A 144,179-nucleotide genomic window follows, 5' to 3' on the forward strand; every position below is an offset into this window, starting at 1 on the left:
CATTCAAATAAAGTGTTACCCGTTTGGCTTCATTTCGTCTGCCTGCAAATTAATGTTTAAAAAGCTGCAAATTCACACTGGGTGCAGCACAAATAGCCTATCAGGTATCCACAAGTTACATCTTACATCCCATGTCTACTTAAGAGTAATTTTCGTCGGATAGACCGCCTATTGCGCACATAACAGCCTAGGCTACAGCCAGTTCGAAGCATTTAGGGATACTGTATTTATTTGTGTATGCTAAAGTGAATTTTTACTCAATATTGACACGCCGTGTTTATTATATCATGACATATGAATATCACATAAGATTTTGAGACAAGGGGCTACCATCCCCAAAATGTCATCCTAACCAATTAAATACATTTGCGCGTTCTCGAACACCTTCTTTCCCTTATCACTCTCCATCAATGATGTGGCTTTTCTTTGAAGGTTGAGCAGAAAGAAGCCCTCAAGTCATTCGTTTTAAAGGATGTATTTGCCGTTTTGCTGACCGGCTACGATTGGTCACAAATGCTGGCCTATTACGTGCAGAGGCAGTTGAAAGACAACTGTTAATCCCACCCACAGGCTTCAGCTCTGTGAATGGTCCGACCCCAGACTATACATTTCTGTTTGGCTTGCCAGGCTAGTTGTCTCCATCTGTAACGTGGAACCTAATTGGCTAGTTCTAGCTGGTGACGGAAATGAACACCCATGAAACGCCATCTTTTAAAAGATGGCTGCGGTCAATTTCAAACTTTTTTGGCTGAAGCATGCCTAACATGGGTCATTGAAATGAATGGGGGCGGGACTTAGTCTCTCTCTCCAGTTATACAGTATATACCTCCATGGGTTCAATACGACTTCGTCCCACCTTTTGCAGCTACAGCTTCAACTTTTCTGGGAAGACTTTCCACAAAGTTTAATTTTTAAATTTTTTTAAAGTATATTTTTTGGGCTTTTTGCCTTTATTATTATAGGACAGTGAAGATGTAGCCAGGAAACAAATGGGAGAGAGAGATGGGGATTGGGACATGACCGCAGGCTGGATTTGAACTTGGGTCCCCATGGGCACTCGGACCCATATGTGTTTCTGCAAAGCGAAACCAGTCGTTTCGGTAAAATTTACTAAATTAAGTTATTGTGCTCACGTGAACGGCCATAAACTAATAAGCTTTCCAACGATATGTATATCGAGGGTATTACACAAACTATCGCTAAGATAACCGCATCCAAAGTTGACATGGTTCTCCTGTCACGATATGCCAGAGGAGGAGAAATCACCTTTTTAAGCGGCGCGTGGACAACGGGAATGATAGCAAATGTGTTGAATCTTCGCCGGGTTTAACAGTCAAAACGTATGTTTTTCTGTGAAATGCGTTCACGATATGAAACTGTAGACTGTATACTGTTGAATTATGCGACAACGTGAAATTCAACATTTTAACCTGGAAGTTTGTTTTTCTCAAAATAAAGTCGTGCGCAAAGCGACTGATTTCGCTTTAAATGGTCACATATATGGTACGAGCGCTGTGGCCTGTTGCGCCACAGCGCCCCTGGAATTTTTGACCATTCAATCAGAAGTGCATATGTGAGGATACACACTGAACAGGGAGATTGGCTCGCAGTCTCCGCTCTAATTCATCCCAAAGGTGTTCTATGGGTTGAGGTCAGGACTCTGTGTAGGCCAGTCAAGTTCATGGGAAGCCTGATAACCCTCCCCATTGTGTCCGTATCTTAATTTACATAGCTCTTGCATTTTGCGGGATACCTGATGTTGAAGAGATGGGTTTTGATGTGATTTTTGAAAGACGGCAGCGTGTCAGTGTTGCGGATGGCCAGGGGGATGGAGTTCCAGAGGGTAGGGACAGTGATGGCAAAGGCTCTGTCCCCTATGGTGCGGCATTTGGTCCTGTTGATGGGATGAGGGTGTTGGCAGCAGAGGAGCGTGTTTGATGGAGATGGAGGAGATCTGTCAGGTATGACGTGTATTGCATATTTGGCTGTCTGACACATTCCTTTATTTAAATGTGTCTGTGTTAGTGGGCTGAGAGCAATGCCATACAAGTACTCTCTTGTCTCACATGTGGTGATATTAAAGTGTAACTGCACCCTAAAATATGTTTTTTGAGCTGTTGATTGATTGAAATTACTCATAAGTGGTGAACTACACTATTACCAGGGTTAATATTGACAGAAATCGTGTTTCCCGAGAAAAGTAACATTTCCTATTATTTTGTATTGGAGATATAGCTCTCCGCGCCCTCTACAGGTTGAAACATGCCATGGCATTTTGGTCCAAAATGCTATTGGAATGCTGACGTAGTCCTGCACTTCTCTGGAGAGTCTACATCACCGGGTCGTTACAAATTAGGAATGAAACACTCCAACACCTGCTGCCCTGATTAGCCTACCTGTGATAAGCCATGCAGCATTCATTCCCAGATTGACACGAAATCACCATGGTTGATTGGCTATAGCAGTGCTGCACTCCCTTCCAAATGTCAGAAGGTCCCGCCCATTTTGAAAGCCTTTTTCAGAAATGTGAAGTGGGTGGAGTTATGGGGTGCTGTTACACTTTAAAGTGTATCAACCATGGTGATTTCGTTTGCATTATTCCTTCAATTTCCCCTGAGACGGGAGAAATACGGATTTCAGTGTTACACTTCCTGCTTTCAATAATGTAAAAATCGTCATTTTGCCTCATTGAAAGTTAATATCTTTGTCGAGGGGGTGAGACTACAAACACTCCTTCTTCATTTTTCCAGGGGGTGGGACCCACTCAAGCTACAGACCTTTTACAGAGCAGTGGGTTGGACTTCACTTGCAGAAACTAAAACCAGAGACACTTATATATGAGGAGACACTGCACTGGAAAAATCGCCCATTGAAATGCATGGGGTAACTTCGTAACGCAAAGATGGCGGGTGTTTACACCAGTTTGCACATGTCCCGCCTCTTCCAGTGCCGTTGCTCCAATCATTTTGCTGATCATTGGCGGTCACGCTTTTTGAAAACTGTGTCGTGAAGAATTGAGCATGCGCAGTCCAAGATTACCAGTAAGAAATGTAAGGCTTTTAAAGCGTTAATTTGTTACAAAACCACCAAACCTTTACAGCGATTTTAGTCTGATTTTCATCGTGATTTCAAACATGTGATTTTTATGTCCCTTACACCTCGGAACATGGACATCCAGCTCTCCCCCCATTCATTTAGATAGGGCCTGGTCTTGTTCCGGTCAAAGTCGCTGCCTGACCCTATGGCCAATATGGCTGCCGAGTGACGTGACTTGCCTTAAAAGGACTTTGCTAAAACCAATATCAGCCATCTTTCTTTTAAGAAGAGAGAAAGAGCTGATAAGTAACAATGGTGATTTGATGATGGTGAATCCGGTGCTCGTGATTACCTATAAGAGCCGTAATACAGCGAGTAACAGGAGGCCTATACCTATACTGTCAATTTGCGTGACATCTGACATGGAAATATGTAATGTTCATGTTTTGTTTGAACAAGTAGCCCCGAACATTTACTGCAATCTATGGCCGTCCCATGGGGGTTAGCAGAGTGTTATCACCAGCTCAATCCGTGTTTCTACCTCCGGGAATATTCCTGCCCGCTTGGTCACTCTCCGTGCTGCTACTTCCTGGGGGAGTGGGGGAATCCTGTCGTCTGATAGGCTGTGAGAATCCTGCAATTTGACTGGCTGTGTGAATCCTTCTATCTGATAGGGTCCCAGAATCCTGCAATTTGATTGCCTATGGAATTCAGCAATCTGATAGGCTCCCAGAATCCTACGGGATTGGGCAGAACTACGGATTGGCACTACGTCAGAACAAATACCCACGAAAAACTGCACTCAGTCTCACAGCACTCTGCAGCATGTTATTCATTTTCTTAGCACGGCTACCAGACAAGTTACTGTGTTTCAGTCTGCTGCTTAATGTCACACATGTCTCACTTGCCTAGACTAAGGTAGATAGATAGATAGATAGAAGATAGATAGATAGATAGATAGATAGATACTTTGGGAAATTCAAGGTCCCCGCAGCTTAAAGAGACCCTATACATTTTCATAGTCATAAAATCGCTTAGAAATCGTTGTTTTGCTTGACTGACCAGTTTTATCGAAAACAGTAATATTTCCTCACGCCCCCAGTGTCCCTATCCGCTATTGCAGCCTTGCAGTTTGTCTAGGAGGCAATCGCTCCTTGTTTACATCTCCTTGTTTAAATCTGAGACGCGTAAGGAACAAGAAGAACCACGCTTGCAATTTATATACACAGTATATAGTTTATATATGTACAAATACACGCTAAAGCTGTAGGGAAAGCTCTGCAGAGAGATCTGCAAGCATAAAACGAGCGAAAACCGAAACCGGAGATGAAATCGCCAATCCTGCATAGTTTCTCTTTAAGACACCACACAAAACACTACAATGTAAACAGGATGATCAACAACAACAAATCAACATGACTAAAAAGAACAGTAAAATATTAAATACTAAAGATAAAGATGTGCATGAATGTACTGAGGATTGGTACTGTGATCTAGTATGAGGTGTGTGTCAAGTTGGTAGTGCAAATAAGTCCAACAGTGCAACAGTGCAAGGTTAAAGTAAAAATGTAAGCATAGTAATATAACAGTTCTAGTATAAATATATGGACAAATAAGATAACAATAAAAGGATAAGTTAGATATGGATATTAGGCATCAGTCATTTGTCAAGTATGAAGTTAGAAATATATGGACAAAATAACAGAAAGTAAACATAATGTTGTAGCAGCAGTGCAAGGATAAGTTTAATAGGATGAAGGTATCAGCCTTTGGTCAAGTGTGAAGTTAGACCACAGTCAAGGGGATGGAGGGAGGGGTTGCATGTGGGCTAATAATGTAGCCAGTAAAGCCAGTAAACAGTGTCGTCAGCATACACAGTATTGTACAGAAATGCCATGTAACTGTACGTGTATATAGGAGGGTGAAGGTGCAGATATGCAGAGAAGTCCAAGTCTCCTTTTCCCTTTAGTGAACATTGTAGAGTTGTATGGCCCTGGGTACAAATGACGTCCATAGTCTGTCCGTTGTGCATGTCAGGGAGCGTAGTCTCCAACTGATCAAGCTTTTCTGCTGTATGATAGTGCTGTGGAGTGGAGTCTGCACCTGCATAAAGTCCACCACCAGGCTCCTGTATTCCTCCTCCTGCCCATCCCTGATACAACCCACAATTGCAGTATCGTCTGAAAACTTCTGCATGTGGCATGACTCCATGTTGTAGCTGAAGTCAGACGTGTATAGGGTGGACAGGTGGTTTCTTGGGGACTGGGATGAGACATGATGTCTTCCACAGTGTTGGGACTGTCCCGAGACGGAGACTCCGGTCGAAGATGTGCTCCAGTGGCTCTCCCAGTTCAGCAGCACATACCTTAAGCAGTCTTGGACTAACAGGGAATGGGTTCAAGTTTGCTTCGTTGGTCTCGTTCGAAGTCTATGGGAAGGCTGTGTCCATATATTTTACTGTCTATGGACATGACTCACCGCAGACATCGCAGGAAATAACATGGAATTATGTTTGCATTGAATACAGTTTAAATTCCCTTCCTATTAAAATGAGCATGATAACTGATTAAAAAAATTGCTATGATGTTGTTGACATTTGTTGAATTTGTCACAGGAGATTCCTTCCAATCAGCAGTTTGAATTGACGTCATGAGGACAGGTACTAGCTTGTGCAGTTTGTGGTGAGCAACTGCACAAACTAAATTCAGGCGCCTTGCTCCTGCAAAGGCCGTGTGACATGGTGACATCATAGTGACTTCCTGTCCCACTGGAGGAAATTGGATAGCAACCAGCATGCATTGCGTTCAACCCAGCATGCATCACGTCAAGTCATATCTGCTCAGCACTGTGTCAAGTCGACATGAATGCGGGCACAAAAATAGACTGAAACAGACGTGATGGGAGAGTTTGATGCTGGTGTGCATGGTTGTATTAAGAATAATGGGGTGTAATCGAATGTCAAAAGTGTTGGTGCCGTTGTACACAATGCCTAATCCAGTTATTAAGTGATGATGTAATGAGGGGATAATAAAATCTCTTTCTGGTTCCAACGGCTTTCAGACCTGCTTGCTTTTCTCACAGTAAAATAAACTATTTGTTCTGCTATTCTGATATTAAGTAAGCTGATTTAGAAGTTCATGTCAATCGAACATTAATTTAACATTTAACAGTTTTTTATTTGTTTACTATCAGAGCTTGGTGCAGGTTCATTCAGTCTCACACACCAGAACAGAGTTTCTCACTTTACCCTCCATTCAGCCTACAATTTGCGCAGAATAGATTTCTTGTGCTTCCTGCCTGTCTGTTTTCACACATCATAATTATGATAGGTAACTGAAAAGAATCTTTGGGGTGAGTTCAGACCAAATATTCTGACTTCAAATGTTGTGGGCAGGGTCAAATTGCGATGGTATGCCTATCCAGACTACTACAGTGTAGGCCTAGTTGCAAGAAGTTTTGAAGTCCAAAATACTGTATATGACAGTAGCCTATAGGCTACTAGCCTACTGTATATGACAGTATATACTGCAAAAATACTGCAATTGTATATGACCTGCAAAGAATTCTTTAAAAACTGCAGTTATGACAAAAACAACAACAACAACAGCAGTTTAGAAAGTTGAAAACCCACCCTAGGCTTTGGATGATTGCAAACATTTAAGGGGTTTATAGCTGATTGCTGATTGCTGGATGTGTGGGACAACACCCACACATGCTATAATACACAATAATCAACTCCCCTAACTCCCACTCCCAAAGCCCACCAACCTGGAGGCTTGGTGCTAGTGCAAAAAATGTCAGATGGGTAGGCCTACTTATTGACGTTCTAATGCAGTAAGCTTAGCCTAGGCCTAGGCTACTAAATTCTGAAAGATGAATCAGACACCTTTTGTTTGTGATTTCACGCCCTATGCTGATTGGCAGATGCGCTTTAAGCAGACTAGCCTATCATTGACCACAATGGCTGTAATCAAACGGGAGGCAGCTGTTTCAAAATAACGCCGTGAACAATACAATCCAAGTAATATTACAGTATGCTGGAGATATAGCCTCCTTATCATTTGAATATTGTGATTTTATTGAACGTGAAGGGAATGATATGGGCAAACGGATGCACTACGTAAAAGGACCTACTTTGTTACCACCCACTTGAACCGGAACCATTACACTGTACAGTCGTCTCGTAAGCCTGTAAGCCGAGCCCTACATTGACAGCTGACGCTGTTAAAATGTTACTTGGGCTATTTTAACATAGCCCCTCTTATATTTTTCGACGGATTAAAATGCTTCTTGTGCGGTTTTTGATATTGCTGTGGTAGAATTTTGACAGCAACGGCGGCTGTTGCGTTATCGACGCGAGCTGCGTCGGTCGGGGGGAATATTTGGTTGATAATTGGGGTGGGGTGGCTGTAGCCCCAGCGATTTATTTGATATGTGTCGTTAAATGGGTTTATATCACGATTATTGGAAATCAGAACCCACCAACGGTGCATAAACTCCGTGAGGTATTCGTGCGTTTCCTATTTTCGTGCTTGTAGCGTCGTGTTACGCCCCAGCCTGTCCTCGTGCCAGCTGTATCGAAAGGCTAGGAGAAAGCTGGATATTACACTGCGTAGCGCTACCATCAACATTAGCCTCTGCAAGGAAACCTAATCATGGGGAATACGACCTCTTGCTGCGTATCGTCCAGCCCGAAGCTTCGGAGAAATGCTCACTCGAGGCTGGAGCCGTACCACCCGGAGCCGGAGCTTCCTCGGGACGACACTGGGGGCAATCTTCAACACATCAGCGATAGGGAGAACATTGACGGTAGGATATCTCGCCTTAGAAACAGATTATTAAAAATATCAACTTCCATGTAGCTTACCCCAAAAGCAACTGCATAATATCCCGATGAACGACGAAATAAAGAAAAAATGCAGCTTGAATGACCAGCATCTGTCAATTGGACATGGTCACTGTAAACGAGCAAGGCCGTGAATCCAGCATTTGGATACCGCGTCGTGGTTCAGCTGCTGCACAGAACCATCAAATATGATTTAAGAAATATGCTAAAAAACATGGTCTACTAACGAACATTACTTATTTGTGAGTTGAGAACTATAAGGAGTCTTATACCTATTACGCAGTCTAAGATACTGCTATCTATTCGGTTCAATCGTAGGCTTTGTGCAGGCCTAGTCTACGTACAAATCGAATATTTGATCATATCAGGCTACTTATAGTGTTAGTGTACAGTAATGATTTACTGTGACCTTCACTCGTTATTTGTCCTAATTTTTGTTTGTGATGGTCCGGGTTGAGGACGGCAAGGATTTGACAGGCCTTTAACCATTTCACACTTGCATCTGTGCATGTTGGCCTACTCACTCATGTGAAAGCATTACTTCGCTGTTCTCTGTGCAGCCTAGTTTAAGTGTAGCCTACAAATTGTAGTATTTCCTTTCTCTTGTAGTTATTGATATCATCATAGATTTCTTTGCAAAGTATCAGACGAGTATGCAAGTATGCCATATCAAAACAACAAACATGCATCTATAAAAGTTTATTGATGGTATAAATGGTGGAATAGTTAGTACACTCACTCTTGTCTCAAATATGTTCTGAGGTTGGACAGTAGGCTGTCAGGTGTATGCCAAGACTGAGAAAGAAAGGCGTATATGTCTTCTGTTTGCATGCATTTTCTGTTGGCTGGTTTGTCTGATAGCAACACGATGAACAGCAACATGCACACTGGTGGTTTTGTCACTAGTACTGTATATTTCTGTACCTCTAATGGATGTTAACCGAGCCCTAGATTTTGGTTAGCTGACGAGTTTTCATATTGTTTTTGTGGTTTTGTCATTGTCACCTCTAGGAGGCTTTTCTCTTAATACAATTTCATGACTAAAAGTGGAGCCAGAAGTAGGGTTAGCCAGGTTTCAATGAGTCATGTGATGGCAGAGGAACATTATTGTTGGTAGCTTTAATCAGTGTTTCTGCAGTAGACCAGTCGTTAGTGTGCGGTGTGGTTGCATTCTGTTTTAGAGAACTGCTTTAGCTTACTTTATATGAGTCTCTGTAGGTAGATAGACTAAGGAAGATCCGCACCATCTGAAGGGTCTGTTCTCTGATGCAGAGAAAGAATCCCTGTCTTTGAATCCGGCTGATTGAAATTAAATGTGGCACTGTGAGCAAGACAACATTTGAGTCACTATAAGAGAACAGTCTATTCATGTAGCAAGGGCTGTTAGGGGAGGAGTGCCTATGTCTTTGCTATATGCCACTGAATCAATGAAGCATCTTCAACTTTCTCAGTCAGATGACTGGTCCTGGACAGGGTGCTTATTTAAGTCACCAAGAACTGTGTTGTGCTTATTAACTGTCAAGTCCAAGCACAACAGCAGTGTCTTCCTCCAAAAAGAAAAAAATGTGTGGCAGAGTGCATTAGTGTCTCTTATGTCTGTGCACAGCTCCCAGTAAAAGTAATGAAGCTGAACAATGTTGGCTCTGTTAGCAAAAACAAAGAAGCTATAGTGAAATTATGGATATTGAGCATTCATTTATTATGTGTGTGTCCTTTTGTCTGCCGCCATGTTTTTCTCAAAGATATGTATTCTCGTGTCCCGTTCTCCTCTAGGGAAGTATTATAAAGCTGTCCTGACAGAGTGTGCACAAATGCGTCCTTAAATAGGCAGGGAAGTCCCTGGTTTCCTGTGCACTCCAGACCTGATCTGATGAAATGGGTCAGATGTGGGTTGCCCACATTGTACGGAAACATAACAATGCTAAACTCTAACAACAGGCGTTGCACATCAAAAGTATAATGACTCTTGGATAAATGTAGTTATGAAGTGTAGTTTGGGGAGGCACACTGGAAGTCGAGCGCGCTAGCAAAAGCTAGCCCAGGCTTCTAGCTCTCTTGCCAGCGCTTCTTTTTTGTAGTGGCCTATTTTTGAGTTTTAGTTTTCTATTGATCAGGGATGCAAACAGCACACTTTTTGACACCTCCTTTTTTCCTGTCAGTTGGGTGAATCGTGCAGATCCGATTGTTCTCAAAAGGAACAGCAGGCCTGCAGAATTTTCCAATTTGGCTAGTTTCCTTTCACTGTGACAGAAATGTCACTTTTACTGCATCATATGACTTTAAACTATATTACATTCAAATCTAGCTAGTGATAGGAACTGGGCAAACCTATCTGATTCCATAGGCAATGTTCAGTATTTGGCCATGTAAGCATCATGCAACCATGCTGAGGAATGCAATGAAATAATTCAGAGAGATTTAGCATTAGTTTTAGCATTAGTAAACCAGTCCACCGATGTGCATGTTTTCACTGACTGCTTTAGTGTCAAATTACTTTTTTTTTTTTTCACCTCATGTGTTTGCATCCCTGATTTAGTTTTTTTAGGAAGTGTGGTAGTATTCTTTACAGTCGGTTTTCCAGCAGCACTTTATAGTTTAATCGGCCGCCAACACATGCCTCCCTCCTTCAATTGTCAAAAAAATAATAATTTCATCATTTCATAGCTCTTTCATTTTAGAGCTATTTTGCACCTTTTCACAGCCTTTTCTTGCCCCCAAGACTTAAAAGGGCCTGTCCCAACTTACTGCAGTCTCTAGTTTACAGTAGTCTGAAACACACATGTAGTCTACTATAGTCTGAAACACACATGGGCAAACTGAGCAAGTTAAGAGCTGCAACATTAAAATAGTTTTTTGTACCTTAAAATATTGTTTCCAAAATAATTTCAGTGGTTTATCAACTTGTAATAGGGTGAACAGCATTTCTGCATTTACTTCGAGGCCATTGGCTATAACCGATTTGTTTTTAAAAATTACCAGATCGGGTAGGGAATCTGTGGTTCGATGGAATTTGACTTGCTTTGATGTCACTTTGATACATCATACTTTTTCATAAAATCATGCAACATACTCTTCTCAACATATTCTACTTTGTCTGTGGACATCGTTATTTGCAAAGCCGCTGCTGGATAAACAAATAGCGTGCATGCGACTGAGGAAAAGTGCTATAGTGTTGCTTTAATTTATAGGTGTTTTTTTTTTTAAATCCAGATCGCTTTGCAGTTGCAGAGACTAGAGTAGAAGTAAGTAAGAGTGCGCGTGGGGGTCTTGTTCGCCCAGTCGGGACTTATTCAATGACTGTTCTATACATTATCCCTTACTTACACCACTGTTAAGTTGAATTTCCTATTGAAATAAGTGATGAAATAATTGTGGTTAGAACGTCAATTATTTTTCCATATAATTGCTGGGATATGCCATGTCACTTAGGAGGTGTAACGGCACCCTCCACTGCTCGTTGGGGCTGCATTAACGTATGACCCCGGAGTTTATTACAGAAGACTGTTACCTTTACCAGCTCCTCTCAAAGGAAAATCCATATAAGGTAATTATGTGAAGTGAGATCTTGATTTTGCTTCGTAGGTCCAGTTGGTAAGTGTATTACTGTATAAACTTCGGGTACGCAAACTACATTGTTGGTAGGCCTACTTCACTTTATATGGAGTGGCCCAGAACAAGCCACTAACGAGGTTTGGTACTGTTTTGAGCAACATTACTGGTAAATAAATGCTGTTTTGAAAGCGTTTGGCTTTTTTTAAACATTTTTAATTAATTGATTTTTGTGATTTTGGCTGTAGCTTATGGCGGTGCTAGCTCTGTAATGCTTGATCAATTGGATCAATGGGTTGGTAAAGGTGGCATTATGAGGTTTTTTTTTTTTTTTTTTTTTAAAGCCCTCCCTCTCTCTCTCTCTCTCTCTCTCTCTCTCTCTCTCTGTTTGTGAGTGCAAGTGTGACAGAGAGGAGGTCAGTCATGCGAATTGCTGACTGGGGATAGTGAACAGTCTCTGTTCTGCCCTCCCCTCCTGCTCCTCTTGTCTCTTCCTCCTCACTCCCAAACCTCCCCCTAGCCATATTTAACCTCATTCCAGGCTGGTTCACAGACCCCACCCCCACCAAGTTCCTCGGCAGGCCTGCTAACCCAGTGCAACTCATTTACACCATACTCACCTATTTTTTCTTTAAAGGGGAACTTGGCAACTACTTCAACTTAATAAACCTGTTTAGAAGGCGCGGGACAAATTTCAAAAGCTGTTCGCGGGAGCGGGCGGGATGATAGAGGTGCACTCGCGTGTGTGGAAGGGCGGCGGGATTAGAGTTGCAAAATTCTGGGAATTTTCAAAGTTGGAAACTTTCCATGGGAATTAACGGGAATATACGGGAATTAACGGGAATAAACTGGACATTTTGTATCTGGCAAGTTAGTGTATAACAGAGACCTTAATGTAGTTGGAAAAAACCCATCTTTCAGCATAATGTTAGTTAAAACAACCTGATGTAGTGCAAATTCAGTTGAATTTCTACCCTGCACACAGGTTGATTACATGCACACAACAATCAACATAGGCTACTAGACATATAGGAAACCTAATTTTCCCGGTGAAAATGTCATTGCAAACATTATCTCATGTGGGAATAACTGGTGGGAAACTGGGGGAAGTTTGCGAACAGAGTCTCCCAGTTCTTGGCGTTTCATCACTGTTGTCCTCATGCAAATGGAAGAACGTAATTTTGCTATTGAAAAAAACGCAGCATTCAGCTGAATTTCCTGTCAATCACGCATCTGTCTCTCATACACACACACACACGCACACAGCCCCTCCCTTCCGTGCACACCGTGTCTGTCTCCATGAAAACCAACGATATCATCCCTGGAAGCGTGGTCGCACTGATGCACCTGACGCTGCTCGGGTGGAAGCATAAAGTTCTTCCGCAACCTTTGTAGACTATGCGTGCAACTTTACCAAACAATAAAGTAAACTCATTCTTCTTGGCCCGCTCTCGTGCGCGCTCAATGGACACCCGCCCTCGACATGCACATTTAATCTAAATAAAACATTCACAATCGTGAACGCAATGACGCACAGAAGACGACTAGCTAAACTACTGTTAAATCCGTTTAGCATCATTAGTAGGCTATGCTACATTTGATTAAAACTCTTGCATTCAAGTTGACTGACCATCTAAATACCAATGTTTTTCAACTCCAAGACTTAAAGGGGCCTGTCCCAAGGAGAAAAAGTATTAGCTTACCTGAACAGAAACTGAACAGTCCAACCAGTAGAGTATGATAAACTTAGCCTGCTACTTTGTTTACAATATTTTGAGGCTTCAACCAGACAGCTGAATTTAAGAGGTGGAGTTATAATAATAGTAGGCTATAATCTGCATAAAGATTGCTGTTATGAATATCAGAAATGTATAGAATGTAGGCCTATAGAGTAATTATTCATAATTAATGAATGTGTGTGTGTTTCAAATAAAGAAAGCTTTACATCTTGTTAAAAAAAAACACATTATATGACAGGAGAGCGATAAAAAGGCGATGCAATGAAAAATATGGGTGCACCTACATTTTGTGCCGGTGCCACGGCTTATACATTATACATTTTCCTTGAAGGGCCTTACCCAAATCACATGATGGCATGAAATCTCTTGATGGTGTTTTAAGTTTCAAGACACCAAGGCCGTGTCCAATTGTAAAGGGCGCACGCTGGAAAGTACCATTCTTTCCAGTAGCGTCTCAGTTAGCTTACTCCTCAGTATGCGTCCCTACATTTGGACAGCACAAACTAGTTGACGTCACCTGACTCGGGGAGGGGGGTGTGTTGCTTGACGATTTGCATGAGGTGTGGAGCTTGACTTGCACTGCACAATGGATTATGGGATATCTGAGGCCAAAAAGATGAATAGATGTACGCTTGGAAATCATGCCAAACGAAGTACCCATCCAGAGCGCTTGACTTTCGGACAGTCTATTCTGACGGAACTTCCGGAAAATGCATTACTACAGTCTCATCTGGTGTAATAATCAAGGCAACTTGCAGCTTCTGAAAATAGTCCCCATAGACAACAAGCAGTATTAGTGCCTGATATCACTGCGCCCATGGTACAGTACGTTTGCAACTTGCCTTGATTATTACGCCAGATGAGAGTGTAGTTCCATGTCAAATCAGCCTAGAGAAACGGCAGGTTTCATTTTCAGTTGGTCTTCTTGCACTTTCTTACTTCAGAAGAGACGTTTTAAATGGGAAAATTACCTGAAATCTTTGTCACTTTTAAACATAATGCTAGCAGGTGAGATGCTACTGGTCTAATCCGATTCAATGATCTATGCTAGGCTGAAGCTAAAAGTTGTATCGCCAGACTCACAGAATGGCTGGATGAATGGAAAAAAGGTAAATATCAATTGTTTTGCTCGAGGGGAGATGGAAAATGAGCTTATTTCCAAAAATGGATCCCTTTAAGCATGTTGAATGCCAAGAGCAAGAAGAGAATACCATCAGTATCATAACTGTTAACTTACCATAGTAAAGTGCAGAGCTACTTGTACTTGAATCCATGTTGGATAACTGGCATCGTGAGAGCCCCTGTGAGTCATTGCTGAGCATTGCTCAGAAAGGGAGAGGACTGACATCAGGTGCTGAGAGAGTGCGTTGTTCAGACACACAAATATCCCTGACCTTTCATCTGAAGCCCCTGGAACTAAAAGCCAACAGCCATCTCTGCCAAGTGGTCCTCTCTTAATAGTGCTCTTTCATTCTAGGTTTAATGTTGTGGGTTTCTTTTATCTCTGACTCTTTTGTGTTCTGTATCTATAATAGTATAGCACCTTTCCCAAACCCGAGGGTTTGTGTCTTCACTTTTATTCCTGGCACACTGATGTCTATCATCACCATATTGCTTTATTTCCCTCCAAATCACATCCCTTGGTAATTGTTTAGTTAGTGCTCTTCTTGACGTTGCTGATCATTGTGTCACGCTCCTCATCTTAACAGTCCCATGTTCTTCATTAAAGGGATATGTATCTTAAATATGAAGACATGACATACTACATTTAATACCCTTTTCTCAACCCGTATCTGTTATTTATGGAGAGTAAACAAACACTATCTTGATTAATTTGTATGTTTGAGCAGACTCTGCCTTCCCAGCCCCCTTACTCGCTCATTCTCAAAGATGTTCTTAAAGCTGAGGGTTCTTACCCGGTATGATATCACACACGCAGCTTGCCCAGTATAGTGGAACGACATGTTATCATGGCTTAATAATTGCAGTTAGGATATGTGAATGCACAGCAAAAGAATATGGCACAGCCAAATGATATGATCTTGTGAGCATTTGAAAGTGCAGTCCTACACACCTCTGGATTTCCCTTTAATGTTCCTATCAGCTGGATGTCCATTCAGCCCAGAGTAGCCTCTGCACTAGCTAAAACGTGGCATATCAAATCAGTCAATGAATGGTTGTTATGTTAATCCTCATTTTGTGAGATGTTGATGAAATTCGGATAAAATATGCATGATTTCCTAATGACCTCAGCCAGTTATCCCTGTTGGGTTCCCTCTGTAACCACAGGAGAGAAAGGGATCTGAAAGAATAAGAGTGAGCGAGAAAATAAGCATTTGAGAGAGCAGGTGTGAGTAATTATCTCCAGAAGGGGCTCTCTTCTCAGTTGAGACCATGTTAAATTGGCATATGCTGGAGGCCAGGAGCCCATCTTCTATATCAGTTATGACTAGATGAGCCCACAAATCATGCATTGTTATGTGAACCCTGATAAGGTTTGGGGCACATGACGGCGCAAACCCTTACAGAATTTTCAGACTTCTGGCAAACAGTTGCCGTAAATTTGCAGCAAGGTCATATTTTCGCATCCAAATTACGTTTCAGCCTAAGGGGATCCCCTTTATGCAAATCAGAGTAGTGCTGCGTTTTATTATTCTCTGAGAACCGACTCGGACCTTGGATATGTCGTCACATCCACACTTGAAGCTTTCTATTTTGTTTTGCGCATCCGATTTGGACGCCACCTGGAAGCTGTTGTAGCACTGGCCAGGCGTGTTTACCTTCTGTTAGCATCACTAGCCCCATTTACCAACACCAGTTTGGAACAAGTCTTCATTCAATTGCTCTCACAACTAGACTGATTCCCATTCCCATAGGTAGGGATATGGATACAGTAAGGAAATTCAGTATAGAAATGATTGAAATCGTCATTTAAACAATTAAAGTGATCCAAAACTAATGAATATTTAAGTTAATATTTACATTAAAGGAACACTCCACCGTTTTTTCATAATAAACTACATTATTAGCGGTGAAACTTTGTTAGCACTTAGCTAGCCTAGTTCATTCACTCGGATCCAAACAGAGATGAAGTTAGAAGCGACAAAACACCTCCACGTTTTCCCTATTAAAATACAGTTACACGAGTTGTTACACAACCAAGTATAATGAGACAAAATAAAACATGGCTCTTTTCTAAGCGAGTAAGAAGGATAACTAATGTGTGGCGGAATAGCTCATGGGAGCACTTTGACTCGGCGCAGTAATATCCTCACTCCAAAGTGAAACTGAAAATCCAAGAGTGATGATATTACTGCACCTAGTCAAAGTGCTCCCAAGTGTTATTACGCCATAGTACAATATAGTTATCCTTCTTACACGCTTAGAAAAGCGCCACATATTATTTTGTCTCACCATACTTGGTTGGCATTTGGCTCAAAACATGCACCAATGCCGCCACAGTCAGCTCTTTTTAAAGCTTGTTAGCGTGTGGTGTCTCAATATAGTTGGTAACATGCTGTGAAAGACTTGTGCGGGGTCTGTGCAGGGAGACGTTTTATTTTAATTGAATCCTCTGGAAGACGTGACTAAATACCTGTACAAACTCTAATATGTGAAAACAACTGACAGTTCTAACCAATTTAAGAGAACAATTTGGAGAACGATTGGTAATATTTGTTATGTCGGATAACTGATTGGCTCAGTGATGCACATGACCAAAGCTAAAGCTTGATGGCTGTTTTCAATGGAAAAGCTACTATGATTGCTACACCATCTTCCTCTTTAATCTCAGTATTGTTGATTTATCTATTTCATTTTTATTCTGTAACATTATGTATGTAATAGACTGACAGACAGACATGCAGACTTGAGGGGCAACAAGGCAACCGTCTAGATAACTAAAGCTAGATCTGGTCTCTGGCTATGTGGTGATGTTTCCAGAGCAGGCTGTGTGGAGTCTTGTCTGGCTGAAGAATCAGCAAATCATCAAAAGAGATGGTCCTTCAATTGTCTCATCACCTGTTGTCAGCTCTACTAATGTCCCTTGGTATCGGTCTCCTCTTCTGGGAGTGACGTACATGGAGACCTTCTTTACCCAACAGTCACATTTGCTACAAGAGACAGCGACAACTTCAGCAACCTGCAGCTGAGTGGGTGTTACAGATTTGTAAAGAATTCCATATGAAATATTAGAGTTCAGTGTTAACGCATGCTTACTCTCTGATTAGCAGCTAGTTGGTCGTTTTTTTGTGTATGGGGGAGTGAACAAGAGAGCTCATCTTTAACTGTTTGGAGCAACTGAGCCTTTCATGTCTCCGTTGCCTAGCAACAATGTTTTGAGTGAGAGTTGAGGGGCACAGCTGGATTGGTGAAGGAAAGGAAAGGGATAAGGATATATACTTTTTTGATCCCGTGAGGGAAATTCGTTTCTCTGCATTTAACCCAATTTAACAGAATTAGTGAACACACACAGCACACACACAGTGAGGTGAATCACACACTAACCCAGAGCAGTGAGCTGTCTGCCCAACCTCGGGGAGCAGTGAGGGGTTAGGTGCCTTGCTCAAGGGCGCTTCAGCCGTGGTGGACTGGTCAGGGATCGAACCGGCAACCCTCCAGTTACAAGCCCGAAGCCCTAACCAGTACACCACGGCTGCCCCAAGGAAAACGCTTCTCTGCCCAGCCCCTGATGTTAACCAGTTGATTGATTGATTGATTGAAACCTTTATTTAACATTCTCGGGATTACATTGAGGGCAACCCTCTTTTTCAATGCAGCCAAGATACAACAAGGGTTATGCATGAGCCAGTCGAGGCTGTGGGTAGTCTGACCAACAACAACAATAAAAACCAGGCTAAACTAAAATATGCATAGATGCAGTTGTTTATAATGTGATGTTTCCCACAGAAATTTGTTTGTTTATTTGTTAGTTAAGGTGGTGTCTGTCAGGCTGCCGCTGGACACGCACGCACGCACGCACAATATTCTTGGAACTATATTCTCGGAACTATATTCTCGGAACTATATTCTCATTCAGGCACTGCTACTTGGGATGTGTCGTGCAGAAGTAGCGCTGGAGCTATTCAGGTCAGGTGGTGTGCGCATATCACTCAAGTAGCAGTGCTTCGCCAGAATGAGAACATAGTACCAAATATGTATGCTTAGAAAATCAGTGGTATTTGTACATTAAGTAACTGTCACAACATGTAAATAGGAAAATGTTGGAGTTCTTTTGTCACTTTAGCTATAGGCTAGTTGGTTTCAACCACCTCATTGAACTATTCTAAGCTAGGCTAATGGTTGATGTGTCAGATTATTCATGTACAGGTGAGAGTGGTGTACATATCATCTTATCTGACTCTGGAGAAGACAGCAACATGTTGGCGTGTTCTTTTGATTGAAGAGTTGATCGCCCCAATTGACTACATTGTGAATGTGATAAGAACTTAGCAGAGACTTGGATGCAACAGTTTTGACCGTGATTTAGCCAGTCGTCTTCTATGTGCAAAGTCGATTGTCCTTGCGCGATTGTTCATATAGGATTTCTGAGCATGCAGAAGAGGGGCGTGTCTGTTGTGAGAGAGATAGAGAGGGGAAAATGAGCAGGACAAGCAGAGAAAATATTTGATCTAATTTAAATAGTACAGCATAGAAAATAACAAAGAAGTCAATGTACAGAAACACTGATTGTTGTTGTTGTTATCATCATTATTATTATTATTATTATTATTATTATTACGATCATTGTCATTATTTGACATTGTAGTTAAAGTGGGAGGAAGAGTATGTGTTGCTTAGGTGGCCACCTAAGTTGTAAAGCGCTGTGGTAAAACTCCTAAAAACCTGGATTCTATTACATCACTATACAGGTCAGTTCACAATATTGCTGTTATTCCTTCTAGTTTTCTTTAATTACTTCCATTTTCATCTTGGTTTTATCCAGTCACTTAAATGTTTATCACCTGACTTCTGATTGGAGAGATGGTATACCTTACCCTGATGGTTAAAGTCTGCTTCAATTATGAGATGGGTGCAGTAGCAGTTCTGTTTCCCTGAGAACATTCAACACTCTTTTCAGCATTCAGAATGATGCCTCCTTACTCGCACTCATTCTCAAATGCTCTCAGAGCTTACCGGGTTCTTGGCATTCACAGAGCATTTTATCTTACCACTAGGAGTACTCCTAAATCACACAAAGATTTTAGCTAGGAGTTTTCTCTTAAAAGTTATTCACAACTGAAGTCTATCAAACCTTCTCTTAGTAAGGGAAAATGACTTGTAAGAAAAGATAAGAGCTGTGTTGCTATGTTTGACGTCATGCATGAGCTTGAGTGAAGTGACCGTCTTGATTGTCTGATGATTATAACGCGAGAATGATGCCAAAACATCCCCTACGATGATGAGTGACAGGTGACCGGTCTTAGCTGGTGAGAATGTGTACGCTTAGTACTTTGAAGAATGGAAATCTATAATGAATAAATAGCCTAAATTAATTTTGAGATTATGACAAAGCAAATGGCCTAATAGCATAAAGAAATACACTACGGATTGAAGCAGTGTCTCTGCAACATGTTTAAAATATTCTGCATGAAAACATGTAGGCTACATTCACAAAGAGGAGAAACCATTTCATTTGATTTACAATGAGACTTTACAGTTGCATGCAATAATTGTGTTGGTTGTTGGTGGCGTTATTGCATGCCTTAATTCATACTTATCCCCCTCACAATTGAGCGATCCTGTAATCGCATGTTCATTTAAAAACATTGCAATGTGAAATGCCACAAACAGCGATTTACTGTAGGATTGTTTGTGAATACTGTAGGTCTTGCTGAGTTAGGAGTCCCCTTGACTTCTTTTGAGCTGTCCCAGACTTAATTGTTACTTTTAGGGTTAAAATGCTTCATGAATTCCTTTCAAAAAAGGAGTCCAAAAGTTACGAGCGACAGTTCCCCTAAATTCGCCAGTTAGGAGCTACTTTTAGCCTTAAAATTCTTTGTGAATACAGGCCCTGGGCAGTTTTGTTTCCTGAATACTGTACATGCAACCAGCATTTTTTTTCAAGATTCAGAATTATGCAATGAGTAGAGCTCACAGCAGCTGTACTTTTTAAGATCCCTTTGTGAGGAAATGCTACTAGAGTGATTCTGTGCATTTGTAATTGAATGTAGTTTGTATTGGGCATCTTAGTCTCTTATGATGTGTCCTGTTTTTAGCTCTGATGCAGTAACATCAGTGAGAGAGAATGGACTTTGACGTGCTCGGGAGGCTATCAGATCTCAAAGGTTTGGTGTCCTGGTGGGGTAGCACTTTCAAACTTTGCCTAATTACAGCTATCCTTCCAGCCCAGTACTCACACACACACACACACACACACACACACACACACACACACACACACACACACACACACACACACACACACACAAATTGATAGGTGGAGCTGTTGGTGAAAGTAGGCACTTTATTGTTAGAAGACCGTTGGGAGTAATTCACTGAATTTGTTATTGGTGTCCTACTGGATTAGCCTGGAGACCAGACTCTCTTCTTCGCAGAGTCTGGCCTAGCTCCATTGGCAAATGTTTATTTCCTGATTTGTGGACGCTTATCTGAAGTTTTAGTTAATTGGGAGTTCGCTAACGTTTGGTTAATGACGTATGATAGCCACTGGGTACACAACGATAAGTCTTGAAACTTAAATGTAATCGCTCTTGAGAACGCCTTCTGTTCGCTGAGGGGGCGGAGTAAATGAAGCTGAATCGAGCCAGTATGTAGTAGAGAGATGTAAATGAGTGGAAGTACAGTACGTAGTCAGGCTGGGGCCAGGCTACTACTGGATACTTTGAAGTTGCAATGGCTTGATGATAAGTCTGCATTTATTGGCGTATTGTTTAGGGCGGTCAAAATGACGCATCAGTTTTGATGTGAACCCTCAGAACTCTAGCAGCATGGACGCACTCTTAGGAAATGACTAACTTTAAGAGACTTGCCCTCATTGTCCGGAGTATCACTATGTCTGTTGAAAGGGGAGGGTTCAGGTATCACGCCGAGTTAAATGGTTTTCCAATCTATGAAGTAGAACCAACGTGACTGTCATTTCAAAATCATGTTTTTTTTTGTACCGAGACTGGAATGTGTCAGACATCGCAAAAAAATATAATAGTGGGGGAAAACTCACAAAACATTGTTTTATCATTATCATGTTGGTTTGGCTCCTCATTGATTCACTTGTCTGCCAAAATTGTTTTTAAAATATGTTAGTAGCAAAACTGGATGAATGCAATTAGTGTAGATTAATTAGTTACAGATATGTACTGTAATTAATTAGATTTGTTTTTAATTGCTTGACAGCCCTAGTATTGCTACATTACCGAGTCTGTTTGACGCTACCTAACTCAAAGCCATCTGAGTCTCTTCATGCTTCAAATGCAAAGACCATTACATAACAAAATGCCTTAATTTACTGGAATATGCATTTACAGATACCTCTCCTCGAGCAAAACAATTGATCTTTTTACCTTTTTCACGTTCATCCAGCCGTTCTGTGAGTCTGGCAATACAACTTTTAGCTCCAGCCTAGCATAGATCATTGAATCAGTTTAGACCATTAGCATCAAGAGCGGAGCGGTCCGGTCCGGTAAGATTTCCGGTAATTTTCCTTCTCTTCTCAAGTTAGAAAGTGCAATAAGGTTGTTGTTGAGTGTTATGTTTAGGGTGTGTGTTTTTTTTGTTGTTGTTGTTGATTGTCTCTAATTATTTCCTTGTGTAGGGGATTTGTAGTAGTTATCCCTTTGTGTGTTGTCAAAAAGTGAAAATCAATAAAAAATATTTATAAAAAAAAGAAAGTGCAATAAGACAAACTGAAAATGGAACCTGGTGATTTTCTACGCTGATTTGATATGGAACTACACTCTCATTCTGGCGTAATAATCAAGGAAAGTTGCAAACGCACCATTTGCGCAGTGTTATCACGCAGTACCTGAAAATAGTCCCCATAGGCAACAAGCAGTAGTAGTGATGTGATATCACTGCGCCCACACTATGTTTGCAACTTTCCATATCTATCGAGTAGCGAGTAAATCAAATGAGATTAATGGTAGCCTAAGCTATATGACATTATTTTTTCTGTCACGTCATTTGTTTTGATAACACAGAAGGATCTATGTATTTGGTATCACTGGATAGCTCTGTGTCTCCTCTTTCATCTGACATGCATGCCATATCTGCGGTCTCAGGTTCGCAAGTAATTAAATTCATTGGGTACGCGGGTGAACGCAGAGCAGTATTGACTAAATATGATACGATTTGATTTAATTTCATGATTTTAAAAAAAAAATTCATACTTGATTCAACAGATCTCGTTAGAAAGCCCCTCTTCTGCACTTTCGTGCAATAAAGGTCTCATCTCGCAGCAACTAATAATCGTGGAGCAAGAAGAATGGGTGTGTTTTTTTGACGCACTTTGCGTCAATCGGGCTCTAAGGGCTAATAAAGTTATGATAAAAAAAGCACAAATGTTTGAACAAGGGCCCGACCTGGCCCGGCCCCAGGATAGTGGTGGGAAATATCGGCCAGGGTCGGTCGGGCTCGGGCAGAGAATCTAAACTCTACGCCGTATTAGCATTCCCTGTCCTTTTCCCCAACCCCTTATCTGTGTCTGTGCCAACCTGCCCAGCATTTCCAACACAATGGAACCCACCCACCCACCACACACACACACACACACACACACACGCACACACACGCACACACACGCACACACACGCACACACACACACAAACAAGCACATGCACCAGACACCTCACGCCACCAACACCCCACAAACAATGAATCTATTCATTTACTTGCCCTTAAAGGAAAGCAGGAGGGGAGAAGAGGGAGGGCAGTCGGGTGAGCTAAAATAAGAAAAGCTGAAACAAAACATTACATTTACATTGTACTGTTAGGGGTTTGGGTGTTCAGATTTGTTTTGTGATATTATACATGTGGCTTTCAGTCCATATCAAAATTATATTCACACGTCCCTTATGTACCTGTATTTCTTTACTCCTTTTTGTTGTTGCTCCTCAGATTGACCATTCTATTTGTATTTGTATTTGTGGTCATCATGCCATAAGAACAAGAACTGATTGGGCCTCCAGATAAACTGGGCACGTACAGTTAGGTGATTGTAGGTTTCAGTGGTACTTTTGACATACAAAAACCCTTTATGTATATGCAGTGGGTGACTAACACATTTTTCTGTCTGGAGGACTTGCTTGAGTTATTGAAGTGCACATGAAGCATTTGTTGGAGGAAGAAAATATAGAATAACCCACTGTGTGAACAAGCCCATTGAGACCATGTCCACACGAAACCGACATATAGTTTTTTGTACACTTTCACACCTTTAAGGACACCGGCAAAAAACGGCTTTGCTGTCCACACAGCAAAGTTGAACGGCGGTTTAAAAAAAACTAAAACGCGAAGGAACGTGTTGAGCTTCACCGGTTAGCGTTGTGAAGACAGGGCAGTGTGTGTATATGTTTGTTATCTTACCTTCCACTAGTGTAACACCAGCCAATGCAAATGCACTGAACACACATAAGTTTACTTTGTACCTGTCCATTTACCCTGATTATTTACAAGCACTTAGGTTTGTCCTGTTATCCCGTCCTGGGTTGGCCTTATTTGAGATAACCAGGTCAGCTGTGAAAGCACAGGAATTGAATAAACTGATGCAGACCATTAGCTCAGTGCTACCAAGAATAGTGAGGGCTAAACGTATCTTAGTCAGTAATTGTTAACATTTCTTATTTGATTACACCAATAAACACATACAGTATTAAATTATTGTAATGGTGCAATTTCTCAATCATCACCAAATTCACTGAACAACCTCCCCAAACCCCACCACCAGAATAAGAGAACATCATTAAACATATTTTCAAAAGTGTAGTCCTATGCATCATAATTTTTATTCCATTACTGTGTTGTAGTGGATAGGCTTTAATTCTTTTTCACGTAACCTTACACTTATCTAATGCAAAGTTTGAGAGAGAGAGAAAGCCCCAAGCGTAAACAGATAGCTTATCATAATATGGCCATTTGTGTGGCTGGTCTGTTATGCTGTAAATGATTGCTATATGAGCTCTCACCTCATATTCTGCCTTCAGTGAAAGAACATTATCTTAAAGTAAAAGCTTTTCAAGGGCACACTCAATACCCTGGTGTTAGTGAAAGTAACTGACTCGTAGATGTTCTATTTTTGTTTTTGTTTTTTTGTTTCAAATGGTATGCGTCAACTCATTGGGAGTCATTCTAGTGATTTAATGAACAGCTTTTGTTTTATTTTTGTTGGTATCTTCAACTTGCTCTTAGTTTTCTTAGTACCCATTAATTTATCTTATTCACCAATATTTTCTTAACCAAGAGAAAGGCACGTTTAAGGGAATTTTACTCATGGTCGAGAACATATCTAATTTTCATAGAACTAATTGGCTGACAGCAAATGAGACCGAGAATGAGAATTGAACTAACATGTAGTTTATTTCATGCTTCAGTGAATCATAGGTAATTAGATTACAGATTACCAGTAACAGTATTTTAAGGTAGCTAGTGTATCTATAGATTAAAAAGAACTGCTGTAAATTCATGACATTTATATTTTATTTAACACTGACTGATTGCACATATAGGAAGAGCTTCGTCATTCAGTACATCAGGGCTAGCCAATCTGTGTGGTAAAAGTGTTTCTTGCATCCAGAATTTAGTTCTCTATTTGTTTTCTCTCAAAAGAAATGATGACCGAATTTAATAGAATATTCCTGCATGAGGTCCATTGTGTCCTAAGCTTTCCTATGCATCGGTGGTATTTCACAGTATTTCATATAAACTAGTCACAAGGCAGGGCCCACCTCCGTAGAGCTACTTCTTCCACAATCATCTTGTCTAGTGTTCTGAATCATGCTCAGCACAAATGTGGTACATGTCCTGGGGCATTCTCACAAAGTAGGCCTACAGTACGTCGGCCCACCATTAAGATCGTCATGTTCATTGGGCTCCATACAGTATATTCATTTTTTTCCCCACCAAATTTTGGTAAGGTGGCTTTATCCCTTTGTGGTCCTGAAGTGAGCTAGGTTTTATACTTTCATTCTTTGGATATTGGCCAATTTTTGTCACATTTTGTCCATTGGAGGTATACTGCGACTGACAAATGTAATGATAAAAACAAGTTAATGTTAGCCTTGTGTTGACATGAGAGATGGGTGAGGTGTGGCACAAGCGGCTATAGCGTCCATACCACATATGACCCAGGTTCCAACCAACACATGGTCATTTCCTGGTCATTTCCCGGTCCCACCCCATCTCTCCCCCACTGGCTTCCTGTCACTCTTCAGTCCTAGTCCTATCTCAATAAAGGTTAAAGGCCCTATGATTGTGATTGTATATTATACACCTGTATATGCATATATATATATATAATACACACACACACACACACACACACACACACACACACACACACACACACACACACACACACACACACACACACACACACACACACATATATATGTGTGTGTATTTTTTTTTCTAATGTCATCCTATAGTTGCTGAGTGCAGAGTGACATTGAAATGAGATGACTGTTCATTTAAGTGTGAATCAAACATAGATGACTAATATATAGTATTACACAAAAAGAAATCGTACATGAGAATAGTAAGTCAGTGAGTGAGTGAAGGTCAATTGTAGAGAATGGTGTACCATGGCAATAGTCAATTTGAGTATACATTTGCATACATTAGTCAGCCATTCAAAATAATACCCCTTTCCTGGATGGAAAGTATGTTTTTAATTCTCGTTCTTTCATTTTGTGGTGGTCAAACTACACAGTGCTTTGCAGTATGTCTTATGTCTAGTTTGTAAGGCGTCATATCGGAACAGTACACACACACACACACACACACACACACACACACACATTCTCCTTGGCCATCTGCTCATGTTTCCTGACCTGCCCTCTGTTGTAGACAGAGCTAGTAACTTTAGTATCTACAAATTCATATTGTAGCTTCAGAATTGGTGGAACACTACATTTTATTGCTAGTTATACTAATAAGCCATGATCTATCCCAGTAGAAGTATTAGACGACATTAATATTAGTTGTGTGTGGATTTTGTTTGGACTGAGTGGATTGATTTCCCTGTGGACAGGATCTACCAGTTAATTATGAGGGACACTGTTCAAAAGAAAGGAACTGTCATTCAAGGACAAATACCTTTGGTTTGTTTACTGGTGTGTTTACAGTCACTACTTAACACACTTCTGTGCTCAGGCTTGTGTGTATGTTTTCACCAAGAGCTACTGTAAGCAGCTTGGCTTGTTACTTCTTATGGACTGTTTAAAGGCTGGAGCTGGTATGTGTGTGGTATGTGTGTAGTTTGGGAGGAGGGAGTTTGCTGATTTCTGCAGTTTCCTGCTGGAAAGGAAGTTTTCTGTGACGTCCATTCCATTCTCCATACAGTGCCTTCCAAAAGTATTGGAACACATGCTTAAAGTTAAATATAAAATCATCTTTTGGAAATTGATCTAATGCCTTAAATTAAACAATGAGGAAATATTCAACCTTTAAGGACATCAATTTCTTTGTGAATGAATAATGTATTGTAAATAAATAAATGTTTTCCTTAAAATACAGGGGTAAGTATTGGAACGCCCATGTTAAATTCCCATAGAGGATTTTTTTTTGTAAAGGCCAGTTATTTCATGAATCCAATTCAATTAAATTCAATTAAAAAAACGTTATTTATCCCCGAGGGGCAATTTCTCCATGCAGGCATAGTGACATATAAGGCGCACAACATATACGTAAGACAAATAAGACAAGACAAAGGGAGACCGGACAGACAAGGATGTGTGTGTGTGGGTCCCAGTCTCCTAGTCCCAGGAGAGAGAGGAGGAGGGGGATGGGAGCCTATTTAAGTTCAGAAGGCGAATAGCCTCAAAGGTAAAAGTAGCCTTCCTCCTGTTGGTCCTAGCGAGAGGACAGCGCAGACGCCTGGCAGAGGGCAGCCATTCAAAAACTCTGTGCAAGACATGCGTAGAGTCTTCTAAGATAGAGTTGCCTTTTCTTAGTGTTGCCTTGTCATGCAGTGATGTCAGAGACTGAAGAGGGTGGCCAATGATTTTAGAAGATGTGTGCACAATGCTCTGGAGGTGTTTCTGGTTTTTGATCGATAGAGAGTGAAACCAGCATATCGATGAAAAAGTCAGTATACTTTCAATAAAGGAGGTGTAAAAAATATTGAGAATCTTCCTGCTCACTCCAAAGGAGTATAGTTTCCTCACATTTTTTGAGAATCACCTCTGTGGTGGAGTCAAAACGCAGTTTGTCATCAATGACTGTGCCCAGGTATTTGTACTCCTGTAGAACTTCAACTGGTTCCCCATGTATTATAGTTGCGGTCCTGCATCCTCCATGCTTGCTGAAGTCAATGAACATCTCCTTGGTTTTTGTGACATTTAGCTCCAAAAAGGAGCTATCACACCATTCCACACTAGCTAATTAGCTGGTTTGAATTGCATTGAGCTCAATGAGAATGAAACCAGCTAATTAGCTAACAGCTAATAACTGACATAAAGCATGCCAAACTCTTCGTATGGTGAAGGGTATAGTGTTGATGTGGGGTTATTTTAATTCCAAAGGCCAAGGGGACTTTATCAGGGTGCATAGTGTCCTGGATCCATGAAATAACTGGCCTTTAGAAATAAAAATAATTTAACATGGGCGTTCCAATACTTATGACCCTTGTATTTTAAGGAAAACATTTATTTATTTACAATACATTATTCATTCACAAAGAAAATTGATGTCCTTAAAGGTTGAATATTTCCTCATTGTTTCATTTAAGGCATTAAGATCAATTTCCAAAAGATGATTTTATATTTAACTTTAAGCATGTGTTCCAATACTTTTGGAGGGCACTGTATATGGGATTAAGACACTTTAATTATAACATTGCTTTGATGCTGCTGTCTGTTGAATGTATTCCAAAACCACCCTCTATGAACAGTTTAAATGTTCTACCTTTGCATTTCAGGGGGCTGGGCTGTATGAGCTCACGCTGCTCTTTTTCCTTTGAGCAGCTTGTGCATACAAAAGGCTGATACTTCAAAAGAGTGTACACACAAAAGATATAACATGTTTACGTGTGCTGCATCCTTAGCAGTGCCCTTTTTAAAGAGTGTCTCTCTTTCAGCCATGTCAGTGTTTGGTAATTTGTCTCTTTCCTCTGTGACATTTGTTAGCTAATTTTTAAGATCCAATTATTTATTTATTTTTCAGTTTAAGGGTTCTCCACTCCCTCAAGGACATTGAGGGAACCACACTGAACGTTTCACTGTAGGATCAGTTATGTGCCACCTGGTGTTGAATGAGTGATATTGCAGTTAGTGCAGTTAGTGGAATTACCTCTGGTCTGTTGATTATAATGTGCTCTTTCTGTTTAAAAGCAAGCCCCTCTGAACACATTGGTTTGTTGTCATAATGGCAAATGGCTTTCTTTATCTTGTTACCGTGCTGTAACACAGATCAATATTCAGCATTTTGGCTGTGCCAGAAGCATGCCACACACCCTTAACGATCAATAGTTGGTAATAGCGCTGGGCATAAATGAGTTGGCTACAAACTCTATTTCTCATCCTCCTTCTCCATTTCTCCCTCAGATCCAAACATGGAGTACAACCCCTCTGACCATCCACGTGCCAGCACGATCTTTCTCAGCAAGTCTCAGACAGATGGTGAGTGAACATCTAATCCATCCCTTGCAAGAACTCCTGGGCATTCACCCTGCCTGACCTTCACATTAGGAGAGAATGTCTTTTGAGTCATGCTAAGCACTCGTCATATGTAAACAATGTGCGGCTAACTTATTTATGTTCATTTACATGATATTGCCAATATCCTATCCTCATAGACATATAGGCCGTCGGTGTAAGAAATGTCTTAGCTTGGTTCAGCACACACCAGGCTGTGGTTATCAAGTGACTGCCAAAACAAATGTGAAACTTAGACCAGCGCTCTCTTTTTTCAGTTGCTGCTCCCAATAAAAAAGGTAAGCTTGAGTGGATAGCTGTATGTGCTTCAAGCATCAGGATGCACATTGGCAGTCTGCTTGAATTTGTGAGTGTTCATATGCAGTGTGTCTCTGTTGTAGTGTGTTGTGGGCTCATTGCTTTATACAGTATGATCCTCATTTCTAGATCACAAGGTTTTGATGTAACTCTTTACTCATAAAGAGGCCAACTTGTTGAACACCCTTTACCTTTAAAATAATGTTTCAAAAATCATTTTGATGGCACATAAACTGATAATAGGGTGAACGACACTTCTCCCCACTCTTAGCAGGTCACATCACAGACTAATCAAGTTGCTGTGGTGGGTCGGAACACTGAAACACTCCCACCACTAGTACTCTCGTATTTGGAGTTAGTCAGATATCCATGTTCATAGATAGATAGCAACAAATGCCAGGTTGTGAAAAGTTGCCGATTGCTCAGTTTAAGCCAAGTTATTCAAGTAGTCAGTGGTTTAACCGGTGGATTAGCTAATGTGATGCCTACTGGTTTCAACAGCTAGCATGCTAGTTAGCCTGATTAATGTACTTCCCAAATGGATTGGACTGCCAAACCACAGCAAATGTCAAATGGGAATGTAATTTACTTCCATGGCAACAACTTCTGAAGATATAATGTTCACTATGCACACATTACAGCATAAATAATCTTGGTTACTATCACTGAGTGGAAAAAAGGTGAATTGAGTGGAATACCAAATGGCCGGCAGATCGGGCTGGGTTTACCCAGTCTAGGGGTTTCATGTTTCCTAAGAACAACACATCTTTATCCTGCCATGATCCTGTTGCTCAAGCACATCATCCCAGGAAATTGCACCCTTTTCTTTTATCTTTTCATTGTTTGTCAACATAATGATGGATGCCAACTCGACTTTTGTGGCCTAGTAAATGTGTATTTACTTATTGATTATAATAATTTCCCAAGCAGTATGGTGCTACACTGGCCAACATCTGTTGAGGGTGACCCCTTGGTTGTGCTCGGTCATACAACTTGAGCCCATATGGCTCTTTTGAGAATAGCACTTTTTATTTGTATTTTATTGTTTCACCACACCAGTGTGAAAAAAGTGATGTTTGATCAAGATTCTTCAAAGTAATCAACCTCCCAAACAAAGGTTCAGTTACAGAAGACAATATGGTAGCTTCCTCTTGTACAGTGATGATTCAAAGATGTTGCTGCTACCCCTTGCAATTGTAGTGTGTAGAAATCCTGAAGGGGCTGTGGTCTTTTTTGCATTGTAGAAGATTTGTCTCTACTTTGGAAGATCTGCATCTCGCATGACCAAGGTGTTGGTCTAAAATTCAGCCATTTCAGCTGTAGTCCTGATAGAGATAATTCAGGCAGAGGGAGTGACTGAGATTTGCAGTGACCATTGCCTCGGGGAAATATCTTTTCGCCTTTGATAATGCTGCTGCCTTTTTCGCTACAGCTGCTGCTGCTGTTCATTGTTGTCAGTGAAGTGTCTTTTCAGCTATTAACTTGACCTGTACAGATGTTTTTGATGTGCTTTTATGTGATGTCTTAATAATGGGTTTAATTTTTAGAATAACTTGTTCTGACCAAATATTTTTAGAATACATTTCTAAAACATGTCATTTTGTTGCAGTGTGTGCAAAATTATACTGAATAGGACTGTGTTGAAAACTGTCTTCTTTTGAGAAAATAGTTTTACTTATAAATTAATTTACTGTCAACAGTACACAATAAGGTACACCATCTTTGAAATACCTAAAATAGGGGCTGTGTAAAGTAGTTCTTTCTTTTATGCTCTGCAAATTATCTGAAATCTGCTTTGGTTAATTCTGTCCTCCTTTGTTTCAGTACGGGAAAAGCGGAAAAGCCTATACATTAACCATGTGAGTAGAACCATCATTTTTCTGCTAAATGGATTTTGAAGCTCCACGACCATGAAAATATTTACATAAAATGTGAAACACATATGTAATATATTTCATTCACAGTTTCAGTTACTGGTGTAATATAATTCCTATTTGCTTCTTTGTCTTTGTGCACACTAATGACAAGTGTAAAACAGACATGTTTTACAATCATGGAAGCATGACCTGATTAACTCTGCATGGTATTATTCAGTGCATCATTTGCATTGCTAATTAGTTTTTTCAAAATGCCTTACTTAAAAATACATGCTAATCTTCACCAGCTAGTTATGGTTGACCTAAAGACTATAGAATTGTGGGCTGGGCTGATAAATGAATATATGAATTGAATGAATTATTAATTCATTTAGAATGCTTTGCAAGTCTAGCCAAGGCTTTACTGTAGTCTAGCCAAGGCTTCACTTATGTCAATGGAGATTTGATTGAATTAGCATCTGAAAATGTTGTTAAAATGTTGATCTCCTACTATTGCTTTGCAAGTTAACACACATCTCGGAGTCCAAGGTATGACTGCACACCTTCACATTTCTATCTCTTAATTTGTGCATGCCTGTTAGTGTGCAATGTGTGTCATTTCAAGTGCCTTTAACACTTTGACTGCAAATAGGGTGTGTGGAATGTGCTTATTACACTACATCTACAATAAATTAGATGAAGAAATTGCATGGACACTCCCCTTCCCTCCTCTGATAAACAGAAGCACAGTGTTAGACCAGTGTTAGCAGATGTGACCAACACAGAATTATTGTACAGAGAGATGGGGCAGTTGCTGTCTGTAGAACCTCCGCCTAAAGGAGAAGGGCTTTAAATGAATGATCCAGGTGGCCTACTCTGCAAGTCGTTTGGCAAGGCTCTCTGTCAGCCTTGCTGACGTTGATCCATGTAACCTGTGTGTCTGTCTGTCTGCATTTAAGCATGCGGCTGCCCCCTTGAGACGCAAGTACAGCTCTTGTTCAACCATTTTCTTGGATGACAGTACCGTCAGCCAGCCCAACCTCAAGTACACCATCAAATGGTAAGTTCCATTTGTCTCGATGAACAAATGTCAATGCTACATTTTGAAATGTTCAGACAATAAATATACAGAAAGTCACTTACACTTACACCAACTGTTTCTCTTACAGTGTAGCCCTTGCAATATACTACCATATAAAGAACAGGTAAGTATGGCTATTGTAATTGCCAAATGGCAAAACCTTTCTTAGAGCTTTGTTAATAATTATCATTGGGGAAGTTGGCTCAGGTTTATGTTATTGCATCTTACAAAAGGGTCACTCTCCAAAGGCAGAAGCAGCTCACATGTGTTTTTAAACTGTGTAAGAGGAAAGATTATTCATGTGTGAATGCGTATGGTTAGTATGATGTGTGCATATCCTTGCAGTGATATTGTGCAGGGCTGTACTGTGCGAGCAGGTCGTCGCAAATGCGACTAAAAATATATTAGTGCGAGTAGAAAAATTAAAATGCGCGCACACGTGTGAGTACTGATTTCAACCCTTTCATTCGCATTTTGCTCCTAAAATGAATCCACACAAAGTGGATCAAAGTATAGCCTAATACAATTGTCGTGCATCTGTATAGGCCTACAAATTTCAGAGTTGACAACTCTTACGCACCTGGCTGGACACTCACGCTTTCAGCATCAACCTCGCGCTCTCACACACACGCAAGAAATGTCACTCCAAATCCATTCTTCTTTTTCTTCAATCCGTTCGTTATCAGTTGGTGACTATGTAGCGATTACCGGTGAAACGGTAAACCATGATAAAAATGTTGACCATAACAATTACCGTGTTCATTTGAAATATTATTATTATCACGGTTGATAAACACGGTGTGGAAAACGTGTGTTAAATTCCTCCCAGCTTCACCCGAGCCTGCATTTGACATAGGCCTGGTAGACTTCTATGAAACAAACTGATTCTGTTCTCTAAATGATGGATTTAACCACGATTCGGTGTAGGCTACACCTGCTTTAAAAAGGCGGAACATTTTCATCGCAAATGTGCTGTTACGGCCAGCTCGTTACAGACCACAACATAAAGAGGGACACGGACAACAAGCTTCAAAGCAAATAATAATTTATTGAATTAAACTAAACAACGTTACCAAATAGAAAGTGTCTAGGGGAAAATGAATAGGAGTGACGTGCGTGTGTGGATGCAATGTAGGTATCAGTAGATTATGTAGGAGACTAAATTAGTAGACAAAGAAAAGAGAGCTATAAACTAAAGGAGAGTGCAAGTGCAAGAGATAATCAAAATAGGTGCCTGCATGAAAGAAGAAAAGTGCCTAATGGAAAAGAGAGGACAGACCCTAATATAGTAGCACCTGGTTGGTTACAGGTGCTCCCAATTATCAATTAACCTTCCCAAGGTCCAACCCTGACCCTGTGCACTGACACGGGATGGCCTGAGGAGGGCACAGGGTCGTAACAGTGTGCTGTATCATATAGCCACTCTGCGTCTTTTTATGTAGGCTACGTTCACATTAAATCTAGGCTATTCCACTAGCGTTATCAGGAGAATACCGTAGCCTAACGTTTTATGTTGAGCACTGGTTGTCACTCATTGGATATGCCAGATATACCAAACTCCAAGACAAGTCATGGTAGAGTAAGTTAAGCACCCAGCCAATTAAACATGACCAAGGAAAAAGTGAACGGGACAACTCACAATGCCATGCCATGGTAGGCTACCTAAATCATAGAAGTTAACATTGCTGGACACTCATCTTTTCTATTACACCAGAAATATTTGTCTTTACCTTTGCTAGTTTTTTTAGACATTCATGTTATTTAATGAAAACATGTATCCTTGAACTAAAACCGAATGAAACTAAATAGTTATGTTCACGTAGGCCTACGGTACTTCTTAAAGTGACAGGCACTCAATTAGACCTACACACCACCCCTGTAATATCATTTTAAAGACAAGTGTAATCAATATGAAGTATTCAAATTACTGAATATTTTAAGCTATAAGTAATTATGCAGATCCTAAAATGCTATTAATTGTTAACAATTGAAAAATATTCAAAATATGAAATAGAAACGAGACAAGCCATTTTCTGTGTGTGTGGAGGGTTTGAGCAAAGACTAGGATTGCCACTGCTGTGAATGATCTGTATCCTGCTTAAGGCAATAAGGTTTTCAAGGAAATGTCATAGTGCTCCTACATTTTTGTCTGTGCAACTAAATTTTTTCATTTAGGAGCACCTGTGCTCCTAGTGAAAAAGCTAAGCGTACAGCCCTGTTGTGTGTAATTCATGTGTGTATGCATATGTGACATTTAAGCATAATCATCTAAAGACAGGGAATTTGGTCAGAATTTCACTGTTGTTGTCATGGCTCCTCCTGCATATTTTCAATTAGAAATAAATTAAATCAATGTTTAGATTTAGGTTTATTTCATCTTCTCAAGTCTACTTATTGTCTCTCTGACTTTCTCTCACACTTTTTCTTTGCAGAGATGTGGATGGTAGGATGGTATTAGATATTTTTGATGAAAAACTCCATCCTCTTTCAGTAAGTTTTACCTTTACCATTGAATAGAACTTTTCTGACACTTCTCACTTCTCTGTTGGTACCAATATTGGTTCAAATTATGACCTAATGTCAACACTTCAGTGTGCAGAATTAAATCTCTCTACATTTGAGCATGTACTGTAGTATATTGTGAATATTTATGTATTTGAAGGTTTACTCATTCACCTGCTTCTACCTTTCTCCACAGAAATCGGAGGTGCCGTCAGACTATGAGAAGCATGACCCCGAGCAGAAGCAAATCTACCGGTTTGTGCGGACACTGTTCAGTGCGGCTCAGCTCACAGCTGAGTGTGCCATTGTCACATTGGTAAGTGACACTGCTTTTGGATCTTTACACCATTTGGTAATACACAATGCCATGTGTTCCAAAAATGTATGGCCATGAATGTAACACAAACAAATTAAGATCCTAAAAATGTAGAACAAAATCCTTGCGTAGATTTTGTTTTGTTTTGTTTTTTTAAGGGGTGTTGCTCAGGTTCTCAGGAACTCAACTTCTGAAAATATACTGTTTATTATTCTTTTTTAAGTATATTTTTGGGGGCTTTTATGCCTTTAATCAGACAGGATAGTGTAGAGAGAGACAAGAAGCGAGTGGGAGATAGAGTAGGGTGGGATCCAGAAAGGACCACGGGGTGGGATCGAACCCGGGTCGCCGGCGTGCAGTGCAGGTGCCCCAGCCAGTTGCGCCATGACTGGGGCTGGTACTGTTTATTATTTGAGACAAAGTAGAACATTACATATGAAGAGTATGGTTCCAAAACACTGAATCTCCATTTTAAAAAACATTCATAAGTCATTTTATTTAATTGTGTATTTCAGGTAATATCAATAAAATTGCAGATGTATTGTTTTGATTGAATTATGATGATAAATCGTCATCATCATCATCAAGTCAAATATTTCATTAAAATGAAGGATATAGCGTTTTGGAGCCAAGCTCTTCATATATGATTAAATTATTCTAAAAGCTGACGTAGATAGTGTCTGACAATGTCTGTATTATCATGGAGTGGGGTAGTGTGATATGATTGCTGTCAATTGAGAGGAGAGAATGTGCTCTCTGGTGTTACACTGCCCCCAGGCGTGTCGCTAGGTGTTCAAAAGATTCAGGGCTATAGCTAGCCTGGCTAGCGCCTACCACTTCTCAAATGAGACGCGGTCTGGCAACCAGACGTTCATTTTCTCGTATTTGAAAAAATGCCCAGATCCGTTCATTGGGCGCCACGGATGTCTATCAAATGCGTCTGTGCATAGCTCATCATGGTCTTGCTTTCTCCCCTGTTCTGTGATTGGCCACCAACATCAGGCGAAAATGTGGGTGTTAGTTTCCAGACTGCCTTAGCAGTGTGAAAGAAATCACCGCGCAAGGCAGGATGGGAACACCCAGGCTAGGCTATAGCCCGGCTGACCCTTCCATTTTCCGGGGGTCCGGGGGTTCTTCCCCCGGGAACATTTTAAAATTGGGCTGCGATTTCAACATGGTTTGAGAAGGAAAGTAAGGCCAATCGTTGAGGTCTTCGTCGTCGTATTTTTTTTTTAAAGTATATTTTTTGGGCTTTTGTGCCTTTTAATTTTGACAGGACAGTAGAGAGAGACAGGAAGCGAATGGGTGAGAGAGTCGGGGTGGGATCCGGAAAGGACCACGGGGCGGGAATCGAACCCGGGTCGCCGGCGTGCGGTGCAGGTGCCCCAGCCAGTTGCGCCACGGCTGGGGCCGTCGTATTTTTAAAACAAAGCTAATTTCCCCACTAGACCGAAGTCTACGTCTACTCAGTTTAGATGTGTATGCCTACATCTAGCAGAACGTTAATAACAGACTCTGACGAAGATGTAGGCTGATCGCAACGTTAGACTGTTGCTGTGCATCTTTGCATTAGCCTACAATAAACTAACAAACAAAAAAAACATTAAGCCTTATTTAAACTGTACTGCTCTGGTATTTTTCTCTTTTTGATCAACTTGTCCCCTGCCGTGGATGCACCAGTTGCTTGTAGAAGAGCATATCTATTCCTTTTTTGAAGTTCCCTATATGTCATTTATTGACTTCAATAGGCTACACGTATTTGCCGTTTACAAACAAAACTAGAGGACACCGGGTGGCTGGTCACATCGTTCTAAAGTTGCAACAAATGATTCGGACTCCATAACGCCAGCGCTAGTAACAATGTTGCAGTTGTGGCTGCCAGAACCATATAGATACGGCTCTGGTGGCTGCTAGCCGTGGCGTTCGTTTGGAATATCATAAAAACCTCTGGTCAAGTCAAGTCAAGTCAAGTCAAGTTTATTTATATAGCACATTTCATACACAGAGGTCATTCAATGTGCTTTACATAAACAAAAAACAAACAGTAATTATAGCAGATAAAAGCATAGATGGGCAAAGAGTAATAGTAATAATAATAATAATAATAATAATAAAAAGATCATAATAGAAAATAAAAACAAAGCATATATCAAGATCAAATCAATAAGGAATAATTAACATAAAAGACTCCAGATGGAATAATTAAGAGACAGTTAGCAGAAAGCATCTGAGAACAATTTGGTCTTAAGTCTAGATTTAAAACAGGCTGCAGTTGGGGCCTTTTTAATGTCATCAGAAAGTTGGTTCTAAAGCTGAGCCGCATAGCAGCTAAAAGCTGCTTCGCCATGTTTAGTTCTAACAGCAGGTTTTACTAAGAGGTTTTTCTCTTGAGACCTCAGAGGACGAGAAGGTGTGTACTGCTGAAACATGTCTGATAGGTATTTAGGTCCTGCTCCATTTACTGATTTATAAACAATTAGTAGTGCTTTAAAGTCAACTCTGTGACATACTGGAAGCCAGTGCAGAGATTTAAGAATTGGAGTAATGTGCTCAGTTCTTTTTGTTTTTGTGAGAACCCTAGCTGCTGCATTTTGAATCATTTGAAGCTGTTTGATAGTCTTTTTAGGAAGGCCTGTGAAGAGCCCATTGCAGTAATCAACCCTGCTGGAGATAAATGCATGAATGAGTTTTTCTAAGTCATGTTTTGACATTAGCCCTCTCAGTTTGGCAATATTTTTGAGGTGATAAAAAGCTGATTTAGTTATCATTTTCATGTGACTGTTGAAATTTAGATCACCGTCGATTAATACACCGAGATTTTTAACAGTATCCTTTGCTTTCAATCCTTTTGTTTCAAGGAGAGTGGCAACCTTAATTCTTTCCTCCTTTTTACCAAATATAATTGCTTCAGTTTTTTCTTTGTTCAGCTGAAGAAAATTTTGAGCCATCCAAGTGTTGATTTGTTCTATACACTGACATAGAGATTCAAGGGGACCATAGTCTTTTGGTGACAGAGCTAAGTAAATTTGTGTGTCATCTGCATAGCTATGATATGAAATCAAATTATTTTGGATGATTCGTCCAAGTGGGAGCATATAGAGGTTGAATAATAGTGGCCCCAAGATCGACCCCTGGGGAACACCACAGGTCAAGGATGTTGGTGTTGAGGTACAGTTGCCGATGGCAACAAAGAAGCTCCTTTCTTGTAGATATGATTTGAGCCAGTTTAGAACTATGCCTGTAAATCCAACCCAGTCTTCTAGTCTGTGTAGTAAAATATTGTGATCAACAGTGTCAAATGCTGCGCTTAGGTCCAGTAGCACTAGGACTGATGTTTTACCAGAATCTGTGTTGAGACGTATGTCATTGAAAACCTTAATGAGAGCTGTTTCAGTGCTGTGATTTGCCCGAAAACCAGACTGAAAGTAATCAAAATGATGTTAGGAAGGTGGTTAGTTGATTAAAGACTACTTTTTCAATAATTTTGCCAATAAAAGGTAGATTGGATATGGGCCTGTAATTGTTTAACATGGAGGCATTCAGGTTATTCTTCTTGAGCAGTGGCTTTACAACAGCTGTTTTTAATGACTTAGGCGATTTTCATCATTACTTTTAAGGCGCGGAGATCCGGGGCTCTTCCCAATATATCCGGGGCTATAGCCCCGAATGCCCAGGTCTAACGACGCCGCTGACTGCCCCTAATTGTTTGGATTGTGGGGTATGAAATTAAGCTACTCAACAGCTAGCCAGGCCTGTTTGTAAGGATGATAATATATTGGTATATTGGTAAATACCATTGACCATACTTAGATTGGCTTTGTTAGCAAATATTAGAAGCAGGAACAGGTGCATTTGATTCAGGACAAGTTTGTTATGACGCCACCAATTTCTTCTGGCTTTGGGTGTTATTGTATGGCATGATGTTGCTACTCTGTGGAAGCATGTAATACAGTGGTGTTTGGCACCTATGTTTCCACTCAACAGTATTACATTGGTGTTCCTATTGTACGAACAGAATAAAACCACAGCTGTTGGTGTAGCCACTCCCCTGCTGGAAAGTGTGTGTGTGTGTGTGTCTGTCTGTGTGTGTCTGTGTGTGTCTGTGTGTGTCTCTTGCCTGTACCGCCGTAAGAGACTGTGTGAATGGCACAAAGCAGTGATCCTAAGGGAGCTTATGGATGGATTCCGGGAGTAATTGAGGGAGGCCCAGGACCTGATGGTTATCTGCTAAGAATAGCCACAGGAGCCGTGTGAGGAAAGGAGACTCAGGGTTAGTGAGCAGGGTTAGTCTTTACTTCTGTGACCTTTCAAACACTCTAGCACAGTTCAAGTTTGATCAATACTCATTTACTATGCTGAACAGGCACTTTATTTTGCTTTGTAGCTTCTACATGTTTGTCTGCCTCTCAGTTAATGAGCAGTTAAGAGTATATTACCTGCTGATGAGTCTGTCCTATATCCTCCCATCACATTGCACACCACCTGATGTTCAACACCCTTGTTGTTGCCCACAGGGGAGAGCATGTGATGTCTTCGCAGAATGTCCTTCCTCTTTCCTCGTGAAGTCTGATAGTCTGTTTTCCACAAAGCACAAGTATCTCATGTGTAACGTGTGACTGCTCATGCTGCTTTTGACGTCAACTGTTCATGATGGTGACATGACGCTGTTGAGAATTTGGTATCCTCTATAGAGCTGAAACTACCCAGGGTGGTTCCAAAACTGCTGATTCATTCTTTCATTTCTTTTTTGAAAAAACATACAATTTTCATTGACAGTCGTGACCATTTTATTCTAACTATGGATGAATTGATCTGACACTTTCAGTCCTGACACCGTATCGGCTGATTTTGAGTACCGCTCTGATACCAGTGATTAACTAGAAAAGCACTCAGAGCACAAACCTCCGCCAAGCGAACACATAACCACCTCCTGCATCCAGATGGTGATACGGATCACTCCCAATTTAATCGTTTCTTCCTTGGGTCATTACAGACCTTTCCTGAAAATTTCATCGAAAATCCATAACTTTTTGAGTTATCTTGCGAACAAACAGACCAACCAACAAACAAACCAACAAACAAACCAACAAACAAACCAACAAACAAACCCTGATGAAAACATAATGATCTTTAATAGTAGCCATAGAACCTAGTAGAAGTTGGTAGAAGCCATAGAGGCTTTAAAGATCAAAGATACAGTACCAACACTGAATAGATTGATTGAATCACTGAGCCAACTGGTCTTTTTGTTTGTTTTTCCCAGGCTTTTCCTTGTTTCATGACATGGATAGTTATATTAAGAAATGGTTCTGTAGAATTAAAAGTGGCTTTGCAGAATTTATTCTGCCCTGTAATATAAGCCCTTTAATATCCTCATTTTTATGTGTAGTGTGGCCTTCAGATCATATGCACATCCATATTTGATCAATCCTCCAGAATGTTTCTCTCACAAAAAGCCAATACCAACTTCCCTATGTCCAGCTGCTCATGGTTCACTGACTAGGCTTTATTGTTCAGTAGTACTGTATAACCTACCATTTTCATTTTGAGCCATGACCAAAGTTTTTTTACACACAATGGCCCTCATTTATGAAACGTGCGTACGACCAAAAACAGGCGTACGCTTGTTTCCACGCAAAGTATGGCATTTATCAATGTAAATGTGATCGGAGCTATACGCTCAAATCTTACGTCTAGTCTGAACTCGCGTACGCAAGTTTTTCAGGCGGCATAGCACCATGCAGCAGTAAATCAGTGGTGGATTAGAAAGTTGAAGAGTTGAATTTATGGACTATCTCGGACATAACACCTTTCCTGTACAGTATGTGCAGCCATATAGGAGATTATTACTTTCTCTTTGGCAAACGCAACATTCATGAATTATATATTTTTAATTATTTTCAAAGGGAAATTTTCAGTGTCGTATAGTTTTGTAATTAATGTTTTTATAGTATGATGCGTTTTCTCTGCGAAAATAAAGTCTGTTATAAAATCTTTATAAAAGATTTTAAAATAAAATCGCTCTAGTTTCCCGCCTTCCTTCATGACAGCTTCTAGCTGTCAAAATTGACAAGGTTCAGCTGGACGTCACTGTGGCACGAGATCACTAATGATCTCTTTTGGACGTATAATGCACCTTCATGTTGTAAATTCTAGGGGCCAGGCCATTAGAACGAGCATATATAGGGGCGTGATATTTGAATTACATTAACCGGCACATTTATCAACACACGTTTATTCTTACGCTGGAATCGGAGTGATACGAAAGTTTGATGAATCACACGTGAGCCCCGTCGTAAGATGATTTCTGCGCTCAGATATACGCTCGTTTCTACGCTCGGTTGATAAATGAGGGTCTTTTTTTTCGTTCTGGAGGTGTAGTTAAATGATCTTAAAGCTATTTGGATGTAAAAAAAAAATAATAAAAATGTCTCATTGAATTGAACATTTTTTTCAGAAAGTTTTCAGTCTTAAATGTTGTGAAATATGGTGGAATCGGGTTGATTAGCAGAAGGATAATGACTTTTAAAGTTTGACTTTTAAAAAAATGACTTTGTCTGCATTGCAGGTCTACCTTGAGAGGCTGCTGACATATGCAGAGATTGACATATGTCCTGCTAACTGGAAGAGGATTGTTTTGGGTGCCATACTTTTGGCCTCCAAGGTATGGGATGACCAGGCAGTCTGGAACGTGGACTATTGCCAGATTCTAAAGGACATCACCGTTGAAGACATGTGAGTGTTTGTGAGAATGCAAGATATCCACAGAACTATCTATAGTATTTCTGGTTTGATACTTCGCCACATACTATGTATGTAACAAGGTCCAAGATTATGCTTTAAAGAACAAGAGAAAATGGAAGAATGAATAATTGTCATTGTTTATTTTTTTTCAGCGACAAGCTATTTGTTGCAGACTAGAAATAGCTGTGGCAAAGGTGTAGTCTGCCGTCATGGGATATGGGGGGGGGGGGGGGGGGCGTACTATTTGAGCTGACAAGCAATATATCACCCTTAGGATTGTTGGAAGTGTATACGACAGCCTCTGTCTGGGTATTTCCATTGGAGTTTCTGGTACTTGAACAATAATAGTCTTTCAGATTTTTCCAGTCTATCATTAATATAATCCCACATAAAACACGCTTGGTGATTCCTTACTCTGTTGACATCCTTGATATCTGACCTGTGGATATACATTGTTATTTTGCATAGATTAAAGCAGGTACCAGTGGTCAACAGCAAACAAAAAATAATTTATTTTGGCTAACTTCTGTAGGTCATGTCTCGGAAACATGTTTCCCATCACTGCATTGATTTAAGATGTAGATCTGCATTCTCGTTCTCATTCTCCAAGATCAGAGTATGAGGTTGTTTGCTTACATGTTTCCCATCACTGCATTGATTTAAGATGTAGATCTGCATTCTCGTTCTCATTCTCCATGATCAGAGTATGAGGTTGTTTGCTTACATGCATGTTATCTGTGTATGTATTTTGTTTTATGTTGCTATGTTAACCACCAGGAATGAGCTGGAGAGGCAGTTTTTGGAGCTGCTTCAGTTCAATATCAATGTGCCGTCAAGTGTCTATGCCAAGTACTACTTTGACCTGCGCTCGCTGTCGGAGGCCAACAACCTAAGCTTCCCACTGGAGCCCCTTAGCAGAGACAAGGCACAGAAGCTTGAGGTGAGTCTCTTCTTCAGGCTACTGCCCAGCTGTCCTGAGCTGATCCTTAATTCAGACCGTTTTGTCTTAGCTTAAGGGACATCCTACATGCAGCTCTTAATGTCATTTATACCAACCTGAGGACCGTTGTTGAATTAGTTCATAATCAGTCATGTAAATGCTAAATGTTATATAAAATGTTTAGTGCATCATTTGTAAATGGAATTTAATCTCTCTCTCTCACGCTCTCTCTCTCTCTCTCTTTCTCTCTCTCTCTCTCTCTCTCTCTATATTATCTCTTCTCAGGCCATCTCTAGATTGTGTGATGACAAATACAAGGACTTGAGAAAAGGCGCCAAGAAGCGATCAGTCAGTGCCGATAACCTAACAGTGGTCAGATGGTCCCCTGCCATCATCTCCTAACAACCAGAGACCTTGGGACAGATAGCCAGAACATGTGAGGGGGGCAGGGGCTACAAGAGGCATCAGACTCGTCCCAGGCACGGGCAGGTCTCTCGGTTAAAGGGATGCCTTTCCTGCTTAGATACACCACTCTTGATCAGAGCCTGTGCTGCTCTCCTAGAGTGGGGACTCCTCCCCCTCTTACTCTAAGGGTTTTCCTACCATAAGTATTACAGTTTGTGTCTCACTGTACATAAGAGATGGTCCATCACTTCCCTCCTCCTCCATTTGCTTCTCTTTCTGTTCCTCCTCTTTATCCTCCTCCATCTGGACAGCATAAAGTTTGGTTTTGAAGAAGGCATCCCAGGTTGGGAAGGACAGCACCACTAGTCAGTTGCCACGAAGGACAAGGTCAAGGACATTTGAAGAGGACGTGTAAAGACCAATTTTTGCAAAGCCACCCACCAAGTAATCGGAGCAGTCCCCTACTACTAGGAGCACCATTCCAACAGTGCAGTCAATCATATATGGCTTCCTGCTGTTGCTTTGATTGATATTTAATAGCTACCTATAATTTTACATTCCTTTTGATTCTAGTGGCTTTTCAGTAACATTGACTCAGCATGAGATGCGCTTCGAAGACAGCACTCATGTTTGAAACCATTAAGCCTGGACATGGTGGTCAATGCTCCTTCCTAGAATTCCCACTATTTAGAAGATCCATCTTGTTTTATTTTTCTACGATTCTAATCCTATTTTTGGTCGGATGTCAGTCAAGGTGCAAATGTTTTCATCAAGCTAAAAGTTTGCCCCAGAAACCCAACTAAAGTCAGCTGAGCAGGAGTACGGGGCTTTCTCATCTACATGAGCATCAACTTTTTGGAGAAGGGACTTATTCTGGTCTTTGAATGGCAAAACAACATGTGAAGCACACAGAGACAGCAGAATCATTCCTCTCCTTCATACAGATTGCAGTTGTGTACGCTGTAGGCTTTTAAGGTGCTTTATTAGGTGCCCTCTCTCTGACCAGCAGTCATCAGCATAGTGGGGAGTCCCTGGGATCCTTGGGTTTGTGAACCGTTTTCAGAAAGAGTCATCTTTGAAGCAGAGAAGGATGGAGTATGGAAGGGAAAGAAGGTCAAAAGTCACATTACTATTGGCAAACACAGATACCATCAAGTGGAAAGACCTACACATATTATCATTATTAATTTTGATCTTTACATTTTAAGATATTTAGATATTCTTTCAGTGAATCTACATGCAGTGACTTAAACCAAGGCCATCAGGAAATGACTTGTACATTAGATTTTTTTTTTTTTTTTTTTTAAGATTAGTAAGATGTAGCCTTCGGTAGAGGACTCTAGTCTTCATTACTGGTGAAGTCTTGTGCTGCTAACCAACTATTTGGATTAGGGCAGAGATAAGGCCCAAAGTGGCTGAAGAGATGGGCTGTGCAGCATTTGTCTGCTCTGCCATGTTATGTCCTTAAACTCAAAAGGCCTGAGTTGACTGAATTTCATTTCTGTTTTATTTCAAAAGAAACGATTTAGATTGAAAACATGTTATGAAAATGATGAGTTGGCACGTGAGGTCTTAAAAGAAGTTTCATGTCACCATTTTTATTTCCAAATGAACTGGAGCTCGTACACTAAACAGAGATGGTCCATGCATCACAGTGTAAATGGACTTAGAATATTTATTTTCTAAAACATGGAAGTATAAAAGAAATTTTCGTGAAGATTCATACTGGTAGCTGTTATTTTTTATTGAATTTCTGACATACACCTTATCACAAAAGCATTATAGAATAATAAAGGTTACATTAAGATTGGTTTGTACAATGTATATACAAAACCCTATGCGCTCAGAACATGATTAAAAAGAATGAAAATTATGTATATGTAACAGATCAGTATTGATGTGTAAAAACAGGAGTAATCTTTCAAAGTGTAATATAACAACACAATGAGGTAGGAAGCCACTAATTTGGCATTATCAAATACAATATGGAAAGGGCGCTATATTCTTCTGATTTCAAAAACTTTTCATAAATTGAGTGTTGACACTGCATCTGAAATTTGAATGAAATTCGAATAGTTTTCATTGTTTCTTGCTTTCTATTGTGAGAACTTTATTTTTGCAATGAGGAATAATTCAGTTTGTGCTATTTCTGCCTATCCGTAATCAAGTATCAGATTTCTCCAAAAGATCAACTGTACATTGTCCACTCATCATATTATTGTTTACATAGTTACAAACTGTATTGTGACAGTAGTCCCATATTTCATTTTGATCAGTTGTTCATGGTTAGACATTTTGTAGTGATTAAAAAAGGGATGGATCTTTACCAAAGTAAACAAAACAAAACAATGAAGGACTCTCCTATGAGGAGTACTAGTGCTTTAGAGGCCCTTTGCACATCGTGTTTGAATGGCAGGAGTTAGAGGAGCAAGCAAGAGAGAGAAAGAGAGGAGGGAATAGTTGCCAGGGAGAGAATTAAACGCAAGTGTCTAATTTGGGTTGGAGGTTGGTGTCATCCCTGGGGAGACATTGGAAAAAGTGTTCAAAGATTGTATTATCCTATTTATTGTATGTGTGAGTGTGTGTTAATTCAGAGCCTGTTGTGATCACTGACCCATGGCAGCCATCTGAATGGTCTGATAGCCTTGTGCACTCAACTCTACCTCTGTTTAGACATGTTTTGTTGTTTCCTTTTCTCCCCCATCTGTCCCAGACTATATATATATATATATATATATATATATATATAGATCACCCTATCTGTCTATCTCAGTCCCTCTCTTGTTTGTCGCTCTTCAATTTCTTTTTATTTCATTTTTAGGATTTACAAATTAATCTTTCCAATTTGTCTTTGTACTATTGGTGGTTTCCTGTGTTAACATAAAGAGAACTGCTGTAAACTGTATGTGAATTCTCCTGTTTTTTTCCCTTTTGAATATTGGTCATATGACTGGTTACAGTTAATGAATTATTGCTGTTATTGTTGATTTTTTTTATGTTCTGTAGGTCAACCCATTATCTGTGCGCAGTTTGCCAAAAGCTAAAGCGCTATCTGTTTGGATATTCTATTAGTTCATCATCAGTCTTTCTTTTTAGTGAGGTCTCTCCAGCCTCAAGCGCCCATGGGGGCCAATAGGTTTAAACGCTGCATGCTGACTCTTCAACCATGGTTTTTAACTGATGATCCCAGTTCAGAAGCAATGTTTAGGAACCTGCACAAGAAAAATAAACTTTTAAAACTTGCAATAAAAAACCGCCTGCCTCAGACCTCCTTAATATCTGAGTACACAGACATTTTTAGTTGAAACAAACTAAAATTGTGCTACTCTAAATCAGGTTCTGCAGGATGCAGAGGGAGGTTCTTCACCAAACCTGGCCTATTTGAAGAGCAGTGTTTCAAAATGTAGTGATGACATTATGGCTCATACACCCTGATTACAAACTAAAGGTCAAATAACGACTGGTCAGGGTTGTGAGGACTGCGATTTTGCGATTTTGTTAAAAAAGAGTTGGTGCCATGGCATGCCTGACCAAGATGCAGGATTTAACACTGTCTAAATATGGAACAGCTGCTGTAATTAAGTTACAGACATGTAGTGATGATGAGGGTGACTGTAGAATACATATATTTTTTTTAATCACGGATAATTGATGACATATCTGAAACAGAGGACTATTTAATCCAGCAGTGCTTAATATGATACGTGTGTCACTGTATATATTGATAATGTGATTTATAGTACAGGGGTTGGATAGTAGCACTTAAGGTAATATTTAACATTTTGGCTAGTGTTTATAAATGGAGAAATGGTTTTCATAATGACAAAATAACCATTATTTTGACCATTACCATTATTAATTGCTGCGCCTGCGCTGTCAGGAACACAAATAGCGTATTGAGGGAAAATATGAGCATACACAAGGCAAGGCTGGAGATCACACTGTTTTGACTCCAAAAATCGTAGACTGTGTCAAGCAATGGATTTGTCTCATGTAATGCAAAGTAGATCAGCATGATACTTTATTTATTTGTTTGACTAGGACAGTGCAGACAAAATATTAATTAAATTTTCATCTGTTTTCGGCAGCCAGCTCTTAAGGACACAGCCTAGAATAAAAAACGTATACCCAGATCAGTGAAATGCACATTCACCAAACAAACAACACTAAAACAACAAACGACAAACAAAACAATCGTACTGCAAAGCAAACCTCAAATCAAGCTAGATATGTATTCAATGAGGGAGTGTAGTGGCAGGGATGGATATAAGTGGTGTAATTACGCATGACCTCAATTTTGTTTGTCTCTTTCAACTCCGGTACACTATCCTAGTGGTAGGTGGCTCTGCCTGAGAAGACCGTTTTCCCAATCTTGCTGTCGGTAGTGTACATCAGAGTCCCTGGTGGTGTCCTTGTTGCCTTCTACTAAACAAACTCTTTGGGAAAGGTGCAAAAAGCTAAATATCCATCATAAATAAGTGTAATATTTATTAGGGGCCAAGCAGCGAAGCTGCAAAGGCACCTATTGTGTTTCGTAGTGTTCTTATTATAATTCTGACATGGAAGTCAATGGCAGCCCATAGAACCGACTGGTGAAATTTGGCACACTGATTGGGGACAGTCTCATGATTCATGTCACCAAGTTTCATGTCAGCACTCCAAACACTCTAGCGCCACCAACAGGCCAAAGTTGGACGTGCGTTCACGCAAGTGACTTTTGACCCCTTGGGCCAATTTTCAAAAATCAGGTATCGTTGGAATCCTTGGAACAGCCTGACTTCAACTGTTGTGCTTAGAATTACAATGTACTAGTGATGTCTAGTAATACTTTGGAAGATCCTTATGTCGACAGATGGCAACTTATGACATCACCGTAATTGATTCGGCCGCCATATTGGATTTAATCAAAAACACTAACAAATTTCCCTAGGTCACAAATGTCAACCAATCCTTACCAAAATTGGCACAGACTATCTTCAGACCATGCCTTGTCAGTGTGTGGATTTCTGTAACAATTGACGGAAGCGTTTGCCCGTCGCAGGCATATCTTAGCAACCTTTGCATCTATCAAAACCAGGGGGTCGGGATTTGACTGATTAGCCTCGCCGATTAGCAAGGCACTTCCTCGTCGCCATGTCCGGTGCTGTTTTCCTCATGCTGAGCTTAGTGTGGGCACGAGCTCTCCTTCTGTACCTTACGTCAATCAGTAACCTGGCACTTAATTGGCCAAGTAAAACGGCACCGGAAACAAACCCCTTGAAACGCCATGTTGAAGCCTGAAAAAATCGTTCAATTTTGGCAATTTTCACTAGCCTAGCATTCCCATTGAAATGAATGGGGGCGGGACTTGTTCACTTTCTCCAGTTCTTATAATACCTCCATGATCAAAACCAGGGGGTCAGGATTTGACTGATTAGCTTCGCCGATTAGCAAAGCACTTCCTCGTCGCCATTTTCCAGAAATACATCATGTCCGGTGCCGTTTTACCTGCGTTTTACTCATGCTGATTGGTGGCTGTTCCACTCTCAGCTCATGCACGAGCTTAGTGTGGGCACGAGCTCTCCTTCTGTACCTTACGTCAATCGGTAACCTGGCACTTAATTGGCTAAGTAAAACGGCACCGGAAACAAGCCCCTTGAAACGCCATGTTGAAGCCTGAAAAAATCGTTCAATTTTGGCACATTTCACTAGCCTAGCATTCCCATTGAAATGAATGGGGGCGGGACTTGTTCACTTTCTCCAGTTCTTATAATACCTCCATGATCAAAACCAAACTTAGTATATGGACTCGTGACCCAATCAGGAGTATGCCCAAGACATTTGGTGACCTTTGACCTCTGGGGTGTGAAGCTGCCAAACAGGAAGTGAGCTCATATCTCAGCAACCTTTACCTCTATCAAAACCAAACTTAGTGGCTCTTTCCGAAACGGAGCCCCTACTCACTTCGACTCGTTAGCGAGTGAACTTCCTTTTCAAGTCACACTCGTGGGTGCGGAGAATACTCGCATTGAAGGGGTAGGGGTTAAAACAGCGCTACATTTCGGATGCGCTTGAAGGGAGAAGGAAATTGACATCATATTTGCTTTCATAGAAATTATGAAGGCAATATATATTAAATCACCAATAAAGATGTTCTGGACACCCCTGTGTATTAAGATATACAACCCTCTTCTATCCTTTCATTACTATGATTGAGGAGTTGCATTTTATACTTTATTTAACATCAAATTATAAAAGTGCTGTAAATGCGACCTGCACATGTGTTTAAATATTACAGCCTACTTCTGTACGATCTTGCACATTTTACTGAGTATCAAACTAAACATGAGTTGTTACAATGTAGCTTAAATCACGCTTTTGTCTGTAAATGCCGTCATACGGACCAAAAAACAACTGGCAGGGAGATTGCACAAGCTGCACAACACGTGAAAACGGTTGCACCTGCGTTCCATGCTGACTTGCTCCTGGAGGCGTGGTAGCCCCTCTCCCTAGACACTTCACTCGACTCATTTTGTTTCGGATAATACTCAATGTGGCGGACCCTCGCGTGAACGCGCAAACTAAGTGGAAGTGTTTAGGGCTAGGGTTTAAGGGCACGTTTCGGAAAGGGCCAGTATATGGACTCGTGACCCGATCCTGAGGATGCCCAATAAATTTGGTGACCTTTAGCAAAGCTGCAATTAGCAAAAATGCAAGTTGGCTTGTAACTTTTGACGTGCTAGACATGAAACTTGCTCTGGTTGCTTATGTCTCATTGCATCATTGAGCGAACAGCGTCGAGTTGCCATGGTTACTCCGGCCTACTGCTTGGCCCCCTCATTGCTGCTCGCAGCTATATTTACCTTTGTATTATAATGATGACTATTGCAATATTGCAATAATGATGACTATTGGCCTTCTGGTCAAGTTAAAGTGTTAAATCAAAACATGCTCTTCAATAACTTTTTCTGGATCTTAATGGTTAAATTGTCACCAAGTGATGTTCTTATATACATGCACACTTCCATCTAGCATACCAATAAAAACTGACTCACGGAACAGCATACAATAGCCACCCACCTATATACAGACTCAATTCTAACAGGAAGTTATTGTAATATCACATGACCCCTCGCACAACGTGTCTGTCGATGGTCTGTCGATGGTCTGACTCCAAGGCTGGGCTATTATCCACACATTTTATGTTTTGTCAAATACATTGTGAAGTAAAGGATTCCATAACTTTTTTTTTTTTTTTCCCATGGTTTATTTAGATTTTTCAGTTACAAAAAATGCAATGCAAAAAATTAAACTGTAGGAATAATATGTATGTACAGTAATAGTACACATATGTTCTATTTAGATAGACAATACAGTCTGATAAGCAAAAAAGAGAGAGACATATCAATAAAGAACAACAATTTTAAATCACACCCACACCCTCCCACCCTCCCACCCACCCAGCTTAGGCTGTGCTAAACAAGGAAGATCATTTAAATCTATGCAAAGGACATAAATCAGTAAAACAAATACCAAACAAACAAAAAACAAACAACAACAACAACAACAACAGCAAAAAACCCACACAAAAAAAAAAAAAAAAAAAAAAAGGGGGAAGGGTTATGGTCTTACTTCAAGAACAAGTATGTAAAAAATAAGGTCAAGGGTCAATATCACCAGGCTATAGGCTACTTGTAGCAATTATTGGATCATGAGGATTCCATAACTTAACAGCCTTGAAACACCCATTAGACTAGGTTCATAGTCATAACTATTACTGAACTCAAACAAGAAGACTGGTATTCAAAGATATCCACGTTGACATTATTTTTAGGACAAAGTAAAATGTCCTGTTAGGACATCCTGTCCTTTGTAGTTTACTGGAATAGCTACTGAGAATGCTTCAATAACAGATTTCTGCTTGTGTTGATACGGCAATAACTGGTCTTAACCATGAGCTGCCCAATGGATGTTTACTTAAGGCATGAGGACCAGATATAGCTGTTGTTAGATTGTATTCTGATTATTTCAAAGTTGTCATTCAAATGTGGTAGCTACAACACTATTGCAACTGTAAAGTTGAGACCACAGTACTCAGTTTAGTTTTGAGCAATTCATAACTGGTTATAACAATGAAATACGCTCAGTAGACTCTTGCCCCACCGACCAAGAGGCTACATCTTGACCTTGGGGTGCATTCTTTGTTTTAACATTGACATGCTTTCCATTTTACATGAGAACTTAATACTGGTTATTTAATGGCTAATCCAGAGGCCTCGTTATTCTTCTCTAAGGACAAACAACTCTGCAAATATCTCCGCAATGTCAGGAGGGTGACGTGCCTTTGGTGGGTAAGAATAGCTCCACAATGGGGCTCACTGCCCTCTTCTTCTGTTGTCTGAGAACAGTTGTTACTAGGACAGGGGGAGAAAGAGAGATAAGACGAGGAGTCGAGCCCAGCAGTAGACTCTAAGAGGTAACCGGCTATTGGGAATTTCTCACAGACCTAGATTTGTATCACCGCAACATGAGTGAATTCACTGGAAGCAGGATTCCATCGCCCTGTTGAGCCTTGTTGAGCTGAGAGGTGTGGGCCATAAGACAAAAGGCCTGCAAGACTGGGTCCAACCCCCAGTCAATATGGGGAGCCAATCTACATCTGAAGCGATTGCTGTTACAGTTAACCACAACATCACTGTTGTAGGTGAGTAAAAGTAGAAACTGTCATTGATGAGGCAAATGAATAGGGTACAGTGTTGCAGCTGAACTTTGAGCATGTTGTCAAATGTATGTGGGCTTTTGTAGAAATCAGTCATCAAACATAATGTTTCTAGGTCAATTGGTCTGCAGGCTATATTTAAATACAAAGGCAAGGTGAGTCACAGTGACTCCTCACACAATGTTTATGAGTTCACCAAACTGTCAGACTATATGATTTAAATTGAAGTAACATCCTAAAACTTGGCATGGCTTTTGGTGGAAACACAACATTTCATATATACATTGTGAAGCCTTGCCATTCGAATAATCCTGAGACAAACTGTAACATGTGTTGTACTTCCTTTACAGGAAAATTGTGGCTGCTTGTTATGGTTTTCCTGCGTATTGTCATCCTCATCTTTGCTGGATACCCACTTTATCAGGATGAGCAGGAGCGATTTGTTTGCAACACAATTCAACCAGGCTGCTCAAATGTTTGTTATGATCTATTTGCTCCCTTGTCCCTCTTCCGTTTCTGGTTGTTTCAGTTAACCTTGCTCTGTCTACCATATGTGACATTTGTTACCTACATCATTCACAAAGTGCTATCAGATTTTGCTGTTTTCTCTGACGCCTCACACAACATGAAAGCCATTGAAATCCAGCAGGGATCTCCCCAGAAAGGAGGACTGCGTAAGGCAAGTCGCATTCAAGCAGAGCTCAGCATGTTGAGGAACTTCAATGGAGCTTACATCCTCCAGCTGCTCCTACGGATTCTTCTGGAGGCAGGATTTGGGGCAGCTCACTACTATCTCTTCGGATTTTACATTCCCAAGCGCTTCTTGTGCCAGCAATCACCTTGCACAACTACAGTGGATTGCTATGTCTCCAGACCCACAGAGAAAACTGTTATGCTGAACTTCATGTTGGGGACAACGGCCCTTTCCCTTCTTCTCAATATTTTGGACATGATCTGTGCCATTAAGCGCTCAGTGAGGCAGAAGTCCAAAAGGAGGATGCTAGTGCGGAATATGTATGAGGAGCAGCAGTATTACCTCTCACCAGGAGAAAGCCAGGGAGCCATTGATGCTAATGTGTCCATAGTAGAGGAAATGGTGGCGTCAGTAGCAAATGGAAGTTTCAGGAAAAGAGGAATGAGTAGGTCCAGCAGGGATGATGGTGTGTCAGCAGATCTGGAGGATCCTCCTTGTGGTCGAGGAACACCTCTTGTTCCCATGCTGGGTCCTGTGAATGCTAACAGTGGGCATAATGGCTATCTAACACCCACGCAGGAAGAATGCCCTGAGAGAGAGGGCAGTGATGTGGCACTGTGTCCTACAGAGCAAATTGGTACGCCCAGGCCCATCCGGGTCAGTAAACGGAGTCGTCTTAAACCACCCCCACCACCCAGACGGGATAAGCCTCCTGGGACAAGTTCTGTAGATGTGGTTACAGCAGCTACAGCAGTCTGTACCAGAAGAGTAGGACACTACACATTGGTAGAGATGAGCGGCCCTGACATGCCCTCAAACAGTAGTGACAACCAGGAGAAGAAGTCGGAGTGGGTCTGACATACAGACATAAGTACAAAACAGACAACAAGTGTTTTCTATCCCAAGTGTGTAGTCTATGTTAAGGTGAATTGTATATTAACTATTGGTTTATATATTTGAAGGCTAAAGCACATACTGTCTAAGTGCTTATGCACAAGATCCTTGGTACTTCTCCAAATATTTGTTTCCCTTTGCAGCCCACCTGGTCTTGTTTGTATCACCATCCCTTTTTGTCTCCACAAACAAAGGCACCTTGACCTGTCCTCACCCCACTCAGAGGTCACAGTCATTCTAAAATGGGAGGTATACAGCTGTAAGGCTGAGAAAAACAGTTGACTCAGTTGTCTGTCACTGCATCTACCATTTATCCCCATTGACATTATTATTCATTCTTACTATTTAGAAACTAGCTGGACAGATTGTGCACCACTTTGAACATCCTGCAGTGTAAGAACTTTATATCCAAGGAAGTCAGACCTGAAGCAGAAGATTAGCAAAACAATTACAAGGCAGATTTAAGAATGGTATTTATGGAAACGACTTGTCACACTATTTCAAGGTGCTGGGGGCTTCAGTTTGAGCTTTGGAGATATATACAAACCCTTAAAATAGAGCCTTGTAGAACTGTGTAATGTGAAACCTCTATGATGTCTAACCTCCCCCATCACCACTTCAACCTCTCTGCCATGCGATCCACTGTCAGTCTCAGTTTCTCTCTACCTTGGCAACCCAATATCACAGAAAGGTAAACCTAACAATTTACAAGGGATTGATGTTCTGGTGTATTAGAATAAAATAATAATAAAAAAAACTTATGAGTGCTTTGGAAGCAATTGTACGTGTGTAACTCTCCTTTTGAAGACAGGGAAATGCTTCCCTCTAGTGGTGTGCAGTCACATTACAGTTAGGACTGAGGATGTGAATTTCAAGTAGGCTGGAGTAGAGCTAGGCCTACTAATGAGCTAAATTAAGATCTTTTTTAAAAAAAGACAAAAGACTAACATTTATACCGTAATCAGTTATCGATATGATGACATGTATTTTCGTTTTATTTTAAAAGAAGTTTTTTCAGTTTTCATACACAACCCTGCATACTGTACCACAGCAACTAGACTTCCCAATAGAATAATGAAAGATCAAATGAGCAGACATATCAATTACGTTTTAAAGGGTGGCTAAGGTTAGTCTAGTTTGGGCATTTTGGCATTGTTCTTGTTAGAATATTGCTTAAAAATCTAGCATCCCCTCTTTGCAAATCTAAAAAATTAAATGTTTACTTCTTCCTCAAAGTTTCTCCTTCCCTTTGTTATTTAAAACCACACAGGGTGAAATTCCAAAACAAGATGTAAAACTACGAGTTAAGCCACGCTACAGCACAATATTACTTCTACACAGTAATACAAGCCAGTCTGAATGTTGAATCCTAACTGCTTCTGGAAATTTGTGTTGAAACAATTGTGAAAAATATGTAATCACAATGGTCTATGTCTTCTAGGCTGATCATTCCATTTTGCTTCCATCTCAGAGCTAACTTCAGACAGGGCCAAGTATCTTATCTAAAAATTCTAAAGCACAGTAAAATCTTCCAGTATGTGATTAACTACATGTTACATGCAACATCTGATACAGTAAATTCAAAGAGGACACACACACACACCATTCTGACATTTTTATTGCTTTCATTATTATACTGATACAAGACAGCTTTTTGATTTCTGAAGCATGATCATGAACAAAGGTCGTGGTAAATGTAGTGTTTTTGTTACTGGGGTTCGAGAGAACATGGCTCCCATAATAAGCCAGTATTGCCTTTCAATGGTGAGTGCAGAAACCACAAAGTTCCCTTTTACATGGTGGATCTAAAGGTCTAAAGCAATGACTGTCAGCAGGCAATGTTTTGAAGGTTGAGCTCTCTTGTCAGAAGAAAAGGATTTTTAAAAAACATGGCAGGATTTAAAAAAAAAAAAACCTAGCCCGGTCCAGCAAATTTGCACAGTGAAGACACAATTGTAAAATGTGCTCTTACATTATGTTCCTTTTCTCTGCACAAGTGATATGAATTCACAGTCAAGTGCTGATTGTAGTGATTGACAGTCTTTCATTAAAGAACTAATGTACTCAATATTAATATATCGACACTTCTATTGACATACACATTTTTAGTAAAGACCCTGAGAGCTGAAGAGGAGGGAAATAACAAGAAATCATTCAAAAATCAAAATGAAAAGTTAACATGCAAAATCAAAACAAAACACTCTACCCTACAGATTCACCCAGAACAGCTGAACACAATAACTTTCACAGTTTTATATGTCAGTATATATATTTATATAAAAAGAAATCCACTAGAAGACATAAAATAACAAGAGACAACCCAAACCATACACTCTATCAATACATGAAAATCAAAGTAAAGCTTTAGATCAATAGTGATTATTGCTAGGAAAAAGTCTCAGATCAAAGCTCTAAGACCATTGTGTTTGAATCCTTTTCTGCCACATATATGTATTAACACATGGCTTCTCTCCAGGTTATGTATCAACTCTATTAAGGAGTTTAATAAATATACTTAAACGTGTTTGTGTGCATTCTTGGGTTATAATACATGCACACTGTTGGTCTTTCTCCAGTTGCTCGCTCTCTCTCTTTATTCTCCCCCCCCCGCCCCACGCACACACACACACACACACACACAGTGAAGCTTTACCATAACGCAACACATACGACTGCCTTTCTGTTCAAGTTCTCAAACAAACCCAGTGCCTTTACAATGTGTGTATATACACCCTAATCATTGATGGACAAACCAAAAGGGGAATCTCATTACAGACCATCATTTCAAGAGCGCCAAGAAGAAATACCTTTTGTATTATCTTTGAAATGATTATGTCATATGGTGTGTTCTTAAACGCTCTTTTCCATGGCTTCGTATGTCAAAAGGCCAATCAGCTGTTTTGAGGTTTATGCAGTTTGAGGTTCCTTTATGAAGAGAAATGAGACTTATACATTAGGAAAAATAATGTGAAACTTAAAATTATGATTGACTAGGGTGATGAGAGGCAGCAGTACGACACTGGTCAAGTTCACAGCAAATACATAAGGGTAGTGTTCTGATAAAAAGGACAGCTATATCTTGCCGTAAAAACTGAGAGGAAACAACAGGATCTCAGGTAAGGCTTTAAGTGAAGATGTTATTGTTTTTGGAAGACAATGTTCACACAGGAAAGTGTATAGAACCAAACAAAGCAGGGAATCTAATCTTCCAAGGCAAATATTGCCCATATTTACTGCTGTAAATAGAATTTCTTTGATAATGACACAAAATAAGAAAAACACATTATTCAGTTACTCTATTCATTCATTGCACTCCAACAGAGTTCATTGGAGTCATTCTGTCAGCGGAAGTTTTATGTATTCTGTAGGCATGGAAGAGGAAGGAAAGAAGTAATATTGACCCATGTGACCAACATATATATATATATATATATATATATATATACATACACAGTATATATACACACACACACACACTGTGTTTATATATATATATGGTTACTGAGTGACATTCGTTACTGAGTGACATTCGTCATATTCATATTCGAAGGGGTCTCTTAATTTTTAATATGACCATCAACTCATTCAAATGTCAACCATAGGATGGCATCAGAAAAATGTACAGTGTCCTCTTCATTTGTTCCAGAGCTGAATGTTGTTGTTGAGCTCTTTATTGAGACCCCCCCTTCACCCATCTTCCAGTTAAGAAAATCCTTGACAAAACCTGACACAGACTTGCGTTCTTATTGATCAGCCTCTTCAGTTCCAGCCAGGCTGGATCACACACTAACACACACGCATAAATGTCATTCACACCCTCTCTAACATTAACATAGGTATTCTGTTTATTGCGTCTGTAAAGTCATTTAAAAAGATAATCATAAAATACTGAGCTTAAAAATCGATTCAGCACATACTGATACAGACAGAGCCCAAAGAAGTAGCAAGGCACTTGGAAATACCACTAAGTTCTGAAAGTTCACACGGTCGTCTGATGTGTCCCGTTTATATTAAGTTTCCACAACACTTCATTGTATGGCACAGTGTCCAGCAAATCCGCAAACGTTTCACTGCATAGAAAAAAAGAGCACCTCAAAATAAATTTGGAGTCTTCCCCTAATCCACCCTCACAAAGGGATGCTCAGCAGCTGGCAGCATGTGCTCAAGGGAAGGCTTAGCAGTGTGGATCTCAAGTAGTCCCTGGATGAAACCATTACTGGGGGTATCATCCACTGAATCCTCTGGCTCTGGCTGAGGGGAGGTCTTAGAGGGGAGAACACCTTCTTTTTGCACAGCTTCCTCAGGCATTTCAGAAACAGTATCTGGCTCAGGATCATCCTTAACCCGTGATCCTGGCTCAGCCTCAGTGCTCGAGGTCTCTGCTGGGTCCTCCACTTTGGGGGCTTCTCGAGGGTCCTCTGCAGTGCTGACTTGTGCAAGCACCTCACTTACTTTCTCAGTCGGCTCACTCTCCTGCTCCTGCTCATTGTCAGAATGGGGGCTGGTGCCAGGTTGGGAGCTCTCTCCTTCACTAGCGGAGCCCCCTGACGATGCCGACCCCCCACCATTGGTCACCTCGCTGTGAGGTTTTTGGTGGATGCGCTGGTGGCGAACCAGACTGTGCTTCAGGGTGAAGGTGCGCTCGCAAGTAGTGCACCGGTACGGCCGCTCTCCTGTATGGTGAAAAAAAAAAAGAAAAAAAATTAGATATAATCAATTCCAAAGGGCAGTCCAACTTGTCAGAAACTTGTCAATTTTATTAATTTATGTAGCACGTTCATTTATGTAACGCGTTAAGTCTTAAGGGGCTTTAGAGAGCCAATGATGGTGGTATGGAAAAAACTCTCTTTTACGTTAGAATTTGGTAGTGCTCCATCACAAGTGTTAAATGTATTACGTAGTGAATATTGAACTAAAGCTTGACTGTAAAAACTACATCACAGGATCATGCTTAGCCAGGATATCACAAGACCAAGTTCGATCTTTTAAGACTGAACATTAGTCTAGGGAGTCTGCTCTGTATTTTCTACTGTACAAGAGGCATGATCAACAGGCAGAGTTCAAATAACTGGTGTAACCAATCAGATCACCAATCAGATCAACAATGCGGGTGCGCCAGGTGGATAAGTCAGTTTGTGATTGGTCCCTGCAGCTTTGTAACGGAAGTAGGATAGAGGTTTGGAGGTTTCCAGCCAGCGCTGCAGGGTGAAATCAAATCACCGGTGGATCGGGCTGGGTTTGCAAACTTTTAGCTACATTTAAAAAGTGTCAGAGCATCGAACCAAGATACCAAAATTTGATGCATGAACATGCACAGGCGGAATTTAATTCCATTTGTTTTTCCACTTAAAAGAGGCATAACTTTTGCCAGCGGTGATTTTCAGGTTTTTAGTAAACAAAATATGAGCTTAATTGTGTTATGGCAGTTGAACACACAATCGGACTATTGTTATTATTGTGAATAAAACTGTAATATGGTGTGAAACGTAGTCATCGAGATGAAATTGTGTGGGCCGCGGTTAATTTGCATTTCAGGACAGAATTTCAGCAGTGACATATTAAAACAAAACTGTATGTGTGTGTGAGGGCTGAATACACTGATGATGAGGAAACAAACGTCATGGTATTAACAAATATGGATGCATTCTCTCTCTCTGTGTGTGTGTGTGTGTGTGTGTGTGTGTGTGTGTGTGTGTGTTACCTGTATGAGAACGCATATGTCTGGTTAGGTCCTGTAGACTCCAGAAGCGCTTGCTGCACACATTGCAGACCTTCTTCCTCTTGTCTGCCTTGATCTCCCCTCCAGTATCCCCCTCGTTGTCCTTTGGTTCTAAGCCTTCCTCATCACTCTGGTCCACCTCCTCCTCTTCCTCTGAGCCACTCTCCATACTGTTCTCCGCTGCACTTTTCTTGTCCTCCTCAGCTTCCATGTCTTCCTCCTCCTCCCTTTTTATTGCTATGCAATTGTTCTTATCTTCTTTGTAATGGCTCCCAATAATGCTCTCACAGACGTGAGCCTTCTCGTGTCGGGCAAGTGTAGCAGCATAACGGAAACTTTTCCCACAGGTCTTGCAGGTGTGCTTGGTGTCTTCTGGAGGTGGTGCTGACTCCTCTATCTCTACTGCTACATTCTTCTCACTGCCTCCATCTGCTGTGTATGTTTGGGACTGCGGTCCATGCTCTGAGAGTTTGAAGTCCATCAGTTTGCTGGCAAAATTGAAGTCTAGGCTCTTGCTGCTGTGGGCATCATCATCATTGTCATGGGTGGTAGGGAGGTTTGTGCTATCCTGTGCAAGGTCTGTCAGCATCTCAGTTTCCTCCTGCTTTGTGCAGTCTTTGTCAGCACTGGGGGTGGTAGCATCAGTAGAAATGGCTGTTGGAGGGGAAGGCTGCTGAGTTCCAGGGATGGTGAACTGGGAACAATGGTCAGCTCCACTCTCATCCATAGCTTCTGCTGTGGGGAGCTCTGTTTCAGACATACTCTCTGAACACACAGATAGAACCATAGTTAATTCAAAAATACTTTGAAGAGATATTCCTTCTATAGACATGAAGGAGAAGCATGTATAAGTATAAATATAAATGTATATGTATGAATGTATATGTACAGATGCGGACATCCTGGTACCAGAAAGTAAAAGTCTTGCCATATATTCTTTCTACCTGTGCACAGGTGATCACTAATTATCGGATCTACCAGGCTGTTAATTAGGATGAGCTGGTTTACTAAATGGTTGAATCAAATACTGAGGAGGACTTTTACTTTCTGAACTCATGTACTCTGTATATATATATATTAATGTAAAGTATGATATATATATTAATGTAAAGTATGATATATAAGTGTAAATGTATGGCTAAGGATTTAGCATGTACCTGCACTCTCAGGTGAACCCTCTTCAGTTTCTTTGACCTTTGGCAAGACACCATTGCGACGCAGCACTCTATTGGTCACGCCATGTTTACGCAACAGGTGACGCTCACAGTTAGATTTTGTGGAAAAAAAAGCGTCGCATTTGGGACATGGATATGGCTTTTGACCTGCAAGACACACACAATTACAGAAGTCTTAGAATAGTTGTTAATTTTCTAATCCTACTTGGAAATGTACAACTGATAATTTTGCAAAATTGGGCTTTAGTTTCTTGGGTACCTGAACTAAGGACTAACTAAGAGAGAGAGAGAGAGAGAGAGAGAGTGAGAGAGTGTGTGAGTGTGTGAGTGTGTGAGTGTGTGAGTGTGTGAGTGTGTGAGTGAGTGAGTGAGTGAGTGAGTGTATGTGTGTGTGTGTGTGTGTGTGTGTGTGTGTGTGTGTGTGTGTGTGTGTGTGTGTGTGTGTGTGTGTGTGTGTGTGTGTGTGTGTGTGTGTGTATGAGTGAGTGAGTGAGTGAGTGAGTGAGTGAGTGTCCTACCTGTATGTGTCAACATATGCCTCTGCAGGGAGCTGGCCCAGGGGAAAACTCTTGGACAGAAAGGACAGGTCATCTTCTGCACAGAGTTTGAGTAGGCATTCTTCTTCCCCTTTGGTGGTTGCTGCAGCTGGCTTGGAGCTGGGTTGTGCTTGCACAGCTGTTGACCTTTCTGAGGGTGCAGCTGCTGTTTCTCTTCATTCCTTTCACTTTTCTCACGTAAAACATCTCCCTCCTTCTGACCAACTTCTAAATCATCTGACTGCAGGTAGGGACTAAACTTGTTGGTGTTGGTTGTGGCTAGCATCTTTTCAATACTGGCAAATTCACCACCGGACTCAAGATCAATACTACTGCCTGTGCTTCCTTTGTTTATGTCTGCACCCTTCATGCTTTTCACAGGTCTTTTCCTGCACCTTCTAGCTGCTCCCTCCAAGGGAAGCTCATCCAACAAGCCGTCCTGGGAGGCTGACTCTACTTTGCCAGTCGAGTCTCTCTCTCTTTGCATGTTAGGGCTGCCATTGTTCTCCCTAAGAGAGTCTCTCTTCAGAAGATCCGGAGCTCCTGACACAGAGGAGATAATCTGGGCTATGGAGGCTAGTGGTGGCAACTCTTTCAGGGTGGAGGAGGAAGTGGATGAGGAGACTGGTTTGGGCAGTAGAGGTTTTAGTCGTAGGGCCCGACCAGCAGGCCCCCCTACACTGAGGGCTGAGGCAACAGCCAAGGGCGTCTGGTAGCCCCCTTGCTGCAACAACTTCTCATCCTTCTCTCTCTGTAGGGTCTGCTTCACACTGTGGTCTAGGGGGCTAATGAATGAGGTCTCCTTCTTGAACTCTCTTTGTTCCAGCGCTGAAACGGTCATCTCCATCTTCATTCGCTTCTCTGGGTTCTTTGGTATGGAAAGGTCAATAGGCTCCATGTTGCAGTCATCGGTTAATAGAGAGGAGATGCTACCCTCTACTTTTATCTGTGGCAATTCAGTATTGCTTCCTCCAACATGTTTGTTTGAAAAGTCTAGGGGCTGTTCAAGCTCCCCACTGTAGAAGCTGAGATCTTCCATCTTCACAGGGAGAATGGGCACCACAATAGGAGATGTGGAGGAGGCAGACAGGCCATTGACCGGCTGGGAATTAAGTCTTGGTTGCAAGGCAGTTCCAGCTGGTATTATAGCTATATGCTCCTCAATCTGCTCCTGGATCTCAGGGTGCCCTTTGAGTAGGTGGTGGATGCAGTTTCTCTTGGTCAGGAAAGCAGCCCCACAGCGGCGGCATTCAAAAGGCTTGCGCTGACAACCACTGTGGGTACGGAGGTGGATCTGTAGGGCTCGGTAGGTTTTCAGATCCTCCCCACAGAAGCGACAAACAGTCTCGCCGGTCCCCACCTGCTCCAGGGTGGCCTCTTGGGTAGAAACTGGTGAGAAGGCTGTAGAGGTGGAGGTGACATACTTGATATTCTTCTCAATCTCTTTTCGTGTGTTCTTCATATGCTTCTTGCGCAAATGACGCTCACAGTTGGCCTTGACAGTGAAGGGATAATGGCAGACACGACAAACATAGGGCCGCTCACCACTATGTGTGCGCAGGTGGCGAATCAGTGTGGCTTTGTCGGGTGCTACATAGTCACAAATGTTGCACTGGCGGGGCAGGATCCCCAAGTGGTAGCGCATGTGGGCTTGCAGCAAACCAGAGAAGGCAAAGACCTGGTTACAGAACCTGCAAGGATAGGATGCCTTCTGGGCCCCTGAGCCTGAGGCCTTCTTTTCTCCACCCTCAGCACCCATGCCTGCCTCACTCTTAAGTTCATTCGACTCCTGTGGCATTTGAGCATCACCCATGCAGTCTGCCTCCATCTGCATTCTTTCTGAAGACACCTGACAACCAGAGACAGCGGAGGAGGAAGACAAAGCGTTGGACATTTCCCTAGAGTTACGGAGTAGCTGACTATTTGGGGGAGGCAGATTGGGACTGATGCAGCCAAGTGAAGCCTGTTGTGTAGTGATCAGTGAGGGAGGGGTAGAAGCACTCATATTGGTCCGCGGAGTCACCAGTGGCTTGGGCTTGAGAGGAGGCATCTGCTTGTGACCAGCTGCCTGCGTAGTACTACATGGTGCCTTGGACAAGGTGGGCAGTGCAATCTGGTTAGGTGCCGCAGATGCCACCTTCAGGATCTGTTGGATGTCAGCCAGCTCTAGACCATCCTCTCCACACATGGGCTTGGCTACAGCACCCGCATCTGGCTGAAGAACAAACCCTCCCTGGAATGGCTTGAGGGATAGGATGCTTAGAGCCTCGCGCTGTGAGAGATTCTGGAGTGACAATGAGTCCAAAAGGTGAAAACCCATCCCACTCAGCCCTGTCATGACATGACCCTCTTGTGGCAAGGAGGGTGTGGGCTGCTCCACATAAATGACCCGTATGCTGTCCAACTTCGCCTGGTAAGCTTCTTCCTCAGAAGGGGTAGGCTTGACCATGGAAATGTGCTGCAGGCCCAGACAGCCCATAAAAGAGAACTGATCAGGTGATGGGGTCTCTGCTTTTTCAGCTCCAAGAGAGGGGGGAGGGTCAGGTGAGCCATCTTTTTGTATGTGGGTGTCTTTATGCAGGTCAAGAGCAGATTGAAGAGGGAAAGCCTTGTCACACTCATCACACACAAAGCGGTGGAATTTGCTGGTGCACCGACGCAAGTTGGTTTCACACCAAACCTAAAAAAATTAAAAATCACTAATTCATTACTAAAATATTAATAAGAACAAAAAGACAAGAAATTATAATGCATTAATGAAACTATATCTAGTCTAGTAGTACAATCACCTGTGCAATCTGAGGGAACTTGAGGCAAGAAAAGTCGATGAAGGCCAGGTCATTGAAACCGAGGGAAATGGATGGGTTACTCTGGATAAAAGGCTGGCCGCTGGAATCTGTGGGAAGTTGGTGGTGGGTGGTGGCATTGTGACGTAGAAGACTGCGGTGAGTGCGGAATGAGAGACAGCAGAGATCACACCTGAAGAAAAATGGCATGAATTGGCATGACTAAATTCATCAAAATCCCACTGAATGCAGATATGACAATTTGAAGGGTGTGTGCCTTAGTTTTTAAGCATGAAAAACAAATCTGCAGATATGCAGTCTCAGTTAACACATCTCGTGTCTGTGATACAAGAAACTGATGGTAACATCACATCATCTTTTTAGTCAGGTGCTGCCACTAACATACTGTATGTGGTCTGTTTTGTATGGGTGTAAATGTGTGTCAATTCTTGTCACGTGAAGTGTGTGTGTGTGTGTGAGTGTGTGTGTGTGTGAGAATGTGTGAATGTGTGTGTGAATGTGCTTGTGTGATAAGACAGCTACAGTATTACTATGGCACGGTCACTGGCACATACGGTAATGAGGCGGCTGGGGAGTGTTTGTGGCACCACCCTGTGGTGTTATCACACTGTGACGATATGCCCATGGGGAATGTAAGCTGTTTTATCATACATCCACTGTATACACACAGACACAGACATAGGGATCCCTGTATTTCCTGGTGTAACTTTGGAGCATGGTATTTAGGAACTTTGGAACTTTGGAGCATGGTATTTAGTGTATTCTAGTTTACAAATGCAACCAACTCAGCAAACAAATGCAGTGTGTGTACAACTGTGCGTGTGTATTGACATATATGTGATGTTGAATATCTGCAGCGATGCACCAACAGATTATGTGCTACAGTATGTGTGACAGGTCTGTGTGCAGTCATCTTTAATCCCATTGGAGCAGCCTACAAATAGGCAATTCTGCCCTTCCCCCACTACCATAGGAACCGTGAAGTGTGAAAGAAGAGCAGAGTATATTGTAGCAAGCAACCATGTTTGGAGTTAAACATATAGGAAAGTGTGCATATGTAAGTACTGTATGTGCATATATATAGCTCATATGTGCTAGTACAGTTCTACTGTTTCAGAAAACTCGTTGACCATGGAACCTGCGATACTGCTGCTAATATCCTCTTAACTGGCCCTCTCAGTTCCAGCGATTACCCAGGATTAGAGCTACATTTGCAGTCCCTGCCTAAAGCAAGACCACAACACACAGTCTGTGTGTTTAGTCACATTTTAAAGACTGACTGTTGTGTCTCATTCTTATTTCTGCATGTATATCTTCCCCTTTTCAAAGCATTCCTAAATAGCCCCCCATCAAGTGAAGCTGCTATGTGCAGTGATTCATGCTTGGGATTTCAGAGCAGTGGTCTGGAAATTCAGTCTCCTAGGGAACCAGTCCCACAGTCATCAACCCCACCAACAGTGGACCGCACCCTGAGGCCCTCCTTCTGTGATTCATTAAGACTTGACCCCGCCACTAACTACCACCACCCTCAACAGTATTCCACCCACGTTCTCTATCCCTTCTTTTTCTCCTCTGAGCAATGCTACCTTTCCCAGAGCATAGCCAGAAAAATGAAGGTCAGGGAAGCAAGAACTGAGGGGTGGGACTAAGAGTGAGACTTGAACAACCTTGTACATCTAGACAAATCAAAGAAGTTAATTTTCAACATATTAAAGCCTACCAGTGGCAAAAAGTCTGCAATCTGCACAAAATGTCAACAATTTGATGATATCCTGGTACAATTATGTGTTGCTGTTTTATGCTACACTGATACACTGAGTAAAAGCCTTAATCTGGCCTATGTTACAATGATTATCTTACGGCACTTTAGCACAATAGCATGTACAGTGAGGAGCACATGTATTTGATACCATGCTAAAACAGGAATATAAAATCATCATTTGACAATTGATCTTAATGCCTTAATTAAAAAAAATAGTAAAAATCAAACCGCCAAGGACACCAATTTTCTTTGTGATTGAAGAATGTATCGTAAATAAATAAATGTTTTCCTTAAATGCTAAGGGAAGGAAGTATTTGACCCCCTACAGTATGTAACCCTATGGGAATTTAACACATAGGGTTAACATGGGGGCAGGCAGATTTTTATTTTTAAAGGCCAGCTATTTCATGGATCCAGGATATTATGGATCCTGATAAAGTTCCCTTGGCCTTTGGAATTAAAATAGCCCCACATCATCACATACCCTTCACCATAGCTAGAGATTGGCATGGTGTTTTTTTCCAGTAGGCCTATTAGCCTGTTTGATTTGCATTATGAGCATCAAACAGGCTAATAGGCCTACTGGAAAAAAAATGTATTTACGATACATTCTTCAATAACAAAGCAAATTGGTGTACTTAGCGGTTTTATTTTTACTCATTTTTTTAATTAAGACATTAAGATCAATTGTCAAATGATGATTTTCTATTCCTCTTTTTAGGCAACTTTAGCATGGTATCAAATACATTTTCTCCTCATTGTAGGTACACTCAGATCACTCATCTGTAATTTCTCCAAAGCAGATCCTAGTCCCTCAAATATGTGCAAAGCCCTGAATGTTTGACATTACTGAAGGCCGTGCAGTGGAGCTTTGGGGTAAACAGCAGTTGCTGGGAGATTATGAAGGCATGCTTTGTGTTCAAGCAGACATCACTTTAACACATCTGAGCAGAGTAGCAACAGAAACCCCACCTGCCTGCTAAATGTGCCGTTAGCTGTCTACTACAATGATGTAGAACTTACTTTGTGTAGACCACTCTTAGGACTGGTTCACATAAATCCATATACTCATTACATAGTATAGTCATTCTTGAGACATTGAACAAAGCATATCCACCAAATCTATATTTTTTTATCTGTAAATGTTATTAAGGATTAATAATAGAATGCATTTCACACAAAAAAGTATTTCATTTAGTCAGTCATTACTACACCTAATGACTTGTTGGCTATGACCAAGAGTTTATCCACAGAAAGGTTCAAATTTCAATTTCAATATATCATCTAGGGAGATTTTGTAAAGACGATCGGTCAAGTCCCTTGCTTTGTCTTTATGGGGTGTCATAGGAGACTATTACAAGCTGTTTTATTGGCTAAGGGAGGCTTAAAGAAGCTATTACACACAGGGGTGCCAATAATTGTGAGTGACGTGTTTATATTAAAAAATATTGATTTCTTTATGAGATTTCCTTTTTCTCAAAATAAATTAGCCTCCCTTCCCCTTTTCCCCTCAATGTTTTCATTGTAAGTTTCATATTTAGTCAACTTTAGCAGAGGTGCCAATAATTCTGGAGGGTACTGTACATATTTCCATAGATTAGTATATAAATAACATATACTTTGTCAAAGTTTTCCTTTTTCTCACTTTTGCATCATGTTTTGTCCTAACATGTCTCAAGGGTGACTGTATAATGCTTTATGAATGCAGACATGGTTCAGTGTTACATTAGATGCTATTATCCATTGAAACATTTTATAAACATTTATCAATATGATGTTTTGAAACATTCTACAAACATTTACAAATATAACCCAAATAAATCATGTCATCACTCCATGATGCACTCACTCTTCCTTGAGAATGTTTGCATTCAACATGCACCAACACCATGTTACTGTAAATCCAAGGATGATACTTTTTGGGTCCTCTCACTCTCCACCATATAACAGAACTAACTTATTTGGGAATGCATCTTGCACATGCAAGAGAGAGACAAAGAGAGTGGCAGATTCCAGCTGGCTTGTCATTGTGTATCTGCTTTTTAACATAATAAACTTTTGAAATGATATCATGAAGGCAATAAAGACGAGGCTTCAGGTTACAACTTGCCGGGCCATTTTAGCACCTGGACTCTTCCTCTATGGAGAAATGCTGTTTAAATATGTGCAGAATTCATTTTGCATTGTTTCCTGAAATATTCAATGTCGACTTCCCTGAAAATACATTGACAGCATATGTTGCTCAAAACCTGCATACATAATTCAGAACTGGCAGATGTGAAAAATGCCCATGCGGCATGCCATTGGCACTAATGCACACCTTCATGGATGCTGGGTTTTGAACTGAGCACTTTAACCAGTTGGATATGTTGGATAGTTGAACAGTTGAATTCCCTCTCTTCTTCAGCCCAGAGGAGTCCATGATTTCAAAAAAGAACTGTGAATTTTGATTGGTCTAACCACTGAACCCTTTTCCACTTTACATGAGCTGAGGTTCAGATAAGATGGTAGCACTTCTGTATCAGGTTTAAATAAAATGTCTTCTTTGCATGGTAGAGTTTACACTAGCATTTGTGAACGGAGCATTAAACTGTACTCATAGACAATAGTTATCAGAAGTTTTCCTGAGCCTATACAATGATTTTCTGAACAGAAAAGAGTCTAACCATCTACCAAGTATTTTTTCAGCCATGTCCCTTGTTTTAAAGGTTTTTCTGGATTTTAATATTAACAATATTAATATTTTTAATATTCTAATGATAGTATGCACTGTACATGAGGAAATCCTCAAATCCTTCCCAATGTCACTATAAGAAACGTTATTCTTATATTGTTTCATCATTTGCCCACACAGGTTTACACAGAATGATGAATACCTCCACATCTTTACTTCTGGGATGTTCTTTTTTTATACTCATTCATGGTTCCAGTTCACCTAATTAGTTTTGAAATGTTCCTTCTTTTGTTGTCCATCATTGTACGTCACAACTTTTCCAGCCTTTTGTTGCCTGAACAATCCATATTACTAAATGATTGTACCATTATTTCTTAACTCTTGAATGTTACGTGTTATGATGGAGCTCTTTGAGTTTACTGCAATGATTTGAGGTTAGGGAATCTACAGCTCCCTTTTGAAAATGTGCCCTGATGTACCCGGTGCTGGTTGGTTTGTTGTGGAGCCACTAGTGCTCATCATCTTCAATGTGTAGGAGTTCATTCTTAATGTTCAAATGTCAGAGTCCAGTACCTTAGGCTAGAGTCCGGGTGTGTATCCATGTGGGTCTCTAGGTCGCTCTTACATCTGAATGCTTTCAAGCAAATAGGGCAGGGCAGCTTGTCATCTTCACCTTTGTCCTGAGAAGCATTTTCAGTATCCTTTTCTTCAGATACCTGTAGGACGGAAGGATAAGGACTCAGACAAGCATAGATAGTACGTACAGACAGACAGACAGACAGACAGACAGACAGACACACACACACACACACAGTAATTTCCTGTGTATTAGCCACATAAGCCGCATGGCAGAATTTTATGCAAGTTAAAAGAAACAAAACCTTATTAAGACCATACTAACAGGCTCCGTGTATTAACCTCACGGCTGAAGAAATGTAGCAAAATCAATGTATACGCCGTGGCTAATAGTTGGGAAATTACTGTACCCCTGTAAGAGTGACAGGAAGTGGAGAGAAAGAACCAGTGGCACTTCTTCTACAACTCAAAGACTTACTAGTGCCTATACATATAAAGCTATATTTAATTTGTCTTGTCGAGGTTACACACCCTGAATAAACAAACTAACAACAGCTGAAATATCAGCTTTAACTAATCAGTTTTGATGGTATATTCACTTATCAAGCAATTACCAAATGAAACCGGCAGTTATCTGATCTATCTAATTTTGAACGGCTATTCTTAGATAAGCTCCGTGTAGACATCTATTCACTCCATCAAACTTATTTCCGTGAATGCCGCAAATCTAAAAATAGCTGTTGCAAAAATGTTGATGCTTAAACTCAGCATGAATATTTTAAGCCTGTGAGGTGAATACAATTGTGATGGAGGAGCAAATGTTCAATCAGGTAGGCCCTGTAGCTCCTGCATACAGTGGAGACAGACCAGATGAAAGGGCAGAAATGGGGGCCATTCCTGTAATGTGCAGAGTCCCGGCCATGGAGACAACTCGGACAAGACTATATATATATATATATAGACTATATCATAATGGAGACTGGATTTGAATACTTACACACACACATTCAGTATACACATACACCTGGGTAACACATACACATACTCACACACACCATGTTGTTGTTGGCTTTCTCCGTTTGCTCTCCATCCTCATCCTGACTACCCTTCCTCTTGGCTGAGGCACGTCTGCGCTTTGTGGGAGAGGGTGGACTAATGGGAATGGGGCCGGCTGGCTCCTTGTCATGAATCTTCATATGTCTGTAGCAAAGGAATAGGACAATAAGGAAAATCAATAACAAAAAAACAGGAATGGCATGAATAAGGACTGACGCTTGATTTTACGGTTATGGTTACGGTTATGCTACTTAGCAGATGCCTTTGTCCAAAGTGATATACAAACAAAAACAATACAGTAATGAGTTGGTCCGACTATAATAAAGAGAATAGCAATGTAAACAATAAACAGTATCAATACAAGCATACCTAATGGAAATAAGCAACAATGACTATACTATGGGATGTTAATCAATAATAAAACTTCAATGTCAATTTAATCAATGGCTTAATGAAAAACAAAAACAACACTATAATATACAAACCATACTCATAAGAAACACTTAATAGACTAAGTGCATATTGAATAGATGTGCCTTAAGACCCCTCTTGAAAGATCCAAAACTATTGTTGGAGCGAAGAGAACTGGGCAACTCATTCCACCAACATGGAACCACTGATGAAAAAAATACTGAATCTGATCCAGCGTTTATAGCTGGTCCACACAGCAGACACTCACCAGAAGACCGCAGCGGGCGGTTGGGTATGCAAACCTTGATCATTGAATTCAAGTAGCATGGAGCAGATCAAGGCAGTGTCCTATAAGCTAAACTTAGAGATTTAAATTAAATTCATAAAGTCTGATCTTCCTGATGTTGTAAAGGATATACAGACATGATTTTGCAATTGAGGCTACATGTTCAGAGTTGAGTCGGTCATCAATTATGACGCCCAAGTTACATGACGATCTAGTCGGAATCAGTGAAGAAGAGTTAAGCTGGATGTTAATCTTATGGGGGAAGATTTTGAAAGGTCTCTTTTAAAGAAGAGCCGCTTCTACGGAGAGGGCATTGAATACTAATATTTGATGGAAACGGCCTTATTGGAATTATTCCAAGTGCTAGATAAGATAAGATAAGATAGGATAAGATATACTTTTAATGTCCCCCAAGGGGGGAATTTGTCTTGGGCTGCAGTCACTGCATCACACACTTACAACATACTACATAAAACATAAAATATACACAAAACAACACAGCACAGAAAGTGCACAACACAGTGTGGGTAAAAGTGTACAAATAGTACAGGCGACCCAGTCATTTGTTACTATTTAGCATCTTAATGGCATCTGGGATGAATGAGTTTTTATACCTTTTTTACCTGCAGTTCGGCATTCTAAAACGTCTACCTGAGGGTAGCAACTCTAGTTCCTGATTTAGAATGTGGGTTAGGTCATCTAGGATCTTATGTGCCTCCCTGAGCACAGATTTTTCGTAGTGACTGTAGGTAGCACTGTTCTTGGTAGCCTACAATTTTATAAGCTGTACTGATCAGACGCCCCAACATGGATTTAAGCTGAACTGATGGATTACCATACCAGTTCTGCGTGCTGTAGCGTATCACACTCTCTAAAATCATTTGGAAAAAAACAAACAGGAGTTTGCTATTGACACCATACAGTCTTAACCTTCTTAAAAAGTACATCCTTTGCTGCAACGTGGTGCAAAGGTTTTCAACATGAATGTGCCAGGTAAGGGAACAATCAATAAAAACACCCAGATACTTATATGACGTAACCTTCTGTAAGTGCACCCCTCATCTGGATACAAGACGATCAGAGCACTCAGTAACTCCTTCTTTCATCTAAGCAAAGGTAACTTCCTACTGACCTCTACAGCCTCCCTTTGTGAGCAATCCAACAGAAACACGTTTCGCCCATTAAAGGGACACTTCACCGATTAGCAGAAAACCAGTCATGTTTTTGAATGGTCGTGCATCATTCCCTCAGTTTGCCTTGAGATGGGAGAAATACGGATTTCAATGTTGGACTTCCTGCTTTCAATTATGTAAAAATCATAATTTTACATCATTGAAAGCAGGAAGTCCTATTCATGGGTTTCATTGAAATCTGGATTTCTCTCTCTCACACATAAATGCCCATAAAGGCCCAATTCAGATCTGAAGAGCCCACATCTAAACAGTCCACACACCCACAACCAATCAGGTCCATTACTATCCACACACTCTTGTCCTGTTTCCACTGTTCCACTTTTAAGGCAAGCCATGCCACTCGGTGGGCATCTCTGGGCAGTTATTTTGGACTAACGAGATCAGGTCAGGCTCGGCGTCAGGGGGGGGCCATAGGGGTCCAGGCCCGTCCAAACAGGTCTCTGTGCCCCCCCAAACAGAGTGCTCTGTAGTAGCCTATATATTTTGCAGTAAGAGTAGGCGAATTCAACTCTACTAGTGGTGAGTTTGTTGTATGAATATCCGACGAGACAATTATCCTTGCGTTAATCCCGATGCCTCTGACATGTCAAAACGAAAGTCGATTCACGACTGTGTCTGTGTAGGCTAAACTAGGCTATTTAAAGAACGAAACTCAGCTCACAGGCTATACACTTCAATACCCACGAATCCATTGTCCAAAATACTAAATGTGACGGTTGTTCATTTCGGCCAGTAGGCTAGCCTGATATTCTTGGTTAGATGCCGCCAGTCTGTCATGTTGCTGCCACTCCGGCATGCTTTTTTTGTCAGACATGCCCCTATTCCAGCATGCTGCCATCCCCACACATTTTAGTAGGCCTACCGACATTCAAACAGTCTAGTACTTTTTTTTGCAATTCTGCATCAAATTCCAATATCCTGAGAAACGTGTAGACTTATGACATCTGCAACCGCCATCAATAGGCTAATCTACCCGAGGCATATTTTTTTTTCCAACAATTGATATCCACAGCCGCTACCCATACTCATACATCACAGTAGCCTCTATGCACTATTATGCAGACAGTCGCTTGCCCTCAAAGCCCATCATGTGTATTACCTTGTGTCTTGATTGTGTGATGACGTTATGACCAGCAAAGTCAAACCAGCGAAACAGCAAACTCCATCTGGTCCAATTTGCTCATATAGGCCTATCTAGTAGGCCTATGTTTTTTTTAATAGGCTATATTGTTTTTATTACTGCAACTTAAAAAAAAAAAAGTTCGGTGGCATAATGTGCAGGCTGGCCTGGCCTCACTGGATCTCAAACCGAACGCATTCTCCGATGCGTCGACCTGCGGTAAATCTTTTTTTTAAATAAGAAGCGCTTCAATGGAGCTCTAGAAGCCAAATTTTGGACTTTTTCGTTAGAAAACAATTTAATTTGAATTATGGACTGCCTTTGAATGAAGTTTGATCGGACTTTAAGTTGAGAGAAGAAAGTTTCAAGAGGCTACCTGTTAAGAAACGCACGTTTGCCCCGTGGAAGTCATAAGAATGGTGAATTATTATTTTTTGGAAAGGATAGGCTACCTTGCACCTTGATATCTCACGAAGCCTATTGTTTGTGTGTTCTTACTTGTCCTTTTTGACCTAGGGCTATAATTACTAGAGGTGATGCATCTCTATTGAAATTCACAGGCTTCTTCTAATTATTCTTGCGTGCTTTATTCAGATCGAACCGCGCAACTTAGGCTAGCATACAAACTTGTTTGAGACGCCTGTAGGCTATTTCCCGGGCTATCCGTTTTTCATGTGAGAAGTTTATACTTTTTGAGACACCATCACTAACTCCAAATGGGGAGGTCATATTGACATAAAAAGTCAGGTTAATCTGTGTTTAAATCTGTACTTGTACAGATATCTATATCTTGTAATGTATAAATATGTCCCTCAATTGCTAAAATAAGGCTTAAAAAGGCGTTATCACCAACATGCTATCATGGTGAGGGGGAAGAAAACAGAAGGCACCATTTTAAATCATGGCATTTTCAACAATGCGGTTGGATATGTGTAGACAACTGCCATATTGGCATGACAAATTGTCCCCATACATTCCTATGGAGAATTCTGTCAGCGTCATGTCTCCTTGATAATAAAGTCTGTGATCAAGCTCTACAAACTGAGGAAGTGTGCTATTCACCCCCCATGTCTGCCCAGCCTGCTGAAAGAAGATAGCAGAGCTCCAGAGGCAGGGCAAATGACAGGAGATTTGGTGTGGCTCTACACCATGGGCTCTCCTTGAGGGCAGACCTTATCTTTAGAAAACCCAAACCCTGCTATTATTGCAGTCACACCCAAACCCTGCAGCGGTAACCCATCTAATCAACACATGCTGGTTTATCTAGAGAACACACACACACATACACACACACACAAAAAAACCTTCAAAACAAAAGAGAAGAAACTACTTAAATGTTACACTGTTGCTCACTTAAGCAATAAGCCCCGTGAGGCCGTGCTTTATACTGTATAATCGAACAGCTAAGGGGCGTTGTTAGGCACGACGCGAAGCGGACCCCCTTACTGTTCGATTATTATAATGCTCATGTTCGATATAATGAGCATTGTCAATGGCAACAGGTTTTGTGCTTCTGATTCACATCTTTCATATCAAGCCTGGAACAGTTATGCAATAGAACTCCATTGAAAGTGAATATCAGCCAGTAATACATAATCTGAAGCTTTCCTCTTCTATCTATGTGGCAAACAATTAGTTAAAAGTTATTGGCACAACTACAGGTATGTTCTTACTTAAGAATAGGTAACACAACTAATCACCTCCAAAATCCAGGGGAAACACACCTTAATGCTTATTCTTGGCAGTGTTGTCAAGAGTTGTAAGGACCATTAAAACAGCCGTATATTTATTGAACAAGGTTTCTAGGGTCATTCAGGGATTTTTGTAATGCTGATGAAAACAAAGGAAATAACTTAGTCTCTGTGTTGATATTGGTCATCGAGCAAGGCTTTTGAGACAGGGAGAGATCAGGAAAATGAAACCAAGATAATGTGAGAAAACCCTCGAAAGAATGAATCAAACAGGTGGGCGTTAGAAATTCTGACCTGTGCATGTTGCCGTTGGTGGTGAAGGTTTGTCCACAGACAGAGCACTTGTAGGGCCGCTCACCGCTGTGGACCAGCATGTGACGGTCCAGTGAGCTGGCTGAGCTCAGGGACTTGCCGCAGATACTGCATGAGTGGTCAGCTGCACCATTGTCCTGATTGTGCTGGAGTGGCAGAAGACAAACAGAGCCAGTGTCAGCAGAGCAGTGCTGTCTTAGGGATGTTAACATGACCATCACATTGGGGCCAAAGCAACAGCCCGGCATTCTGAGGTATCAATCTTGGCCATTATAAAGCTTGTACAGCTGATGATACAAAGATACCTGTTGCAAATGTAAGTTTCTGCTGTTGCAAGGTTTCTAGGAAATGACTACTGGCTACAGAAATCTTGAACATAACAATTGTACCCAGCGTTGTTGTTGTTGACTTCACTGCCAACATGTCTAAGGAATAGTGCAATGAAAGTTCATGTAATAGTATATATGTACAGTTTACATGCTGTATGCGCAATTACCTGGCGGATGTGTGTAGTGAGTTGATGCTGGGTTAAGCAATCCTTGTCACATAGAGGGCAGATGAAAGATGTACCATCCTCTTTGGCTTCCTGGAAGACAAACAGACAAAGAACCTTTATACAAAGATGGAAAGGAAATTGCGCATATATATGGATTAATAATGAACAAAAACTGTGAGTGTTCTCTGTGTCGAGGGCATGGTGTCAGCGACTTTCTAGTGAGGAGACACAACGCTCAGAGAAACCTCCATAGAAATGTATGGGATTAGTTTGCAACACCAATATGGCAGCTGTCTACCCACCCCCTTCCTGTACTACTAACCAACCACTCAATAATCAATTCAGATTTAAACAAAGAGTCGCCTGATGTACTTTTTATGTCCTATGACCTTCTTCCATACATACAGTGCCCTCCAAAAGTATTGGAACACATGCTTAAAGTTAAATATAGAATCATCTTTTGGAAATTGATCTTAATGCCTTAAATGAAACAATGAGGAAATAGTCAACCTTTAAGGACATCAATTGTCTTTGTGAATGAATAATGTATTGTAAATAGATAAATGTTTTCCTTAAAATACAGGGGGTCATAAGTATTGGAACGCCCATGTTAAATTCCCATAGAGGATTATTAATTTTACTTTTAAAGGCCAGTTATTTCATGGATCCAGGACACTATGCACCCTGATAAAGTCCCCTTGGCCTTTGGAATTAAAATAACCCCACATCAACACTATACCCTTCACCATACTAAGAGTTTGGCATGCTTTATGTCAGTTATTAGCTTAGTAACTGGCCTTAACATGGGCGTTCCAATACTTATGACCCCCTATATTTTAAGGAAAACATGTATTTATTTACAATACATTATTCATTCACAAAGAAAATTGTCGTCCTTAAAGGTTGAATATTTCCTCATTGTTTCATTCAAGGCATTAAAATCAATTTCCAAAAGATGATTTTATATTTAACTTTAAGCATGTGTTCCAATACTTTTGGAGGGCACTGTATGCCTCCATTCACTTGAATAGGAATGTCAATACAGTCATCAAGTCTATCACACAATAGTTTTCCCTGCTTGTACAAGTAAATCTACACAGCTTTTGTCTGTCTGTTGCTTTGGTCCATCCACTTCACTAATTGACACAGCATACACACTCAGCCTGGGGGAATTCATTAATGAAACAAGGGGCACCTAGATACTATTTATAAGAGCAACGGCAGTCTCCAATTGAAAAGCTTGACAGTCAGGAAACCAGTTGTAATGAGTTTTGTGCACAAGAGAGGGAGGCAATGTTTCTTGAAAGCGGAGGTGTGTATGTACGTGTATCTGATCTGAGTAACCTGACACCCTGAGCACTAGCACGGACTGGTTGTTGACAAAAGCTGTGATCATTAACTCTTAGATGGCTGAATGTAATGGACCCCCCCCACACACACACACACACACAAACGACTGAACTGAAAAAAACTCATATGACATGAAAACTTGCAAAGCACACCAAATCAGATTTCAATAACAGGCAAAATATTTTAAAAGATGCATCTGAGGATAAGATGAGGTTTAAGGTACTGATGCATGCCAGCAAATTGAGGGAAGCCAATTTCCAAGTTCCATTACAGACCTCTGAAGTTCATCTACAAAAGGCTGCCATCTTTGTCCATGATGAGCTCTAGTATCTTGCTATTTTTCTTCTGCGAAAATAATATGGGTATTTTGAATTGACGCATCTGTTAAACTCTCGTGGGAACAAAGATGTCTGAAATACAGATGTTTTACTCTACACACTTTTGTCCTCTACTTTCGACTGGGTATTGTGAGCTTTGGTATGTTTTAAGATTTTTGCTACCCCAGAGCTAACTTGCAGTGCAATCTGCCATGGGTAACTTTGATTAACACTCGGATCTCCTTATATGGACAAAGCTGAATATTGTAATCAGGTTTTGATGGCTGGTAAATTGCAGGTTTATGACATTGTTTGATCTGTTAATTTGAACAATTTCAGCATTAAAACAGCTTGGAGGGCTTTGTAAGAGGTTTATGGTGTTCCTGGAACATGAAATATTTAATCATGGGCTTACTATGACTGGACAGCCAACTAGCTTACTAATTCTATCTGTCACAGACCATGAAATACCCACACATGTGAAGATAGCATTTTATGTTGCTGGCATGTAACTGGTATACTACTAAAATGTGTTTCACAATTTGACGTGGCAGGTTGTCAGACAGGTTTAAGAGGGGAAATGAGTGTCAGTCAGGGAAGGACAACAATAAAAACCAGAGTGAGTGTTTTACCGTGAGTGTGTGTTTGAATGATTAAACTACAGTATGAATGAATGTGTAGGCCTAAGTGTATGGAATCTTTATGATGTTATCAAATGTTTCAGATCAGCATGTTCGCAAATATTTGTGTGTTATGTAAAGCATCATGTTTGTGAGTGCATGTATTTTATGTGTGTACCGGATTCTTTCTTGCTGCGCGGCTGATGGTAGGGGATCTGCTGTTAATGGACTTGCTGTGGACAGGACTCTTTGTGGGGGTGCATGAGGCTGAATCCACCACCGAGCCGCTCAGTGTGGACACACCCATCACAGTGGACATCATTGAGTTGATGGAGGAGAGGTCCACCCCATATGTCTCCTCCAACACGTCATGAGCACCCGCTGCTCCATCGTCACAACTCATGGCTATATCTTCTCTCACTAGGAAAGGTTATGTGGATTAGTAACACAGAATACAGGTGTTGTGGTGCAGTGGGAGAAGTTGATAGTTGCTGGTATTATCTGCACAATCTGATCACACAGATCTGGACAATCAGATCAACCATTCAGCAGCATCTCTCAAATTTCTCACCTTGTGTCTCTGAAATGTGTTTCATGTACCAGAGTGGCACACCTTACATCAATGCAACAACAATTATGGCTTTGCTTCTGCTTGTTACCTACATGTTGATAAAGGCCGGTGGGCCGACACACGTTGGTGTATGTTAATACTTTAGCTCTAAAAATAAAGCCTTTTTGACATTCCTTATCCAGTCACTTGGTAGGATTGGGAGTTTGTTACTTCTCCTTGTTAATGAATACTTCCAAGAGCACCAGGGGATACAAGGGAGACCAGCAGGGCTCCAGTCCTCCTGTGTCCTTTCTCACCTCTGTGTTCAGCTAGGTCTTCTGTGTAGAGGTCATTGCACTTTTCTTCTGGTTCCTTCTCTCTGGTGGTCATTGTGAGAGCAGCTTCCTCCCCTGATAACTTGTTCTCTGGACCATTCTCCATCACTACATAAATAAATAAAGGAGTAGGAAGGAAATAGAGAAAGGAATAGACTGAAAATGCAGAAATTATGGACTTTGAAAACTTATAATGAAGTTTACTTACACGCACTCACACACACGTATATAAGAAAGGCACAAGCTGTGTCCTCTATCCTCCTTGTTACATCACAACAGCATATAGTTAGAAATGCCCAGCACAGCAATGCTTTACTGCTCAAACCTGTCACTCCAAAAGTGTGTGTGTGTGTGTGTATGTGTGTGTGTGTGTGTGTGTGTGTGTGTGTATTGTCCATTTTGGATTGAAGTCAGATTCTCACTCAGCCAACAGGCCCCCACAAAAAGGGACAGGAGTAAGACAGCACTACTACAAGTATATGGACAAATCATGTCCATTTAGTCATACCATGCATGAACACACTTCACACACATGCACATACATACACACACACAAGCACACCCACACACACCATATGGCAAACATGTACTCGCAAACACACACACCAGTTTGCTTATTTATCTTGGATGCATATTTATGTTTGTCATGTGAGAAAGAGTGAGAGTGAGAGTGAGAGTGAATGAGTGAGTGAGTGAGTGAGATAAAGAGAGAGAGTGTTTCAGGCTTCTCCTAATTGTTGTTTCTTGTTCACAGTCTAACAACAAGCTCTTCTCTGGCTACTGCCACTTCATCCTCACCAAAACAGATAGACAGAAAGGGTGAAAGGACATTGTTGAGATCCCTCCTGTAGAGGCCCTAAGATGGCGCAGGCAGAAGTAGTAGTAAGAATGCACTCCTGTTAAGAGTGTTGGATGTTTAAAAATGTTTTCAACATTTCAGTCAAGTTAAAGGAGAAATCTGGCGAGTTTTCAAATAGATGTCCATGTATCGAGGTCCCAGAGTAGGCAAAACCCCCCAAAAACCTAGTTTTACCTAGAAGCTGCTACAGCCAGCAGTTAACGCAGCCAGGCAGCCACAGCGCTTCACTATGGGGGCGTGTCCGTGAGCTCCCAAGTACATGCCCTGTGACGGGGCGACTTGCCACCGTCACGGCAGCGAGGCGCTGCCTACTATAAGACATTTGAATGGGCTTTCTATTGTACATGTATGTTGAATTTGTGTCATGACTGTGTTTTAAATTGTTGGTATACATGTGGATAAGGCCTATGGCAAAGTTCAGAAGTGTCTAGATGTGTAGACCTCTTTGTTGGCTGAATTAGCTTGTGTCTGTGATTATTCTGAAACACCCCTGTGCACGCAGTTTATACATTGGTTTGATCCAATTACAGGGGTGCAATCAGGCCCTATTTAAGCCCATGCCTGTAGTTGCTTGGGGGAGAGAGAGTTGCTTGTGAAGAGACGTAAGTCTTAGATAGCTCTACTCTAGTTTGTGACTAGTTGCGTAGTCTATTTCATCTAAACTGTCTTCAATATTGTTTTGACTTTTGTCTTAGCTTTCTTTGACTATCAAGTCATTTATTTTTCCTTTCTTTAGTCAAAAGTATTTAATTTTTCCTTCTTTTTTAACATTCTAAACGGATGCCTTTTTCTGGCCTTATTTGGGAAACAAATAAATCCCATCTTATACCTTATTTTGAGTTCCATCTACCTCACAACCGCCCGACACATCTACCTTTAACATGCCCCCAGAGTGTAGAGTTTTAGCTGCCTGGCTGCATTGTAGCAACCCGAGCTAGGTAAAACAGTTTTCGTACCAACAGTACTCGTTGACCTTGAGAAACAGAGATGTATGTGAAAACTCACCATATACATCCTTTAAATCAGAGGAGTTTCAACATCACCTTTTTGTCTAAGTCAGAAGAAAGACGAGAGACAGTAAAGAGAGAGGAGATGCAGATCGAAAGGAGACTGGGAAAGATGAATGAAAGAGATGATGAAGGGAAAAGCATGAATAAACATACTCTTCAGCATCTCATTGCTTCTCATCAGTTTGAAGGATGGAAGCACAATCACTGACTGACTGCTTAAACTGGGTAAACGAGAAGGAAGGCGAGAGACAGAGGCTAAATAATTAGTTTAGAGATCACTCAGGTAGTAGGACATCACTACCTAGGGAATATGTTTCACATGTTGCAAAGGTTCTAACATCCTGACTTCTACTCTTCTATCAGTGTATATCTCTGATGCTGTGTGTGTGTGTGTGTGTGTGTGTGTGTGTGTGTCATGGCTAGGAACAGATGCCGTTCTTTCCAGCTCTCTGCTTCCATCATTCTCTCTAGCACACTGCCACACCTTGACAACTGTTTGTAAAATAGGGGAGGTGGAGAACACAACTGAAATGTGGGTGTCCTAATGTCTTAACGGTTCTGTAGATTGTGATTATTCCTCTTTGTGACTCTTTTCAAATTTTCAGCATAAATTCATCACTTCAACACACACACACACGGCAATGTTAACAGGTGACTGTTGTAAAATAAAAACTCTTATCAAATAGTCCTGAGCAAAACATACTAAACACTAGGGGGGCAAACTATACTGAAAAGGAAAAGCAGCACAAAGGTTTTTAAAGTGCAGGTTTTCTTCTGACAACTGGAACTAACTGGAATTTCCAGTACCAGTTTTCTCTCCCTGTTCTCACACTGGGGTTCATCATGGAGAAAAAAAAAGTTTGAGTTATGGGTGTGAATGTGTGTATCAATGCAAATGTACTTTTTTGAGGCATTCAGTGCCAGTTTTTCCCACTTTTTTTCCTTATTCCTGATCATTTATCCCTCCTCCAGTAAGTACACTTTTCTCACTATCCCTACATGTACCCCCTCAGCCTCACCCCACCATCTCTTCTCTTCTTCCATTTTCTCTCTTAACACACCCTTGCTAGTCTCCACCACTCATGCAATCAATGGGCCCTGTCCTGACTTGCAGAACTCGCACACATTCACACATATGCAGCCTTTGTGCACACTCAACAGCACATCATGTTCAGCCACACACATAAACCAAGATGTTCAGGACTTTCAAACCCCAGAAAAGACTGCTGAGTAAAGTGTTCAAAAACTTCTCTCTCTGCCTAATGATACATAACCATTAAAATGCACATTATAAAAGTGGCCAACCTGACATGTTGCTAGCCAATGGCATCATGTCTACCTGTATTCTCACATGCTTGTTTGCTTTCAAAATGCTTGTTGTACTTTGTTGTCCATGTACTTTGTATGTGTAGTTATTACAGATGTTTTTGAAACTATCTGATCAGGTTGTCACTTCTCATAATGGAAACAATCTCTGTCCTTGTTAACTGAAAACTAAAAAAACACAGATAGTTTTTTATGGGTCAAAATAATTCAAAAATAATTTCATTAAACAACCTTACAGTTTCCAATAGTGAGAGGTGTGAAGATGTGGACAAAATCTGACCTGCCTCTTGCCAGGAGTATTTACTGCCAAAGTTAGGCTTAACATGCCTCTAGTTTGGTACTGTGCTGTTACGTTGCGTATTTCTGCCCACTCACTCTGTTCCTCAAGGTGTCATGAGGGACATTAAAATGTGCTGGTGAATTGAAAGCCAAATTCAGACTAAGTTTTATCCTCGCAAGATCTCAACTTCACTAATCAGCATATTAGCTCAGATTAGCTACTACAGAGAACGTTGTGGATAAATCTCGAGAGAAAAAAAAATAACGTTAGATCCAGAATTCTCATTGGGAAATAAAAAAATACACTAGTTGCTCCATGCATCATTTTCAGCACAAATGTAATTTTATTTCAACATCATGCGTTTTTTTTCTCTCCAAAATCTGCTGTCCTAGTTAGTAGGGAAATTATTATCAAGTGGCCATGCATGTAAGGGGATGGGTGGAAATAGTGGAGTGCTCTATATAAGCCTACACCCACAGCATTAACCTGTATAGTTTTAGGCAGAATCCAATTCAAGAATGCTACACCTTCATGCTGTGAGTTGCATCCACAGACTTAAAAGGCATTTTGTTCCAGACAGACTGGCATAGATTAAGATTGGTGTTTACAATCACCTCCCACCAGGAATACCAGTTTGCTGACTGATGGACATACACTGTCTGTTGTCTCAGACAAGCATTTGCTTGCACTCCGCCTCAAGGAGACTGGACAGGTTTTGACTAGCTGTGAGGCCCCCAAAAGCTCTAGCCTTACCTACCAAACAAAGAGTCACCCAGAAAAAAGCTAATCAGTAGGCAGGTTTTAATCAAGAAAAAGTATTTTGTGGTGGACTATGAAAGGCACCATATGTTCATTTGCAAAAAAAACCCCCTATGATGCAAAGTCTGTACCACAAATGAGATTATACCACTTGACTGAATAATGGGGAGTAGAGCCGAGACATAAAGCTTTACCTCCACAGTTATGAGAGGGTATAGCTCACCTGAGGGAAGAGGCTGCAGAACGCTGAGTACATTCACCAAGTCTGTAAGATTCTGCATGGCTGTGTGTGTGTGTGTGTGTGTGTCTGTGTGTGTGTGTGTGTGTGTGTGTGTGTGTGTGTGCACGAGGCAGTGGCCAATCAGATAGAGGGAAATGCTGGCTATTTTGTCCTGAAGGCTTTGGATGAGACGGTAGGACTGTGTTTAGACAACAGGATGTGTCATGCACACTGAATAAGTCAGACAGCACAGCAGCCAAAGAAAAATGTGATAAAAGCATATTGCAAGCCTAATAAGACAAAGAATTAGGATGGAACACTATGGGCAAGACGGATCTGGATAAATAGTTAAATGCTATCAGAGGGAAGAAAAAGCAGGCTGTACATAGTGTACATAAGCATACTGTATTCAAATGGACATGTGGCAGAGCACTCCATGCTGCCTGTGCATGTAGCAACAGGTCTGAGGGCAGGCGTGCTGCAGGTAGGTTCAGCTGCAGGGGACAGTGTTGAGCAGTGGTGTGCATAAGCAGGTATCGGCCGACATATTTACCCATCCACAGATACAGGTGCTAAAGATGGCCACAGATGAGCGGGGTGCAGGTCACCTCACCTCACCACACACCTCACGTGCCCAGCAAACACACACTGCTTACACTGAAAAGGGAGATGACAGAGATGCAGTTTAGTAACAAAAATGTGCATAAACACACAGACGCAGATCAACAATAGACACATACAGGTATCTATTTACCAGAAATAAGTGCTTGCTTCTTTATTGAAAATTGGCTATAAAAAGACTTTCACCCACAAATCAATCTTTTTTTATTCTTGTACATGAAATTAAAAACACTTCATTGTGAAACAGTCGCTCCTCCATCTATGATAGCGAGAGAACAGGTAGGCGACAAATAGAAAGAGTAAAAAAATGTTACTAAAATGAAATCTTTGCTGTTAGGCCTCATTAAATGTGGTTCTATAAAATAGTCCACCTTGGGCCGTGTTGGGAGAAATGCAGGTCAGGGATGGAGAGAGCAGACATGGAGGAGAGTGACAGAGAGACTTAGGAAGCCAACAACAGCTTATCGTCTTATGATGGAGGATGTGAGAACTGGAAAAGCTCGCAAGTGTAGAAGGAGAGGATGAAAAAGTGTTACACATTAAAGGAGGGAGGATGAGGGAGAGAGAAAGAGAATAATAACAGATCAAACTGGTTGAAGATGAATAGTCAAGAACCATCATTTGAGGGACAGAGCCAAGGAGTGTATGTGGGGGTTGGGGGGACTACAGAATAGGGATGAGAGAGACAGAGAGGAAGGAGGATGGGAAGCAAAGAGAGAAACAGATTATCAGATTAGTGGCTGGTAAGACTGCCTAATTGAGAGCCACGAGGGGAGTTCTAGTGGGTTGATGTGGAGGAAGCATTTCAAGTTGGAACAGACCAAAACAGACATGTTTCCAGAAAAGATTTCACACTGACAATAACATCCATACACAGTGAGACTAGGAATCCAGGAAAAGAAGCTAGTGTGACAAACATTTCATGTTCTAATCTAAAAAGGAACACCTCTTGTATATGGCAGTCCCTAGCAAGATGAAAAAAGTAGCAAAATATCCCTACTCGAGGACATGGCCTTCAAGTACTTTTTGCATGTGTGTCAAGTTAGGAACTAAAATGTTCAATATGTGATACTGCTTGCTTGGCCATTCTGCTCTGTGCAGCACATTTGTTTAAAAATATCTACTTTACCGTTCCCATACAGCTTAGGCAAAGACAAACCGTGGTTTTAGGCGAGCTGACACTATGGGGTAGATCAACAAAGGAAGCATACCTTACCAGAAAACTCACATGGTGCCTTGCTATATTATGAGGAATTTACTAAGCACTCACTTCATCAGGTAAACAGTGCTCCTCACCACCATTCAACATGTATTTGCAGTGCCCACAACTGAACAATACTCATTCAAACACGGGCACAGTTGAATGGAGTCAACTGACAACTGACAACAGGGATCAAGACAACATTAAAAAAGAAAGCAAAAGTGCTTTTGAAATGGTTCAAAGAAGCAAAGCGGGTGCTCTGAATACTGTTCTGTTGTTTCTGAAAGATTCTCCTATGAATGCATTTAAATATTTGACCACAGACATGCACTGTTTTCCAATGCCAGAACACCTTTGATCTAAGGCCTAACACTTCTCCTCGCAGCTTGCCTGACAGCTCTCGCGTGTCCTGCAAAATATGTTTTAAAGCAGCACTGAAGAAGATTTGCTCTCGGGGTCCCTCTACAGTTGAGAAGAGCAATGATAAATCAACTTGTTAATATAATAAATGTGCATCTTTGTAAACTATAAACATCATTCGAATGCAAGGCAGAGGGAATGCCCAGACAGCAGTCATGTAGAAAGAGAGCTCTGAATTCCTATTCCTATCTCTCTCTTTTCAGACTATAGCATAGCAGCTCTTGTCCATTTTGATTTTTTCTTTTGCCCAGTGTTTCTACCCGCGACAGCAACTTCCTTAGTCTATTTTACAATTGATAAGACCTGCTCAGAGTGTGGCCGAAGTGCCATTAGCACTATTCAGAGTTTTTGTGCCATCAAAATGATTGTGGAAATGTTATTCTAAGTAAATAAAAAAAAACCTTTAGGGCTGCTATAAAGCTCCATTAAAGAAGAAATAAACAGACACTAAGGTCTTAGTACATCTGCTGCCATGACTTCTGTGCCTTAAACACATATCACGTCTCAGGACCTGTTACTACAGAGCTTACAAGGGCAGAGAGAGCATTTGTGGAAAATATGGCTGTTGAGTGTGATAAGAGAGCAATGTAAGAGTGCAAGTGTAAGACTGAGGAGAGCAATGCAGAAGACAGAGAGCAAGGGGAGTGGGAGTGAGTGAGTGAGTGTGTGTGTGTGTGTGTGTGTGTATGTGTGTGTGTGTGTGTGTGTGTGTGTGTGTGTGTGTGTGTGTAGGTGAGAGGGAGGAGAGAGAGAGAAACACTTTAGCAGTGAGAATCCTAACAGACAAGATCAGCCGGTTATTTGTCTACATTCCAAGGAGAAGCCTGCACTCGTCTGTTCATTTGGCCTCTTGCTCTGTCAACCACAGCTCATCAAGGACAATGGGAAAGGAGGGAGGTAAGCAAGGAAGGGACATTTTTATCAGAAAGAGCATATCGAGAGACCTGATAGACATTTGCCAAGCTGCAACATAAGGCACAGATATGGCTAAACCAACCCCATTGCTTTGAATTCAAGCAAGAAACTAAACAACATATTTGTACAAAATACAAGAATTGACAGTGAAACTAAAAGTCAGATGACTACATAGGTATCTTTACAAATGGCCTGTTTGCCCACACATTCTCTCTAAAAGGTGAAAACCTCTGGAAAGTGAGACATCTTGCGCACGCATGCCAGTCAGCATTTTTTCTTCTCCTCCTCCTCAGGCTGCAGAAATGAGACATCCAAACGGGAAACAAACTGCTAACAATAATTGAAGTCATCTGATGCCACAGTCAGAGAGTGTGGCTGTAACAGGGAATTCTGGTCACATGCAACCATCCTCTTGAAATGTCTGGCAAAGCCAGCACATAATGTCATCTATGTGAGCAATGAATATGGCTATTTTTTTCTTAAAAGAAAAATGCACTGACTCTATGTGATGATGCAATCATTCTCCTTTCCATCTGAATACAATATTCAGCTAGCTCTCAACCTATACACTAGTTGCAATTACCCATTCTTAAACTTCATTTGTAAGCATCTGCTATGTGTGTCAAATCTGCAAGAATCGCTTAAGATTAAAAAAAAATGCTGCCTGGGAAGAATGGCAAACAACACTTCAGTTTATGAGCACCAGATTGGGTGGATTCAGCCATTTACTTTGTCTTTGGAGCCAGTGCAATCATTGCACTGCAATGGAGCTCCTATCCCAGTGAGTAGAATACAGGCTTGCTTCCCTTCTTTCCTTTCTAACCCTGTCTCCAGAATGAAGTCTCTCATTCAATCCTCCACCATTCCTTCCTACATCTCTCGCTCTCTCCCTGCTCTGGAGGCTATTATAACCGTGTAGGATACAATTTGGTCTCACTCTGTAGTGTCCACCATAACTCTGACAGTTGTCTGTCTGCACAACAAATGGTACATTCATTCAGAAGCTGCAGTGACGGCTCAACTCCATAAATTCGGGGGCCCAGCCAAGGGCCAGGGGCTCCCCCTACCCAAAACCAGGCAGCAACCAGGCAACAAGCAGCAGCCCTATCCACACCAAAGGGGTGAGGCTCTGTGGTCCGTCCCAAACGTGCTTCATCTTAAGCTAGGAACACACTAAAATGACTTAACATGTCAAGCGGTGGTGAAGGCAGGTTCAAATGGGACTACAGACTACTGAAGATAGTTGGGAAATTACGGTAAATTGGTCAACTCCATGTCAACACCTAGCCTATACAAAATGGAAAATAATATAGATAAAATGAACAAAAGAAAAATAATAATAGTTAACAATAATTAAATGAAAGCAAGAAAATTAGATGAATAAGTATAGCTAATAATAATAATATGAATATTGGACAAGGTAAGAATTAAAGTGAAAGTACCCAGAGTATTCATTCTGCCATGTGATATGTGGATACAAAAGTGACCTACAAAACTTAAACAAAGCAGAGCTTGCTAACCATTTTCACACTATAATATGATATAGTATATAGCCACCACCATGTTCACAAGGCAATAATTTCAACGCACAGTGCGCAGTACCTATGGCTACCGAACAGTGAAAACCACCAACCTGAACAGGTAATACCATTTATCTGCTCATTTATGACACAGCACACTGACAGATGATTCATCTGTAGCGCATTATTTAACATCAAATGAAATCATGGATGATCAAGGAAACAGTGTCACTTTAGATTAATTAATGTGCGCATTGCACACCGTTTTGCCAAGTTCATGAAGTCATGCTCTTGCTGATGCTTTCATTCATTACTGGAATTTTTATCATTATTTGTTGTCAACAGAATCTGCACTTCAAGTTAATGAGGTTACTGACGCATACAATCATTCCAATAAATGAATCTGTATTATTTTTACCCATAGCTGATTCTATATGGCCTATATGATTGTGCAATACTCCGATGACTAGAATATCAGACTTATTAGGAACACTAAACTTACTTTTATTAAGTAACATCACCTTATCTACTCTGGCAGGTGAAGGCTAAATTATGATGCTGACAAGGGCCACTACTCTGTGTTCCAACAAGCCTGTTTTTGAGATGAGGAAATCACTGGAGGGGATGGGGGAGCATCCATGGAGAAAGAGGCAGATACGCCTCTCACACAGCCCCATAATAGGGCTCTTTGTAAAGCCAAGAAGAATACACCCTTCATGAGGATGAAGACTGAGGCTATCCCTCTGTCAGACACACACTCAGAAAGACACACACAGTTTCATGCAGTGACCACACATGATTTGTGCTTGTGTGAAACTTTTTTTCTCTCCTTAAGGGAGACAGTCACTTGTGGGGGCTGGGAGACAGAAAAACACTGGACAGTCACAGTGGCATCAATTGCTGAAGCAAGTAGTGTTCAATGTTCTTTTATTTAAGACGGAGTACAATACAAAACACTTTCAGAGACATGTCCCCCACCTTTCTCCTCTTTGCCTTTTTAAACACTTTATTCTCTAGTTTTATCACATACAAAAGAAATAAAAAAACCCCCAAAAGAACACAAATAAAAACACCAACCCATGAACGATCTGGATTCTCCTCTTTTCTATGATTACCTTTCTCCTTGGGCTAGTGGCTGCATGTTACTTGAATTTACTCAAGAGAAGATGCAGACCAAAATTCAAGGCAAAAACATCAAACATCCACCCAAGTTTGAACACACCTCCCAGTGCTGTCCCCCTCCTCTACATATTTTTGTTTGTCTATTTCTTTGCAGCTGCTCGATTGGCAACAAAATCCAGCAAGCTTTCACTGGGGCCATCCATCGTACCTTCAGGGATTCAAATGGAGTCATCTCCACACATTCACAATGAAAGAACATCCTAGACAGTAACCTATAACATGGATTATGATCCCTTGCCAACAGTTTACACACTGATCTCTTGAATAAATTAGTGACACATGTTTCCCTCACATCCACCTTTAGTATGTATAAAATAAAAGATCCCGTGCAGGACTCCTGTACAGCTGTGCCTTCAGAGAACTTCTGATTGAGATAAACCTCTGATTATGTATCCTGGGGATCAGAGAGTTGATTGAGAGTGCATTTGAATTTGCTCTAGCAGATCTGTCTGGCCATGCTCCCATTGCTTCCCAAATTACCAAAATCCAACAAGATGGGGTGAGCTTTATACAACAGACAGAAGAGTACAGTTGGCATCACTTCTGTTCACAGTCAATGGCTGTGCTGATGGTAAGAATGTGTACTATTTTCTTTAAAATTGAGTAAACATTTACAAGAAAGATGTGATTGCTGTACTCCCAAAAGGATTTGGTAAGAGTTTCAATAATAATACATTTTATTTGTAGTGTTCAAAGCATCCAAGGTTGCTTTACAGAGTAAACACAGAACAAAAATATCAGCAGCAAATTACGTAAAAACATAGCCTAGTGCTAGTAAAAGGCACATCAGTGTGTCCACTTAAGTTTCATTTCACTGCTGGTCATACCCTAGGAAAGTCAACTGAAAGGGTCTGATAATTAGTTTGGTATCAGCCAGACTAGCGATCATGTGTTTTTCTTAATTGCAAATGTACAGTCAACAATAACCATCAGATAAAATCTGAAAACTGGGGGGAAATGGTGCAACAGGCAGCTCTTAGGTTAGCTTGCTATTCATCATTAGCATGCTAGCAAGCTTTGTCAAACAAAATACAGGGTGACTTTTAGAACATTACACAGTGCTTCTATTGATCAAGAGGGATGTATATCACACAGTTACAGTATATAATAGACTTAACTGTATACAGTGTCTGAAGTAAGTTGCCTATACTCCATTCACTGCCTGTAGTCAGAGATATGATTACTTGTGGAAAAGGAGTGCATAGCCATTGTCACGTGATACAATCTCTTTCAGACAGTTCCGTGATTCAGTCGCCACACTTGTATGCCACGTCTCCGGCTTAAAACAAATACAGGATTGCCAGCGAATCCAAATGATGCATGAATGGGAGGGCGAATCGTGATGAAAGCCTTTCAGATTCAAATAAAAATGTGCAGTCACAAAAAATGTCAGGAATCATCACATCTCTGTTAGGCTACCACAAAATAGTAATCCCACTAAAAGTCATCATGACAACAATATACAGACCAACACACAAAATGCATGTGATGTGATTTGTGTTCCACAGCTATAAAAATCATCTTTCCTCATTTCATGTTCATTGATAGTAGCTTCTGCGGCATTCAGTAATCAACTATACAGACTTCTCCTAGCAAGATGTCCAAAGGAAGACTTGAGACTGCACAGTCCTTTTTTATAAACTTTCTGTACACTCACAAAGTTGAAAAATACTTTCCCAAAGCCAATCGGTATAGGCTTTTGCGTATGTATATTCTGGTCTTTCAAAACTACTCCAATTGACATTGTTAACACAATGAGTTCACACTTCACACTCACTATCATCTAAAAGTAGACCCTAGGTTGTTGTTAGACCAAGCTCTTCCTTTAATAAGCAATACAAAAGAACAAAAGGAGTGATTGTGAAACTCATCTTCAATACTGTACGTGCACAACTCCATTACAGAACTGCCATACTATCCCTCCCTGATCCTCCTCCAACCCCCACCCTCCAGTCCTGCTGCAGCTCTGCAAAGTGATGCTCTTGAGAACCACTGTGTGTGTGTGTGTGTGTGTGTGTGTGTGTGTGTGTGTGTGTGTGTGTGTGTGATCACCTTCCATCCTGACCAAAGGAGGAACAACCTGACTGCGGGCATGTACTACAGTTACCATGGAGATGAGGTGTCCCATGTTTGCAGAGCAAACAATACTACCTTTTCAGCCAAAGGAAAGTGAATGTGTGGCAAAGATGTGGCAGCAACATAAGGAATCTAAGTGATACATTCAAAGCATATTTAAAGAAGCTATATGTACAGTGACACCTAATGTTTGAAATGAATACTGTGGTCCATATTGGAGAGGGCTCTCTCCTGCCTCCCACTCCTCCCCAGACTCAAGACACTTACAGGCTTTCTAAGAAAGATCATTGCAAATTCATTCCAGAGTTTTCTCATCAACTCTGAATGTACAAGAACAAACTGTTTGGATGATGCTACACTGTTTTGCACCCCCAGACACTATCCAAGAGTCATTTCTCTTTCTATTTTCTTCCAACCCTCCCATCCATCCTCACTGCACAGCTCCACAGTGTCACTGCACAGCTCCACTCAGCAACAAGTGCTTTCTGTGAATAGCACCCCTCCCCCTTACTCTGCTAAACTCCAGAAGGTATTACAAATCCTCAGCCTATGAACAACTGCCAGCTGACAAAACTGTTTAGTCAGCAAGACAGACAAACTTCGAAGGAGGGAGAAAGAGAAGAGACAGACAAAACAAGACATTGCAGAGAGAACAAAACAGAAAAAAGAGCAGTCAAAGGCTCAGTCGAGTCTCTCTCTCTTCCTTTTCTCTCCATCAGTCTCTCAGATGAAGTTAACCCTGTCTTACTCAGAGAGTGATAAACTTGGCTTACTTATCAAAGTCCACAGAAAACTGTTACACGGGTTAAAAACCAGTCACATAGCCAAAAGACAAAATTATGCATACAAATAATAACCTCTTACATAATGCTCAGCAACTAAACTTTGCTTTGAAATTGAGTAAACTAGGTCTACAAACAATGCTTGTAGCCCAAAAGGGCAAGCAGAAAATGGACTTTCTCCACATAGACTGAAGAGAGAAATTGTATTTGGTGAACAAATTAGGGCACACGTGAAGAAGATGAGGTGGCTTCACTCAAGGCTATTGTTTCTACACATCCTCTGTCTCTTCCTCCTTCTGCTCAGTTTCCTGACACCATGTACTTCTGTCCCCTTCATATTTCGAGGTCATGTGCTCCTAGGTCGATCCACCAGAACGGAGTTACATTTCCTTTCTTTCCTTGCACCCTCCGTTGTGCTTACTTACTAGTCTAATTTACTTACTAGTCTTACTAGTCTAATTTCTGACTCTTACACACTCCAACCCCCTTTCTCTCCTATTTAACTTCTCGCTTCCATCCCTTTCTCCTCTACCACTGGAGCCAGCATTCTTTCACACTAGAGATTGCAGTCAATTTAGACTTTGAACCTGTAGTAAATACCTTTTTTATTTGAAGGTTGTTGCAGGAAGGGGGGTTGGAAGGGGTCAGCTGGGAATGATAGAGGAAGAAGAAGGAAGGACATTTAACACCTTGTCTTTTCTCTGGTGAGCAAGTTGGCACTCAGAGGTGTTAAGTGCAAGTTCCATAACATTCCCACCAAAACTATCACAAACAGTGACAATTCTTGCTTTCCTCATAGTACAAAGGACCATTTCCTGGTACTCTCACAAGCAGGCATGCTTGAAGACAAAACATGTAACTTCCATTTTCAGAAATAAAATTAAGCAATATTCCCAATATTCCATACAGCTCTATCTATATTTCAGGGGTAGAATAAATGCAATCAATGCATAAAATTCACAAAATGGGCTAGTACACAAAGTACTACAAAAATTAGGTGATACTTTTACCATGCAGCTAGTTGCACCTAGTATAGTAGTATGACATGCACACAAAATAAATTGAAATACATTTTATATATTCACATAAGGCCACCACAAGATGCCCACAGTAAAAAGACAAAAGTCTGGTCCGATGCTAGATGAATAGCATGCTGTATTTTGTGGATATTTGCCCCCTTAGTCTCGACACGAATCTCGATTGCCTCTCAGAGTATATCAACATGGATTAAGGGACACCACCTCCAGCTAAAAGTCTCAAAAACAGAATTGCTGGTCCTCCCAGCCAAACCTACCATGCATCATGACAACATCAAAATTGACTCCTTGTCTGTTGCACCTACCAGGACTGCAAGAAATGTAGGAGTCGTTCTCGACAACCAACATACCTTCTCTGATAATGTGGCTTCAGTAGCCAGGTCGTGCCATTACGCACTATACAACATTCGGAAAATCTGACCTACTTGACTCACGATGCTACCCAACTCCTGGTACAGGCAATAGTCATCTCATGACTTGACTACTGTAATGCCCTCCTAACAGGTCTCCCAGCCTGCACAGTGAAACACCTTCAAATGATCCAGAGCGGTACACTTGGTCTACAACCAACCCAAAAGGGCGCATGTCACCCCATTGCTCATCCAGCTACACTGGCTACCGCTGGCCGCCCGGATCAAATTCAGGACTCGAACGCTTGCCTACACAGTACTATCTGGCTCTGCTCCCACCTATTTGAATGCCCTCATACAGCATGCTACCACACGACCATTGCACTCCACAGCCGAGCGACGTCTAGCTCTTTCACCAGCACGCTCAGGCCAATCACAACTTTTCTCTTCTGTCGTTCCTCATTGGTGGAATGCACTACCAGTTCCTACTAGAGTAGGGACATCCCTCTAGCCTAGAAATCTAGACGCCCCTAGCGGCAGCAAATGTAATTTGGCTGGCGGGGCAGTCTAGGCACGATCCATTGAGCCAGGGAGCTGAGAACTCGAAAAACCAGCGGGCCAATCACAGCGTGTATAGAGTCGGTGGGTGGGCTTAACATAATGGTGACTGACATGCGACCAGAAGTTGCGATGGTAACGCATCCTGTTATTTGAAAACAAGAAGATGATTCGTTTAGCGTTATCCTATTGCGTGGAGAGGGAAGGTTACGCATCCTGCTACTTGAAAACAAGAAGATGATTCGTTTAGCATTATCCTATTGCGGGGAGGGAATTTGAAAGACACTGTTTATCCCACCCCTCCGATTGAGCCTGTCTACGGTGAGTGTCTAGACCCTACATCTTGATGTGGGTCTGGCTCGTCAGGCTAACATCCCTCTCCATCTTCAAAACAAGTCTGAAAACCCAGCTCTTCAGAGAACATCTCTCATAGCACTACTTAAAAAAAAAAAAAAAAAATGTTTCTATCATGTTGTAAGTCGCTTTGGTTAAAAAAGTGTCAGCCAAATATAATGTAATGTAAAGATTGAGCATAGTTGAATAGCATAATTTGCATTAAAAATAAATTATTTCTTCCAATTTTGTTATTTCTAGTTAATATCTTCAACAACAAAAAAAACCTCTCTCCCAAAGCTCAAAAAACCTGGAAACGTTACACTAACATTGCCTACTTACTAGACAAAACTTGTTTAAAGTGTTTAATTGGATTCCAGAGAAAGTTGGGGTGGCCTATTGTTGATTAAAACCTGTTTGGTAACTCCATGGGCAACTGAAATAACTTGTAAAATGCAGACATAATGAACAGACTTAGAACCGAGTCAGTCTTTAATGACAGGCCTACAAAGTAGCGCTGCCGATGTAGGCCTCTGACATACAGTGTAGAATTTCGTAATGGAATGCGAAGTGCTCATCCGGATGTGCTCTTCCTTCATCCTAAACTGACTGGAGTAAAGTGTGACAGCACAATTTTGCATTTGCTGCCCTCCTCCAAGCTACATTTAAAAACTGAGACACATCATTAATTTCCTGAAAATGACTATAGAAAACCAACCGAAGTCCCCACAAGTATACACGACATAAGGCAACGCGTGGAGCGAGATGGGCTCGCCACGTTTACCTAAAGCTGAGTACGAGTAGGCTACTGCCATGCACTGCTCTTGCGCGCACTTGAACACCGCGAGAGGCGCCGCACAAGGGACAGAGGAAAAATGCCTAGCAACCATTACCTAACAGCTCGAGCTATGCGCCTGTTCACGTTACCCCAGAGACCAAGAGTCATCCATTCCGCCAGTCCACTACTACATGTCTACTAGTAAAATGTGCAAAACACGAAAAAAAACCCTCAAAGTGGCGTATATAGACAGCAACTGTTCGAATTAAGCAAAATTTACAATGCGCTACAACCCATAATAAAAGTTTATAACCCAGAAGTAGCAGTACGCTATGGTTATGGCTAATTTACAATTACTAGCGTCCCATATTGTAACTTATCATGTGCTTTGTCTATAATAAAATGCAAGTTTAAAATGACAATGAATGTACCAGACGTTACTTGTACTATGGTGTGGCTTTCTGTTTGGGAGATGGAGGTTAGATAAAAAAAATAATAAGTAACTCACGCTGGTCAAACAAACATGCGTTCAAATATCAGGTAGGCTACTATAGACACCCGATGGATTTTTGCTGAAAACGAGAAATGTGAGGCCAAGGCCAAACAGAAACTCTGCGCATGTTAACTAGCCAGCTAAGTTGTTGATTCGATCAAAGTGCATGAAGATATGGATGCTCCGTGCAACACTAGCAGCTAGTTAGCTAGCTGTTAGACTTTGAACCTTCAGTTGCAGCCCCCATCACAAACATACAGGAAGCGCAACAGTTTATCGGCGTTTACGACTGGATCAACCAACTCAATAAAGTCACTTAAAATGGCGATAACGTGTGAGAAGAGAACGTGTCAAATTCCAATGCTTGTTTTTTTCTCTCTGTCGTTTTTTTGACCAAGGAGCATCAGCCCTCGGAGGAAAAAAAACAAACTAGGAAGCAACCGAACAGGAGTTGAGAAAACTCCCTGCCACCACTTCGCTTTAATTGTACCTCAAGTCAAAACTATGGTCATGAGCAATTGCCTCATTCTATTTAAATGAAAATACATGTTCAGATAAACAAATAAGCGATTTAAAAGAGTAATCCGCGAGCGACTTACGTCTGACTTTGTTGGGGTTGGGCTGCTTACGCCGAGACATACTGATGATGGTGAATGGAGATGATGGGCTGAGGGGGAAAAAGGAACAGGCAAACTTGTTCCGGAAAGCAATCAAAATGGCGATACTAAAGATGTGCAGAGTTAGTCAACTTTGAAATGTCCCTCTCCTTTCCAAATACTGCAAACCGAAATAATTTAATTAATCGACGTAAGAGAGGAAGACTTTCCTCGCCCGTCCTCAAAGCGCCGTTCTCTGCCCCTAAACCTGATAAGTAAGTGGCCACATCACGTGTTGCTCCTGCTAGTCTCCAAGGGGACGTGTTACTGAGGCTGCCTTGTAGGTAGACTCGAGGCATTAGCATCTCTAGGTGGTTGCGGGGCGTGAAGAAAGTTTCTGGCAATGCAGTGCCAGTGGGACTCATATCCTTCGTTGTCAATAAGTTATTTAATATTTTCACGTTAGGCCTGTTTACTTGGGTTGTTGACATCATTGATGGTCTACTATTCTTTGAGAGGCATATCAGTCGTCAATTCAAATTGATTCGGGACAACGACGATATAGCCTACATTAACGTTACATTGATGATCATAACTGATGTTCTACATCAGGGGTGTCCAAACTACGGCCCGCGGGCCAACTGCGGCCCGCGACGCACTTTAGTAGCCTACGGCCCGCGGAGCATGTATTAGTTTATTATAGATATGGCCCGCCACACTTCATTGGCTGTTCGCTATTTCTTTCCAGCAACGACGTTGTGGTTAACATTACTGCAAACTCCTTTACACTCTTCTTAGAGAACGTTTACAATGTCAATGTCAAAACAGCATGTTACATAGAGATGATACTCTTTGAAATCTCTATTACAGCACATCTAATTTGCGTTGTTACATACTCATAAGTCATAACGTTACTCATAACGTTGGCTAATTGGGAACGCGTTTTAGCGCGCACGAAAGGGAGAGAGCGCGCCAGCTGGCTTGTCATTGTTGATAACTGTTATCTCCTTCTTATAAGAAACGTTTAAAAGAAAAACGTGAAGACAACAGTAGTTTCACTACTGAGCAACGGTGATTAGGCACAGCAGCCACTGAGTGGAGCCGGCAAGAGTCTTAAAGTGGCAGTGCACCATTTATAAATGAATTAAACAGCCTCATATTAACCGTATTTCTTAAAGAATTTATTTTCTACAACAAAATAACGTTGTCATTATTATCATTGAACTAGTTATATACGTTATGTATACTGCATTGTGTACATGTCCAATGGGGGGGGGGGGGGGGGGGGGGGTTGGGGGTTATGGCCCACCGGTCAATTTCCAAGACCCAATGTGGCCCTTGAGCCAAAAAGTTTGGACACCCCTGTTCTACATGTTGTAGCCTACATCAGTTAGGCAAGTATCATGCAGTGCAAGTAGGCTGCAGCTCTAGTAGGGCTAGAACGCTGTTGAATGGGGAGAGCTACAGGTTTGATGAAAATTGAAAATAGCTGTGCAAAGTGCAGCCTCAACACACACACACACACACACACACACACACACACACACACACACACACACACACTGTGTCCCACCTGTAGTAGGCTGCAACTGAGAATGAGAAGTGAAGAGCATTGTTGTGATTAGATAGCTACTTTATGATCCCCAAGGGACAATTCAAGGCGTAGGCCTAGCCTATTCAAAGATATAAGGCCAGTGACTGGGTCTGTGCAGAGCCTAGTTTTTGTAGCCTGACGAGCCAGACCCACATCAAGATGTAGGGTCTGGACACTCACCGTAGACAGAGCCCAGATAGCAAGGTGACATTGATATGATGTTGATTTTCCATCTAAATCATCATTTTGGTTGAGATTGAAATCTCAATGGTAAATCGACATTGAAACAGCATTACAATCCTGACAAAAACCCGACAATGCAAGAGCATTCATAACAGATGCATTGAAACAACATTGGTTTATAGTTCATATTGTCATAATCGATAGAGCATCGATATAGCGTTCACGAAAAGACATTGAAAAGTCGTGGATTTATGATTGACTGGGAAGTCTTGACGTGGTGATTGAAAAGTGGTGGGTTTGTAGATGAGCGCGCGACGACGTTTAAACTGTTTGCGGGTCGGGAGATCATTGGGAGTAGTGATGGGAAAACCGACTCAGTGACGCAAACCGGTTCAACCGAGCGGTTTTTGAATGGCCTACCGGGTTAATTGATTCGGTTTCGGTTCGTGGGGGGGGGTTGGCAAAACTCTCCTCCTGCCATTTAGCCTTTTAAAATGTTAACAGCCAACACTCACATCTTCTTGACATCTTCTTGCTTGCACTAACACTATATGGATTTGACCAAGAACAGACTAACTCCTGCGAGGTCTAACCTGTTGTGAATCGGTAGGTCGTAGCCCACCGCATCGTTAATATTCATTCGGCTAGATTATTTTAACAGTTGCCATGCACGAAATACTGCAAAAAAAAGTAGTGATTTTATAAAGACAAACAATGGCTACAAAAAGCACAATTATATCACAGCCTTTTATTTGCAGAGTATTGATGATACATTACATTGGCGATTGACTTTCAACGTTAGTTAGCTCTCACCGACCGCAACCGTTTTTCAACTCGTTCAGTCAACAATTCTTTCGGTCTGCTTCTTGCTATCTGCTATCAGTACCCCATTTCCTGATTGATTCTACCACCACTCCAGTGGAGGCGCTGATGAGCTAGATTACTACACACACAGTAGCAGAAAACCACCTAGCAAACAGGTACCACCAGAGAATGTCTAATAAGGGGAGAAGGACCACTAGCGAAATACTTCCGCATGGTACTGCAACTAGAGGGCGATCGCGAGCAAGTGATGAATGAATGGGTAGCAATGGAGCTGAACCCCCCAGTACCACATTTGTCGTTATATAATTTTTTCTCCTGAAATTGCATTAATGCATGCGATACAGGATAACTTGACTTGACAATCAGCTGACCAATACAATTTTCAATATGTGTTGTTATTCCTAAAAACCCTTTCAAAGTTTTCATGTCACGTGACACAAGCGAACCACTTTACGGCCATAGACCTAAAAGAAGGTTCAGCTTCACGACGGTCGTAATCGGTCGCGATTGTCGCGAGCATCCATGAGCTAAATGCTAGCATGTTACAGGGAAAACGGCCCATCCTATGAAAAGCAGAAAGGACATGAGTGACTTTTTATTTCATTTCCAGTGGAAAACCTATACTCAGGTAGCTACTACGACAATGTACATTAAGAAATGAAGTTGTCAACTGTGAAAAAAACGAGTTCTAGCCGCTTAGCCCCATAGACCACAATTCATTTATCACTTGCTCGGCAACGCCCCTAGCGGAATTTCAACAGATTGCAGGAACAATCCGGTACAATGGAGTTAATAGGAAGTGGACCGGCTCTCCCTAAAGGGGCTCTGGTACCACCGATTGCACTGACGCACACAGCTCGTGCGAAGCGCGCCGCCACGAATGTGGTAAAAAAAAACAAAAAGAAAAACAGCAGTGAGTCGGTTCATTGACGTGTGGCACCCGATTCTCCCGATTCACTGACACGAATCGGGTTAATTAACCGACTCATCGGTCAGTTCGCCATCACTAATTGGGAGCAACAGTTCAGTCAGACCAACGGTGTTCAACTCTCTCTCTCTCAAGTTCGCCGCTCCTAATGGTAAGCAAGCAGCATTTATTTATCTAACGTTAATGTTTCATTGTGAAATTGTACTAGGCTACATCAAATGTTCACAGTTTATCTGCATCGTACTGTACAGTAACGTTACGACGTACTACAAACAGACTCATGCTTGTTTAACTAAAGGCTAGCTAGCCTATACTTTGTTACGACAGATCATCATCATAATGTTAACATTACTCGGCAGTCTAGTTTTTAATTAGGTCAAGCAGCTACTTAAGTTCTCTGTAAGTTATTATTCGTATGATTTACATAAAATATTTGCTACGTTACGGTCAAAATGTTAGTCTGAAGATGATGTCCTGGCTAACGTTAACGTGTTTGCGAACTATGCAATTCCGTGAGTCTAACTTAAAACGGAGTTATGCTAACACCATCTTCTATATATACATATATGTTCTATGATTATTCTTAAGGTTCACTTGTAAGTAGCCATCAGTTTTAGTTGAACACATTTCTCTAACACTGTCTCTTTTTCCCTTCTATTTCTGCCTTCTCACTGCAGCTGGATGGTGGAGGATGACTAGCTGCAACCGGGAGGTTTATGGATGAATGGATGGCAGTGAAGCACAGCACACGTGGATTTCTAAGTGGATAAATAAATTGCACTTTCAAACTGAAGAAGTTGTCCATGGCCTACCTACGTTTTCAGTAAGTTATTATATTCGTATGATTTACATAAAATATTTGCTATCGCTGTCAAAATGTTTAATTTAAGGGTATAGCCATCAGTTTCAGTTGAACACATTTCTCTAACACTGTCACTTTTTCCTTCTATTTCTGCCGTCTCACTGCAGCTGGATGGTGGACGATGACTGCAACCGGGAGGTGTATGGAGGGATGCTATACGGAATGGATGGCAGTGAAGCACAGCACACGTGGATTTCTGAATTAAGAGTGGATGAATAAATGCACTTGCTTTTCAAACTGATAAGAAGTTGTCCATGCTTATTTGTGCAAGCTTGTGTAGCCTAAACCAGACATAGCCTACAGCCTATAAGCTTCTGGCTAGCCTAATTTATCCTGGCTGTAGATAAAGCAGGATATGAATTTACCAATATTTTGCCTGCTTAATACTGGTTTACTGTGGTTTAATATCAATTGAAATACCATTGAAATCACGTTGATCTTTAGTTGGGCTGTAATTTCAACGTTGTTTCAATATTAATTTTCATTGAAACAGCATTGAAATTCCATTGATTTGTTGTTACACTTTCAACGTTGGTTCAATGATAATAGAGGGTGCAAAATGTTGTAGAATCAACGTTGCAGTGCGATGTTGATTCAATGATTCAAGTGTTGACGAGGTAATGTTGATTCAACGTAGATTCAATGACTAATTGCTATCTGGGAGCTCAATCAGAGGGGTGGGATAAACAGTTGTCTTTCAAATTCCCTCCCCGCAAAAGGATAACGCTAAATGAATCATCTTCTTGTTTTCAAGTAGCAGGATGCATAACCTCCCCTCTCCACGCAATAGGATAACGCTAAACGAATCATCTTCTTGTTGTCAAATAACAGGATGCGTTACAGTCGCAACTTCTGGTCGCATGTCAGTCACCATTATGTTAAGCCCACCCACCGACTCTATAGCCTACACGCTGTGATTGGCCCGCTGGTTTTTCGAGTTCTCAGCTCCCTGGCTCTATGGATCGTGCCTAGACTGCCCCGCCAGCCAAATTACATTTGCTGCCGCTAGGGGCGTCTAGATTTCTAGGCTATAGTTTTTGTTTATCACATGAAAATTCAGCTGGGTAGACTGAATAGGCCTACAGTTGAGACAGTCTTTGCTTTCCCCATTACCACTTGAAAGTTTGACTGTAAAAATCCACTGAAAATAACTGTGTTTTTACATGGTAGGCTATAGCCTATCTGTGTACTAAAATAAAACCCAAAGTATATATCTGTAAGTTGTTTAGACTTTTCACAATTAACTCATAAACACAAGGTGGCATTTTGTCTCAACTGTACCATACTAAAATACATATTGCCAAAAGTATTGGGTCACCTACCTTGACCCCCCTAATGACTTCAGTGACATTCCATTCTTAATCCATATGGGTATAACATGACGTTGGTCCACCCTTTCCAGCTATAACAGCTTAAACTCTTCTGGGAAGGCTTTCCATAAGGTTTAGGAGTGTGTTTATGGGAATATTTGGCCATTCTTCCAGAAGCGCATTTGTGAGGTCACACACTGATGTTGGATGAAGAGACTGGCTCTTAGTCTCCGCTCTAATTCATCCCAAAGATGTTCTATCGGGTTGAGGTCAGCACTCTGTGCTGGCCAGTCAAGTTCAGCCACACCAAACTCTGAGATCCATGTCTTTATGGACCTTGCTTTGTGCACTGGTGCCCACTCCTTTATTTTACCAGGAAAGTCCCATTGAGACACATGCTGCCTCTCATTCAGCGTTTATACGTCCTCCCTCGCTCCTCGGGCCTCGATCCTCACTGATCTACATAAAGAAAGATAGAAGAAGGGATAGACTATCCCATTGTTGCCGCCCCATCATTCTTTATGTATATCAGTGAGGATCGAGGCCCGAGGAGCGAGGGAGGACGTATAAACGCTGAATGAGAGGCACCTACAATGTCTCTTCTGCCAAGGAGTCCTGGACTTTACGGAGATGGATACTAAAAAGGTACTCTGGTCAGCTGAGTTACCAAAAGTTTGGAGTCAGCTATCGCTGGGATAACATTGATGAGTATAGTTGAGGCCCAAGGCGCCATTCTACTTTTTGTGTCAGTCAGTACATGCAAGAAAATGTCTGAAATATGCAAAAAATGTTAAATGTCATCGAAAAACACTGTTTGGATTGTCCATGGAATTGCAACATGTGTACACGTGTGTCTACATCGTCAAAAAGATGCCGATATTAAGAGGAAAAGTCAACATGCACTGATCAAACCATGTGTGGAGGTCTGTGATGAAGATTTATTGGAGTCAGAGGATACAGGCAAGTTAGTGCTTCTGGAATTGATGGACTTTACATGGGGAAGGTGAAAGCAACAACGTCTTGAAACATCAAACTGAAAATGGTTTAACAAAATATGAAAATGGTGTAGGCTAAATGAGCAGCATGAATGCTGTTTTAATTTTCATAACGAAATCTGACCGCCGCTCAGTCCTGCACATTCTCTCTGCAAAAATAAATCACACTTGTCAATTTGTTTCATCCCCTACTGCAACTTTTATGTATGTATGCGCTTGTTTTTGTGTGTGCATTGAGCTCAATGAGAATGAAATCAGCTAATTAGCTAACAGCTAATAACTGACATTAAAGCATGCTTTACTCTTAGTATGTTAAGGGTATAATGTTGACATGGGTTATTTGAATTCCAAAGGCCAAGGGGACTTTATCAGGGTGCATAGTGTCCTGGATCCATGAAATAACTGGCCTTTAAAAATAAAAATAAAAATCCCCTATGGGAATTTAACATGGGCGTTCCAATACTTACGACCCCCTGTATATTTTAAGGAAAACATTTATTTATTTACAATACATTATTCATTCACAAAGAAAATGAATGTCCTTAAAGGTTGAATAGTTACTCATTGTTTCATTTAAGGCATTAAGATAAATTTCCAAAAGATGATTTTATATTTAACTTTAAGCATGCGTTCTAATACTTTTGGAGGGCACTGTATCCTCTTTTCGTCAATCTACGGTTTTGGTCTACTTTTCTACCTCGTGCACGAGCAGACATGAAGCTGATTTAAGTCTCGTTTGAATAAACGAGGGCAAGACGCTTCAAGTGGAAGTCTACACTAGTTCAAGCCAGGCTATTTCTGTTGAGTGCCGACTTGTTTAGCGAGGTTGATGGAATACCCCCCTGTGGGATATACTACGAATCTCGCTGAACATAACCAAACTTTCTTAGGATAACCTGGATCGCTAAATACGAAAGTCGCAATCAGAGGTGAGTGGTATTACGAATCTCACTCACGGATGAATTTATCAAACTAGACTAGGCTTTCAGCTCAGATCTGTGCGCGTTCTCGTGGTTGGGGTGACTTTGACCAATCGGGAAACGTGGAGATGCACAAGACCGCCTAGGTTAAAAAACTATTACTTCCGCATTTATGAGCGGTAGCAAAATCTAGGGTGGTCTTTTTAAGTGTCTAACCTATAACATCAAAAAATCGATGGTCATCAAATATTGTATGGTATGCACGTCCATAGTAGTGACATATTTGCACGCGCAACATAGTTAAAAGTGCCTTCGAGATTCAACATGTTTGCAGAGGCGGAGCTGCTCCTATTCGAAGTATGACAGATTAGCACACGTGAGATAACTTCGTTTTTCAAGATAATGGATTGGTTAGGATTGGTCAGAGGGCGGTAGTTTTTCACGATTTGAGCTATAAGTTAGCACATAACCTGCTCCCGACCAGGTTTGGTTGCGAGCATAAGATACCATGGTGATACAGCGACGCTAAAACAAATCCACTTTCGTATGACAGAATACCCTGGCTTTGAAAGCAACATACCTCGCTAACGCACTAATCGAGATTCGTAGTACACCTCACAGGCCTTTGTTTTGACAGATGGCCCATTGACAGTCACCAGTGACAGTGGGGAGGGGACAGTTTGGCAGATGCTATTTGCACCCAGGTGTAAATTATGAGCATTACTATTACAACCGGGTGTAAATAGTGTATAATCAACAATACTATTTACACCCGGTGACCCGAGTGCAAATAATCAACAATACTATTTACACCCGGGTGCAAATAATCAACATTACTATTTACACCCGGGTGTAAATATTGTCTATAATCAACAATGCTATTTACACCCGATGTCTAACATCCATGTAGGCTACACTGTCAATAGGCCTGTGTGTTTACCAGCTCTACAGTAATTTAGTTTTTAACAGTTTTTAGCTGTTTCGCCATGTCTAGGTTACTTACAAGGCTATGGTGATTATACAAATATTAGGCTGATGAGTGGTCATGTGGTAGTGTGGTGGTTTTCCAGATGTGTTTTATCAGACTAAAAGGATATATTCACAGTAGAAGCTTTAATGTTGGGCCTACTGCACTTTTGTTACATTCCTGTGTCTGCCACTTTCTGCAAAAGTCCGTGGGCCTTGGTACAGTATGTGCTGAACAAGCATCTGAACCAAATTAATTGCTACACAAGTCAAGTCAGAAGAGCAGTCTAAAGTAGACGCCATACTAAGGTTCATCCACAGGGCCGGTTCTCCCTATACGCACACTACGCAAGTTGCGTAGGGCCCCGCAAGTTAATGAAGGCCCCCTCCCCCGTCTCCCCTTGAGTCAAGCGACAGGTAGCCTACTGTACAGTTTTTATAGCGACAATAATCATGAAACCGAATTACAAACAGAGGAAAAAACGTCACGAGAATGAACAGCGGGAACAGCAGTCGGGTAAACTTGTGTTCGTTCCTCGGTTTAATGTCAACAAATAATCTGAGTAGCCTAAATTGATCCATTTGTTTGCATCTTTCATGCGCGTGTTGCTGCCTAACAGGGCAGTGAATCCCCTGATCTGTCTGTGGCTTGCTTGCCAGCCTTTCCCAGTCAGAGGAGTCTACTTTGCAAAAGTTGTGAAATATAACCACAATTTTTTGAATGCCGCGGCGACTGGCTACATGTTGAAATAAATGAATAAATTAGATAAGCACTCCGAGAGCGCAGACCTCCGCCTAAGTGCGCATCACTCCCAAAATGTATTCCTTCCTTGAGTCATTTCAGACCTTTCCTGAATTCGAAATCCTTCCATAACTTTTGGAGTTATCTTGCTGAGGTAGCCTAATTAATAGCCTCATAGCCTACTAACCATATGTTCATAATAGCCCTAACATGTGTGCTCGAGATGAAAGTAGGCTACCCTAATCGGCGATTTCACTCTTCCCATACATTTTTAAAACAAGTAAATGGTTTTACAATATCAGTCAAGCTTTCTTTGGTTTAGATACTTTCTTAACCTGCAAAATGGAAAGTAGCCTAATGGATTAACTTTGATTTTCTGTTCTGCAAACTGGACAATATGCACAGAGTGAATTAGGCCTAGGGCCTATATGAAGTATTAACATGATTGTTTAAATAGTCTACGTTTGATATTGAAGGGAATCAGGGGAAGCCAGTCCAGACAGACACAGGTCAGCCTCATTGAGTAGGCTACTAGCACAATCAAGCAGCCCAGACCCTAAAACTGCTTTTATAGCTGTGAAGGTGATTCAATCACATACAATTATTTTTCTTTCAATTATGTGTACAATTATTTTCTTTCTCCTAGTTCTTTATGGCGAACACACTATATTTGGTAACTATTGCAGACAAAATGGGGTGGGATGATTGAATTGGGAAAACTGAGGTATCAGGTGCGACTTGATAATGGTTAATGAAAATGGTTACCCATAGAGTACAGGTAGGAGGGCCCCATAGCAGGATTTTGCTTAGGGCCCCATGGAGGGCTGAACCGGCACTGTTCATCCACATGGTCAAGGGAGAAGGGGGGTATCATCAGCTGGTGAAAGCTTGGATAAGGCAGGAAGTCCTACAGCCAACTTACATTATATCAAAGCATAAAGCTCTGCTCGCGACATCAGCCAAGAGAATATCCATCATTTTAATCGTCCTCAATTACATGTAAAAGCAGGTAAACAGGAAAACACAAGAATTCCTAGATGGTTGATTAAACACACTCTACGCTGATTGGCTAAAAAAAGAGTGGGGTGACACGGGTGGGGACATCGAAAGGGTGTTCCAGGTGTAGGCTATATGAAGGAGGCCCCAGCCATCCTTAGGGAGGACATACATCGGGTATAGCCTGGCTAACGCCTACCACTTCTCAAATGAGACGTGGTCTGGCAACCAGACGTTCATTTTCTTGTATTTTAAAAAATGCCCAGATCCGTTCATTGGGCGCCACGGATGTCTATCAAATGCGCATAGCTCACCCAACTCGTTCGTATGCAACGCTAAGGGCTGCCATTGACATCAGTGTAAATCCTTTGGCGTCGAATGTAGACGCAAGAAGGCAACGGAAACTTCTCGGATGTTCTGTGATTGGTTACCAACATCAGGCGAAAATTTGGGTGTTAGTGCCCAAACTGCCTTAGCAGCGTGAAAGAATGTCCCGCGCAAGGCAGGATGGGAACACCCAGGCTACATCGAGTACCCCAGCGTATGATACCTCACCTTCTATTGTCTTGACTGTCAGCCTGAAACTTTGTTTTTGTCATTGCAATACGGGGAATAAAGATCAACAGTCTACAGAAATCTCCTCTCTGCATTGTTTCCTTCGGACGCCTTGTTCCAGAGTGCTACTAAGTGTTAGTGTTAACTCTTTGAATGCCGCATTGTTTTTGGAAGCTATGTCCCAGAGTGCCGGTGTACCAGTTTAACTGGTTTGTATGTTAACTGGTGATATTTGCATAAAATCAGTGAATATTCAACAAGGCCTTGCCTACTTCTTAAACGCGTTCTGCTCTGCCTCCGCCCCTTAGAGTTTGTATTTTCACAAAATGCTTGCAAGTGAGAGAAAATAATGGATAGCCTATGGCTGAAAGCATCACCAGTTTATGTCTAATACATGTTCGTCTAAGCATTAATCACACAAATACGACACATGCTGTGCAAATAGCAAAAAAAATAAATGAAACAATGTAGCCTAGCTAATTAGCAATGGCTGGATTCGAACCGTGGATGTCGTGGACAAAACCATCACACCATTGCTGTTTATACCCCTATACTACTAGCCACCGAAAAAATTGAGTGATTTTCATCAATTTATTGGGCTTTTACTCAAAGTTAACACAGGTTAACATAATGTGAGAAATATACGCCTATGTTAACTGGTGATATCACAATTTAACATGGACATGCAATCTCGAAACAGTAGCCTAAAGTAGGTTCATCTTTGCTTCAACTCGTAGCCTACTATCAAACAGGCATGATCCCTACTACTTTATTCTGTTTGGGGGGTAACATGAACAAGTAAGGCAAAAATGTGATCATTTCATTGTTAAATTGTGGGTCATGTCATAGAATGTCACATGCTTACTGTATCTCGAACAGATTTTAAAAAGGCTACTGCTCGTAGCCTATCTGCAAAACATTATTCAGATGTAGGCTATTGCTAATGTACAATGTAGCCTAAATTTATCGGCTACACATTTATTGTCACAACATAACATATAGCTACATTCATTTATTGGGAATACCATATAGGCTATGTAAGACAAACTCTAAAATATCATCAGGAAAAATTGTGGCGCAATTGAGTAAGAGAGTGCAGTTATAATTAATTTTGACGTTTTAATGAGCAGTTCGAGGCCCATAGTGATCTTCATAATTTTTGCGCGATAACGTGTTTCTCTCCCTCAAAATGAACAACGTCTGAAATTAGGTAATGCCTGTTTGTTTTTTGTTTTTTTTCCCACAATTTTTTTTTTTTTTTTTTTTTTTTTTTTTTATTATTTCCCACCGCCACCCCCCCCCCCCCCCCCCCCACATTGGGGGACTATTAACTGGATTTTTTTTATTGTTGTTGTTATATTTTTTCTTTGTTTTGTGTTTTCTTTTCCTTTTATTCCTTTATTTCATTTTTTTTATTTTTCTTTTCCTCTTTTTTTCTCCCTTTTATTTCATCTTTACTCAAAAAGCAAAGAAACTACAAACAGACAAACATAAGCAAATATCAAACATAATCAAAAGAAGAAAAAACTAAAAAACAAAACAAACACAAATAATTAAATCCTCATTTCATTTCATAACATGTCATAACATATTCTTGTGTCCCCCATTATCACCTCACCTTTTGGAAGGAGCTACATTTTGTCCAAGTTTCCTTTGTACATAACATTGTCTACACACAACATACATTAACACAGATATATAGCTTATATATTTATATATTCATAAATATATGCATATCCCAATTTGTTTCTAATTGAGTTCTATAATATTTTTTTTTATATAATACATTTTTTCTATAATATTTTTTTCTATAGTATATATATTTTTTAAGTCCCTTCTATTTCTTTTACTTTCTTCCATCTATCACCATATAATGATTTATTACTTTCTCTTGCCATTAAACATTCTATATCGCAGTAGTTTCTAATGTAAGTTTTAAATCTTTTTATGTTGAGTTTTTTAACATCTGTCATTTTATTAATAAATATTTTTCCCAGCAGAAGAATTATATTTTGGAGTTCTTGGCTGTCACACATTAAGTCCCCCAAAAGTAGGCTACTGTGGCCAAATCTAGATGTAGAGATATATTTTAGCATCCAATTCTGTACATCAATCCAAAATAAAACGACCGGGGAGCAGTACCAAAATAAATGTTCTGTCGTTTCATCTTCCTCCATACAGAATCGGCAGTGTGGTGTTGGCTCTACTCCCCAAATGTATAACATTTTTTTTAGTATTTAGATATTTAAATATAAGTTTATATTGGAAGAATCTAGCTTTAATATCTAGTGAAGTTTCATACAATGTTTTAAAGACAAGTTCCCATTGAATTGGACAATCAAATTTTTCTTCCCAGCTGTCAAATATTCTATATGGAATTCCTACTAGTTTTTCTGATTGTAAATAAAATCTATATACAGTATTTGTTTATTGATCTTTGATCCATTAATCCATTTGATTGTTTTGATATTTGGTCTACATACTAGGAGTGTGCCACCATTCTTTTTAATTTTTCTTTTCCATTCTAAAGGAACAGAACTAACTAATTGATTATATTGCTGTACAGTGCATATATCTCCATACTTATATCTTATTTGTTTGAAAGATACAATTTCTCCCATTTCATTCATTAAATCTTTTACAAAGAGTATTCCTTTTTCAAACATTTTTTTTATAAAAAAGTACTTTCCCTCCACTCCACTGCTGTATTTGGTCACCACTTTCAGGAGGATAATATTGAAAATGTAACCAACTTTGTAATGCTTCCAGAAAAAAAGTAGATGTTTTAGAAACAATATCTTCCACCTTCAAGAAATGTGTTGGTTGTATCTGTAAGAAAGGGTATAACTTTTTTCTAAACAAAGGATGTATTATTTCTAGCAGCTGACTTGTAAACCAATCTGGGTTATGATACATTTTTGGAATAAATGATGCTTTTAAAGATCTATCCATGCTTCTTAGATTTAGTAAATTCACACCCCCCAATTCATAATCATTATAAAGATATGCTCTTTTTATTTGATCTTTTTTGCCATTCCAGATGAACTTAGGCTATATATTTGTTCTTCGTATTCTTTGAAAAAGGCTTCTGTCGGTGAGGGTAGTGCCAACATTAAGTATGTGAATTGAGACACTACCAGGGAATTTATCAATGTTGCTTTTCCAAATATGGTTAATTTATTACCTTGCCAAGGTTGTAAGATGGTACTTATCTTATTTAACTTGATATTATAATTAACTGTAGATATATCGGCAATGTTCTGTGGTATATGAATACCAAGCACATTGACAGCTCCATCTACCCATTCCACTGGTAAACTACAAGGAAGACGAAAATTGCTCCCATTCAAGACTCCAAGTCTCAGAATACGGCACTTTTCATAATTAGGCTTTAGACCAGATATTTTGTGAAAATTATTAGATCTACAATAAGGTTTTGCAGTGATATATTATCTGGTTCAATCATAAAGCTTGTATCATCTGCATACATGGAACTTTTTGTACAAATGCCATTTACTTCTAGACCTCTGATGTTAACATTTGATCTTATTTTTATTGCCAAGGTCTCAATTGCAATGATAAAGAGATAGGGAGATAGTGGGCACCCTTGTTTAACACCTCTTCCCAACGGTATTGGTTTCGATAGGTAACCATTATTTAGGATTTTACAGACTGCATCCTTATACATTAATTTTACCCACTCTATTACAGAGTTTCCAAAATTAAAGAATTTTAAACTTTTAATTATAATGCCTGTTTGTTTGTTACTGTGTGACATTATTTAAGGCTTCCTGTGTTTGCTCATGTCATGAGCCATCACACTTAACATGGACGTCATGATTTGACTAATAGGCTACAGTATGCTACACTTGCTTAGTTCGTAGTTGGGCTGTAGTGTAGTGGTAAAGAGGCAATTGATAGAACATTTTGCCCACGCAAGACTCATGTTCGAAACCCTTGTTGTTTTACTTGAACAATTCCTTTTTCTAGAACATCTTGTGTGGATAATGCTTAAGCACACCTGCATGAATCGATGATGTCCGCATGTTTTTTGGCAAGATTTTTATTCCCAATTGTCTCGCTCACTTCGCGTCCTGAAAATGTGAATCTCCTGCACTGCAGGGCGGAGACAGAGCAGAGCGCTGTTAACAAGTAGGGAGGGACTTGTTGAATATTCACGAGTTTTATGCAAATGTCACAATCTGATCTGATAACCAGATACCATGGTACACCGGCAAGCTAGATCATTTTTGACTATTTTTGTAGAGCCACAGCGTATTCTATGTTGTATAGTTATGGACACATACTATGGCTCATTTGAAAGGTGAGACTCTGAGCTCTCAGTGGGTGAAAACCGTTTATTTCTACGTGCATGTCTCCATTCCCGAGATATCCCAAGCCAAACAGTGGCTGGTTCATCAAAATCCCTGTTTGTCTTCTAGAAACGGAGATATAAGTCGCTTTAAGACAGACGTACATTTCCGCAGTGTTCACAGACTTTTTATGAATGCCCGATTTTCATGAGCGGACGTAAACGCTACATTGTAGCCAAGTGTTTCAGTCATGTTGCTCTGCCTACCATGTTGGTTGGCTGTCATAAATTGCTTGAACAAAGTAACCTGGAGATAGGCAGACATACAGATACATATAGGCCTATATGTATGTAGGCTACTTATATGCCTATAGTAGCCTATGTTCATATGGATATGAAACAGGAACAGACAATATATTCAATAATTGTATCTATGTAGACTATAACATGTTTATATGTATTATCTTACATAGATTCCTCAGTACTGGTGATTCATTCCAGACCATTGGCTCAAGCTTCAGGCTGGGCAAATCTACTGTGGCAGAAATTGTAAAAGAGGTCTGCCACCTAATCTGGGAGGAATTGAGTGGCCAGTACATGCCTGCACCCACTGAGGCCTTGTGGAGGAGGGCTGCGAGAGGCTTCCAGGAGAAACGCAACTTCCCAAACTGCAATCGGTGCATTGGATGGGAAGCACGTCATCATTCAGAAGCCTGCCGGATCTGGATCCTCATTTTTTAATTATAAGGGCACATTTTCAGTGGTCTTGCTTGCCTTAGTTGACAGCAACTACAATTTTATTGCTGTGGATGTGGGAGCGTTCGGCAGCAACAGCGATGGAGGTATTTTTGCGCACTCAAACCTAGGCAAAAGCCTTGAGGCAGGCACGCTTCATGTCCCTCCACCTGCTGCCTTACCTGGTGCCCCAGAAATGGGAGATCTGCCCTATACCATAGTGGCAGATGATGCGCTCCCTCTGAGGACACACATCATGAAGCCATACCCAGGGAGACGCTTACCTGAAGACCAGAGGATATTCAACTACCGCCTCTCAAGCGCCCGCCGGATGGTGGAAAATGCCTTTGGCATTTTAACACACAGATGGCATGTATACCAACGGCGTTTGCGGGTTGCACCAGATACAGTGGACAAGGTAAAATATTGCACCGTATATCAGTTAGGCTACCTGTTGTATCAGTAAAAAAAATGTTTGTTAGTCATGAGACTGATTAAACCTTATTCTTTGTTACTGCAGGTGATCAAGGCTACATGTGTCCTCTGCAACTACCTCCGGCAAGATGCAAGCCAGGCAGCAGCAGAAGATGGGCGAGAAAATGAGGAGGGTGATGTAGCTGTGGCCCCCGCTTTGCAGGCCATCCCACCTCTACGTGGGAACCGTGGACCTGTCCTGGCCATGCAAAATCGGGACACATTATGCCGCTATTTCTCCTCCCCTGCAGGGGAAACCCTTAGCCAATACCCTCACGTTCGCCGTGGCTTGCTGTAATCTTGTACCGTTGCATGCATATTTTACTTTTTCATAATCTATTTATTGTGTAATATATGTGCTTATGGTATTCAATCTGCATGTGGTCTCCCTGTCATGTTGTCATGCTCTAAACAAAGTCACAATTAACAGTAACAGTAACTATTTAAATAAGATCAAATGATTCACATGACAATATTTTACACTCAATTAATTACTTTATTAAATTACAAATCATGCATGTGTTGGTTGGTGTGTATGTATGATGTTCCCCATATTGCACAGTGTTGAACAGCTGTGGTTGCACACTGGTCATTGCACCAAACTGCCTCATGCAGAACTTGTTGAAATTTCATTCTAACAAGAGACTGTTTCTCTGCAGGTAACTGCCTCAGTGTTGGAGCCAAGCTTGCCAAAAACAAAAAATGTTCATCTCTTTCCTCTTCTCGTTCTTTCCCTCTCTCTTTCTCTCTAGTTTCTTTCCTCTCCAAATATTGCTCGATGAAGCTGCTATTAGTGGAGGCCTGTGTACGCTTCCGTTTAGGGGTTGGGTTAGGGTTATCACTCTCCATCTCCACAGCATCAACATCAACCACCACGTCTGACTCCTCTCTCTCTTCAATCTGAATATTACTTGAAACCCTGTGTCGAAAATACATGTGCCGTTAAAAAATTATGATTTAAAATGAAATTGTACTTGAGTAATAGCCCAGTAGTATGAACAATCTGTGCTTAAGTTAACTGTAAACATTACAAACAAGTGGTTGGTTGTTAAAGAACACCCATAGGCTTATGCATGTGAGATACCTTCTATGCTGAAGTGACGGCTCAATGAATGACATGGCATCCATACATTTCCACTTCTTCTTTCTTTTGCTTCCCTGCCCACTTGTTCCTTGATTCTCTTTTTTGTTAAGCATGTATGTGTCTCTCAGGTTACGCCACTGTTTCTTCACTCCTGGGACTGAAAGCATAATAAAACAATATACATACAGCTTGCAAGAAGAGATTGTCATGGAGCTGGAGCAGCTCAATAACTGGAAAATGTATAGATACTGTATATTGTGGTTTCTTGCTGGCTATTGTAGCCTAGCTAGTTAACCCTTTTGTGCCTGTGCCGATCATTTAATTTTTGGTGTTGGATGACGACCTTACACTTATGACACATTTAATCATAAGAAATGCAGGGAACAGGATTTAGAATGTTAACAAAATTCACATTCTCTTTCTCACTAACAACATAAAAGTATGAATAAAAACTAATAATACATTTAGAAACAATGGTTTAGATTAAACTGGGTCTATAACAATAAACCATTTATTTGGTATGTAAGCAAATTATACGGTCAATTATACAGTAGCTGGATCTACTACATGCAGAACAGTCAAAGTCTTAAAACGATTACGCTACAGAAACAATACAACAGAAACATGTAACTGATCAATCCCAGTAATCGGTGAAACTCTTCTGAGGTCTCTACGTCCCATGCCACTGCTTTGTTTACTAAGCCCAAGCAAAGATAGAAGTAATTCTATACTCTTTGGCCTAAGCTCCTACCCCTTCCGGTTGATAAAACTTGAGTAAAAGTTTAAAAAAAGAGTAAAAAACAACATAAAATACACTTTAAATAAAAATTCACTATATTCAGTGTTTTCAGTTGCAATCTGCACTGCCCTACCCACGCCACATTACATTACATTACATTTTGCTGAAGCTTTTTAACCAAAGCGACTTACAACATGATAAAACATTTAAGCTTTTAGGAGCATTTCTAACAACAGATTAAAAAAGACAATAAGTGCATTAATGAGTGTAATAAGTGCATCAATGAGTGCAATTGTCTGTAGTAGTGCTATGAGAGGAGATGTTGGGTTTTAAGACATTTCTTCCATCCCCTCATGGTCTTCAGCATCGTGAGCGCAAGATCTTCAGCAGTCAGTTGCCTCTTCCTCTTCAGGCTTGCAAGAAGGTCTGTGTAGGTCTTGTCATCCTCCATCTGAAACAAAACCATATAAATGTAATACTTTTTTAAAAAAACAAAAAATATTAAAACTACAGACACATAAGAGCTAGCCTAAAGTTTAAACTATTGAAGCATGTTTTCATTCTATTACACAAGGGTTTAGCTATCCTAAATTGGATTGCATAGCTTGAATCAAGAAAAACACAGATTATATACCAGTCGCTTTGCGCACAATGCTATTTATGAGATTATATTTCACCTAGTAGGAACTAAATGCTGAAAGACAAAACTGATATTTCTGAAGAGGCAGTTAGAGCAAAAACGGTACTGTATTGTTGGTGGCTTGTGCCACTCGACTACTGTACTGTACACTGTCCCGTGCCACTCGCCCACTGTTCCGCACCACTCATCTACTGTGCTGTGATACTTGCCAATTGATAACCCTGAACCTAATCCTAAACCTAACCCATGGGACAGTGGTCAATAACTGCCACTAGACAGTATGACTGACACAGGACAGTGCACAAGACAGTAGGCCAGTGGCGCGGGACAGTGCACTGGACAATAGGCAGGTAGCACAAGACAGTTGATGAGAAGCGCAGGACAGGTCACAGGACAGTTGGTGAGTGGCACAAGCCACCAGCAACAGTACAGTACAGTTATTGCCCCCCCTGCTACTGCATTTCTGGCAGAATATGTTATGTTCCATAATGTTTTCTATAACTACAGTCGAGGCCCAAATTTATGGTGGTGGGAGCATCATGTTATGGAGCTGTGTCAAGCACAGGGAACCTTGTTTGGGTGCATGGGATCATGAAGATGATCAAGACGTCTGCTCTAACTTCGGTCACCGCTGGGTCTTTCAGCGTGATAATGGCCCAAAGCAACCCCATTGAGAATCTATGGCACATGCTTAAAGCAAGTCCATGCAAGGAAAGCATTACGTTTGGACGAGCTGGAGCTGAAGAGTGTCTAAAGACATGAATAAACAAAGGATTATGTCTGATTTCACAAGGGGGGCTAATCATTTTGGCCTCGACGATACATATTGAAAGTAGAATAGCTATCATCTATTTCAAGTCATGCCATCTTAGAAAACGTTCAGACACTGTCATTTATCTACACAGAGGCGAGCAGGCTAGAGCAGGCTAGAGCAGGCTAGAGCAAAAGCTATTTGTTCAGTTAAAACTGCTTGTAACCTGACGAAAGGCAATATGCTTGTTTAAGTTTACATGGCGATGCACAACATATCAACATATTCCTGGTGGCTTTTATCATATAAGACAGGGTATTGGCAAACAAGATTGATGAGTTTCTCACCCATTTTCTCTTCCTCAGTGAAGTTCTACGTATTGCATTCAGACTGTAGAACCCTGCGAAGTCATTATTTGATTGGAAGTGTTAAGACCAACATACAAAAATAGGTGGTCCTCCTAGGCCCTACAGTTCCCAAAACTGTGTCCGGCCTGTCCTCCTTTCAGGGGGTCCAGTCTGGCGGGGGGAGGGGGGCATGGTTCCATGCCTATTGAAATCTGGTGGCTGCTTCTTATTACAGTAGGCTACATGAAAACGCACTGTTCTGTTGTCCAAAGTTGACTTCTTCTCCTACCCAAAATGTCTGCGTCTAATTCAGCTTCAACTGTTTACAGTTTTTGCCTAATGCTTACACACTAAAATCACATGCTTAGACCAAAGCTTCAAAACTTAAACACATTATCAACTTTGCACTTTGTTTGCAATTCTGCAACACACTTATTGCGAAACACTGCACGTTTTCGTACATTAGACACTTTGTTCAAAAACAAACTCTCCTTCTATCATTGGGAAAACACTTTTTTCAAAATGCACAACTCATCTGCCAATTGTAGGCACTTATATACAGCCTTGAAAACACTTGCACAGAAAACAGAACACCAATCGGTCTGAACCTTAACACTACAAATAGGGCTACGGTAAGCCATTTGGAGAACTTTGCAATCAATTTCATATATCAAAATTGTATACCTGCCCCCTTACAGCCCCTTTCTCAATGCAATTGAGAAATTCTTTCAGGCAATGGAAGAGGCATGTGGAGACATTGGGGATCAACCCCCCCTCCCCCAACTCTTATTTGATTACTGCAGAAATTCTACTTTTGAGTTTTACAGAAGACGAGGTCTGAGAATATGACCAAATGAAATTACAGTTTTTCTCGATTGTTAACACACATTTTCTGAAAACATGCCTCATATTCTCAGAACTCTACACACAAATCCAAAACAACACACACAATGGGCAAAACTCCACAATTCTCCTGCAAAATGACACTTTACCTTCAAAACAATGTAATTTCTCCTCAAAATGCTCTTTTGTTCTCAAGAGACACACACAAACCATCATATATCAAGACATTTATAAGGACCAGTTGAACACTGATGTGCTCAGTGTAAAACACTGCGATTGATTGAAAACACTTCTTCTCCATTCATTATAATGACTTGGGCCTTTTTTTGTTCAGTGTTACACTACAAACAGTACTACAAACAGTAGATAAGCTGATACAGTAAGTTGATATGCTTACCCTATAAATATTTTGAAATATCTCATTGTTTTCTATTATTTGTCTTTGTATTTGCCGTAATGTTATGCCGTTTTTTCTAGGACAATGCTCATGATTTCAGTTTCCTGTTCAGGAGACAGAAGCCCTTGTGTTGGTAATCTTTCGGCTGCCAAACAAATAGTAAAATACTGTAAACTGTGTAGGAATACAAAGTAGGATTACTTTCCCCAAATACGTGAAACATACTTTATTTTTACAGTCCTACAGAACAGCCCACAGGCAATACTGTACTACTGTGCTCATTGAGCTGTATTGTACTGTCCAGTACTGTACCGTATTGATACGCAGCACTGCAATGTTCTAGTGGCTCGGATCTCATCAGAGATTACAGTCCTTGGCCTCCCCATCCTCCTCCTCTTACTCTCACTCCTCTGGCTCTGCCTCTGCCTGTACTACTACTGTAATACTAAAGCTCTGATTGCTAATTGTAAGACTGTGTGACATGAGTTTGCCCATGTGATGAGTCAGTGTGCATGGTAGGGCAGTTAGCTTTAGAATTTGAATGGCAGTGTGTTCTTTGTGAAATCAAGAGATTTTCTTCATGAAAATTGTGCACAGAATTGTGTGTAGTGTTTTGAAAACAGTGTGTTATAGAACTGCAATTTTGAGTGTAAAGCATAAATTGTGCTTATAATTCAGCAGAATCGTTTCAGGAGGTTGGTGCATGAGCTACATATTATGGGAATTGTGTCTCAAGTAGCCTACCAGAAATTGTGTGTAAACAATTGAGAAAAACTGTTACAAAAAAAAAAAAAAAAAAACAGAAACCCAAAGATGGCAGTGTTTTCTATAAAGTGCATCAGTGTGTTACTGGTGATATGAAGGGGTATTGAAATGGTGCTTGAGTGTTTAGTTTTGTTGCAAGAATATAGTTTTTAGAAAGGCGTGTTACTTTTTGATTGCAGTGTTTCATTATATATGTGAGTTGTTTTTATCCCTAGCTGTGTGTAGAGTTTTGAAATAATGAGCCAAATTCTGCAAAACGTGTATTTGCAATAGACAAAAACTGTAACGTAGAAACTTCTTGAAAAGAACATGTGGGCCAGTGTTGTGCATGAACGAGTTCAAAAGAACGCGTTCATTGAACACGTTAATTTTTCTGTGAACGTTGAACTTGAACGTTGAACGTTGAATTTGAACGTGAATTCGCTCAGATTATGTGAAATGAACGACGAACGTGTCATTGTCACACTCACTGCCCACGGGCGCCACTCCTAAACTACAGCTTTGCACTACGTTATTACCCCTGATCACTTAAATGCATGATACATTAGAACCTCTGCTATGTGAATGCAAACGCGGAAAAAATCTGCACTTGTCAGTGATGATCGAGGGATGTATAACGTGTATTCAAAGAGCCTTACAGTATGTCACTGAACAGTTTCATCACCGCAGGTAGCCTAATGCAGCAAGGCTTTAACCTCCTCCTTAGGCTACTCCCGGTGTAAAAACTACACTCTTCTATCAGGCATGCACAGCTGACGCATTTATTATTATTAATAAATGCGCGGCCGCATTTATTACAGTAGGCATCGGTAGGCTATCTGCCCAGCGAAACAAAGCCCAATTTACGGACATTCTAAATTAGATGAGAACAACAGTGGTGGCTACTTCATGTCTGAATGTCCACTATACCGTCAGAAACAGATTTTCATTCAAATGAAGTTCAACTGAACTTGAACTAGTTCAAAATTAAAAATGGTGAACTATGAACGTGAACAGTTCACTTACAGGCACTTAGAGGATGACAGTTCCATGTCACTCAGATGTACAGTAACATCCGTAGATGAAGTAAAACATGTAAGATGTATTGCTTGAAGATGTAATGAAGCACAAATATTTATGGGGAAAATCAGGCTACCTTACACCGTCAACCACATCAGGTTTCAGGTACAGTTTTTGCCCATTGCTTGAACACTCTAGACCCATGCTTAGACTAAGTAACACAACCTGAAGCTTTTATACCATACCTCAAACACATGTACACATACCTTAAACAAAAGTGCTGCTTTGCACTAGTTGCAATTCTACAACACAACTCCTTTATGCAACACACTTGGTCCTGCATGCTACTCTCAATTTCATAAATAAGACACTCAGAAAACACATGTATCCAAAATATAAAACACATCGGCAATTGCAACCACTCAAATACACTTGAAGGCACTTACTTGCAAAACTGAACACCAATCAGCCAGCTACAAAAAGTAAATGGTGATGTGAATGGTATATTTCCCAGTGTTGTGTTATGTTTACTAGAGTTTTGGCACAGTGAGCGAAGTTTTGCAAAATGTGTTCAAGCAACGGGCAAAAACTGTATTACTGTATTACTATAGACCCATTCTTAGACTAAAGTAACACAACTTGAGTTTTGTTGCCATATCTCAAACACATGTACCTATACCTTAAACAAAAGTTCTGCTTTGCACTAGTTGCAATTCTGCAACACACTTACTCCTTTATGCAACACACTTGGTCCTGCATACTACTCTCTGTGTCATACATAAGACACTTCGTTCAAAAATGAAATCTCAGAGTACCATTGTTAAACACATATATCCAAAATACAAAACACATTGGGTAATTGCAAACTCTCAAATACACACCTGAACGCACTTACTTGCAAAACTGAACACCAATCAGCATCTACAAAAAGCCCTCAGTTTTGCCATTGGAAATGGTGATGTGAATGGTTTATTTCCCAGTGTTGTGTCATGTTTACGTGTGTTTAGAGTTTTGGCACAATGAGTGTTTTGCAAAAGGTATTCAAGCAAATATGTTTTATATAAAGTAGACTAGTGTGTTCCTCCTCATCTGAAAGTGTATGCATATGATGCAAGTGTGTTTCATTTTGTCACCAGAGTTACATTTTGACAAGGGATTGTTAGGTTTCGATAGCAGAGTTTAGGTACTGATACTAGAGTTTCAATTTGACATAGATGTGAAAGGTATATTTCCTAGTGTTGTGTTATGTTTACTTGTGTGTAGAGTTTTGGCACAGTGAGCGAAATTTTGCAAAATGTGTTCAAGCAATGGGCAAAAACTGTAAATGGAAGAGTGACCTCTAGTGGCTGAGATTTATCAAGACACAACAACTGAATTCAGATGAAACCAACTGAGCAACATCAAGTACGCTGAAGTGTGGGGATGTTTTCCCAGCAACACCCAAGTTTGAAACTGCTACTTTATACTATAGACAAGATTTATCCACCTTGTGAAATGCAAGAGATATAGAATATTTTAGTTGATATATTTGTAGAATTTGAATAACATTACAAACACCCCTTAGCTCTTGTAAGTCATGTGCAGGCAATAACACCAGAACATGTTAATGTTAATGCTCTATTACAATGTTTATATGCATGTCAACATTATTTGTGACACTGTCCAAATATTATGTTGTAGGCCCTATCCATTAAATCCAGAATTAATATTACAGTAGACAAATTGCCCACATAGCCAACCATATGATGCATTATGCAACATACTTGCCATTCATATGTCCAACCTGTCCTGATGGTATTGATGTGTTTGTATGGAAGATTTTTTGTGCCAATATAAATAAATAAATGAAATATGAAATAGATAAATAAAAGATTAAATAAATAAATGAAATATGAAATAAATAAATAAAAGTCTAAATGAATACATAATAAATAAATAAAATGTGAAATAAATAAATAAAAATGTAAATTAAATAAATAAAAGATGAATGTAAAAACCATATACATTGACATTGACATTGACATTTACATTCCATTTGCATTCCATCTTAAAGGCATGTTACATGTTTTACATGTTTTACATGAATATGCATATGAAGAATATGTTGGATTTCTGCCAGTTTTTGATATTGAACTTTGGTGCCTTTTGAGACTCTTTTGAGACTTTTTAATGGCACACCTCATTCTACCCAATTGGAAGGATTGGAATGGGTTTCCAGACTTATTTATTTATTTACGTATTTATTAGTTATGTTATGAACATTGTAACATTATCTTGTATGTTTACAGGCTTGCTAATATTTCCTTAGGCTTTCACATTGTTTTCTGAGATACTACGCAATAATGTTACTGTGACTCATTCCATCACAAGTACAAGATGTGATGGTGTTGGGAGCTTTTCTCTTGTAACATTTTTAATGCATTTGTAATAATGAAGGTAAGCAGATATGTATTTTCATCTCATTCGTTTCGTGAGTATTAACATGAACTTGAAAGCATGGCAGTTGTTTTTTTGTGTGTGACGTGATTACTAACTCAAATATTGGTATAATATAGGTCTAGGTTATTAGTGTTGACCACCTGTGGTGCAAGTTAATAATTGTTTCCATCTGCATATAAATACAATGTGGAAACTAAATATTGGAGATCAAACTGTTTTATATTTACACTTATATAAAGAGTTACATGTTTTACATGAATATGCATATTGATATTAATGTAAGATACTTTGATATTTTGATATGAATGTGCTTTTAATATCAACATGTTAACCTTTAATGTACCTGTATGCATGTGGAGTATTGTGTGTAATATCACAAAGTGATTTTTCTCTCAAAATAAACATTTTAATTTACTTATTGGTTGTGAATACATTTCAATTATACCACCTTAAATTTGGGGTTGTACCCTTAAAGTACAGATTAGTACCTTTTAAGGGTGCTATTTTGGTCATTGCAGGTACACAAGTGTACCTTGATGGGTATACAGATGGCTGGGGTACCAAACAGTACCTGCATTCAGGGGTACATTATTGTTCTTCAAAAGGGTACTGCCCCAGCGACAAGCATTTGTACCGACTTAGGTACACACTGGTACTGTACTTCCATTTCTCTGTGTGTATGAAAAAGTTGAGGGTCTCTTTAAGGTACAAAGTTTGACAATGTACCTTGCAGGGATCAAAATCGAGCCCCTAAATTTGCAAAAGGACCATATATGTAGGGGATGGGAAAACGCCACCCTTAAGGAAAAATGTGGCATTACTGTGAAACAAAAGCTAAATGTGTTCAGAATTATTATGGCTATAAGTGGCAATGACATTAATCATAAACCAACTATGAAAACTGCCTAGACTTTATATTTCATTAGATTTTTTAACAAAAATAAAATGTATACAAAGGGGGTGTTTTAACCCAGCAGTGGGGCAAAATGGGTGGGGTAAAATGCCCCCTCCTAAAAAAACCCCAATTTGCTTCATATATTAATGGCCAAATCAACAGACAAGCAGTTAAGCAATAAATTAATTGTAAGATACCATATTTAATTCATAGGCTTACCAGCAGCCAAATTACACCTTACCTAACCTAACATAGCCTACACTTCCTTTTACTATGAAATCCATCTTCCTTCAACTACGTCGCGAGCATAAACTTCACAGTGGATGTGTGTCCCCAGTCAATGGGATGCAGAGCAACAGTAAAAATATAACTTGACTGCATATAGTGATTAGGAACCTAAGTGACGCGCAGTCTAAGTCTGACCTAAGTCTACTTCCGGTCCATTGGACCTAATCGTGAAAAATTATGAACGGGAGTCAATGGAGAGATAATAATTCTTTTTTGGTCCCGTTCGAATTGTACTGTGCATTTCACATATGATGTGTGTGAATTTAAAATATATTTTTTCACGTCAATAAAGTACTGTTAATCAATACAAAGTTATGTTAGTTTTGTGCGAATCCGCCCAGTGGACTACATCTCTTGTCTCAAACGATGTATGTCACCAATATTACAGTTTTTGCCTGTTGCTTGAACACATTTGGCAAAACTTCGCTCACCATACCAAAACTCTACACACTACTGAACATAACACAACACTAGGAAATAAACCTTTCACATGTATGCCAAATTGAAACTCTTCTATCAGTACCTAAACTCTGCAATCAAAACCCAACAATCCTTTGTCAAAATGTAACTCTGGTGACAAAATGAAACACACTTGTTTCATATGCATACACTTGCAAATCAGAAGGAATACACTAGTCTACTTTATATAAAACATATTTGCTTGAATACATTTAGAAAAACTTCACTCATTGTGCCAAAACTCTACACACAAGGAAACAATGACACAACACTGGGAAATATACCGTTCACATCACCATTTCCAATGGCTAAACGAATGGGCTTTTTGTAGATGGCTGATTGGTGTTCAGTTTTGCAAGTAAGTGCATTCAGGTGTGTATTTGAGTGGAGTGCAATTACCCGATGTGTTTTGTATTTTGGATACATGTGTTTAACAAATGGTACTCTGAGATTTCATTTTTGAACGAAGTGTCTATGTATGACATAGAGAGTAGTATGCAGGACCAAGTGTGTTGCATAAAGGAGTAAGTGTGTTACAGAATTGCAACTAGAGTGCAAAGCAGCACTTTTGTTTAAGGTATAGGTACATGTGTTTGAGATATGGCAACAAAACTTCAAGTTGTGTTACTTTAGTCTAAGCATGGGTCTATAGTGTTCAAGCAACGGGCAAAAACTGTAAACGAGCGGCTCGCTAGTTAGCTGTTATGCTAGTTAGCGGTTACATCTTGCTGCCAACTATGTCACTTTACTGTAGTTTATGTACAGTCTATGGACGAATACAACTTATTTGGAGTGCTTAATGCTCTGACTCGTGGTATTTTCACCGGCAAGGGGGGGAGCTCAAATGCTGTTGCTGGTGCCAGTGGCTGTGCCTGTGAAGTGGGCTAACATCACTAACGTGACTGATGTGTTTGTAGTCGCTGGAATTACGATATTTCACAATGTTGCAATTCACTAGTTACAAAATGAACTGCAAATGTCTTTACATGAAAATTTGTCTTTAAAATTGACAAACATCATATGTGTAATTCATGGCACAAGACGATCAGGACCAGAAAATAATTTATCTTTCTCCATAGACTATCATTCATTACAGTGCATGAAAATGCACTGTACTGTTCTTCCTCGGTCTTCTTCTTCTTATTATTACAGTGCATGGAAATGCACTGTACTGTTCTTCCAAAACTTCTTCTTCTTCTTCTTCTTATTATTCCGCTGATCAAATTCATTTTTTCTATTCAGCTTGAACCGTTTAACTTAGAAACTTCATTCAAACGTCGCAACGTAGGTCTTAAATAGGGGAATGCTGCTAAGTATTTTTCAACTTTGTAACTTTTATACTTTTTAAACTATAAATTAAAAACTATTACAAATTTCCCCATAGACTTAACATTGGCCTCTATGACATCACAATCGGATCATTAAGCAATTAGAATCTTATGCCAGGTGGCCAGCCCCACCTGCAGCAGCCCTCTCTCTCTCAGGCTTAAAGCATACAATCTCTCTGTGAAGACTACATATCCTGTTAAACTCTCTTTCCACAACTGTTTCAAAATAAAAGTCCTCACTGCAATAATACACTATTAAATCATTTAACCATTGAAACTATTCAACTATTTAACTGTTCAACCATTCCAACTGTCAGTTATCTTCAACTGTGCCTCCAGTCAACTACATGAGTCCTCCATGTACCTAGCAACCAACATAGCAACCATTAAAATTAAGCGTTTATGACCGTTTCCACAGCAACCAACATGATTTTACTACAGTAACTTCTTTATTCCTGATAGTGGCAGCCACGGATACCCTATCAACAAATGTTTCAAAATAGAAGTCCTCAGTAGCAAGTTAGCTAGTTAGCATAGTTAGCATAGTTAGCATTTTTAGCATATCTGCTAGAAATGATTAGCGAAGTTAGCTAATCAACCTAGTTAGCATTGTTAACATAGTTAGCATTGTTAGCATAGTTAGCAATTTTAGCATAACTGCTAAAAATGATTAGCTAAGTTAGTTTATCAACCTGGTTAGCATTGTTACCATAGTTAGCATTGTTAGCATTTTTAGCATAACTGCTAAAAATGATTAGCTAAGTTAGCTGATCAACTTGGTTAGCATAGTTAGCATTGTTAGCATGGTTAGCATTTTTAGCATTATTGTTAGAAATCATCAGCTAAGTTAGCTTATCAACCTGGTTAGTATTGTTAACATAGCTATCATTTTTACAATAACTGTTAGAAATCATTAGCCAAGTAAATCAATCAACCTGGTTATCATTGTTAGCATAGTTAACATTTTAGAATACCTGTTAGAAATCATTAGTTAAGTTAGAACAGGAATGTTTAAGCTTTAAAATGTCTACCTTAACACTATCAACTCTCTTTAAACTATGCAACCACTATGTTTACCCTAGCTACACCTTAGTAACCATATCTACATTATCTATCTATACATTTTTTTTTTGCATTTTCATGCACTGGTAATTCCTTGGAATTGCATTTCTAGTTATTATTACAGTGCATGAAAATGCACTGTGCTGTTATTCCAAGTCTTCTTATTACAGTGCATGAAAATGCACTGTACTGTTCTTCCTCGGTCTTCTTCTTCTTCTTCTTCTTATTACATTGCATGTTAAATGCAATGTACTGTTATCACTGTTCTTCTTATTATTATTATCGGGATAATTATTCTTCTTCCGACCAATAATAACACTAAAACCACTGAACCGTTTGACGTCATTCAAACACTCCTACAGAGGTCTTGTAACGGAGATTAGTCCAATATATTTTTCACATTTGTGAACTTTATACTTGTAGAGATATTGACGATAAAAGATTTTAAAATTCCCATAGAGTTAACGTTGAGACCCGTTGGCGGCAAAGATTAATTGTTACGTCAGTGCTCAGCTGTCAGTAATCAAGGATCTGGTCTAACGTTGAAGTAGCCTAATATCACAGCTGCGCTAAACCTGAATGTTATAGGGAGGGAAAGTAATCTCATCGCCACCTGGTGGTTGCGTTCCTAGAGGCTAGCGGGAGGGGATGGGATTTTCTTTTAGAAAAAATACATCTCGGCCCACGATCGGAAGTTAGTTAAATGCCTTCAATATGCTATCCATGTAGGTCAGCTCTATTGCTTCTAGTGGTCATACTTTATTTTTTAGGATCAGTTTAATTGTTTTGAGTTTGTTTGTAACATGGTGATAACGAACTACAGTACTAGCTACAGTAGCATTTGACGTCACCAGTTTGGGCGCTTCATCTCCAACTGATCAAAACGGCAATTTGCTGAACTGGCTTTACATATTTTTGTAATAACAGAGAGCGATGTAAACCGCGTGGTAATTACCTTTATGTTGGGACAACTTGTGTTGTGCTCCTACCCACACAAGACCTGGCAGTAAGTCTGATTGTCTACTAACTAACCAACTAGCTAACAGGCTAATAAACAAACGATGCTAGGCGAGTAACGTCGTGGAAGGGTGTCACGTCACTTGAAGTTGTAGTCCATTTATGAAATGAAACGAGCAATTACGGTTTTTTTTATTAAGGCGAAATAGGGTCTGATATTTTCACAGTTAGTAGATTATTACAGTATGAAGACTGAAAAATATTTTTGGTGGATAAGATCGCTGGAATAGCTGCGTAGTATTTTTTTTGAAAAGTCGGTCTATGGGACTTAACATTGGAGCTGCTCTTCGATAGGAACGCAACCACTTGGGGCGCTGGTTTTCACTTTCCCTCCCTATCGGCTTGTCCTAGGCTAACCGGTTAGCTCTGGGTAACGTTATAGCCTACTGTATTTAGCTAACGACAATCAGTCGCCAGTTGCACGTTTAAGCATTCTTCTGTCGTTTCTACAGAAGGCTACAAGCTCATTTCTAATAGCTTACATCTGTGAAAACATTAGGCTACAACACTAGAAGCAATCTGACGCTGAAATACAGTCCACCACTGCCGTGAAACCTGAACGTCTAGGTGGCGTTGCAACCATTGGAAACGTAACCTATCTGTTACGCTGGGCCTACGATGGACCGCACAAGTCCACACTGTCACAGTTTGCGGTTCGGAATACCCTGTTGGGGTAGGCCTAGACTACCGTGCCGCGCCTCCATTACATTGTAACCTATATCCAACACATTATGTCAATATTTAAATCCACAAAGCTTGCAGCCAGTTAACGTTGATTGTAATTTGTAGCACAGAATGCAATCTTGCCAATTCTCCAGCGATACCAACAAACAGTCTCACGGGCGTACAAACTTTTACATGATCACAGCCACGTAGGCTATCTCTATAACGAACATAGCTAAACGTAAGGACAACGAATTCTTACCTTATGGTCAAGTTATCCATAGTAGGTCCACTTATTTCCGTCATGCATTCTTCTGGATATGAGCTAGTGTAAAGCTTGCCATATTCTTCTATCTATCACACAGGTCTGACTAAATTAAAAGTTCCAGAAACACTTTGTAGGCTTAGGCTTTACCCTTACAAACCGTGGGCCTAATCAGCATTTTCTGTCATCCATCTAAAACAATAATGTTTTAATAGCTCAAAATAACGTTTAATTCTCGTCGCAAATCAAAATTCCAGCTCTAGCGGTTTTGTACACGCAGCCTACAATTTAACACTCTCACTAACGTTATTGTTGATATTCCTTAGTCTCCCAGTAAAGTGACCAGTCTAACAATTTGGCTCAGTAGCCTAATCTTGATGAGATTGATTCAATCTTTACTATTTCTTACGAAAAATTCAATAGTGTGATTGGTGGAACACTTTGGTGCATATTTAACTTGAACATTGAAACTGCACATAGGTGAACTTCAGTAGGCTACTAAACAAAGTGTCAGCGCTTGCAACTCTTGTTTGAACTTGGCAACTTAATTTCAGTCCTTTAGTGTCATCTATTGTCTTTTTAACTAATACAATGCTTACACAGCAACCTGTTTGCATTTACATGCAATGGTAATTCCTTCCATGGAATTACATTTTCTAGTTATAGTGCATGAAAATGCACTATATTGTTCTTCCTAGGTTTCTTATTATTACAGTGCATGAAAATGCACTGTACTGTTCTTCCTAGTCTTCTTCAACTTCTTATTATTACAGTGCATGAAAATGCACTGTACTGTTCTTCCTATTCTTCTTATTATTACAGTGCATGAAAATGCACTGTACTGTTCTTCCTAGGCTTCTTCTTCTTCTTATTATTATAGTGCATGAAAATGCACTATACTGTTATTCCAAGTCTTCTTATTATTACAGTGCATGAAAATGCACTGTACTGTTCTTCCTAGGTTTCTTATTATTCCAACTTCTTCTAACGCTCGCAATTCAGCTTGAACCGTTTAACGTAGAAACTTGATTCAAACTTTGTTACGTAGGTCTTACTAAGGAGACCTGTGCAATATATTTTTCAACTTTGTAACTTTTATACTTTTTAAACTGTAAATTAAAAACTATTAAACATTTCCCCATAGACTTAACATTGCTCATTATGACATCACGGCAGCAATTAGAATGTTACGCCAGGTGGCCAGTCCAGGTGCAGCAGCTCTCTCTCTCTCTCTCTCTCAGGCTTTAAACTGGCTCTCTTGAGACTACATTTTCTGTTCCCCTGTATCAACGGTATCAACATAAGTCTTCCTAATTCCATCCAACTTTCTATCCATTCATCTTCTTCAAACCATTCACTCATCCACCCATTCTAAACAGTCTGCCTATCAACATCAATTAGACGATCTACATTCAACTTTGAAACAATCTACTCTGTCTCAGGCCTGGCTCTCTTAAGACTAGCCAGTTAAGTTGATTACACCTGTACTACTCTCTCAGTAGAGAGCTGTGTCTCTCCATTCTACAAGAATATAAGGCACATTCCATCCAACTTTCTATCCATTCATCTTCTTCAGACCATTCACTCATCCACCCATTAAACTGTTTATCAACATCCATTAAACTCTCTGTCTATCAACATTAATTAGACTAGCTACATTCAACTTTTAAATGATTTACTCTGTCTCAGGCTTTAAGCGTACACTCTGGCTGTCTTAAGACTAGCCCGTTAAATTGATTACACCTGTATCAACAACTCTCAGAGAGCTGTATCAGTGTCTCTCTTAACAAGAATATAAGGCACATTCCATCCAACCTTCTATCCATTCATCTTCTTCAGACCATTCACTCATCCACCCATTAAACTGTCAATCAATATCTATTAAACAATCTGCCTATCAACATCCATTAAACATTCTATCTATCAACATTAATTAGACTATCTACATACAACTTTTAAAGTATTTACTGTGGGTGCCTCTCAAGCAGCGTTTATATGCCCTCCCTCGCTCCTCGATCCTCAATGATCTACATAAAGAAAGATCAGTGAGGATCGAGGAGCGAGAGAGGACGCGTAAACACTATATGAGAGGCACCTTCTGTCTCAGGCTTTAAGCATACAATCTCATTAAGACTACAGATCCTGTTTCACTACTTCCTTTGTCCACAACTGTTTCAAAATAAAGGTCCTCACTGCAATAATACACTATTAAATCATTTAACCATTGTAACTACTCAACTATTTAACTGTTCAACCATTCCAACTGTCAGTTATCAACTAGAACTATGCCTCCAGTCAACTACACGAAAACTCCATGTACCTAGCAACCAATATATCAACCATTAAAATTAAGTGTTTATGACCGTTTCCATAGCAACCAACATGATTATACTGCAGTAACTTCTTGTTTCCTGATAGTGGCCACCATGGATACCCTAGCAACAAATGTTTCAAAATAAAAGTCCTCACTAGCAAGTTAGCATGGTTAGCATAGTTAACATAGTTAGCATTTTTAGCATAACTGCAAAAAACATCAACTAAGTTAGCTAATCAACCTGGTTAGCATTGTTAGCAATTTTAGCATTGTTAGCATAGTTAGCATTTTTAGCATTATTGCTAGAAATCATCAGTTAAGTTAGCTAATCAACCTGGTTAGCATTGTTAGTTTAAGTTAGCATTGTTACCATAGTTAGCATTGCTAGCATAGTTAGCATGTTTAGCATAACTGCTAGAAATCATTAGCTAAGTTAGCTAATCAACCTGGTTAACACTGTGAGCATAGTTAGCATAGTTAACATTTTTACCATTACTGCATGAAATCAGTAGCTAAGTTAACCAATCAACCTGGTTATCATTGTTACCATAGTTAACATTTTAACATGAATAGTAATCATTAGTTAAGTTAGAACTGGGAATGTTTCAGCTTTAAACTGTCTACCTTCACACTATCAACTCTCTGTAAACTATGCAACCACCATGTTTACCCTAGCTACACCTTAGTAACCATATCTACATTATCTATCAATTTTTGCATTTTCATGCACTGGTAATTCCTTGGAATTGCATTTCTAGTTAAACTTCTTCTTCTAACGCAGCCAATTCAGCTTCAACTGTTTAACGTAGAAACTTCATTCAAACGTTGTTGCGTAGGTCTTGCTTATGCCATGCCTGCTTTGTATTTTTCAACTTTGTAACTTTTATACTTTTTAAACTATTAGTTAAAAACTATTACAATTTCCCCCATAGACTTAACATTGCTCATTATGACATCACGGCAGCAATTAGAATCTTACGCCAGGTGGCCGGCCACCTGGGCACCAACTGTCAGTTTCTCTCAATCTCTCTGAAGACTACATAATTCTGTTCCCCTGTATCCTCTGTGCACAACAGTATCAAAATAAGTCCTCCTAATTCCATCCAACTTTATATCCATTCATCTTCTTCAAACCATTCACTCATCCACCCATTCTAAACAGTCTGCCTATCAACATCAATTAGACGTTCTACATTCAACTTTTAAACAATCTACTCTGTCTCAGGCTGGCTCTCTTAAGACAAGCCAGTTAAATTGATTACACCTGTATCTGTATCCACTACTCTCAGTAGAGAGCTGTGTCTCTCCATTCTACAAGAATATAAGGCACATTCCATTCAACATTCTATCCATTCATCTTCTTCAGACCATTCACTCATCCAACCATTCTAAACAGTCTGCCTATCAACATCAATTAGACGTTCTACATTCAACTTTTAAACAATCTACTCTGTCTCAGGCTGGCTCTCTTAAGACTAGCCAGTTAAATTGATTACACCTGTATCTGTATCCACTACTCTCAGTAGAGAGCTGTGTCTCTCCATTCTACAAGAATATAAGGCACATTCCATTCAACATTCTATCCATTCATCTTCTTCAGACCATTCACTCATCCACCCATTAAACTGTCTATCAACATCTATTAAACAATCTGTCTATCAACATCCATTAAACTCTCTGTCTATCAACATTAATTAGACTATCTACATTCAACTTTTAAATTATTTACTCTGTCTCAGGCTTTAAGAGTACACTCTGGCTCTCTTAAGACTAGCCAGTTAAATTGATTACACCTGTGTCAACTACTCTCAGAGAGCTGTATCAGTGTCTCTCTTAACAAGAATATAAGGCACATTCCATCCAACCTTCTATCCATTCATCTTCTTCAGACCATTCACTCATCCACCCATTAAACTGTCAATCAATATAAAACAATCTGCCTATCAACATCCATTAAACATTCTATCTATCAACATTAATTAGACTATCTACATACAACTTTTAAAGTATTTACTGTGGGTCCCTCTCAAGCAGCGTTTATATGTCCTCCCTCGCTCCTCGATCCTCAATGATCTACATAAAGAAAGATAGAAGAAGGGCTAGACTATCCCATTGTTGCCGCTCCATCATTCTTTATGTAGATCAGTGAGGAGCGAGAGAGGACGCGTAAACGCTATGAGAGGCACCTTCTGTCTCAGGCTTTAAGCATACAATCTCATTAAGACTACAGATCCTGTTTCACTACTTCCTCTGTCCACAACTGTTTCAAAATAAAGGTCCTCACTGCAATAATACACTATTAAATCATTTAACCATTGAAACTACTCAACTATTGAACTGTTCAACCATTCCAACTGTCAGTTATCATCCACTATGCCTCCAGTCAACTACATGAAACCTCCATGTACCTAGCAACCAACATAGCAACCATTAAAATTAAGCGTTTATGACCGTTTCCATAGCAACTAACATGATTATACTGCAGTAACTTCTTGTTTCCTGATAGTGGCCACCATGGATACCCTAGCAACAAATGTTTCAAAATAAAAGTCCTCACTAGCAAGTTAGCTAGTTAGCATAGTTAGCATTGTTAACATAGTTAGCATTTTTAGCATAACTGCTAGAAATCATCGGTTAAGTTAGCTAATCAACCTGGTTAGCATTGTTAGTAAAGTTAGCATTGCTAGCATAATAAGCATTTTTAGCGTAACTGCTAGAAATCATTAGCTAAGTTAGCTAATCAACATTTTAACATGAATAGAAATCATTAGTTAAGTTAGAACTGGAATGTTTCATCTTTAAACTGTCTACCTTCACACTATCAACTCTCTGTAAACTATGCAACCACCATGTTTACCCTAGCTACACCTTAGTAACCATATCTACATTATCTATCTATTTTTGCATTTTCATGCACTGGTAATTCCTTGGAATTGCATTTCTAGTTCTTCTTCTAACGCACGCAAATCAGCTAGAACCGTTTAACGTAGAAACTTCATTCAAACTGCGTTACGTAGGTCTTACTTAGGACATGTGTGCTATGACTTTTCAACTTTGTAACTTTTATACTTTTTAAACTATTAGTTAAAAACTATTACAATTTCCCCCATAGACTTAACATTGCTCATTATGACATCACGGCAGCAATTAGAATCTTACTCCAGCTGGTCAGCCACCTGGGCACCAACTGTCAGTTTCTCTCAGGCAATCTCTCTGAAGACTACATATTCTGTTCCCCTGTATCCTCTGTGCACAACAGTATCAAAATAAGTCCTCCTAATTCCATCCAACTTTATATCCATTCATCTTCTTCAAACCATTCACTCATCCACCCATTCTAAACAGTCTGCCTATCAACATCAATTAGACGTTCTACATTCAACTTTTAAACAATCTACTCTGTCTCAGGCTGGCTCTCTTAAGACTAGCCAGTTAAATTGATTACACCTGTATCTGTATCCACTACTCTCAGTAGAGAGCTGTGTCTCTCCATTCTACAAGAATATAAGGCACATTCCATCCAACATTCTATCCATTCATCTTCTTCAGACCATTCACTCATCCACCCATTAAACTGTCTATCAACATCTATTAAACAATCTGTCTATCAACATCCATTAAACTCTCTGTCTATCAACATTAATTAGACTATCTACATTCAACTTTTTTAATTATTTACTCTGTCTCAGGCTTTAAGAGTACACTCTGGCTCTCTTAAGACTAGCCAGTTAAATTGATTACACCTGTGTCAACTACTCTCAGAGAGCTGTATCAGTGTCTCTCTTAACAAGAATATAAGGCACATTCCATCCAACCTTCTATCCATTCATCTTCTTCAGACCATTCACTCATCCACCATTAAACTGTCAATCAATATCTATTAAACAATCTGCCTATCAACATCCATTAAACATTCTGTCTATCAACATTAATTAGACTATCTACATACAACTTTTAAAGTATTTACTGTGGGTCCCTCTCAAGCAGCGTTTATATGTCCTCCCTCGCTCCTCGATCCTCAATGATCTACATAAAGAAGGATAGAAGAAGGGCTAGACTATCCCATTGTTGCCGCTCCATCATTCTTTATGTAGATCAGTGAGGAGCGAGAGAGGACGCGTAAACGTTATATGAGAGGCACCTTCTGTCTCAGGCTTTAAGCATACAATCTCTCTGTGAAGACTACAGATCCTGTTAACTGTTTCCTCTGTCCACAACTGTTTCAAAATAAAAGTCCTCACTGCAATAATACACTATTAAATCATTTGACCATTGAAACTACTCAACTATTAACTGTTCAACCATTCCAACTGTCAGTTATCATCAACTATGCCTCCAGTCAACTAAATGAAACCTCCATGTACCTAGCAACCAACATAGCAACCATTAAAATTAAGTGTTTATGACCGTTTCCATAGCAACCAACATGATTATACTGCAGTAACTTCTTCTTTCCTGATAGTGGGCACCATGGATACCCTAGCCACAAATGTTTAAAAATAAAAGTCCTCAGTAGCAAGTTAGCTAGTTAGCATGGTTAGCATAGTTAGCATTGTTAGCATAGCTAGCATTTTTAGCATAACTGTAAAAAATCATCAACTAAGTTAGCTAATCAACCTGGTTAGCATTGTTAGCAAATCTAGCATTGTTAGCATAGTTAGCATTTTTAGCATTACTGCTAGAAATCATTGGTTAAGTTAGCTAATCAACCTGGTTAGCATTGTTAATAAAGTTAGCATTGCTAGCATAATTAACATTTTTAGCACAACAGCTAGAAATCATTAGCTAAGTTAGCTAATCAACATTTTAACATGAATAGAAATCATTAGTTAAGTTAGTTCTGGAATGTTTCATCTTTACACAGTCTACCTTCACACTATCAACTCTCTGTAAACTATGCAACCACCATGTTTACCCTAGCTACACCTTAGTAACCATATCTACATTATCTATCTCTTTTGCATTTTCATGCACTGGTAATTCCTTGGAATTGCATTTCTAGTTATTATTAAACTTCTTCTTCTAACGCTCGCAATTCAGCTTCAACCGTTTAACGTAGAAACTTCATTCAAACTTTGTTGCGTAGGTCTTGCTTATGCCATATGTGCTTTGTATTTTTCAACTTTGTAACTTTTATACTTTTTAAACTATTAGTTAAAAACTATCACCATTTCCCCCATAGACTTAACATTGCTCATTATGACATCACGGCAGCAATTAGAATGTTACCCCAGCTGGTCAGCCACCTGGGCACCAACTGTCAGTTTCTCTCAGGCTCCTCTCTGAAGACTACATATTCTGTTCCCCTGTATCCTCTGCGCACAACAGTATCAAAATAAGTCCTCCTAATTCCATCCAACTTTATATCCATTCATCTTCTTCAAACCATTCACTCATCCACCCATTCTAAACAGTCTGCCTATCAACAACATCAATTAGACGCTCTACATTGAACTTTTAAACAATCTACTCTGTCTCAGGCTGGCTCTCTTAAGACTAGCCAGTTAAATTGATTACACCTGTATCTGTATCCACTACTCTCAGTAGAGAGCTGTGTCTCTCCATTCTACAAGAATATAAGGCACATTCCATCCAACATTCTATCCATTCATCTTCTTCAGACCATTCACTCATCCACCCATTAAACTGTCTATCAACATCTATTAAACAATCTGTCTATCAACATCCATTAAACTCTCTGTCTATCAACATTAATTAGACTATCTACATTCAACTTTTAAATTATTTACTCTGTCTCAGGCTTTAAGAGTATTCTGGCTCTCTTAAGACTAGCCAGTTAAATTGATTACACCTGTGTCAACTACTCTCAGAGAGCTGTATCAGTGTCTCTCTTAACAAGAATATAAGGCACATTCCATCCAACCTTCTATCCATTCATCTTCTTCAGACCATTCACTCATCCACCCATTAAACTGTCAATCAATATCTATTAAACAATCTGCCTATCAACATCCATTAAACATTCTATCTATCAACATTAATTAGACTATCTACATACAACTTTTAAAGTATTTACTGTGGGTCCCTCTCAAGCAGCGTTTATATGTCCTCCCTCGCTCCTTGATCCTCAATGATCTACATAAAGAAAGATAGAAGAAGGGCTAGACTATCCCATTGTTGCCGCTCCATCATTCTTTATGTAGATCAGTGAGGAGCGAGAGAGGACGCGTAAACGCTATGAGAGGCACCTTCTGTCTCAGGCTTTAAGCATACAATCTCATTAAGACTACACATCCTGTTTCACTACTTCCTCTGTCCACAACTGTTTCAAAATAAAGGTCCTCACTGCAATAATACACTATTAAATCATTTAACCATTGAAACTACTCAACTATTGAACTGTTCAACCATTCCAACTGTCAGTTATCATCCACTATGCCTCCAGTCAACTACATGAAACCTCCATGTACCTAGCAACCAACATAGCAACCATTAAAATTAAGTGTTTATGACCGTTTCCATAGCAACCAACATGATTATACTGCAGTAACTTCTTGTTTCCTGATAGTGGCCACCATGGATACCCAAGCAACAAATGTTTCAAAATAAAAGTCCTCACTAGCAAGTTAGCTAGTTAGCATGGTTAGCATAGTTAGCATTTTTAGCATAACTGCAAAAAAATCATCAACTAAGTTAGCTAATCAACCTGGTTAGCATTGTTAGCAAATTTAGCATTGTTAGCATAGTTAGCATTTTTAGCATTACTGCCAGAAATCATCGGTTAAGTTAGCTAATCAACATTTTAACATGAATAGAAATCATTAGTTAAGTTAGAACTGGAACGTTTCATCTTTAAACTGTCTACCTTCACACTATCAACTCTCTGTAAACTATGCAACCACTATATTTACCCTAGCTACATCTTAGTAACCATATCTACATTATCTATCTATTTTTGCATTTTCATGCACTGGTAATTCCTTGGAATTGCATTTCTAGTTCTTCTTCTAACGCACGCAATTCAGCTTCAACCGCTTAACGTAGAAACTCCATTCAAACTATGTCGCGTAGGTCTTACTTACGCGATGTGTGCTTTGTATTTTTCAACTTTGTAACTTTTATACTTTTTAAACTATTAGTTAAAAACTATTACCATTTCCCCCATAGACTTAACATTGCTCATTATGACATCACGGCAGCAATTAGAATCTTATGCCAGGTGGCCGGCCACCTGGGCACCAACTGTCAGTTTCTCTCAGGCTCCTCTCTGAAGACTACATATTCTGTTCCCCTGTATCCTCTGCGCACAACAGTATCAAAATAAGTCCTCCTAATTCCATCCAACTTTATATCCATTCATCTTCTTCAAACCATTCACTCATCCACCCATTCTAAACAGTCTGCCTATCAACAACATCAATTAGACGCTCTACATTGAACTTTTAAACAATCTACTCTGTCTCAGGCTGGCTCTCTTGAGACTAGCCAGTTAAATTGATTACACCTGTATCTGTATCCACTACTCTCAGTAGAGAGCTGTGTCTCTCCATTCTACAAGAATATAAGGCACATTCCATCCAACATTCTATCCATTCATCTTCTTCAGACCATTCACTCATCCACCCATTAAACTGTCTATCAACATCTATTAAACAATCTGTCTATCAACATCCATTAAACTCTCTGTCTATCAACATTAATTAGACTATCTACATTCAACTTTTTAATTATTTACTCTGTCTCAGGCTTTAAGAGTACTCTGGCTCTCTTAAGACTAGCCAGTTAAATTGATTACACCTGTGTCAACTACTCTCAGAGAGCTGTATCAGTGTCTCTCTTAACAAGAATGTAAGGCACATTCCATCCAACCTTCTATCCATTCATCTTCTTCAGACCATTCACTCATCCACCCATTAAACTGTCAATCAATATCTATTAAACAATCTGCCTATCAACATCCATTAAACATTCTGTCTATCAACATTAATTAGACTATCTACATAAAACTTTTAAAGTATTTACTGTGGGTCCCTCTCAAGCACCGTTTATATGTCCTCCCTCGCTCCTCAATGATCTACATGAAGAAAGATAGAAGAAGGGCTAAACTATCCCATTGTTGCCGCTCCATCATTCTTTATGTAGATCAGTAAGGAGCGAGAGAGGACGCGTAAACGCTATGAGAGGCACCTTCTGTCTCAGGCTTTAAGCATACAATCTCATTAAGACTACAGATCCTGTTTCACTACTTCCTCTGTCCACAACTGTTTCAAAATAAAGGTCCTCACTGCAATAATACACTATTAAATAATTTAACCATTGAAACTACTCAACTATTGAACTGTTCAACCATTCCAACTGTCAGTTATCATCCACTATTCCTCCAGTCAACTACATGAAACCTCCATGTACCTAGCAACCAACATAGCAACCATTAAAATTAAGTGTTTATGACCGTTTCCATAGCAACCAACATGATTATACTGCAGTAACTTCTTGCTTCCTGATAGTGGCCACCATGGATACCCTAGCAACAAATGTTTCAAAATAAAAGTCCTTACTAGCAAGTAAGCATGGTTAGCATAGTTAGCATTGTTAGCATAGTTAGCATTTTTAGCATGACTGCAAAAAATCATCAACTAAGTTAGCTAATCAACCTGGTTAGCATTGTTAGCAAATTTAGCATTGTTAGCATAGTTAGCATTTTTAGCATTACTGCTAGAAATCATCGGTTCAGTTAGCTAATCAACCTGGTTAGCATTGTTAGTAAAGTTAGCATTGCTAGCATAATACGCATTTTTAGCGTAACTGCTAGAAATCATTAGGTAAGTTAGCTAATCAACATTTTAACATGAATAGAAATCATTAGTTAAGTTAGAACTGGAACGTTTCATCTTTAAACTGTCTACCTTCACACTATCAACTCTCTGTAAACTATGCAACCACCATGTTTACCCTAGCTACACCTTAGTAACCATATCTACATTATCTATCTATTTTTGCATTTTCATGCACTGGTAATTCCTTGGAATTGCATTTCTAGTTCTTCTTCTAACGCACGCAATTCAGCTTCAACCGCTTAACGTAGAAACTCCATTCAAACTATGTCGCGTAGGTCTTACTTACGCGATGTGGGCTTTGTATTTTTCAACTTTGTAACTTTTATACTTTTTAAACTATTAGTTAAAAACTATTACAATTTCCCCCATAGACTTAACATTGCTCATTATGACATCACGGCAGCAATTAGAATCTTATGCCAGGTGGCCGGCCACCTGGGCACCAACTGTCAGTTTCTCTGGCTTTAAGCATGCAGTCTCTCAGAAGACTACATATCCTGTTAACTGTTTCCTCTGTCCACAACTGTTTCAAAATAAAAGTCCTCACTGCAATAATACACTATTAAATCATTTAACCATTGAAACTACTCAACTATTGAACTGTTCAACCATTACAACTGTCAGTTATCATCCACTATGCCTCCAGTCAACTACATGAAACCTCCATGTACCTACAGATGGTACGGGTTGAGAATGCTCCTTTCTTTCCCGCACATCGGGACTCCCGAAGCATCGGGACTTTAATTAAAACTGCAACCGCAAGGGGGCAACATAAGACCGCCTTAATAAAATGAAGGTTCGGCTCATACCGGAAAACACGGAAAAACCCGAAGACACCGCGCTGGTGACAAGCGGAGAAAAGAGACATCACTCTCGGCATGTCAGATTGCAGTTTCAGAGTTTTCGAATGTTTTACAGCGTACCTCACAGCTGGCTCTCTCACTCGACGTAGCCTATAACTCAGTCAGTCCAGCAGAGATGCCAGAGCAACATTTTGGTCAATGGAGAGGGAGAGAAATGCTCCGCATATCCGTCTCATTTAATCCGTCTCATTTAATCATTAAAATGAAGGTGATGACTGGCGAAATTATAATCAAACGACGTTTCAATAAACCATTGTTGAAATTAATGAAAATGGTTTTAGAAGCCTTCAATTCAACCTGAAAGACTCGATATAGGCAACCTTAGATTAATTCATTAATTCATTACGGTTACTAGACCGCATTTCCGTGAATAGGCTATTATTGTCAAGGCGAAGACGAAAGAGATGGACAAGATGGACATTTAGGCTATAGGCTATTTTAAAACGGAGGCATGTTCATTTTAACCGGCGACGCTGGGTAGCTTACCCAGCACTTTATCACAGATTTTGTCCCCACCACTTTTGACAACTGAAAATAAAACGTATTTAACAGAAATATCTTTAATAGGCCTACATGCCTATCATGTCACTTTATGTATAACCGTAGGCTACATGATTGGAGAAGATCGCGCATTTTGTAACATTATAACAATGGATGGTCAGATATGCGATAGGGCAGTGAGGGTGATTCATTGTAACCATCGACTATAGGCCTAGCTCCGCAAAAGAAGTTTCTAGCAACTTAGAATATATGGATCTCGTTATGCATGTTCATGTTGATTCAGAGATAGACATAGACTACCGTGGGCTACTGTGCGTCAATATAACAGCATTTTATCATGTGGTGAATTAATGACTAACGTCAGTTTAACATGTCAGAACTTTTGATCGGCGTTTCAAGTGCATGCCGCGAATAAATGAACTCGACTGACTGAATCCTTTATATTTCTTGGCTAAGTGCAAAGAGATTGACACTCGAACTGTGGCGTACCTGGTTGAGGCATCTTAATCATACGTCAGCGACCGGGGTTCGAAACTTACTCTACGAACCTCCGGAACCCATTAAGACAAGAGGCATTATTTTATTAAAAAGTTTTGCGATTTTTTTTATGATTGCGATGTCTGCTGAAAAGAAAAGTTAATATGTGAATTCGTGGTTCAGCGCACACACACACACACACACACACACACACACACACACACACACACACACATATTTTTACATTTACATAGGGCTCGGGCACACGCCTTGCATTCTAGGAATATCGCCGCCATTTGGTAGCGCACTGAACGTAATATCCATTCATTCAGATGCACAAGACAAGAAGCAGAAATATAGAAGCGATTTATTCTTTTCCTCTTGCGATCGTGGGTTGCACTGTTACACCCCACTACACAGCAACATACTACCAAGAAGGCAAAAACTAAGTAACAGGAACACACTAAAAGGCGGGAGTAAATCCATAGTAATCCATAGTAAACTAAGGAGTGAAGCTGCCAATGTGGCTGTGCCCGCGAAGTTTTGATGTCATGATCCCGAGCCCTAGTGTCAGGAAGTGTCTGTCGAGAGAGAGGGGGGAGGGAGGCAATCGTCCAATGCCGCATAGAGGTAGGCTATAATGTCTAGTGAACTGGTTAGACAAGTGTGGGGGAGGGGGAATGATCGCACAAGACAATTGCTCTTCATGAAATGGGTAGTCTCACAGACGTTTGTCGATGTTTAAACGTAGCCTACTACATCACTTGCGAAATCGGACGTGGCACATAGAATTATTAGGCTACTGGATTTAATATAGCATAGACTTTGTTCATCCTATATTAGCCTATATTAAAATGTAATGTGCTGCGGGGAAGCATTGGGGAAGTCAGTTTAAGTTGTCCTGTAACAATTTGCCTCTTATTATAAGAGTATGCAGCCACTACGCACAATAGTCAAGGTTACGGGCGGATGCGAGCAACCCCATGCAAAAGAAGGCCTTAAGTTAACGGACTGAAGGCCTGTTTACATGTCAAACATGCATTAAATCTAAGAAACGAAAAACACAAATATCATGTATTGTGTCGTAAACAGTTAATGACTTCGTGGCCACTATGCGCAACTGCATCGCGCAGTGAGCTGAAGGATAGGAGGACCGACACTTATTAACACAAAGCTTTGTAAAGCACTAACAACCACCCCTCAAAGTTCATTGTCCATAAGTCCAAACAATAAGTATAAAAATCCGACAATCCAAAACGATAACGAGATCTCCCAGAAACGAAAAACAAGTTTGTTGAGTAGCCTAGTCCTTCCAACAATCTCAGCTTTTGCGTTTGTTAGATAAAAGGCATTCTGTCCTGCTGTATTCCAATGAGAAAAAATCATCCACAAGGTAGGCTAAGGGTCACGGTAATGCAGCATGCAGGTATCTATATACGCACAAAACGAATGAATGGATTATATCGGCCAAAACGAATGAATGGGTTGGGAGAGTCGTCTGGCTGTGTCAGCAGACTGCAGTCGGTCTCGAGGGGTTAAATAGCGCACGTACATGAATTTTAATCTGAAGAAGACCAAATCAAATCAAAAAAGAAGGATTTCAAGTGTGCGAACCTTTTTCCATTTTTTTATGATTTAGCCTACTCTTGTTCTGCACCTTGACCGGGGATGTGCACAAACTTTTTTACTACACTTGAATTTTAAACCAACTCTTCTCTAGCCTATATCCTATAGCCATACTTTAATAATCAGATGTTATGCTCATTTTTGTAGGCTACACCTCACCGGCAAGCACGCACGCAAATGCTGCTTTTGCACATCTACAATATTGGCCATAGAATAGGCTTTTAGGACTGTATTTTGCCTTCGTGCAACTTTAGTTGTGCTCAATCTAAATTATTGTCAGTAAGGATAGGTCATATTACCAAATGGCGAACCTCAAAAATTATTTAGGATATAGAGCCGTGTCCATTACGCATGCAGTTATTTTTTAGGCTATTGTTTTATTCGAGTGTTTTTGTCTACCATGGCAAACATAGTTGAAACGTTCGCTCTAAACTTAAGTATTTCCAATCGGCTTTCACAAAACCGATGAGGTCCAGATCTCAGTGGCCTCATAGCTGCCTACAGCCATGCATAGTAAGCCTAATGATAGCCTAATAGTTATGACATTAATAGCCTATTAATGACCTCATGTCGGAATGGCACGTTGTTTGAAAAAAAAAGTTAAATAGGCCTAGGCCTACCGCCGAGTGGGGATATGTCGGAATGAACAGCGGATACCAGCTGGGTTGTAAAACATTACTGTATTCGTTGATCTTATCGATGCAGTCCTTGCGGCCACTGTGGCAGTGCTTGCTTGCCCTTCGATCCATCCCAGTTGGTGGTTTTGCACCTGTCCCTGAGTTATAGTCTATATGAGTAAGCGCTTATGCTCTAACCGCATAATAAAAGAAGCACCTGCAGCAGTGCTTATGGCAAGGCGATTAACACCTGTCACTGAGCTATGGACAAGCAGTTATGCTCGAAAATTATCATAATAACAGACACACCTAATTGTATGGCTCTATGTTTAAACACATCAAATTAGCAAGCAGTTCCGCAGCAACGTTTGCTTTCTTTTACTGTCGGTCCGCGGTTGCTTGGTCAATTGCGCAGCAAATTATCAGATCACCGGACCTAATTTCACCCCATGTCTCGCGGACCAGCAGCAGTCTCCACGTTTCGCGGCCCATAGTTTGAGAAACGCTGCATTAAAGTGTCATTAGATTGTAGGCTATATGTTTAGTGATTTCTTTGTGTGTTTTTCATTGTAGTGTGTGTGCATTGAGTAGTTCCTTAAAATACGGAACAAAGAGCGTCCCGTAGCCTATCTGTTCAATACGGAAGAAGACTAACTATTACTTATATATTTCTTATAACGAAACGTGAAGAAAAAATACGAGGACTGACCATCTCGTTTCTCCGCGTTTCCCCCAATACCATGGCGACAAAGAGAAATAAATATGATTTGACATTTAAGCTGATTGCTGACAAATTTGCCACACAATTCGGGAGAAGCAGCGGACAGGAGCGCCACCACAAGCAAGCACTTCTAGCCCAAATTAACATGGCAACGTTGCCTATGACTAAAGTGTCTAAGTAGGCTAGTCCAACTAATATTACATTTGATTGGTAGCATGTTTGTAGCGCGCCAGTTTACCCATCCCCTACATCAAAACAGCTTAGAATCAATCAAAGAATCAGCTGTGTCGGCGTTAGGCTGTAGGCGATTTTCTATAACCATTTTCATTCATTTCAACAATGGTTCATTGAAACGTCGTTTGAATAATTTCGCCAGTCATCACCTTCATTGTAATGATTAAATGAGATTAAGGAGTCGACTATTGACGGATAGCCTATGCGGTCTTCATCATTTTAAAATGCGGGATGAAACTTTCTGCCACCTGGTGGTTGTTTGGGTACATTTCCTTAGGCTCGAAAAAAGTCGGCTTGACGGCCTGCGGGATCTCTTCGGGAGTCCCGCGGGAGAAGGTGCATTCTCAACCCGTACCCACTGTAGCAACCAACAAAGCAACCATTAAAATTAAGTGTTCATGACCGTTTCCATAGCAACCAACATGATTATACTGCAGTAACTTCTTGTTTCCTGATAGTGGCCACCATGGATACCCTAGCAACAAATGTTTCAAAATAAAAGTCCTCACTAACAAGTTAGCTAGTTAGCATGGTTAGCATAGTTAGCATTTTTAACATAGCTGCAAAAAACATCAACTAAGTTAGCTAATCAACCTGGTTAGCATTGTTAGCAAATTTAATATTGTTAGCATAGTTAGCATGTTTAGCATTACTGCTAGAAATCATCGGTTAAGTTAGCTAATCAACCTGGTTAGCATTGTTAGTGAAGTTAGCATTGTTAGCATAATTAGCATTTTTAGCATAACTGCTAGAAATCATTAGCTAAGTTAGCTATTCAACATTTTAACATGAATAGAAATCATTAGTTAAGTTAGTAGTGGAATGTTTCATCTTTAAACTGTCTACCTTCACACTATCAACTCTCTGTAAACTATGCAACCACCATGTTTACCCTAGCTACACCTTAGTAACCATATCTAAATTAC

General features: G+C 40.3%; 4 protein-coding genes and 1 long non-coding RNA gene across 11 annotated transcripts in view; 3 read left to right on the forward strand and 2 right to left on the reverse strand.

The window, feature by feature from the left end:
- Positions 1–7,204: 7,204 nt before the first annotated feature.
- Positions 7,205–46,041, forward strand: ccny (cyclin Y). Of its 4 annotated transcripts, XM_062520638.1 has the most exons (12): positions 7,205–7,845; positions 28,885–28,959; positions 29,253–29,273; positions 31,117–31,151; positions 31,674–31,697; positions 32,108–32,208; positions 32,318–32,353; positions 34,662–34,719; positions 34,928–35,047; positions 41,616–41,782; positions 42,569–42,731; positions 43,017–46,041. In XM_062520638.1, the coding sequence occupies exons 1-12, from the start codon at positions 7,692–7,694 to the stop codon at positions 43,131–43,133; spliced, it is 1,071 nt and encodes a 356-aa protein (XP_062376622.1). In that variant the 5' UTR covers positions 7,205–7,691; the 3' UTR covers positions 43,134–46,041. The 4 variants fall into 4 exon arrangements, with proteins under 4 accessions (XP_062376622.1, XP_062376624.1, XP_062376623.1 ...); XM_062520640.1 differs by lacking the exon at positions 31,674–31,697; XM_062520639.1 differs by lacking the exon at positions 29,253–29,273.
- Positions 46,042–51,559: 5,518 nt separating this feature from the next.
- gjd4 (gap junction protein delta 4) lies at positions 51,560–54,573 on the forward strand. Its single transcript, XM_062521295.1, has 2 exons — positions 51,560–51,819; positions 52,185–54,573. Exons 1-2 carry the CDS (start codon positions 51,756–51,758, stop codon positions 53,384–53,386), a joined length of 1,266 nt encoding a protein of 421 aa, XP_062377279.1. The 5' UTR covers positions 51,560–51,755; the 3' UTR covers positions 53,387–54,573.
- Positions 54,574–57,244: 2,671 nt separating this feature from the next.
- Positions 57,245–95,976, reverse strand: rreb1a (ras responsive element binding protein 1a). Of its 3 annotated transcripts, none has more exons than XM_062520973.1 (13): positions 95,728–95,976; positions 83,416–83,519; positions 78,391–78,516; positions 77,702–77,943; positions 75,237–75,326; positions 74,723–74,886; positions 69,721–69,871; positions 68,669–68,811; positions 63,642–63,831; positions 60,835–63,532; positions 60,299–60,463; positions 59,124–59,906; positions 57,245–58,095 (listed from the first exon to the last, which is right to left on the reverse strand). In XM_062520973.1, the coding sequence occupies exons 2-13, from the start codon at positions 83,417–83,419 to the stop codon at positions 57,539–57,541; spliced, it is 5,313 nt and encodes a 1,770-aa protein (XP_062376957.1). In that variant the 5' UTR covers positions 83,420–83,519; positions 95,728–95,976; the 3' UTR covers positions 57,245–57,538. The 3 variants fall into 3 exon arrangements, with proteins under 3 accessions (XP_062376957.1, XP_062376958.1, XP_062376956.1); XM_062520974.1 differs by lacking the exon at positions 95,728–95,976 and adding an exon at positions 95,144–95,193; XM_062520972.1 differs by lacking the exon at positions 83,416–83,519 and having other exon boundaries at positions 69,727–69,871.
- Positions 95,977–99,335: 3,359 nt separating this feature from the next.
- LOC134066003 (uncharacterized) lies at positions 99,336–100,360 on the forward strand. The gene is made up of 3 exons (XR_009936350.1): positions 99,336–99,405; positions 99,932–100,077; positions 100,224–100,360. It is a non-coding gene; the product is annotated as an uncharacterized LOC134066003 (long non-coding RNA).
- Positions 100,361–113,701: 13,341 nt separating this feature from the next.
- Positions 113,702–144,179, reverse strand: part of ly86 (lymphocyte antigen 86) — a 104,297-nt gene continuing 73,819 nt past the window's right edge. The window contains exon 5 of one of the 2 annotated variants that reach the window (XM_062521661.1): positions 113,702–114,395. In XM_062521661.1, coding sequence (XP_062377645.1) covers positions 114,252–114,395 — 144 coding nt within the window. In that variant the 3' untranslated portion in view covers positions 113,702–114,251. The remainder of the gene's footprint in view (positions 114,396–144,179) is intronic. The other variant, XM_062521660.1, reaches the window with a different exon arrangement.

Source organism: Sardina pilchardus, chromosome 19 (genome assembly GCF_963854185.1).
Source record: "Sardina pilchardus chromosome 19, fSarPil1.1, whole genome shotgun sequence".
Classification (NCBI taxonomy): Eukaryota; Metazoa; Chordata; class Actinopteri; order Clupeiformes; family Clupeidae; genus Sardina; species Sardina pilchardus.

Bases quoted from the DNA above. Each gene is read 5' to 3' on its own strand.
- ccny (XM_062520638.1), top strand. From the start codon at position 7,692: ATGGGGAATACGACCTCTTGCTGCGTATCGTCCAGCCCGAAGCTTCGG. The intron at 7,846-28,884 runs GTAGGATATCTC...TTTCTCCCTCAG, and splicing joins CGATAGGGAGAACATTGACG to ATCCAAACATGGAGTACAAC. The intron at 31,698-32,107 runs GTATGACTGCAC...TCTGCATTTAAG, and splicing joins CACACATCTCGGAGTCCAAG to CATGCGGCTGCCCCCTTGAG.
- gjd4 (XM_062521295.1), top strand. From the start codon at position 51,756: ATGGGGAGCCAATCTACATCTGAAGCGATTGCTGTTACAGTTAACCAC. The intron at 51,820-52,184 runs GTGAGTAAAAGT...CTTCCTTTACAG, and splicing joins CCACAACATCACTGTTGTAG to GAAAATTGTGGCTGCTTGTT.
- rreb1a (XM_062520972.1), bottom strand. From the start codon at position 95,767: ATGTCTCGGCGTAAGCAGCCCAACCCCAACAAAGTCAGAC. The intron at 59,907-60,298 runs GTACATGCTAAA...CTGTGTGTTCAG, and splicing joins GGGTTCACCTGAGAGTGCAG to AGAGTATGTCTGAAACAGAG. The intron at 58,096-59,123 runs GTAACACACACA...TTCACCATACAG, and splicing joins ACATATGCGTTCTCATACAG to GAGAGCGGCCGTACCGGTGC.